Source organism: Carassius carassius, chromosome 2 (assembly GCF_963082965.1).
Source record: "Carassius carassius chromosome 2, fCarCar2.1, whole genome shotgun sequence".
In the NCBI taxonomy this organism is placed as follows: Eukaryota; Metazoa; Chordata; class Actinopteri; order Cypriniformes; family Cyprinidae; genus Carassius; species Carassius carassius.
The window spans coordinates 7,412,330-7,547,985 of NC_081756.1; the positions used below are offsets into that span (position 1 = coordinate 7,412,330).

General features: G+C 36.5%; 3 protein-coding genes across 6 annotated transcripts in view; all 3 read left to right on the forward strand.

Moving 5' to 3' along the window:
• Positions 1-3,832: 3,832 nt before the first annotated feature.
• On the forward strand, positions 3,833-77,581 carry LOC132101351 (aryl hydrocarbon receptor nuclear translocator 2). Of its 4 annotated transcripts, none has more exons than XM_059506247.1 (20): positions 3,833-4,181; positions 13,267-13,381; positions 15,302-15,349; positions 16,917-16,961; positions 17,765-17,978; positions 18,834-19,047; positions 29,507-29,609; positions 33,652-33,717; positions 36,257-36,342; positions 39,436-39,512; positions 43,598-43,732; positions 44,486-44,560; positions 48,462-48,613; positions 58,469-58,544; positions 62,196-62,319; positions 62,763-62,862; positions 64,035-64,176; positions 65,462-65,630; positions 74,877-75,028; positions 76,106-77,581. In XM_059506247.1, exons 1-20 carry the CDS (start codon positions 4,151-4,153, stop codon positions 76,202-76,204), a joined length of 2,223 nt encoding a protein of 740 aa, XP_059362230.1. In that variant the 5' UTR covers positions 3,833-4,150; the 3' UTR covers positions 76,205-77,581. The 4 variants fall into 4 exon arrangements, with proteins under 4 accessions (XP_059362230.1, XP_059362239.1, XP_059362245.1 ...); XM_059506256.1 differs by having other exon boundaries at positions 3,838-4,181; positions 65,465-65,630; XM_059506262.1 differs by lacking the exon at positions 16,917-16,961 and having other exon boundaries at positions 3,839-4,181.
• Positions 77,582-88,291: 10,710 nt separating this feature from the next.
• Positions 88,292-128,652, forward strand: LOC132101372 (alpha/beta hydrolase domain-containing protein 17C-like). Its single transcript, XM_059506285.1, has 2 exons — positions 88,292-89,139; positions 128,450-128,652. Exons 1-2 carry the CDS (start codon positions 88,655-88,657, stop codon positions 128,631-128,633), a joined length of 669 nt encoding a protein of 222 aa, XP_059362268.1. The 5' UTR covers positions 88,292-88,654; the 3' UTR covers positions 128,634-128,652.
• A 1,463-nt stretch (positions 128,653-130,115) lies between these two features.
• The window catches only part of LOC132101375 (alpha/beta hydrolase domain-containing protein 17C-like), a 21,862-nt gene continuing 16,321 nt past the window's right edge, over positions 130,116-135,656 (forward strand). Inside the window, exon 1 of the mRNA XM_059506300.1 lies at positions 130,116-130,223. Within this exon, the coding sequence (XP_059362283.1) occupies positions 130,159-130,223 (65 nt within the window). The 5' untranslated portion in view covers positions 130,116-130,158. The remainder of the gene's footprint in view (positions 130,224-135,656) is intronic.

The window sequence follows — 135,656 nt, forward strand, 5'->3', positions numbered from 1 at the left end:
TATTAGCCATTTTTTAGTACTAATCAAGCACATTTTAATGCCTTATTCTACATGACCTTATCCTACATCTCTACCCAATACTTAAACTCAACTCTACCTTACTAACTATAAATAAGCAGCAAATTATTAATTTTTTGAGCGAAAAGTTGCGATAAGTGTTGCCTATTTTAAAGTGTTACCAAAAACGTAAGTCATTTAAGCATTACAGTGTAGTTCTTCACTAAGAATTCAGCTATAAATAAGATGTTTACATGGTCTTGAAACGTTTACACATTATCGCTGAAAATCAATTTGTCTGTGGGGAAGGTGGCTGGGATTTGGACTGTTACAGTGTATTAAGCCACTGAACGTGAGGTTATAAGCGGTCACACAGATCAGTAAGAGACCGCTGATGCTAATAAAAGCAGACAGGCAGCAGAGGTGCTCTCACCTTCCTCCTACATTCTGGAGGTTTCTGTCAGCAGTTAGTGCTGTTGGTACAGGTGTGCCGCTGTCTTCTGACTGTCAAAGTGTCTGACTGCCCCATAAACACACTGCCTAACAAGGACAAACAAGAGAGCTGTGAGCAGGTGAAGCTGCAGAGTAGAAAGATGCTTTAAATGCACTTTTGTCATTTGTTGGTATCTCATTTTCATGGTGTAAAGTGTAAACAGAAAACTCACACTAAGTCAGTATCTTTATGGAAACTATTTCGAACTGATGCACAATGAAATGCATCTGCTCAACCATGTTAGCATTCTGAGCTCATTTCGCTACCTGAAATCAATCCAAACTAATGGCGACTTCAGTGAAAGTATTTTGACTTTAATATTTATTCATAGGGCATACTGATGCATAAAGGTACAGATTTTTTTTCTTCTATTGAGAAAAAAAGCTAATCCCACACTTAAAATCGTTTAATGTATATGTTGGCCAATATGTTTGACGTTCAATTTATATCAGATCAATGTCATGCCAACCTTTTGAAATCACTTTGATTTGTATATTTGATCTTTTATATATTTATTTTTTTGTATATCAAAGTCTTTTCAACATCAATTTGCCACTGGAATGGATCCTCTGCAGTGAATGGGTGCCGTCAGAAAGAGAGTCCAAACAGCTGATAAAAACTTCACAATAATCCACAAATAATCCACACCCCTCAGTCCATCAGTTAACATCTTGTGAAGCAAAAAGCTGTGTATTTTAACTTCAGATGAGTCCTCTATCCATAATATCGCTTTTTCCAGTGAAAAGTCATTTTATCTGAATCAGGAGAGAAATCTGCAGAGAACAAGCATGTTTACAAAGCCAAAACAGTTGTAAACAATTACGGACTCCTATTTTGGTCGGAAGTGACAGTTTAACATGAAACCGCCTTAAATGTGGATTTGTTTCATACAAAAACACAGCTTTTCACTTCGAAAAGGATTAGAGACTTGAAGGATTGGAGTTGTGACTTGAGGGTGTCAGCAAATTTTCATATAAAAAATCAGTGAGAATGTTTCACAATATTTATGTTTTGACTACATTTTTGATCAAATAAATGCATCCTGGGTGAGTATTAGATTTCTTTCAAAAGATCTTACTGGTTACAAACTTTTGTACAGTAGCGAATGCATAACGAAGAATGAAACTCTTATACTTAAGAATAATAAGTAAGAAAATAATGTTGGAGTTTTATAGTGAACTATTCCTTTAAGATTTTCAGCAGGTGAGTTACTGAAGGAACTGCTTTGAAATCCTTTTGAAGTGCTCGGAAATGCCAGCTCTAAAAGACTCCGAATTAAATGAAAAAAGGAAAATGGAATTCCTCTTTCAAAGCTGTTACTTGGACATTAATTTATAATCTCAAGATTAAAAATTAGTTTAAAAATATGGCAGTTTTTTTTCTTCTTTTTTTTATTTTACAGAGGGGCTGGTTAGATAAAGACATTGATGGGTGCCATGTAATGATTACTTTTGAAGTTTACAGGGCTCAGTTTTTTACTGACTGCTGAATATTCAAATTCAATGAACGCACCACGTTTAGTTTTGCTTTTCAGTTTGATCTGTCAACCCTGCCTTATCTGTCTGTTGTTAAAGCACAGGCCAGTTTTTCTTTGCCCTGAAGGCTTGTTTAATAAAGAAGAGGTCAGCAGAACTTCTTATGCAGGTATCTGCAGTGCAAGAGCTTATTAAACTAGGGCAGAGCAGCACTGCAGAGAAAGCAGAGGAAGGGAAAACTGGCACAAATCTAAACACTGTTGCAGAACACACTATGCTCATGAATATTATTTCTTGTAGTTGCACTTTACTGAGTTAATTTCTATCTATCTATCTATCTATCTATCTATCTATCTATCTATCTATCTATCTATGAAATTTGCCCATAAGGACCCCCTCGACCTTCTCCTGTGAACATCACTCATTGCTTGACCCTCACTTCATCTGTAGAGAGAAAATGGTTTTTTACTCCATCATAAATCATCAAAGCATGTTACTGTACTGGAACACTGGAGAATTAATGTTTTTTACCGTGTTTGTGTTTCATCATCTTTATATAAGAAGGGAACCATTACGATAGTGAATTTGTCGTTGTTAAAAATGCATATAACCAGGTGGAGTCAACCAAGAGCTGTTTGTGTCCAAAACCATGAGCATTAATGTATCTCACCACTGGTCTGATAAAGGAACATGTGCATAAAGCTTAAAACATTAACTTTGGGATTTGGGATCCAATTCAGACTAACTTTCATGGAACAGTGTGTGATGATAAATGATTTTGGAGCACTGTGATAGGACGGGTCACTGTAGGACAATGGCATTCTTTGGGACCTTGACCTCAATAGAAATCTATTCATGGGATTCCTCTTTAGATTGTTCTCCAGGCACAAATTAATCAGGAAAAGCCCTATGGAAATAACACTAAAATTATATTACACCCTTGATGTTCTATAGAATCCGGTCATGATTTAGTTCACTTATCCACTTTATTTTTGACATTAGATTGCGCGAGGCCATTTGTAACTTGAATTTGCAAGGCTTCCGGTGTCATGTGTAGGCCTATTTTACATATAAAAACTGTCCGTTATTCTGCTAGAGACTGCAAACTGATCTTTGTTACCATATTATTTTAACTCGTGCATTAATTAATTAGCTGGTTCAGGTGAGATTAATTAGGGTTGGAGTTAAATTCTGCAGGATGCTGGCCCTCCAGGAATGAGTTTGGAGACCCCTGATATAGGCTATTAAAATAATGACAAACATTTTAGCATATAAACAAACATTTAACACATGCTTGACTATACCATACAGCCAAATATATATTTTTATGGCCAAAATACATTTTAAATATAGAACGTATGATGTAAACAGTGCAGCTCAATTAAATACGTTTTTGAAAGTGAAACTATATTTAGTTTATTTCAAAATTTATTTCAAGAATAGGCAAGAATAATTTTCAAATTTTACTGTACATTCATCAAATGTGACATGTGAATGTATTTTCTTGGATGTAAATATATGGAGGCCAAATATGCTTTTAAATATATATATTTTAACATTTTTTTAAACATACCAAAATGGGCAAAAATCTATTAATAGAAAATATATTTACATTTGACTTGTAATTGAAACAAATATATGAAAAACATTAAAAAAATGGACTTATAGTTTAGAAGAATTTACAAATATCTCTGAGACAGTTTTGAATTATGAGTTTGAAACTAAATCATGAAAACAAATGTGACTTTTGACTCGAACCCTCGCATTGTGCAGGCTAGTGCGTGCATTCTACACTGTATTCTCGTCCAGATCTCAGGACACACAGTGATGTCTGTGCTCATGACCATAACAAAGCAACAATGCCAGACTGGATTCCAGACCGGGGTTGAAGTTCTCTGAGGGCAGAAACGGGCCGAAGCTGTTGCGTGGATCCTGCATTCATTAATTCAGTGTAGTCTCGCGGTGTCCACGCAACCTCCCAGACATCTTGCGTTTGTCAGACCGCTACGAATCTGCTACACGCACGAGCAGAAACGCAGCAGAGTCCCATCCGGCAGTGCCATCACATCTTCACATGCAGGGCTGAACTGAGTTTGCGCGCTTGAGACACCCGGAGAGCATCGCGTGCGGCGTTATTTTCGAATTGTGCGTCATTTCTGCATTTCTTCGTTTCCACCCAGGCAATATGGCAACCCCCGTCGCTGTAAACCCATCGGGTGAGTAGCGATTTTATCCTTTCGCTTTTAAATACAATGGATATGGCGTTTAAACGGAAACCGAGCGTCGGCTTTTGACGCAATATTGTGTTTTGGCGATAACAAAAGAAACAGCGACGCTTTAAACGCACGCACCCCCTCCCCCCTACGCAAGGAACAACAGCGACATTTCGAATTTAAAACGCTACATTATATCATCGCTAACATAAAATGTTATGTTTCGTGACAATAGAACGTTGACGTCAGAACGAAATGTATCACATTTGGCTTTAATCTTCCGCGGCTGTTTGTTTGCTCATGCAAATTAGACGCTGAATACATTTGCTACAAGCCAGTACGTGCTTTGGTTTCCTTTATAAGCGACTGTTGGATCTGATACGTCCTTTATGGGACTGTAATAGTGATGTGGGGATATTTTGTTATGAGCTTGAGTATATAGCACACATAACCGCTTCACTTCCTCTGCCTGTTGATTCCAATGCGAAAATGGATGTGTTTTGGTCAAGTTTATTATCAAATGTTCAATTCGAATTTCGATGCTTCTGTGACACACAATTATTATTATATACAAATAGCAGCATAATAAGTAGCGGGCATGAGACAAGACGGTAAACTGACAGTGCGAGATGTAAACAAAAGCACGAGATGGCTGGTGGAAGACTGTCATGAGCTCGTGCAGAGAACTTTTCAATGTAAGTTTACAGGAACGTGTGAAGGCTTTAGTAACTGATTAGAGAAAGACAGTGGAATTGGTGCTGTTTTAGGTTTTAATGCTGTTCTGCCTCCAGAGTCACGATTGTGTGGGCTCCTGTGGTCTATTTTAGTCGTCACAGAATGTTCTAGTGTTAAGATATTTTATAAACTCTGAAGAACAACCGAAAAGGATGTGGAAGATCAAACGTGTGAAAATGGAATTTAAATAATACTTAAATTAGCAGAGATGCACAGATACAGAAAAGCTGTGAAGTCAAAGTCATGCTCGCATCAGGCGTATGAAATAAATTAGTTTTTTTTTTTATGGAACCATTTATTTAATGCAGTTAATATTTTCAATGCATCCGTTTTATTCAGATACCCAAACCAAGCAAAATATGCAATCTGGTGCAGTTGTTGTCATTTTTATGATTAAAAAGCAAGATTAAGATTCTGATAGCTTGTAATGTAAACCAATGAGGTATTTATAGAAAACAGACTATGTGCATTACTCTATATCTCCCAGTAAGATGATATTTAAATGCTTCTGTTTAATGATCAAAGCTCTGTAGTTTCAGAACATATAATGCAATGCAATTCAATGGTGACTGAGAGACAAACATATAAACCTTCCTCAAAAGCCTGATGGATCATATTTCCTTCTCTCATTTTCGAAAAAAGAAATGTTTTGGTAAAGCAACGTATGTTGCTTGAGTCCAGTAAGTGTTTATGTCGAAACTTTCTAAAAATATAAAAGTTAATGTTTATTTTATAAAGATCAGAAACATTTCACACTTATAATAAAAGGCATTTTACTTGCTGAAAAAGTATTAACCATCAATCAGACGACAGAAGGCATGTAGTAGATGGTGTGCAACAGGTGTTTGGCAAAGTTTTAATCATGGCCTTAGAAATTCATGCATCGGCTATTTTTACATACAGTGAAGCACAATACTATCTGCTTTAATTGGCCTGATAAAACTGATACTATGTTTAAAAAAAACATACATCTGATAAATTGTATTCTACAGACTTAACTCAAACTTGGTTAGTGACTGTTCAGAGGAAACGTGTCACAGAAACCTACTGCTGCTCAGTTTATTCATTCACTTGCTAAAGTAATTTATGCTCCGTGACTTCATTGCTTCCATGAACACTCTTTTTCCCCCAGCGGGCAATTCCTTCCCCAGCACCTCATTGTAAATGCAAATGAGTCGAAATGAATAAAGAATGTGAGCGTTATTAGCACCTGGTTGACACACTGGGCTGCCAAGCACGCTTTAAAATGCACAAGAGCATTCTGGGGTGGAGTCACATGACTGTAGTTGAACTGAAGGGTACCTTGTTTTAAAATCGGCTAGCTTTTATTTCACTTGCTTAACAAATCTATAGGCCATCTGTATTTTTCCCATTGTGCTTAACAAAGGGCCTTGGTTGCAGTGCAGCTGCAATAAGAACATGTTTCGTACAAATAGCAGTTGGCGTTTATGAATGGGGATTACAGGCACAGTTGATTAGCAACAGTTCGGACTGTTTGCCGACCTCTTGTGTTTGTGAAGGAAGCCTTTCTGTTGAAAAGAGTGATGGATAACAGCCAGGACTGACCAGAAGTGAAGCATTGCTAAAAAGGAATTGTGTGAATATGGCATATGGTGTCTGCTGCATGAGCTAGCAAACGGTGTAGGATTGACTTTATTTACGCATTTTTATTTTGAGTAAGGTTGAGGTTGATGTATGATGAAATATACTGTGTGACAATATAAGTGTGTGAAATTTGCTTTACTGTTTATACCATATTCAACTGATATGATTCACAACGGTGTGTTTATTGACTGTATGACATTTTAAAGTCAGAACTATCTGTTTTATAACATAATTTAACTTTTTTAAAGTTAACTTTAAATTTTTTGAGTCTTATGTTATGTTTTTTTTTTACCCATGTGTCTGCCTCTCAATGTGAAGCTATATAATCTGGACTTCTGGTTAAATGCACAGGATTTGTAAACTAAAACTATTCAAATTTTTGGTCATTTGAAAAAAAGCTTAAATAAAATATAAATATTAGATGAAAAAAATTAATATACAAGAAATTTTGCATTGGCAAGTTGAAGTACTAAATTGAAAAAAAAATTCAACTTGTAAAAATGATGACTAAAGCACATATCAAAATAACTTAAAGGGGTCATATGATGCTTTTTTTAAAGATCATTATTTTGTGTATTTAGTATAATAGAATATGCTGACATGATTTAATGTTCAAAAAACACATTATTTTTCAAATACTGTATATTATGTAGGTCCTCTATCATTTGATGTCACTCTCAAATGTGTTGTTTTCTACAAAGTCCCTCCTTCTGCCAAGCACAGTCTGCTCTGATTGGCCAACTGACCCAGTCAGAAATGCACTCGTCAGAAATGTAATGCCCCTTTCCATAATCACGAGCTTCATCTTTCAAAATAAATGCAAAGACAGTTAATAATGTCCTTAGTTTTACCATCAGTTCAAGTCTGAAAGAGGAACAGAGTTGTGTGACAGACACGGTGATGATGCTCATAAGTGTTTGCTGTACACAAGCCATGGACGTTTAAGACAGCTGACTACACTGTATGACTCTCTCTCTCTCTCTCTCTCTCTCTCTCTCTCTCTCTCACACACACACAACGTGCAAAACTCCACATATGAACAGTCAATAGCAAATACTAAAACTAAAAACAAAGCACACTTACAGTAGCTGATTCAGAAGCGCCAGATTGTCATAGCAAAGTCATGACCTCCTCTCCAGGTTCACGAAACGGTCGTCCATAAAATGGTTGCTGTTCTGTTGTAAGTAATCTAAAAGATTCCTAAATGCATCTACTTTCGGAAGGCCCAATAAAGTGCTTTTGCTTTCGCCTCAATACACACAGCATCTCCCTGACATCAACACTATTTGTGTTACTGAAACCACACTTTCTTTGTGTGAACATTTGGCAAATATTTCCACATAGTGACGTAGACATGTGGGGCGTGTTTGAATGAGCCGTTTTAGGGGGGTGTGGCAGAGTCTTAACTTTGATAAAGAATATCTCTTTGGATTTAAGACTTTAGTCTTTGCAACTTTACAGATCTGCTTTATGCACCAAGAGCTTGTAACACTCCAAAGAGAAAGGAAAAATTGAATTCGCATCATATGACCACTTTAAACTAAAATTAAAATCGAAGGTGAAAATAATCAAAAATAAAAGGTAAATCAGAATATTAATAAGTAGTGTATAAACAATAATAGTAAAATAAAACTGATACACATGCATATGGACATGGTCAATAACCGTTTGTCTCAGCAAATCCATAAGTTTCTAATAAAAAAGGGATTTTTGATCACATAGTACAAACTAAGAGCTTTGATGGAGATTTCTGTTAAATAATTGGACACACATTTATATCAGTATAATTTAGTGGGTTGTTTTATGTAAATGACCCTCTGCTTTTCCCTGCGCTTTTACTTGCATTTTTATGTGCTTCAGCTGTCAGTATAGTTTTTAACCGCTCTATCCTTCAAAAACAGACTCTTTATTAAGCTTTCATATTGTGATAAATACGTAAAACAATCTGTGCTGAAATGTATATTGCTCTCTATTATGTATGTGAATTAAGGCTCTAATCACTCAGTAGATATTGCTGATATAAGTTGTTGGTTAACCTGAAATCAGAAAGATGCATTCAGAACGAGTCATTGGTAGGTTTCAGTAACTACTCTTTTTGGTCTGCAAATGAAAGTTTTGAGTTCTGAAAGTTACAATATGTTTTCATAGTTTGTTGAACTTTTACAATTATCATTGTGTGGCCCATTTAATTCTGTTGTGCATACTGAGTCCATCCTTGCATGAAATGTTTGCATTTACATTACTAAAGCATGCTTTCGATTTTTCTGTTGACTCTCATGTCTGAAATATCTAGAACATTTGGCAGCTTGAACTTTTATTTGGCTGTGTAACAATAGAGGAGAACAGAAGAGTCATTGTTCACATGTGCGTGCTATCAGAAAAAGGATGTTAATTCAATAGTTTGTAGTTTCTTCCTTTAAACTTGTACGTTTCTGAACCGTTCCTGCTCTGATGCACTCAGTTGAGAAACTCTTTTCTGCATGGAAATGTGCCATGTGTCACTGGGATTATACTGCTTCAGTCACACTGAATTGCTCCTTTCACTCTCTTTAAGGGCTGCGGGAGAGAATATAGGAACTAAATGCGTCAGTGCAAAATGGGTTATTTTCCATTCTTTGTTTTTGGTCATCCTTATGTTTGGAATGGCCCGATTCCATCTTACTCTGTTGCAGCTTCTGTTTTTATAGGGTTTTAGCAATTATATAAAAAGGTTTGGTAGTCCATTCAAGGAGCTAGTTAGTTTCTCAAATGCATTTCTATGGATCACTCATGTTAAAATAATATACAGGGTTACAAAACCCCTTTTTGTATACAAAAATATGCCTTTTATGTGATTTGCAATGAATCGCTATGTGTTTTTGTGGAATGGTTGGAGAGAGCAAGGCTCCAGAGTGTTACACAAATTTACATCCAAAATCCAAAATTTTTCCAGTAGTCTGTATACATTATTTCAGTAACCCTGCATTCTATTATCAGCCTCTGAAACACCAAAATCGACTGAGCCTCTGCCGCATACCCACAATCCTTTGCTGTATCTCAAGTCCTGATAATCCAGATCTAAATCATTCCTCCAAAGAGTCAATTTATCTAAGTTTATCCGCCAGGGGTCCAATACAAAGCTGTGTTCTGGGAAGGTTTTCTTTACTTTTTTACTTTGCTCATTTAGTCTGTTTCTGTCTTGATGGAATTCATTTCTCAAACAAAATGAGATGTGCTGTCCACATTTATAAAGCGCTTGGACATTACATGGGACCCTGTGGGACAGTACCAAGTGCTGTGCAGATGTTTTGTTCTGTGGTGGATCTGAAAGGGAAACGGGCCTCTGGTCATTAAAATGATCCGGAGGAGAGAAAAGAGAGGAGCATGTGAGCTGTTGAGTCGTGATTTAAAATGAGAGACAGCAGCGTCCTATCTGTCTGCCAGCCATCACTCCATCCCACGAGACAGATTAATGAGTTTGACCTAAAGGGCTTTCTGACAGAGAATGGGAGCTTTAGAGCGTTCTGCAGAGCAGTGAGGCGTCTGAAGTGGAGATATTTTGAAGAATGTTCACTCACCAGCTTTAAAAAACATTGCAGCTCTGTACAGCCTGATATGTGAATGAATAGTTCAAAGTAGAGCATTTTGCTGAATCTTTAGACAACAAAACAATACTTAAAGTGTTTAGTCGAGTATCATATTTAATGGCTCAAATAGTATGATATAGCAACAATTTGGAGCTCATATTTAAAACCTCAGTTTTATTCAGAGGCACAAACTAAAATATTTTTTTCAGTTGGGGAAAGTTGCTGATGTTATTGTCAAAAAGATGAAATTCTGATAGCTTGTATATCAGTGAGATCTTCATAACAGTATAACATATTAGTTATGTAAAATGCTATAAATATATCACCTAATAATATGTCTTAGTAAGATGGTATTTAAATGCTTAGATTTATGATCAAAGCGATGTAATTTCAAAATATATAATGCAATGCAAAACAGTAGTGATTGAGAGATGAACAAATAAACCTACCTTAAGCCTCATGATCATATTTGATACTTGCATTTTAACATTATTTTTCAAACAAATTAAAATAATAACGTTTAAGATAAAGAGAAAGATTTCACAGTAAAAAACATTTTTACAATTATACTTAAAGGCCTTTTACTTGCTGAAAAAAGTAAAAGTCAGATGACAGAAGGCACAGAGTAGATTGTGAAAAACAAAATCATTTCTCTTTTTGTGTAGTTTAACTTGGAATAATAATATAACTAGAACTAATAAATGGCAATTAATCATATACAGTGTGTATATATATATATATATATATATATATATATATATATATATATATATATATATATATGCAAGCAGAATTATTTTACCTTAAAGTGAAACAGAAAATATAAAAATAAAGTAAAATGTAAAATATTAATCAAAACTGTAATTGTATGTCAGTTATACTAAAATAACACTGTTTTGCGTAATCACAAAAGTTCACTTTTTGCAGTCTTAAGTTGCACCTATCATGCCATTTTTAAGGTTACTATTATTGTTTTGAGGGTCTCCTACAACAGGATGACATGCATGCAAGGTCAAATTTTTTTTCGTTTTCTTAATATGTTTAATATAACCAAATTTTCCATCGATTCTCAAACTATTTTGAACAAAGCTGTTCTAAGATTCAGTCTCTCTAAACCCCTCCTTTCTGTGAGCCTGCTCTGCTCTGATTGGTCAGATGGCCCAGTCTGTTGTGATTGTTCTACCGCATCAAAGCCACTAGAAGGCAAGCCTGCAACCTTTAGCCAAAAATGAGTAACGGCTAATGCTAACACTTCTGGTTTGCCAGTAAGTGGAAAAGGAGACCAGAGATTGTTTTTTTTTAATGGATGTTAATGGAGGAGATGCTTCATTCACTAGGCTGAATAAACAGCTTTTTAGAAGAAAAAGCTTATCATTTAATGAATCAACAGCCTATTGGTTAATTTTCAACATGTTTTACACTAAGCAATACTTTTGGATTGAACTATTTTTAAAGTGCCATTTTATAAGATGAGTCACTGACTGGTTTAGGCAGTACAGAGTCAAATGTTTCTTTTGGGAGACAATAACTTTATTTTTGTGCATTTTCAGCTTTGCAGATCGTTAACATTCACATACAGCTACATTACACACTGCATAAAAGGCAATATTGTAAATGGCATAATAGGGGCACTTTATTTTGCAATTTCCTTTCATGTATTCAAGTTTCTCTTGTACCTTCAAATGAACTGAGGTTTGAAATATAAGGTGTAAGATTGTAAACCTCATAAATGAATAATGAAAACTCAGCGAAAGGGTCTGCTGTGCTCCGGAGTATGGGAGAAGTGGAAGGCAGACTTTATCAATTATTAATATGATTCTGCGATCATCAGGCTGAACATGTCAGAGTGTGTTCATTTTCTCAGCCAGCTGCTGTTGGCGATTTTAGTCTGAGCTGGTGTGTGTGTGTGTATTACATATACTGATGCTGTTTAATTAGTGAAGTGTTTTTATGGTGTATTTGTGTCTTGCTTTTGTGCACAAATACATTTTTCTTGACCTCAGAAAAGAAACACCATTGATATTTATGAAACAACACTGATAATAATAAGAAATCAGCATTTCAGAATGATTTCTGAAGGTTCATGTGACACTGAAGACTGGAGTAATGATGCTGAAAATTCAGCTTTGCATCACAGGAATAAATGACATATTAAAATGTAGGGGATATATTGGGATATTTCTTATTTTTATAAATAGGATATATTTTTAAGGAAAGCTGTCATTAAGAACACACCACCATATGCAAATCTTAGCAATAAATACTTTTTTTTTTTTCCAAAACACACTGGGATGTGCATTTGCAATAATCAGTCCCTGTAACATTCAACCTTATTGAACCACTTTTTGTGCAGTATGAGTAAAGAAGGTAAATATAAAGCAGAATCCTTTAGTTAAATGTATACATATAAACATATAAAATGTATTTTATAAAAAAAGACCATATATATATATATTTTAGACCCTGTTTTAAAGGTTCACAGTTTAAGTTTACAAGTACAATATACAATGTCATAACATTTTGATCTGAATAAAATAATTAAATCTGCTTAATATCAATGAAAAATAAAGTGCTTACAGGATTCCTAAAGAAAAAAAACTATTGTAAAATAATAAAATAAGTACAGATACAGATATTCTTTCATCCGCGATTACTAGCAGCGAACTATATCAATGCTAACATTAGTTGCATGCCCTAATGCTATTATCTGCTGTCACTCATGACTTGTGTATGTGTGTATGTGTGTATATATATATATATATATATATATATATATATATATATATATATATATATATATATGTGTGTTTATATATAAATTATTTTTTTTTTTTAAATATCGATATTCAGTTTTTTTTTAAATCGATACAGTATCGTCAAACAAAATATCGCGATACTCGCATGTATCCATATTTTCTTACACCCTTACTGCGATGTGCATGTCTGTGCTTTGATTATACTACAGCCCCACTTTGTCATCAAAGTTTTGTCAACTCTGTGGTGAATTCATAAAGTGAATCCATGTTTGACATGATTGTATATACACTATTTATTTGAAATTAATTCATGTTTATGATTTTATAAGTGGGATAAAAGTCATCTGGCATTGATACACCAGCTGTATGAACATGAAGTCAGTGTTTCTGTGGTTGATGGTGAAGCAAGATGTTTGGCTCTTTCAGAAATGGGCACGGATCTGCCGGGACCAGTAGCCATGCCAGGCGCTGTGGTGGGAGCGGGTCAGGTCAGGATGGCGGGCGCCATGCCAGGGAGAGGAGGCAAGCGGAGATCAACGGGGTGAGTTATTGTGCTAAACAGCATGTTATTTTCATAATAAGTGGTCGACCGATATATTATCCATATTTAAGAAATTTTAAATCATTTGACAATGGATTAAAAAATAAATGTGTAAAATAAACACACTTTAGATGCATTTTTCACAAATAAATAAATATTTAATAAAAATATAATTAAAAAGGAAGTAAACACTGTAACCAACACGGGACTCAGTATTCTAGGAAGTTTATGTGCATTTGGAATCATATTTTTCAAATAAAGCCAGGGTAACCCTCATTTTACATACAGTACACAGTGAAAATGACATGAATATGACTGTGTGCAAATAGATAAAGTGTAGCATAATTTGAAATCACAAGTTTAAAGTGTAAAGCATTCAATTCACACAGACCGACTGTCACACAGAGAACACGCGATCATGCTGGATAAAAATGCACGCTTTACAAGATGTCACAGCTGGATTCGACTAAATTTGCAATGCTTGTGAAATTAAATATTCATTAGTCAAACGAAAAAGTATTCTAATGTTTGCTTTTCTATTACTAATAATATAAAAGCAATCATTATAATACTTTTAGTTTAACCGTTCTATCTGATTATTAGACAGACTTTTATCCATATTAGAAAGAACTGTTAACAACGACAGTGAACAAGAGGGACTGTGTGCCTTCAGGCGCTGCTTTTCCTAGCGCTGTCAAAATAAAAGTACCACCTCGAACACATCGGGCAAGCAGAAAAACTTATCGGCCGATACGAATCGGGGCCCATGGCGATGTATCGGTCAACCACTAATTATAGATGCTCTTTTCAATATTACACGGCAAAGTTCAAAATTGTGTCTTGCAGATGGAGAAAATAAGTCAAAATTACCCATTTTTAACAGTTTTTTAGCTGCTTAGGTGGAATTGGGTACAACAGCACAGGTTTTGGCCCTTTTTGTTCTTTCTTTAATAAGGGTGGCCATATGAGCCATTCTCACTGCTGTGTGTGTGTGTATGCACTTGGATGGGTTAAATGCAGAGCCCCAATTCTAAGTATGGGTTACCATACTTAGCAAATGTCACGACTTTCACTTTACCTTTTTCACTTTCATACGTCACACATCACTGGAAGGATTTTAATATTGCCTAAAACACCTAAAGCAGTTTGGACAATAACATGCAGGTATTGTATATAATTGAGCAATCGTGGGTCTGTGCGTGAGAAGGTGAGATCTACAAGGAACGATCAAAGCGGTGCAAATATGCACACGTCTTTGTTCGTTCATTTGACTTGAAGCATTGCTGCGCACCGATCAAAAAAAGACACGAGATGTGCAACTCATGTCAAACGAACGAACAAACACACTAGAACGATTCGAAAGTATAAAGAGCTGTCTGCTCTGCTTTCTATAGCTCTCATGAATGTCACACAATGATCGATCCGCACAGTGCAACCAGCCAAAACCTGGATATTTAAGGAAATATTAAAATCGTGGCCAGGACGTGTCCCGTGTGAACGGTGCATAGGGCCACCCTACCATTCATCAAAAAAATCCAGAAATTGCCTTTAAAGAATGAAACTACTTTATATACATGCATATTTTCTTTTCTATGTTTATAATATCTTTCTATAATAGAATATTTTTCTATTGAAGGTTATAAGATGCATAAAGCAGGAAACATCCTGAATCAGGAGTGTTTGTAGAGGATCCTGCAAGCACTTTATATTTACCTCCTTTACTCATACTGCAACTTAAAAATTCTTCTTATTAATAAATAAATATATATATATATATATATATATATATATATATATACACTATAATGGATATCTAACAAAAAACTTTTTTTATATATACAAATTTGTGAGATTTATACACAAACCATTTGTTATATACAAAATCATTTGTGAGCAAGCCTGTTTGTTTTCTTGTTTCAGGATGGACTTTGATGACGAGGATGGAGAGGGACCCAGCAAATTTTCAAGGCAAATTTTTTCCATTGTTTGCAAGCTTTCAAAACAGTCAAATCAGACCACGCACCATGTCCTTTCTTTTATATTTTCTATTGTTTGACCGTGTCTTTTAGCTGTGCCACAGCATTTGTGCCATTTCAAGACATCACTCACGTTTTGTTGCTCTCAATTTATGGTTTCCTTTCAGTTCATATCCTTTTAAAGGAGCTGTATCCATAATTATGCTGCTGTAGCGTTGGAATGGAGACACTGACCCCTGCAGGACAGACAGGACACACTCCAGCTCCTCTCCATTTGGAGCAATTGCTCACAAAAAAAGCAAGGAATTGCTGTCGTTAATTAAACATCATCATGTTGTTCAAAACCGATATACCGCTTCTTTCAGTGCAGCACAGAATGATGCACTGAAAATGTGTCGGATTTACTTTTGAGACAATTTTAACCCAGAAATTGCTAGTAGACTTTATAAATAGCTACAAAGAAATGGCAAGTAATACATTTAATTGATCATGAAATTGAAAATCTCGTCAAATGTACTTCAATAATATTTGTTTTATTTCCGACTTCAAAACAATAGTTTTTACAGTGTACACAATGATAGTTTATGCCCCAAAGATAAAAACATTGCTTTCTTCTAAACAGTCCAGAAAAGTGCACTATATTTGTATGACTGAAATGTATGATGTCAGTGACCAAAAGCTTTAAAATATCATCAAATCTCATCAGAAATGGACAACAGCATATGGGCTTGGAACAACATGAGGGTGATTAAACAATGACATCATTTTCATTTGTTAATGGACTTACCTGCTAATTATTATACCATAGCCATATATATTGATGTACAGGCTTTTTATGTCTGTTGTTTATAATGTACAAGACAAGCAGGCAACTGTGGAATAATTACATAGATTTCTTTTTAAATCTTTTTTTTTAATGCAATGCAAATGTTTGTATATAATGAGGTATTAAAGTAATCTAAACCTATAAGAAATAAGTTGTGCCAATTTGCAAAGGCAACATCTCATTTTCACGTTTAATTTTTTGTACCATAAGATTGACTTCATAAATTGAACAGAAAAACTTATAGACATATAACAAATAATAATAATAATAATAATAAAGGTGACAAAAAACATAGCTAAATTAACTTACTTAATTAACTAACTGAATTTAATGAAAATTTTAACATTTTTAATACATAAATGATATCAATAGATTGATTATAAAGCATGATAACAATAACAATAATAATATCTCAGTGATGCTACAATAAAACCTGAACTGAAATGTCCAAATATTTCTTGGAGAAACTTTCTTGAAGCAGTTTTGCCCAAAATGAGTTTACATCCTGGGATACAGACTCCTCTGATTGTTTAGTTTGTCGTTTTTCATTATCCAGTGCTCTGTCCATTATTATATTACCATATTCACACACTGTCTGTAATCCTAACCATGCAGCATAATAAACACGGCCCATGATCACTTCAATTGAGCTGCAATCATAAGACCTAAAAGTGATGTAACTGTCATTCTCAGGCTCATTTTTCTTATTTTGGCCTCTTCTCTCTCCCGTCAGGTATGACGATGATCAGATTCCTGGTGATAAGGAGCGTTATGCCAGGTAGGGATGTCTTGGGGAGGTTCTCTCAGGATAGCTAGAAATCAGGCCCCGTCGCCGTCAGGACCGACCTCATTCTCTCACCCTGGCCTCACACGAGCGTCTCTGTCTAGATCTAATCTTAAATGAGTATTTAATTATCCTCCGCTGACGCTCTCATCTGAAATTGTTGAGTTGCTTTGATCCATTGCGCTTCGTGGACTTATCCTTTTGAATTTTCCTCTTAAAAGATTGGTACTCCTCAGTTTACCACCGAAGACTCGGCTAAATCACAGAAATGAAGTAATGAAGTCTTAAATTATCCTCCTCTCTGAAGAAGACGTGTTGCAGCTTATTAGTCAAAGGATGAACTTTTGAAGAAAAAAAAAAGCCTGAGCCAAGTAACGTTATTTCTGTATAATGAAAGTCTTGAATGCCTCCTTTACATTAATTCATAATTATGAATGCATCAATCAAGGTCAACATTGAACACATATATGTATGTGAGGGCAGACATAGGTAGGTGTCAGTTATTGAAATTTCACAATTGCAATTATACAAGTGTGGAAGAAGGATCCCAAAAATATGCACACACACAAAAATGTTTTTATTTTCACATGGTATAAACTATAAACTAGAGTTGTTCAAGGACCTGTGTGTGTGTATGTGTATATATATGTGTCTGTGTGCATATATATATAAATATAAATAGTTTTACTATCTTTAATGGTAATTATGCTCTACCTGTGGTCCTGTAGTTGTAAAAGGGCTGTATGACTCTCATTACATGCTAATGATACTGTAATGGTGCTCCTCTCTCCATCCAGAGAGAACCACAGTGAGATTGAGCGCCGCCGGCGTAATAAGATGACCCAGTACATCACAGAGCTGTCGGACATGGTGCCCACCTGCAGCGCGCTAGCCAGGAAACCAGACAAACTCACCATCCTGCGCATGGCCGTCTCACACATGAAGTCCATGAGAGGAACGGGGAACACGTCCACTGACGGCGCTTACAAACCCTCCTTCCTGACCGAACAGGTGAGAAAACACTCGCCTGAAACATCCGACAAAACAACAGAGGACAATAATGGCCTTAAATTATACATTGGCATTTATTCACCATATAAAGTCTACTGTATCATACTTGAAACACACCTTTCAGAGGCCTCTAAATGTTCAAAAACCCGTTGTTCACAATCTATTACATCCCTTCTGTTTTCCGATTGATAGTAAAAGTTGCAAGTGAAAGGTCACATGGTATACATGTTCTCTTCCTTGCTGTGAAATCTTTACTGGTTTTTATTAAGTAAAAGTAAACATAAGAATAGCTTTAATGATGTTAGTAATATTTCAGGATGAAAACTCACTAGACATAGGTTGTTATTATCATCATTTTGTTTTAGAAAAAACCATGGTGAAATTTAAGTATCAAATATTATCATCAAGCTTTTGAAGAAGATTTATTTGTTCGTCTCTCAATCATCACCGTATTGCATTGCATTATGTGATTTGAAGCTACAGGGCTTTGATTATCAAATTAAGCATTTAAATATTACCTTGCTAAGGCAAATTATATTTATATGCATTTTATTTAAGATGTCTGTTATACTTGTTCTAAATATCTCATTGATTTACATTACAAGCTATCAGATCTTTTCTTTCCGGCCATATAAAAATCAACAGCTGCACCAAATTGCATATTTTTGCTCATTTATGAATAAAATGTAGATGTTTTTTTCCTCCTTAAATATGAGCTCCATATTCTCTCTGTCATACTATATGAGCCATAAAGTCCTGATGCATCAAATATGATACTCAACAAAAACTCATGCAAACTTTTTATATATATAAAACTTCTAAAAGTCTTTTAAACCTCATTTGAAACTGTCACAGGAACTGAAACACTTGATTCTGGAGGCGGCTGACGGTTTCCTGTTTGTGGTGGCGGCCGAGACGGGTCGCGTCATCTATGTGTCAGATTCTGTCACTCCGGTTCTGAACCATCCGCAGTCCGAGTGGTTTGGCAGCACGCTCTATGAGCAGGTCCATCCGGACGACGTGGACAAACTGAGGGAACAGCTGAGCACATCTGAGAACTCAATGACAGGTGAGAGACAGACTCACTGGGGAACAGCCAGTGTTTGGGCTTCTCTCGCTTCACAATCACAAGTCTGCGGCACGAGTTCTTACTGCTGGCCGACGGATGTGATAAATGTCAGGCTTCGCTTTAGTCATGGAGTCAGACTCAGAAGTTTGGAAGAGCTGATCCAACACATTCCCATCTCAGTCTGGGTGACTTCCTGGCAATTCATATTTTTCTGGTGCTTACAGTTACAACATGTGTTTTGTCATTTTGGGACTTGAAAAGGACAATATATAATGAAAAATATGTTATATGATGATATATTGAATTTAAAGAGGAATAACAATACAATTTTTATATACTATACTACTTTATAATAATATACTGTAGATTGTTTATAATACAAAAAAAATCATGTTTTCACCATGCTCTCCAATACAGTAAAAATGGGGATATTAGCTGTTTTCTGTTTGAATATATTGTAAAATGTAATTTATTCCTGCGATCAAAGCTGTATTTTCAGCATCATTACTCCAGTCTTCAGAGTCACATGATCCTTCAGAAATCATTCTGATCTGCTGATCAAGAATTATTATTATTATTATTTTTTTTTTTTATCAATGTTCAAATTAGTTGTGCTGCTTCGTATTTTATTCAGGATTCTTTGATGTAAAAAAAGTTCAAAATTATTTATTTTAAATGTAAATCTGTTGTAACATAAGAGACTTCACTGGCACTTTTGATCAATTTAATGCATTTTTGCTGAATAATCGTAATAATTTCTTAAAATGTCAAGAATTCACAGTGATGCCCATGAGACAAGGTAGAAAAAACACACAAGGGTAAATTATGACTATGAATTATTTCTAGTGCAAGAAGCATTTTAAATGCACTTGAAGGAACATCATAGAGTGCTACATAACAATATTTCTCTGCAGGGAACATGCATTCGGTGCAGATGCCTCGTTAGTATTTAATCAGCTGGGAGGTTTTCAAACAGACTGCTGCTTATGACAATTTGCATTCAAAGTTTGAACAAAGTAGAAAATCAAGCTAATGTACTTTCTATGAGAACTGCTTTTTATTTTTTTTTTTTGAAAATTGTACAAAAACGAGTGCTTGCATGATCAGAATGTCAAAGGATTCCATGAACGTTAATATGTGATAGACATTCAAGTCTTTTTTGAAGGAGAATGATATAGAGATGTTGCACTGTAGTGGTCAAGTAAAGATGATTTCTTTAAATCAAATAGTTTATGTAGATTTTGATTTGCTTGAATGGTTTGTTTCAGTGTCATCACAGAAGTCAGACTTTGACTTGGCCCTCTCAGACATGGAAACTCACTCTGGTAATGTTAAATATCATAGTCATGTTGCATCACCCTTGTCTTTTTTGGGAATTTGATCACAGACAGATGTTTTGACATTCTGCTGCCAAATTTACTGGCAGAATTCAGTGATTGTGTGGAAATGGTTGCTATGTGAGGCACATATTCCCTCTCTGTTTAACCCACGTTCCAGTGAGGTTTTGGTGTTGGCATGCACTTATTTGTTGACATAATGCTTTGTTTGTCCTCCAGAAACTTTAATTTTATTTGTACATTGTTCATGCAAGATTCCGATGATGATTAACAAAATTTGACAGAGGGCAGCTTTTTGGAGAACAGTTATAGCACCAATAATAAGAGTAAAAATGAAAAATAGTTGACTGTTATTAAAATGGACTGATTTTATTAGAGTGACCAGTTTATTTTCAGTATAGCACTGTGGATGATTGCTGCGTTTAGATTTTTGGGGCTGATGCATAAGTTTTAGATTTGTTTTTCTACTCCCTCTTTAGTCACTTGGATCCTCTGCAGTGAATGGGTGCCGTCAGATTGAGAGTCCACAGATTAACCTCTTGAAGTGAAAAGCTACATGTTTGCAAAAAAAAAAAAAAATTCCACAAATAATCCACACCACTCCAGTCCAGCAATTAATGTCTTGTGAAGCGAAAAGCTGTATGTTTTTAAGAAACAAAACTGTCATTAAGGCATTTTAACTTAATACCGTCACTTCTGGACAAAATATGAGTCCATAATCCATGTAACCATTTCCTCCGGTGAAAAAAAATCCATCTCCTGACGGCACCCATTCACTCTAGAGGATCCATTTCTGAGCAAGTGATGCAATGACACATTTCTTCAAATCTGTTCTGATAAAGAAACAAACTCCTTTACATCTGGGATGGCCTGAGAATGGATGCATTTTCAGCAAATATTCCTTTTTAGGCGAACTATTCTTTTAATTGCAATTGAAGACTGCTAAGTCAATCAGACACAAAAAGTATTTCTGATTTGGCGGACCACTCATGTGACTCTTTTTGCTGTTTAATGATTCTAGTGCTGTCAAAGATACTGGTTTGATTTCTCCAGACACCTGTTTCAATGATATCTGTCAGATCAGCATTTTATGCAGGGTATTATCCCGTAATTGCTTGCAGCACCTTTAATGCAAGTTATTTTTTAATTGTCTTTGCATATTATAGGGAGTTCAACTGCTTCACCACTGTGCAATATAAATGCATGCTTACTGAATCATGCATGTGTCCTCAAATGCTCTAAATAACTTAAACTTGCTCACAGTAAGTGTTTCACTTTGTGTGGTTCTCCACTAGAAGGCGCTAGACACATACACCAAGCACAACTTCTTTTCATCCTTTGTGCATCCTTTGAGTAAACCACAAGATGAATTACTCTCCTCAGATAAAGACAAAACAATACTGTGGGCAGTCTTTCCATCTCATCGTCAATGAAATGCAACTGAATATTATTTAAGGAGTTATGTAATTTTGAATGCATTCCTTCATATATGCATGCAAGGTTATTGTAGTTTTGCCTTTTTCAGTTTTTATTTTAATACTATTTTCAAGTTCGTTCAATGGCTTTAATTTCAATTCAGTTTTTATATCAAGGAAAAAAAATTTTTTTTTATTCGATCAATTCAAATCAAACCAAACTAAAGTGACCTCTCTCTCTTTTTTTATTTTTTTTGTAACTGACTTGCATTGCATTCAAGTTGTGAATAATAAGTTCACACATTCCCTGATTGAATATTGAATGCTAAATTTATTTATATTATTATTTTAGTTTTAGTTTTAGTCTTGTAGTTTGGAGATATACAATGTAGATACTGGATTGCTGCATTTAATGCACTGGTAGCCGTGCGTTATCACTTACATATAATTTATATATTAAAGTTTAAAAATGTTTCTGGATTTTAAAAATACTTTTGAAAAGCATGATAAATGTGTTGAATATTTGTAGAGATCAAATAATGAGTCAAAATAATTGTTCATTTTTAAATTGTGTGTTGGACATGAAGTCAAGTTAATTAAATTATTGAATTGAATTATGGGACACAGTTTTCTCCTAGAGTGTGTTTTGTTGTGTAGTCCATGCATGCAGACATTTGCAAACTGCAGAAACTGTTTGTTTCAAACCTAGTTTTACATTAAAATAGTTTTTGTTTTTATTATATGATAATTTCCCTGAAACACTGACCCTGAAGCATGCAATGACTGGATAATTGAATTATAGCGATAGCAGGAACGATCCAGTGTGGTCTCTCTCAGCCCTTTTGTCATTCTTGTCTGATCTCCTTTTATTAAAAAGATTCAGTGAGCCATATGAGAATACCTACCCACATAATAAAACATCTTTACAGTCTGACAAGGCGCGAGCAGGGCATTGTCACAGTTCATTATGTCAACCGCTCATGATATGATGATTATTTTGAGAGGACCAGTCCTTGATGTGGCTCCGACCACATTTAAATGAGACGTGGGGTCAAAGTGCCTGCTGTTTTCTGCCACAGTAATATGAGCACTGTCAGGACTCATGGAGTTCGCTTTATATGCAAAGAGGCAGATGTATTCATCTTGGTATGATTCATTTGTGTAATTGTATTCAGTGCATCTAGCTTCCAGTGGTTTGGCTGTGACATGAAACACACCAATCTGTCTGACTGTAATATGAAAAGGATCATGGTCCTGGTGCATATTTAGTGAGGTCCAGAAATGGAAGACCAAATCTGGGGTTTCATTGATTTTCTTTCATTTAAACTTGTTTCAATGTTAATGTTTATGAAAGAAGTCTATAATGCTCACAAAGACTGAATATTTGGTTTCAGTTTAAAGTAATTGTTCATTCATTGTATGAAGAAAAAAAAAATCTAATAAATAAATTCTGATGAAATATATTAAGAAAGGCAAAATATTAAATGCCTTGGATGTGCATATACTTACCAATCCACTATTTTGTAGAGCAAGATTTATTACTATTAATTACAGGAAGGAAATTGACTTTAGAAAGATGGCAGTCTCATTATTTTATTTTTACACAGAGATTAGTGGGTCTATAAGTAAAATCTTTTCACTTAAAATGACTTTAGCAATGTTTGTTTAGCAAAGTTTGCATTACTGTAATAAATATTAAAAATATCTTAATATGCTGTTTTTTTGTTAACAAACTTTTAATTTAGCATCTTAATTTTTAAGGCTCTGTATGGTTCATTTGTAATAGTCGAAAACCAGATGTGGGTCACTTTGCATACAGCTAATACTTTTTTTTTTTTCAGAATGCTTCGATTAATAGAGAGTTCAAAATAACATTTATTTGAAATGGAAAACTTTATTAACATTACAAATGTCTTGACTGTCACTCTTAATCAATTTAATGGGTCCTTGCTGAATAAAAGTATCATTGCAAAAAAAAAAAAAAAAAAGTATCCAACATTACATCATATTAAAAAATCTCCAGAAAAGGGCTGTAATGAATTTTCTTTTTAATCAAAAAAAAAAAAAAACTCACAAGTTTAGAAAGAATTCTGTCCTTGCAGAAGGTCCAGATAAAATATTGCGGTTAAAATATGCCGCTCATGATGAGGTTTTGATAACCTCATATGTTTTAGTGATAAAGTGATCAAATTAAGCGGCCAGGGGAGATATTTTCAATGTCTCCTCAAACTGTCCTCCGCTAATGTGCTCTCTGTGCTGGAATGTTAAGGGTTGGCTCTGCATACATAATTGATTAAGAGTGATTTGGGCTGCTTGTGTGTTTCTCTCGAGCGGGAAATGATGGCTGGAGACATCAGTGAGATCTTTCACACCATCCATCAGACCACACAACATCACACACCTGTGTATAACTACATGATCCGTTCATATACATAATCTCATACATGGAAACACTTTTCTTGAAGCCTGCATTTGTAATGCATCATAATAGTATTCTTTATGCACTGTGATTTTTATATACAACACATTGTATTGCATTACATTCTTTTGGAATCGCATAAAACCCCATTAATGGTTATGCTTTTAAAGAGTGGTATGAATTATTTAAATGTGTAATATAATATAAATAGTATGAGACATCAGAAAATGTGTTGATCTTAATGCATTATACTCTTTAAAGCTGTAACTATGAATAGGAAAGTATTCTTATGCATCATAGCTCTGGTTACCATGTTTCACTGGCGCATAAAACTAATCTCAATGTGTGTTATAAAGTATAATGAATGGCACACAGAGGGCATTTCTGCCATTTAGAGCCATTTTTACATAACATTAGTTATGCACATAATGCCACGAGTCACAAATTCTGTTGAACTATCAGAATTTTTGCAATGCAGTTCATCTTTATGGTGACAAAATGAAATATTTTCTCATCACTTATTAAAGCATGCATTGTGACATGCAAAGAATGCACAAATTAGGTTTAGTTGCCGTAGCTCACAACTTGTTTACAAGTTTTGTGAGCTACGAGCTGTAGCATGAAATGCAAATGAATGAATGATCTTAGGACAATGAGCTTAGATATATGAGAATGCTGGTGATTTGAATAATATATGTCTTATTATGTTTTGCCTTAAGGTTAAAGATTCAAGTGACGTCCCAACCTGAAATTCTCTGTAGAGATTAAACATGAGGTGCCTTAATGGGACTTAAACTCTGTAGTTGATATCTAAACTGGTCCATTTTTTCCAGAGTTTAATTTTATAAGCATACTTCATTGATAAAGATAACATTCTCATTACAAGCTTTATTTATTTTTTTTCATATTCATTATATTCTGTGATTTCTCTGGCAACACTGTCTGTTTGTCCTTCCATCTGACGGTCTTGTCGACGGCGACTGCCGCCTAAATATTGAACTTGGCTGGGGTTGGTGGCCTGGGATGTTTGCCATTTTTGTTGCTCGGTTCATTTTTAGAATAATAATGATTCATTTGCCCACAACAGATATGAAACAATGGAGTCTGTGTGGCAGAACGTGGCATATATGTGTGGCGCAGCAGCTTCTCTGATGCTAATGAAATGGGCCTTTGTCCAGATTCCACACTGTGCCTTTTTCTTCTCAGAGGATTTGGGGATTTTGCTTGGATGTCACTGTGGTTCTGGGACCGATCTTGGAGTTCTGGCTAACATTTCCTCATTCCTCCAAGAGTTGTCCTTAGATCCTCTTCAGGTGGTCACGGAGTTGAATTCGGAGGAGCCGTGCTTGACAGGAGGTGAAGTTCCCATGTATTGGGCTTCTTGCAAGATCAACCAAAGTTCCCTGTTGCGGAAGCATCCAGGGAAAGTGGTCCAAAGCAAACCCCACCTGCTGAGCTCTGCTTTGGGAAACAGGAGGCTGACAAACGGTCATCCAAACCCATGCAGGTCTTCAAAACAGCAAACCATCATGTGTACATGACTAGCACTTACTCGTACCAGTGCATAGAAGAATACTGACTGAGGTTTGATTTAAAGAGAGTTCCTGTTAAACTGCACAATTACTTTTATTGTGTCTTTCTCCAACTTCAAACAATGAGGTCAATCGAATTCGAAGATGAATTCTGTTGCCCATTGCAAGTGGATGTTTGTTTTGGTTTATTGTGGTCCTTGTCTTAAGTGTTTGGTTACACTTATCCATCTGTTGACATCCCACCTCTAAAAATCTATGATGTTGTCTTATGTGGCACAAACTGTTTCTTTAAATACCTTAATAATCTTGAAGTATGCAGTGCCAAATCTCAAACCATCATGAATATATGAATAGCACATGAAAATTGGTTGAGGCACAATTAAAGAGCGGTATAAAACTGGACAATGGCTTTTATTGTGTCCTACTCCAAGTTCAAACCATGAGGTCAATTGGATTCAAAAGTTGAATTCTGTTTCCAATTGCAAATGGTTGTTTGTTTTGGTTTATTGTTGTCTTCGTCTTGGAAGTGTCTGGTTCCACTTAGTCTCAGACTTAGACATCATGCCCACAGAGTGCTGTCTGAATGTTTAATGCATAAGGCACAAAAATAAAAAACACTTTGGGAGCTTAGAAGCGGACATCTGATTGGTTGAATTCTACAGGATTTCTTGTAGACTTGTGTGTTGCCATCTTTAACTGTCCACCAGGAAACAAAGCCATTGTGATGCCAAAACCCTTGTGAAAAAAGAAAGGCAGTTTATTGGGATCAACTAAATACTGGATTTTCGAAAGTATGTAAAGTTCACGACTTAAACTCTGCACTGTTGCAGGAAACGGTATGATTTTCTTGAATTAATGATTATTGGTTGCATGCCGGTCTGTTATTGAAGGGAAATTGACTTTGTTTTCACGCCCCAACAAAACAATCTGCGATTGGTTGGTTGTCTGTCAGACGGCCACTTGGGCTGTCCTTGGCCAGTGAAAGCTGTGATAGAGTTCAGGACTTCTGCTGTCATTCCGAAGGTTTGGCTACACAAAACTAGGTTTCATGTATCTCTCAATATGTCCCACCTCTCTTGTCTTTTTATATATATATATATATGGTGTAAAATAAAGCAATAAGCCCCAAGAAACTGTGGTTTACAAGGAATTTAAGATAGCTAAGGGGCGTTGTTAGGCATTAACTTAGCTGTTATAAATTCACTGTAAACCACGGCTTCACGGGGCTTATTGCTTTTATAGAATGGTTATTCCATCTATGTAGTAAGGTTTCACAGAATAACACAGATGAAATAAAGGGTAATGATATAAATAAAAAGTGTCGGTTATCTTCCAACAAACAATGTAGTTCCTCAGAAACAGTTATGGTTCCAATAAAGTGGTTGCCGAGCAACACACAGAAGCAAACAAAGGTGTATGTTTGTAGTGTAGTTTAATTGTAATGGCTTCGAACGCAGCTCAACCAATCAGAATCAAGGACCGGAACTATCTGTTTTATGAGGTTTCTTTACATTCCACTGTTATCTTGAAGTATTCAGCGGCAAAACTCAAACCATCATGCATATATGACAAGCACTACTAGAAGATTAATCGATGTGTGATTATAGAGAGTTACCATACAATTGGTCAGTGGTTTTTTTTTTTGTGTCCTCCCCCAAACCACAAGGTCAATCGGATTTGAAAGATTAAATATGTTGCCTGTTGCAAATGGTTGTTTGTTTTTGGTTTATTGTTGCCTTCGTTTTGGTAGCATCTTTTTCCACCTACCTATCTGAAGACGTCCCACCTCTAGATCGCTATATCTTATATACATGGCTCAAGATGTTTTTGTTTTTTTATATCCCTCCGTTATCTAAACGTATTCAGTGCCAGAGCTCAGTGTTGGCACTTTATCACAAAAGTCATGTCATCCTACATCACCTCACAGACCTCTGCCATTTTGACTGCTGGAAGATATCAAAGTCCAAAAAAAGTTCGTTTTCGTTTTGAAGGGGATTGCAGTTGACGTCTGGAAAAATTCCTGTCTAATTTGACATCACTAAACTGTTATTATATTGGCCTCGAAAAACCTTTTGCGGCTGAAATCATTTTCCATTTCCAGCGAGGTTTTGCCTTGTTGAAAGGCCGATATTACAGCACGACAGATTCGTTTTGGTAGGGCAGTGGGTCACAGTCTGGATGATTCACGATTATAATTCGGCTTCGTTTATCATCTCCATATAGTTTTTCACCCATTTGTTTGTTGAACAACAACTACCAAGGGCCTCTTTCTTGATGTACTTGAGTGCGCATGCTGTTATCCGTCTTCGAGAAGGAGTATTAATAGCTTTTAAATGCTTCCAACGTTCTTGGCGTCTGTCCTTCAGAGTGGAAAGATTTCTCAACAATTAGATCTGCTCCTGGGGGCTTTAGCAGCTGTCACCGGATCAGTTCAGAGACCGCTGCTTCTCCGCTGAAAGGCATGTCAGCTAATTTGTTTATGGAAATAACTTCAGGCTTCAATAATCCTGAGCTTTTGGATCATTTTTTAGGTATCAGCCTTCCAAGCAGTATAACTCACTCTTTGACTATTGTTGTGGGTGTTTTAAGTCAGTAACATTTTTTTGGCTGCTTCTGATCGTGTTCCTCCCTTATTCTAGCTGAGACAGATGGGAAAAAACTATGTTAAAATGGTTGATTTGGTTATTTTAGCCAGTTGTCTGTGCTTTGTAATCAAGCAGATGCTGTAGCTGTGATCGAGATGGTTATAATATTTACTATGCATCTGAAGGTGTTTGTGGGCACGTTGGTGCTTGTTATGGGATTTATTAGGATTGAACGGCACTTCTACTGGTACTGCGGCATCTCAGAATTGTATTTTGTAACTTAAGGCCATCATGGTCATGATTCAAATTAGGGATGTGTACGAGTATAATCAACTAAACCAGTAAAAACACAATTCGGATAACACACATTTGTTCCATGTGTCTGGCAAAGAAAAAAATAAATTAGCCATGCTTAATCACTCCCATAAATCTAGTAATTTCAAATGAAGTTGTGATGTTAAAGTGATATGAAGTAATAGCAGGTGCACCCAATGGTTGTGGCATTATTTTGATTCTTATTGGTATAGTCGATACTTGCATCCCAGCAGATGATGATTCACCTTACTGGTTGAAAGTAAATGCGTGTGAAACAAAAAATGTTTTTATCATCACCCTGGTGTCCTCAATTAATATCAGTACACCGGAAGTGTATTTCTTATTATCAGGAATTGTAGTGTTTTTTTTTTTTTCATTACAAATATTTTACACATTTATGTTTTCATTTATATAAAAATGTGTATTTTTTATCTTTTTTTTCTTTTTTTTTTAGATAGATAATTTATATATATATTATTTTATTTTTTATAATAATTATCATTTATTGATTAAATATAATGATTGCTAAAAACTCAGGAATAAATTACATTTTAAAACATTAAAATAGAAAACAATTATTTTAAATATAAAATAAATATTATACAGTATTATACTCGCTGGAAATGTATTTTGATCAAATAAATGCAGCCTTGGAGAGCAGAAGAGACTTCTTTCAAAACATAAAAAAAATCTTACTTATTACAAACATTTGTGTTATCTCTATCATTTGCAATTAAAACATTTTAAATATCATAGAAGGAGTTTTGTTATAGGTACTCTACCACAAATTAATTTAAAATTCCAATTCCTAATTTAACCTCTTTCCTCTTTCTTGTCTGTGTGTGTTTATGTCCAGGACGTATTCTGGACCTGAAGACGGGGACGGTGAAGAAGGAAGGACAGCAGTCCTCTATGAGAATGTGTATGGGCTCCAGACGTTCCTTCATCTGCAGAATGAGGTACAGTTTATGCTCTCCATGAGCTCACAGATCTCATGATCCTAATCATGATGGTGGTTCAAGTGACCCTTTTTATGCCATTTTAAGGTTCCTGATATTATTTTGGTGTCTCCTACAGTAGGTTTACATGTATGCAAGGTCAAAAAAGCTTTAGTTTTCTCAAAATATGCATTTAATATCATCTAATTTTTCAGTGATTCTCAAACAAAGCAGTTCAAAGTTTCAGTTTCTCAAAATCACTTCTTTCCATGAGCCTACTCTGCTCTAAATGGTCGTATGGCCCAGTCTGTTGTGATTGGTCTACCGCGTACAGCGTGTGTCAGAAATGATACGCCCATTGAACGCTCAATAGAAAATATAAACATCTATTATTTATCATACACACAGGCTGTGATTCAGTGGAGGAGCTGGTTAAAGTAAACTCTGCACTGAGCTCATCTTTCAAGAGCAAGCGTTTTGTAAACCTTGTGTTCAATTCCCCGAGATTAGAGAAGCTCTTCAGTAAAATAACAAGAAGACAAATAAGTTTGGGGTTGTACAATAAAAGAAATGAACCATGAACCGTCATCATGTCCATTTTATAGATATTAGGATGCCATTCTCAACAAATTGATTTTACTGTTTGTTTGAAAAGGTTATTATTGTGGAAAATGTATGTCACTGCTTCTAAATAAATTCACATTTATATATCACACCTCTTTCCCTGCCAGCATTTTTTTTAAAGTTGCCATCCACCACCAGCGATTTTGACGATTTTCACTCAAATTTGAATATGCAATACACCAAAATAAAGATCAAAGATAAGTGTATAATTTTGAGAAAAAGGTGAGAAATATTACATTTTTGTCAAAAACTAAATTCAGTATTTGCAGATGGTCACATTATTTATCACATGCATCTGTTTACATAAGAGATCGCTAGTTTTTCCGTCCTGTTTACGTATGTTTTTGTTCGGGAGGTTTTGTACTCGTTCGGAAGATATGTGTAATAGCGCCCCCGAGTGTATAACAGTGAAATACACGAAAAGCTGTAAAAACTCATCAATTTTGTCTTCTAAATAGGGCTGCAACAAACGATTATTTTGATAATCAATGAATCTAACGATTTTTAGAACGATTAATCAACTAATCGATTATTTTGCTGATTAATCAGTAGACATTTGTTGATTTATTCAGCTTTTGCAATTAAATACAATATTGAGTTATACGAATTCTAACAAATAAAGGTAATACATTTTTTTGAAAGTCATATTATGTAATTACAGTTATACAATTAATTTATACAAATAAATATATTTGGCACACAAAATTAGATGGCAGATAAACTCTCGTATTCACCATTTAATTATTTAATTACCTAAAATATATTTTTGTAAGTCATCTGAATAAGAAACAAAATAAAGGTTAAGTGAAAAGACGTTTTATTTTTTGGATAGACTAATATTCACAACATAATCTCTCTTAAAATACCTTATAGGCTTATGATAATCAAAACATTCCTGAGCTAGATACTAATACTAATAAAAGGATTTTATAATTTGCTAGCTCTACACTGGAGAGTTGCTTTATAACAGAAAATCAAGTCGTAGTTCTAACTGAAAGCGACACTAACTCTAGTTTTTCATGTTTAATAATACTGTACAGATACTTGATTCAAGGCTGTCTATTGCATAAAGTACTAAATAAATAAACGTGACGTGACTGGACTTTACTGGAGTACTGAATTACAGAGCTCGTGCAAACATCCACATCTCTGTAATCAGATGCGTTTTAAACTGTTGCCTTCTCACCGCTGTCAGTTTTTGATGTGTTTATTTTGTTATTGAGAGGAAAGCGCACAGTATATATTTACATAATCATCCAAACGCCGCTCAGAAGCCTCAGGTTTGGCTGCCTTTGCTCTGAAGCGCTGCGACGTCTTTTCTTGATTTGCATCTGGAGAGCTGAATTACAATCTTGCTCTACCAGCAAACTGGTCAAAACACGTTATTGCAGATTCTTACATTAGGTCATATGACATAAAAAGACTACCGTATTTTTCTGACTATAAGTCGCACCTAAGTATAAGTCGCATCAGTCAAAAAATACGTCATGACGAGGAAAAAGACATATATAAGTCGCACTGGACTATAAGTGACATTTATTTAGAACCAAGAACCAAGTAAAAACATTACCGTCTACAGCTGTGAGAGGGCGCTCAATGTTTTCAGTGTAGACTACAGGAGCAGCATAGAGCGCCCTCTCGCGGCTGTAGACGGTAATGTTTTCTCTTGGTTCATGTAAAATTAATTTTGATAAATAAGTCGCACCTGACTATATGTCGCAGGACCAGCCAAACTATGAAAAAAAGTGTGACTTATAGTCCGGAAAATCGGTACTCGCCAGGAAAATATTTGTCGACAATTTAGTTTTTTTTCCATCTTTTATTTTGAGCATAACAATATAATTTTACTGTTTCATAAACTTTGAAGACGAAATGCATTAATAATTGGATATGTTCAGCAATGAGGCAAACAGTAACTTGATTGCTGTTGTTGCTGAACATTCCTGTCCTTCCTGCGGTATGTTTAGAAGGTGTTTTCATTGTTGTTTTGAAACAGTCTCTTTTTAGGCTAGCAACAGATGCAAACATGCATTTCCCGAATTTGTTTCAAATGTCCGTACTAGTTTAAGTCACAAACCATGACGAGCAAATTCCAACATAATGTTTGATTAAGCCACATGTGTTTTAGTGCTTCCTTCAGCACATAAATATGAGAGTTAGGGACATCAAGAATGTGCTCATGTTTAACGTTTTCTATTTGTGGCTCTTTGACAGATTGAAACCGCATGCCAGCAAATGAGCGCATCTGTTGAGTGTGTGTAAAAATGCTTGAGATAAACAGAACTCTTTGAAAACATGATCATTGTTCTTACACAATGCTTTAATGCTATTAGATATCTTGACTCAACTCTGAGGGATGCTTGTCATCCAAAAATGTACGTGCTGTTTATTTGCGTAACTTGCGTTCACGAACACTGGACAACCTATTTGACAAAGACCCGAGGGATGATAGACTGTGTTGCCAGGTTGAATGGAATTGTTTTTGAGAGATAAACAGCTCAAGTTGGAACCGATGTGAACTTTTTTTTACTCCTCAACATGGTTTAGAGATTTCAGGTCACTCATGTTGTCTTGAAATGATAATGGCTATGTATAGTCATGATATGGTAACTAGAATACATCAGTGCTCGTGCTATAAATAATTATTAGTTATCACTTTGAACTGACTTGTAAAAATCACCTTTTTTTTTAGCTTTGAGTTTTTTTTTTATATTATTCTTGTTTTTATCTGTCAAAATGACTGAAGTATCCATCTTTTATTAATTGATTAATTCATTAACACAAACTCTGAGTACATAATATTTAATCTGAATTTTCTTTGCTGATTATGCTACACTTAAGGAATTATTATTTGAGTTTTTTATCATCAACAGAAAAATAAATATCATTTTTATTAAAATATGTGATCATTTGTGCCACAAGTGCCAATAATTAATCTGAGGTTCCCAAAGTTTAAAGTTTAACAAAAAATGTGAATTGTCATTCTTTTCTTTAAAAGATTTACACAACCTCTGAGTACATATTATTTAATCTGAATCTTTGCTCTTTTAAAATTTTTATTATTGTTATAAAAATAATGCAGTTTTTTTTATTTTATATAGTGATCATCAATGCCATAACTAGGTATAAATATAATTAGGTAGAGGTTTCCAAAGTTTAACGTTTAACAAAAAAAAAAAATCATTATTTCCTCTTTTTTTGTAATTTTTTTTTAATTTGTTTGTTTGTTTGTTACATAATTATCTGGTTAATACAGCCCTTGAATACATTTAGTTTAATACGAATATTCTTTTCTTTTTTAATATTTTTTCATCATTTTACTATCATAACCTATTTAATTTAAGGTTTCCAAACCTTAATGTTTAACAAAAATGTACAGTGTATTTGTATTCTTATCCATTTATGATGAGGCTTTATCTGTTTTTATATGTTTCTGTAGGTGTGGCAGTGCTCCCCTGGATCATATCTCACTGAATCGGTTGTCCAGCATGAGAAAGAGATACAGGTATGATTTTTTTTTTTTTCTAAGCAGTTTTTTAATTTCACATTTTCAACCAATTCTGCAGTTATTCAACCCCAAACTATTGACCAAACATCCTCTAAATCAAAGCACAGCTTATGCATTAGTACATAACATTGCTAATTCGTCATTTTTTGGCTTACATATGCAATCTAACCATTTAAAACCTAAACTAAGAAAAAAGTACCATGGTACTAGAAAATAACCTAAAAATCTAGCTCCACATCTAGTTTGATGTGTTAACATACAAAATAACTAGTTTGATTTAAGTCAAAAAATATAATTTTACCTGACTGAATGAACCTGAATACATCAGTTACACCAGCAACTTTTTAAATAATGACTGCATGTTTCACTTTTCTTTCTTTTTTTTATATGGAATAATGGTTAGTCTTGAAACAATGAAAGTAGCAGCACACAGTTTATTAAATAAACTCTTATCTTATCTGAACCACAATTTGTCTTGCGGCACTTTTCGGTGTCAGTTAGAACATTTGGCATTACATGAACTCTTCAAGGAATTTAGTTTCCTTAAAGTAAATTCTTAGAATTTGCTCCTAAGAATGTAACGCCAATGTTCCTGTTAATTTCTCCTGTAATTTGCCCTTTGACCCTGATGTTTAACCCACTGGGCTCCTCTCCGCAGCAGGTGTTGTTCGTCTGCATCAGTCTTGCAGAGCTGTGTGTTTTGCGGGTTTTGACAGCTCTGGAATGCAGGAATCACCTCTTCCAGGAATATCTGTGTACAAAGAACATGTCTAGTTGATAAATGGTGTACGTGTGTCACGCATTTATACAACAGTTCATAAAGTTCACAAAATAAGGTCAGAGGGGCCAGTGTGGATGAGGGATATTGTTGGATAATAAATCTCAAATAATAAATATAGATTTTCATTGCTATTTAAAGGAAAACGTCCAAGTTTTTCCTATGTTCCTCCCTCAACTTAGACTATGTTTTTCCCCGTCTCAGAGCGTGCACGCAATTGTAATTGCTGTAGCGCGCGTTATTTTTATCATTACGTGTTTTGCCTGGGAATCAAACCAATGACCTGGTGTTTCTTGCACGAGAATGAAATAATGAATGCAAATGGCATAGCTAGAAGTTGGACCCGAAAACTGAAATAAACAAAAAAGATAAAATAAATGAATGCAAAGTAAATGGAAAATGTTCAATCTAATCTTGACTGATTTGACAGGGGGATTGGATTGTGCATGAAGAATATTATGAGAAAGACACACAACGTTCTTCGTATTAATAGATGGAACTGATTCAGAGTCAATAATGTGCAAATTTAGTTTCCCTTCTCTTTTCTAATATCACCTAAGCAATTATTTTTAGTGAATATTTTTGTATGTTAGTGTTATTATCATAGAAATTGCATTACTTGCATGAAATATCTAGAAATTAAATTAATAATAAAACTAAACTGACACTAAAATTTTGTTCACACTTTATTTTATGAGCCAACTATCACTATTAGCTAACTGTTAACTACGTCTTTTAAACTCTTAATTCTAATTACTGCTTATTAATAGTTAGTAAGGTAGTTGTTAAGTTTAGGTATGGGGAAGGATTAAGGGATCTGAAATATTGTTATGCAGACTAAGGCATTAATATGTGGTTTATAAGAACTAATAAACAGCCAATATGCTAGTAAATGCATGCTAACAAACAACTAGTATATAAGTGAGAATTGGTCCCTATACTAAAGTGTTAACAAAATTTACTAAAACTAAACTTAAGTTTAATTAAAAGTTTTAAAATTAATTAAAACTTTTTCAAATGTTTGGGGTCAGTAAAAATTAACTTTTATACAAAATGATGCATTGAAACGATCAAAAAATATATAGTAAAGCCATTTATGATGTAACAAATGATTTGTATTTCAAATAAAAGTTCTTCCTTTGAACTTTATCAAAGAATCCTGAAAAAAATACACACAAACATATTAAATGGCAAATGGTTTTCAGTATTTGATCATAGTTAGAAATGTTTCTTGAGCAGCAAATCAGCATATCAGAATGATTTCTGAAGGATCATGTGACACTGAAGACTGGAGTAATGATGCTGAAAATACAGCTTTGATCACAGGAATAAATTACATATTAAAATAAATTACAATACAAAACTGATATTTTAAATAATAATATTATTTCATAATTTAATGTATTTTTGATCAAATAAATGCAGCCTTGGCGAGCACAAGAACATAAAAACATAAACTCTTACCAACCCCAATTTTTTAAACAGCAGTGAATTAAAAATAGTATTGAAATACAAGCTTTAGGAAAGCAGAACTGCAATCATCTTGATGTGTGCAGATGGAGTCGTGTTGTTGTTGTGCTTCTGTGTTTTGTTTTGATGTGAAATGCTGAAGGGAACATTTTTGCTGAGGTGCGAGTCGGCTTTCCAAATCAGATCCAAATCCTCATATGTCCCAAATGCCAACTTTAAAGTAGCATACACTAGTACCAGACATGTTTTGTTTGTTTCATTCTCTTTCTGTGTCTCTTTTGTTCACAGGAATGGTCTTGGCCCATCTAAGGAGGGGGAGGCGCAGTACTCTGTTGTGCACTGTACCGGTTACATCAAGGCCTGGCCGCCAGCGGGTACTTACACAAACACACTCAAAGCCACTGAATCAGAGAGAAGCATTCGAATATACAAACAATTCTGAGAGACGCAAACACATACTCAGAAGAGTACCAGGTTTGTGGAGTGAGTAACTAAAAGATGATTTGAGGCTAATATTATATTTCATGTTTATGGAAATATTATTCATATTTATAAATACACATACACTACCTAGCGGAGAGATAATGGTAAACAATGAAGCACACCCATCATCGCTGATTCAATGTGCTCGTTGATTCAATACCTCAGGATTCATTAAAACTTAATTAAAAAAAATCGTAGTTTGTGTTTTTAAGACTAACCAAAGTCTTATGGGTTTGGAGCATCCTGAAGATAATTAAAAGGTTGAGAGTTTTCATTTTGGGGTGAGTTATTCCTTTAAGTTTGCATTTAATATCAGTGATGCAAATGATTCAGTGAATCTTTTTTTGGAACCAGTACATTTATGTGTCGGTAATTGTTACAACAAAGTTCCAGTTGTTAAAATTATTATCATTAATATCTTTTGCTCCATATCTGAGTACAAATGAAGAGTAGCAATGTTATGAATGTGTTTTGCTTACCGTAAATCCTGAACTCGCAATCCGAAGCCTAATTGAACACATTGTTTGGAACATGTGTTTGAACTTCTTGAACTATCAGAACTCTGGAATTCTGTGTTAAATTCCATTAGAATCCTTCAGTCGGCAGAACTGTCTGGAGTTTTGGATGACTCCCATATGACACCGGCATGCAAGATCCCCCCCAGCCTGCGATTCCCATTAGCACAACAGCATGTGTGCAGTGATAAAAAGAAGAAGAAATGGATAGAGAATTGAGCAACCCTGAACTCAAAAATATGAACTTTTAGCCTCGTATCTTTGCTGGAGGTTTTCCAGGTATCCCCCAAGCGCATCTCCCAACAAATGTGTGTGTCGTAAAAATTAATTACACATGCTGGACATCCTGATTGTTGCATAGTGGCACAAATTAAGGATAAAAATAACCTGCAAAACTTGACTGTCAGCCATTATGGTGTCATATTGGAATGTAGTGATCTAAACAAAGACATCTCATATCGTTTTCATCACACTGATCCCTGCATTAATGGTTAGGAAGCGCTCTGGCCTCACCAGATGGCCATGATATGCATTGTTGATCAGTTTTCTAGCGTTTGCAAAACAAACACAAGACTTTATGTGCTCTTTATTACTTTGGTATGCGACCAAATGAATTCTGTCTGCTTTTATAATGTCAGTTTGTGCAAATTAAAAGCAGTAAATTAATTCAAACCATCGGTGCATCTGTCCATGGTATGCAGGCTGGTTTGTAGAGAAGTTTTTTTTTTTCTTGAATGTGTCATTTATGCAGTGATATATATACCGTTCCTGTTTATTTGTAGCAGAGAGTCATTCGTTTTGCGAACTAGTGTTCCCTGCACTGCCATGCACTGCTGATGAATTGAGTTGTATTTAATCAAGGTGACAGTTTGCAGTGGGAATGTGGGAACAGACCATGAACTAATGACAATGCATTGTCCATATATCTCTCTGCATTTATATTTTTCTGTATATATTTGCTGCATGCATACAAAGCAAACACACAGTGTGACAAGTGTAGAGTCTTATGAAGTAATCTTTAAATGAACTGGTCTCAAAGACTCAAAAGGTACTGGTTTGAATTAGTTTAACCTTGAGAAGACTGTCTGCAATAGAATGCAGTTTTTCAGTGGCCTTGGTTCTAGTTTTTCCAGTATTTTCCTCATTCATTTATAGAAAATCTTTAAATTGTTCTGAATCAAGGTTAATCACATTATAAACTTTGAATCTAAGCAAAAACGTATTTGAAAACCAGACAAAAAGGTATAAGACTTTGTACAGGCTTTAATGAGGGAAGGGAAAGAACTACAATCCAGTGAAGCATTGTGAATGGCATTGATAGAAACGATGGAAAAATATAAATCTATTAAGTTAAAGATGTAGATTATATATAGGGAATCAATATGTTTTATGTAAATGCAAAATAAGTAAATTGAAAGAATGGGAAATGTGTTCTTTTCACCCGTTTTGCTTGTCACAGTTCTTTGATCAGTGAAGATATCACTGGAGAATCATGGGTAATGTAGTGACTCACAATGAATTCTGCTGCTGAACACGAATATTTAAAAAATAAGCTGAAATGATTTGGGTCGATGGCTTCAATAAAAGCATAAACCACCAGTTAACAACTTCTGTTTACAAGTTATCATTCAAAATTAAATCTATGGAGAAAATGTATGGGAATTTTTTTTTTTTTTTTTTTTTACTTCTGAAGTCTGTCTGACGCACTCTATGGACATGACAATAGCCCCACCTCTCACTTACACAAGTGGTTAAGCCAATTTTTTTTATTATAAAACATATTTTAACGATAAAATAAGTTGAAAATAGCATCAATTAGTAGAAAAAAAGTGTAATAACAATTCTGTTGGAAAAAAAGATACTTGTAACTTTTTTTTTTTATTAAGTGTGAAAGTATAAAGTATTTTTTCCCTTATGTTCTCTCTATCGTTTGTTTTTTCTTTTCTTTGAGTCATTCACAAAGATCGTTTTATCCTGCAAATCTTTTTAGCCATCAACCGTAATGAGGTTAAGGCAAAGTAGGAAGTGTGTCAACGAGAAATCATTAAAGTAATTAAAGAGATTCATGTTCCTGGTTAAGCAAACTCCAGGACATGAATCGCCGCCTTGATTCCCATCTGCCATGACTTCATGTCCCATTTACTCCACATAAACATGGCACAACAGCGTCCAGGAACAATAACCATTTTGCTACTGGTTTTGGAGAACTAAAATAAGACATTATGCATAAAAAAACTCCTGATGAGTCAGGGAGACGTGGACAAAAATATCAAACAGATGCTAATTAGTGCGATCGAAGACAGGTTCTTGCATAAAGATTTCCAAACATGTCCTTGTGTGCTGTTGCAATAGAGCATTTCATTAGAAAATTATGTAGAAATAAACATGTTAGTCATCAGGATCTTTACATGTTTTCAGTCGGCTGTTAGTGTTTGTTTGGACAAATGGCTGTTCTTGTGACATTTCCAGGCATGACCATTCCGGATGAAGACACGGAAGCAGGTCAAACCAGCAAATACTGCTTGGTTGCGATTGGAAGACTGCAGGTATGTCTGGATCTCTGACATATATGGCAAAAAAAAAAAGCTATTAGCTACTGCATGACAACATGTTTGCAACTCCCTGGGACACAATAGGAACCATATAGTAACAATCAAGCAGCCAAGCTGAACACTATTTCAACTGTCAAGAACACCCTACCTACCAAATATTAACATTCTAATGTCTAGAACACCCTAGTAACCACATGACAACATTGTAAAAACTAGAACACCCTAGTAACTTTATGGCAATATTCTAACAACCAGAACACCCTAGCAACATTCTAACAACAAGCACATCCTAGTAACCTCATGGCAGAATTCTAAAAACTTGAACACCCTTGCAACTGCATGGCAACATTCTAACAACTGGAAAATCCTATTGTAACTTCATGGCAACATTCTAAAAACTACAAATACCCTAACAACTGCATGGCAACATTGTAACAGCTAGAACATCCTAGTAACTGCATGGCAACATTATAACAAGTAGAACACACCAGCAGGGGCGGACTGGGACCAAAAAGTGGCCCTGGACTTTCTGGCCCACAGCAGCCCACGACATCATAATGCATCCGCCTCTGTTTTGCTGTCATTTATTAATTTAATATTTAAGTAAACAGTTTTTTTTAACCAATAGGGGAACTGATCCTCCTTTGAAACAAACAAAAAAAAAACCTGCGTGCAGCAGCTGTACATGCTCATCATCACGACACAAACATTCTCTTAGCACTCACACTTTGCATTCAGTTAACAGATCCATACGCATCATGCATGGAATAAAAGATTATAAACTCAAACGATAGCTTTATGTGCTTTACAGATGAACTTGACGTCTTTATTCATTTGAGATGTTCAATAATCTTTGGCTCGGTAATGCAAGTTCATGATCCGATTTGTGAACAGATGATTCTTTTGAGTCAATCTTTTAAAATAATCATTCATAAAATCGCTAGGCTGATGTCCCGGGGCTATTGTGTTTTCCAGTCAGGCTCCAAAATACATCACCCCCTGCCCGATGGGCTATCGTGAATAGTGATGTAAAATTCCTAACTTGATTCGCGGTGTTCACTCGCTTGTACGGGTGAAACGGATCATAGTTGATCATTTCCACTTGTTTCTAAATCTTGACGATTCAAGCATTTTAAACCATTCTTACGCATTCGGAGCTTGCGCACACTCGTTCAAAGGACGATTTACACACAAAATTATCTCAAAATAATTGTCTCTGCAAGTATTCTCGTAAACACAGTCGGTTATGTTTTAAGTGAACGTATACAGTGGCCTGTTGCTCAGAGAAATTCACTGTACCAGATGAATCTGTCTCTCTCTCTGTAAATTAGACGGCGTGAAAGAGGGCATGTTTCAAGATACGCTATGGAGTAGACTAAACTAAACGGGGAGGAAGGGCAAAACACTTACATGCAAACAAAACACACTACTTGTTGCGCAATCCAACTCACTCATCCATTTACGTAGAAAAGGATGTAATATTATGATTTCCGTCATTTAAAAAAAAAAATACATATTATATATTTGTGTACCGGGTGGGCCAGCCACATTGACCAGCGGCCCACTGGGAAAAGTCCCGGTGCTCCACAACAGCATGGCTACATTGTAACAACAAGAACATCCTTGTAACTGCATGGCATCATTATAACAAGTAAAACACCTTAGCAACCGCATGGCAACATTCTAACAACTAGAACATCATAGTAACCTCATGGCAACATTCTAACAAGAGCACCCTAGCAAGCAACCACAGAGCACCATTCTAACAACTAGAACAATCTAGTAAGCTCGTTACAACATTCTAAAAACTAGAACATCCTAGTAATCCCATAACTACACTCTAACAACTAGAACTCCCTAGTAACTGCATGGCAATGTTCTAGCAACTAGAACATCCTAGTAACCTCATGGCAACATTCTAATAACTAGAACATTCTAGCAACTGCATGGCAATGTTCTAACAACTAGATCATCCTAACAAATGCATGGCAATGTTCTAACAACTAGACCATCCTAGTAACCTCATGGTAGCATTCTAAAAGCTAGAAAACCCTAGAAACTGCATGACAACATTCTAACAACTAGAAAGTCCTAGTGACTTCATGGCAGCATTCCAAAAACTAGAATACCCTAGCAACCGCAAGGCAATATTGTAACAACTGGAGCATCCTAATAACTGCATGGCAACATTCTAACAAGTGGAACATCCTAGCAACCACATGACAGCATTCTAACAACTAGAACACCCTAGTAACCACATGGCAACTCTCTAACATGTTCTAACAAGATGTATTACGATGTGTTGAATCTGTCGTTTACCTTAACTTATTTATATTTTTTGTTGCATGATATTTCTGGGAACTTAATATTACAGCACCATGTCAGCTCTCAAATAACAAAGTCACTTGTTATACTCATGGTCACAGCAGAAAACTATTTATGTTTTCATTAAGCATTTATGTTCACTTAATGTTTCAAAATATGTCTAAATTCATGTATTTTTGATATGTCTAGCACTTAAATGTGATTTTTATTCAATAAATACCCTCCCACATCTTAATGTGCATAGACAACTATACCGTATTTTTTGGACTATAAGTCGCAGCTAAGTATAAGTCGCATCAGTACAAAAATATGTGATGACGAGGGAAAAAAACAAATATAAGTTGCACTGGACTATAAGGGTGCTTTCACACCTGCCTCATTTAGTTCGGTTGAATCGTACCAGAGTTCGTTTCCCCATTTGGTGCGGTTCGTTTGGGCAGGTGTGAAAGCAGCAATCGCACTCGGGTGCGCACCAAATGCGGACCAAACAAGCGTACCGAGACCTGCTTGAAGAGGTGGTCTCGGTACGCTTTCAAACGAACTCTGGAGCAGTTCGTTTGTGGTGAGAACGTGATCTGACCTCGAACAGACCCAATTGCAAAAAGTACTGATAATTTTTGGACTAAACCAGCTGCCATAGTCAGCTGCACTGTGCATTATAGGATGAGGAAGTGTTTGTTGACTGTTTGCACTTTAGCATGGCAGCTCGTGGACAAACTTGGAATAGTGAGGCGGTGCGGAGCCTCATAGAAATTTGGTCTGATGGCCGTGAGCATGTCAGAATTAAGAAGAATTAATGCACGCCTCCGCTAGAAGTTACGAGCGATTCCCGCTCGCCGTTTGCAGTGCATCAGAACGTTGTTTTCAAGCCGCATCCGCGCTTCATTATAGAAATGTATTGTTTGCATATTGTGGTGTATACAAACAATAGATTATGGCCAGGGACAAAACCAGCACGCACAGTCGTCTCTCCATAGTTGTGTTGTCTCTGTGTTGTTTGCTGGCTTTTCCTCCTATGCTGGAATTTTCCCCAGCACGTAAATTCTGACCAATCAAAAAGCAGTTTAGGAAATACGTCATGGCCAATGAGTGATGTGGATGTTGTCATCCCTTACGAAAATTAACCATGGTTTTACTACAAATAAAACCAAAAAACCATGGTTACTATAGTTAAACCATGGTAACCACAAATTAACCATGGTTTTTCTAAATTAACCATAGTTTAACCATGGTATTTGTAGTAAATCTGTGGTTATACAAATGGTAGTCAACACGCCAAAAAACCATGGGTTACTACAGTTTTACTATAATAAAACCATGGTTATTTTTCGTAAGGGATGTGACTGCATTTTGGTTCGTTTCAACTGATTCGGACCAAAGCAATCAGTGTGGTGTGAAAAGGAACCAAAAAAGTTGAAAAATGCTACAATGTATAATTGTTTGCCCTTGGTTCGGACCAAATGAACCGAACTAGAGCGCTCTATGCTGCTCAGTGTAGGCTACAGGAGCACTGAGCAGCATAGAGTGCCCTCTGGCGGCTGTAGACAGTAATGTTTTCTCTTGGTTCATTTCTCTTGGTTCATGTTTAATTAATTTTGATAAATGAGTCGCACCTGACTATAATTCGCATGACCAGCCAAACTATGAAAAAAAAGTGCGACTTATAGTCTGGAAAATATGTTAACTGATTCTTTCATAGTCCTAGGAATCCTATCATACAAAACAAGTAAAAATCTCTTTATCTTGTCTCTCAGGTGACCAGTTCTCCAGTTTCCATGGATATGAACGGACTCTCTGTGCCGACAGAATTCCTTTCCCGCCACAACTCGGATGGCATTATCACTTTCGTGGACCCTCGCTGCATCAACGTGATTGGCTACCAGCCTCAGGTCAGTTTCACTCAACATGCAACTGTATATTAAAGGAGCTGTATTTAACTTTTTTGACTGCACTGAAGCATAAAAATGCCGTTATATGTTTGCAGATATTTAGGAAACTTATTTGTTTTTACAAATAAACGTGCAACAGCCAGTTATTTTACTTTGAAATGTGCATTACATGTTGGAATGTCTGTTTGTTTTGGTCTGTGTGATTCCGCCCACTGCCAATTTACCCAAAAGTATTTTGACACCCCGGGTTACCAGTTGGCAGAAAATAATATTGCAGCCATGGAAACCAGCAAACAAACTGGATCAGAGATCACAGATTCTACCCAACCTAAAAAGCCTCAGCACCCATCTAAAAAGCAGTGTAACCAGAGGCAGCTCATCTACGTACAATTTAGGTCTCATCACTTCCATTTGACAACTGCGCTTGTTACTCTTGTGTGTCCTCAATCTGGCAACCTGCATAAGCATCATGTCTGAGGAGGAGGGGGGAGAGCAACAAATCTGTCCAATATTTAGAATTTGGAATGCAATACATATTTCAACGTCAATCACAGATTCATGACAAGTCAGACTGTTCTCTAAATAATAGAGAATATTGAGGCTTATTCTGGAAATAGTCAACATTTTCCAGTGATTATTCATTATGACCCTGATGCTGTCTGTGCTCTGTGTTTAAAAAATACAAAGAGTTTGTTCCAATCAAGTTCATATCAAATTTACATGACTCTTGTTCTTTTAATTGGGTTTGCACAGGATCTTCTTGGCAAAGATATTCTGGAGTTCTGTCACCCAGAGGACCAGAGCCACCTGCGAGAGAGCTTCCAGCAGGTACACCAACAAAAACACACCCAACGACCAGCGGTGATCCAGTCCCACTCACAGTCATCAGCTCCTTGATCCTGTAGGAAAGAAATCATAAATGAGATCTCTCGATGTTCTCTTCAAGATAAAATGAGAGCTAATGGAGTCTCCTAGGACTGGATTCACGTAATATTCTTAAGAATAATATTCTTCTTCTATAGAATTTGTATTATTTAAGAATCACCATATAATCAGAAAACACCAAAGCCATAATTTTCTTCTTGATAAAAAATAAGAAGCTTTTAAGGAAATATTTGAGAACTTGCCCTTAGAAACATTTTTATGAACTTCCTACAATTTATCTTAAGACATATCTTAACTTCTTTAAGATTTTCATAAAACTTTCGAAAAAACGTTCATTTGATGTTTCTCATTGAGATTTAACTTCTTTCTGATGAAGACATGAATCAAAGCCATGTTTCTCTAATATCCTGAGAAAAACACATGCAAACGCGATCTCGCATGCATCTGCTAAAGTTTCAAGAGATCTCAAACGATGCTCAGATTTGTCAGTTCTACATCATGAACCAGACATCTCAAAATGAACTCTAGCATTTCTCATGATATTTTCCCATGAGCAAGTTGATCTGAGCTGCTGACTACATTAATTTTATAGCTCAAGGCTAACTGAATGTCAACTATATTTGTTTCTTCTCAGGAATTTTAGGAGAAACATCTAAGACAAGGTGAGAACTCGATAGATTCCAGAGCTGTGAAAGAGCAAACTCTGAGCTCTGGGGTGACATTATGTGAAACATTGCTTGCCAGTAAAAACACATTCTTCTTGACAATCCTTTGCTTCCCCGCTCTAGTCAGCACTAGGAAGTGAACTTGTGCTGTTTGGTTAGTCATTCAGTACTAGGAGCTGAAAGTCTCCATCAGTTAATACATGTTGATTGGCCATGGCTGAGAGTTTCTCTGAGTCCATCGAGTACCTGCTGAGAACATTGGAGAGTGGTCGCTTCCACAGTCTTCTGTTTGGATGCCATTTGAAGAGGTTTTCTCCATTCTGTTGTTGTTTGTCTTTCTGTTTTTGTATCCCGTTGCCAATTAAACCACAAGCTGGTGCTCTTCACAAGGTCTTTTTGATTTCCTCTTCTCGCTCTTCCTGTTGCAACAGCTCTGTTCCTGTTTTTTTTTTACCTCATCTCTTTATCTTTGGTCTTTTACAAAACCTGCCTTTTTCTATCCTTAACTTACTATCTGGCAATTTGTTATTAGTGTATGTATATAGCTTAAATTGATTTCTTATTATTCTATAATTTAGTTATTTTAATACAAATTCTAATGTTAAAACTGAGTTTTTGTAAAGACCAAAGTTAAGGAGAAAGGATGGAGGTAAAGAGCACCTCATCCCGTCTCCTTATCTTTAGACTTTTACCAAAACTCAGTTTTTCTTTTATCCTGCTCTTTATTTCCCCAGCTTTTGGTCATTTTTTGTTCCCTTTTTCTTTCTCTTCAAGTTCCCGTCTGGGAGTTTACAGCTATCATTATAGTATTTTCTTCACATCCTGATGTCCACATACATTTATGCCAACTGTATTTGTGTGTGTGTGTGTGTTGGTATTGCACCTCAGGGATGATATTGTGGGCACTTGAATGGTGGGTGCAGTGTTTTTACTCCATAGATGATCATGCCCTCTATATTACGTGCTTTGCTTTTTAAAAGACCCTCAATCCTCCACCTCACTCCTCCCAGAAGGCCAAGGTTGAGTGGTCAAGTACACCACAAAGAGATTTGTCAAAGTACTTTCGCCTGTTTCTCTGCATATGTCTGTTGATGGCTGATAAGGACCCCTCTGGCTGACATCCAGAAAAGCCTTCAGATAACTGGACATCTTCAAAACTCGAGGCCACACACAGGCCACACACACCTGTTTCTGAGTCTTATCTGTATCTTATCTTGTACTTTTAAAGTCAAGTTGGACAAAAGCCGACGATTTATGCATAGCGAGACTGTGAAAGCGTGTTATTCTTGGCCTGTAGTTTCGATTTTGAGTCTCGGCAGATGTCAGAGGCTAGAAAAATATACATTCACGGGGTTGCACAAAATCAGTTGATGTTGCGAACTACTGGATTCTTACTTGACAGAATGCGTGAAGATGAAGAAACCATTTGTCATAAAAGAATGGAAAAGGATAACCGTAGAGAGATCCATAATCCATAATGGCTTCCTTTTAAAATCAACTTAAATTATTTAAATATTAGATAAATAAAATATAAAAATTTGAAAAAACTTTAAAAAGCCTAAACAGAAATTGGAGATGTTGCTTTGGCACATAACTGAAATAAAATAACTTGAGGTACTAGAATTACTAAAACTGAAGCTTAAATAAAGTTTAAAGTTTCAATATAAATATTTAAGAATCCAAAGCTAATAAAAATGACAAAAGCACATAAAAAAGCTGAAATAAAAATGGAAAATCAAATAAAAATAAGAGCTAATTCTATATATGATTAAATACTATAATATTATAGAAATATAGAAATATCGGTCTCACAGTGTAGATTGATATCTGTCAATATAACAGTTATTGGATTTATAATCTAATATAATCATCAGTATTGGCTATCTGCTATATGGCCTAACGGAAGTCGTTGAAAATTGTTTCTCAGAATTATATCAGATTATATGATTTGCATTTATGTTTCCCAATTATATTAAACTCTGTACTGCTTAACTATGTACACTTCAATTCAACCACATAAAAAAATAGATATCCCATATCCTCTTTCCTCTCTCAAAGCAGAATATACAGGTATGCCCGAAAAAGTCAAGTTTTCCTTTTCCTTCTTTTAACTCGCTGTATTTTTTCTCACTTGAAGTTTGGCCTTCTGTGCTGTTTAAGAGAGCCGTTTTCATCAGAACTCTGAAGATCTTTCTCATGGGCTTTCGTGCTCTTTTGAGTGGAGGGTTGTTTTCTCTGAACACCGCTTTTGTATCTAAAGCAATTTCTGTATTTGGATGGGCAAACATTACTTTAAGTGACGATAGAGGTGACTGCGGATGAAGTTCAGAGTCTGAATGGGAAAGGGAAAAACCCTTGTGCATCCTAGAAAAACCAGTGATGGTAGATTTTCCACTGAGGTAAACGTTGTTAGTCATAGATGTTGTCTGTAATGCAGTGGGTTTGATTGCTTTCTGAATTGAATCACTCATGTCACCAGCATCAATGAGGGACAGATTATCATTCTTGCATAAAGCATGTAATATTCATCATGTTCCTAATTTCTAAAGCTAATTTGTGTTCACATTTGGCTCTTGACAAGCGTTAATTTTAGATCCTGGTGGGGGACTTTTATAATAGGTTTGGTATTTCCTGTAGAAACTGATTGGTCATATTTTGCTCATTCTTTTGCTGATTACAGTCATTGTTCATTCATGTCAAGCATTAAAATAAAGACCCCAGTCGGGTTGCACCAGCCGTTTGTATGTTCTTACTTAAATAATAAAGTCCATGTTAGAGGCTCAGTGATGTTTGTCAAGTTAAGTCAGGTCACGATGGTCACTTTACGATGTCAAACAGGAAAATAGTTTGTGAATAAAATAAAGGACAATTAACAAACAGTCAATTTTTCAGTTAAAGTCAGTTCATTGATGATTCAGTGATGTCATCATCCAGTTCAGCTCTCTTCCAATAATGTCTGTGCAATCAAGCCAACAGTATTGCCAGAAATTAAGAGTCCCCAAACTAAGCAAGCCAAAAGCGACAGTGGCAAGGTTTGCACCATTCGTTATCTAAAAGGTCTTAAGTTCTTCGCAAAGTAACATGCAGTTGCATAATGTGATGTTTGAATTTCTAAGATGTAAATGCATGTGATGTGAACTGATGTTCACCGTCCTCCTGTGTTCTTCTGTGGTGTTTAGGTGGTCAAGCTGAAAGGACAGGTTCTCTCGGTCATGTATCGGTTCCGGATGAAGAACAGAGAGTGGATGCTCATCAGAACCAGCAGCTTCACCTTCCAGAACCCTTATTCAGACGAGATTGAGTACATCATCTGCACCAACACCAATGTCAAGTATGTCCAAATTTTTTGAAGGCTGTTGGAATCGACTTGTTATACTACATATCCTGACTGCTAATATAATGAACAAATGGTGTTGCACCAATATTAATTTTCGGTTTCGGCCAAAACTGTTTTGGAGGGCCGAATTCACTGTCTGTAGCAGAAGCGTAAAATTTGCATTTCTCTGGTGGCACATATAGTGCACACAACATGGATAAACACCAACAGTGCTAGATTAACAATATTGATTTCTTGTTTTTAAAAAGACGTCAATAAAACAGCTTGGAAACAACATGTTACATAATGTTGCATTTACCTCAGCAAAATCACATAGACATACATTAACTCATTATTCAGCTAGAAGAAAACAACTCTGGGGAAGAGCATTTTGTTAAACACATACATTTTTACTTCACATTAGTCATCTTTATTTAATCTAAGTTTGAAAACTAGTTTTCATTGCAGCCATCTTTTCAACAAATTGGAGTTGAAACATAATCGTGTCATTATATAATTTTTATGTTTATATAAAACTCAACTTTTATTTGAGTGTTTATTATTAAATACATTTAATTACTTAATTGATTATTGCATTAACTGTTGGTTTAACTTTTGGTTTTTATGTTAAATGAAAACTTTTTAACTAAACTTTTTCAGGTAAAACAAAAAAAAAAAGTTTACTTTCATAGTAGTGTGCAAACAAGTGCTTCTCTTCTGATGACTGACTGATAGTTTTGGCTAGTTTGTGTAATTGTAGCACCAGTCTGCCACAACCATGTGACCAGCCTCGAGATGTTTGGGCCTCTGTGGCCTCAAGCCTGAAATCAATAGCATTCATTATCCTTCTGTTTAACACTTCTGAAATATTTGCCCATTCAGCTGGTGCTGGCAGAATGGGCTTGATTTATGCCTGCACAGGCGCTGGGAACTGGTAGATGTGCATTTAAAGCAGGTTGTGTTTACTTTGCCCTCAGGTGTAACTTTGGGTGTATTTCTTTTGTCTTTTAGTGTGGGCTTGTCTAAAGACATGGTCAAGGGAGGTGAAAATAGTCAGTAAATGAGACTGTTTTCACAGTACATATTACCCTAATCTGTCAGTGCACGGTTACAAAACCTATTGAGCTGATTTATGCTCTGTTGTTTGTCTGAAAAGGCAGCTTAAGAGAGCATCCTTACTAAAATTAAACACACAGGACTGATTTGGATACATAATTTGATTTTAATCATATGAGAGATTTTTTTAGCCTTAAGTTAACTAAGTGTTGCTAAGCTAACAATGCATTACTCTGATAGCTGTAAACATTGACTACAGTAGTTATTTTCTTAATTACATTGAACTCGTCTTTTACACTATTCAGTACTGAATGAATGATAATTCACCATCAGCATTTCTGTCATGACAACTCTCATGGGATTGGCAATGGTAATGTACATGACAATGAAAGTATTTGGTTTTGGCGGAATAGATCTGCTGCATATCTACAACATGCTGCTGTGAGCATGTAAGAAATATTGCTGCTGAAAATATAACATACATGAAATAACCCCATAGCATAAATGAATCGCCTCTTAGCAGATCTATACAGGTGGAGCTGGGGAAGGTGGAGGGTTTCTGAAGCAAGCTGCAACTGCTATATCAAGCACTAGTCATATATCTGAATGCTGAGCAGCAAGCTCATTGGCTACCGATGCAAGAGAGAACCAATCAGCTGAGCCATGAAACAATTATTAGATTGAGTTAGACCTATCAGACTGTGCCATCTGGAGTTTCATGCCCAAACTCCGTATTTCTCTGCTTCATAAGGAAGGCAATGTTGTTTTGTTACCTGCTGTTTGACGCATCTGCAAAGGTAGCATTTAAATGACAGCTTGCTAGGCTTTGAAAAAAAATTTGTGTCCCTTTCTGATCCAGAATCGGTTTGAGGAAAAATGATATAGAATTTTATGTAATTTATCCGAACAGTGACAGTAGCTGTGTAGCATATAACATAGCACCCCAGTAATTAGCCAAGTCATGATTTAGCATGACAAACTTCTAAATTTCATATTATGGAGAGAAAAAAACATACCATGCAACTGAAGGTGAACTGTCAGTTTTGTAATCTTACATAAATAAAACGTTAGCTTAAGTGTAACATTAGTGTTAGTGACTTTTTGAAAAAAGCTAGTTTGTTATTATTATTAAAGCTGCTATTTTTAAGCACGTGTATAACTAAAATGGGGTTTGTCTTCTTTGAATTCTGGGACGTTTATAGCTTGGTTTCGAACAATGGTTTCGAAGTAGCTTCTGCAACACTGCTAATGATGCTAATGAAATCGGCTACAACGGACATTCCCCTCTTCCACGGTCAATAAACTTTCTCATCAATCCATAATTTCCTCACCAGTAATTCTCTTCACACAATGAAAAACAAGGGAGTCTTTGCACGTTGTAATGTTTGAGCTCTCATTACATGTTTGTTATGTGTGTGGAATAAGTGTTCATATACTGCTCTTTATTGCCAGGCTACTGAACTCAGCGAAAACTAAATTATGTCGACCACAACAGAACCTGCTTTTGCAACAATTATAGGCTATGTGTGTTTATTATAAAAAGTTATGTTTGTGAGATCATGGTGCTGAAATTAACTCTGGGGATAGAGCGGCTACAGTATTTGGATATGTCTTTTTTATTTATGAGGATTTATCTCTGTGTTTCCTGCGATTTACAGTAACATAAATAAAAATAAAGTCAGCGAGGATGCAATAAATGGTAAAAAGTAACAGTTAAGACATTTCAAATGTTACAAAATATTTAAACTTCAAACTAATCCTGAAAAAAATTAATTAGCACAGTTTCCACAAAAATATGAAGCAGCACTGTTTTTAACATTGAAAATAATCAGAAATTTTTCTTGAGCAGCAAATCAGCATATTATAATGATTTCAGAAGGATCATGAGACACTAAGGATTGTAGTAATGTTCTTAAAAAAATTTTATTGTATTTTTTGGTCAAATAAGTCCTGCCTTGGCGAAATTATCTGATTTATTAGCTATGCTAAATTGCTTGATTGATTTAAATTATTTTAATGAATTGGGAAAAAATCCAATTAAGTGTTGGTTATAATAGTATGTAAAAAAAATGTAAAGCAATTTTTAAGCCACACACCATACCTGTTTTCATACAAGGCATTTTTATGGCCTGTCTGAGTCTAACAGTATTTGACTTTGGTGGAACAAGGGGTGTGTGTGTGCCTGTAAACACCTGAGTGATTGTGCTTTGTGTGTGTTGTACTTTTGGGAGAGTGTGAATATATGGGAGACATTTATCACACTTGGCATCTTCTATCCCAGACTCCCCAGCGCATGACACGTGGAAGAAAGCTGGAATGAGTTACTCTAGGGGCATTTTCTCAGAGGAAGCTAGAAAGGCAGAGCTTCCATAAAAATAAAATTGGACATGAAAATTACTAGTTTCCCAAAAAATAAAACAAAAAAGCCCCGAAATTGTGAAATGTGAGATTAAATGGTATGTAAATCATCTTTAAAAAGCGATATGAAAGTGAGATGAAGGTTCAAAGGGAGACAGAGTCTAATTGTGATTTTATAGCATGACGTGAACGTGAAACCCAAGTAAATGCAAAAATTTTATTTTAGTGTCACTGATATACTTAAATAGTTTTTATATTGATATTTTCTGGTTTTATTTTAATTATAGTTTCAGTAATTTTGTTTTGTGTGTTGTAATTTTTAGTAGTTTTTGTTTGTATTTCTATGTGTGTGTGGATAAAATGTCTATAAAAGTTTGGGGTCAGTCAGATTTTTTTGTTGTTGCTTAAAGTAATGTATTCTTTTATTCCGCAAGGATGCATTAAATTGATCAAAATTTAATGTAAAGAGGCTTATAATGTTGCAAAAGCTGTCTATTTGAAATAAACATGGTTCTTTTGTACTTTATATTCATCAAAGAATCCTGGAAAGTCATGATTTCCAGTTTTTGTAATATTTAGTAGGTTTTGATTTTAATTCATCAAAAATAATAGACATTTATAAATATTATAATATATTTATAAATAGTTTTTATGAATTTTTATTTCAGTTTTAGTTATTTTATTACAACAAGGTAAACTGAAATTAGACATTTTGCCTGGCAACTAGCTGAAATAAAGTTTTTGTATACGTTTTATTTTAATGTTTATTTTATTTTAGGTAACAATCTTTTTTTTTTTTTTTAGTTAGTTAGTTAGTTAAATTAATAACACTATGAGCCCTATCATAAACCCAGTAGAAAGCATTTTTGCTCAGTTGTGCGCCCATTGGGGTGCTGGTCTAAAAAAAGAGTTGTGTTCAGGCGCATTGCTATTTTGAGGAACTTTCAAACCTTGTCTAAAGTCTGGTGCAGAATGTTTTCTTTGTTATTTAAAGAGCGTGTTAGTAATATGTGCCTATAGACAGATGAACAACATGCATACACTTTGCTTATTACACACACAGGGACGTGCAGCACACAAACATTTTTGAAAATGAAAAATTACATTCTGCCATGTAAATAGCGAACCCACCACGGTGCGAGCACAACTGTGTTAAAGGGGATGGGAGATGAGACTCTGATAGGTTTATGGTACGTTACACCCAAAAAACACCCGTTTTCCCGTCATTAAACTAGCAAAAGTGAATTCGGACGTGCTCTGAGTGCACCTGGGTCGTGCGCTTTAGACCATGCACTTAGATCATTCATACAGGACTCTAATACTGTGAATGGCTAATGGCAGACTGACTGATTTTTATCTAATTATTTTTTGTATATTGTATTCTTTCATAAACATTCAGAGGGAGAAACAAGAAAATCTAATAGGATAGGATAGTAGCCAATAGGGTAAGAAAAACAAGCTTAATTCTAGATAAATTATTCTTAATATCTGTTGAATGAAAAATCATCTTGTTAGAGGGGCGTTTAGATATTTTTACTGGAGAACAAGACAGAAATACCGATTAAGGGAATGAGTTCTGGCAGTGTGCAAGCCAAGAAATCCCAGGGTGAAAGATATCCAGAAAATGGGCAGAAATAAACAAAGCTTTCTCACACTGTGTGTCATTCTCTCCGTATTGACTTTGAGATTATGGGTAAATAATAACAGCAGCAGACAGCGGTGAGATGAATATTCATGCACAGCAGAGCCAAGGTGAGACTGGCAAACTGCCTGCAAAATAGACAGCGATGCTGCGGGTAAAAAGAGGGCATGGAGAGAGCGATAAACAATCACCCCTCAGACAGACCGTGTGGTAGGTAACCAGATAAGCTCAAATAGAGCCAAATACACCGTGTTACAGACTGACATGCTGTGTTTAAAGGAATTGATTAAGACAATGACAATTCAGGCATTATTTACTTTCCCTTATGTTGTCCTTCTGTGTTTATCTTCATGCAGCTCTTCTTGCACGATGGCCATTTATAATAGACATCTGTCAAGCTCCATAAACACCATAAAAGCAGTTCATGTGCTCTGTATTCAAGTTCTGACATCTCTTTTAGTTTATTTATAGAAAATCACTTGTGCGGCAGCTCTCAAATCTTTCTCCATTCTATATATTTGAACAGAAGTGATGTTTGGCATATTAATGTCAGTCTCATTGCAATTGCACATGAGATGTCAGAGTTTCTGTGAAAGGGAAAACTATCACTGAATAAAATCAGCAGCAAAAATGCAGATGCAGTTCAGTTCATTCCTGTAAATTCCCAGTGTTTCAGTGAATTTCACTGATTTATGCATTAATTATTTATTAATTTATTAATTATTTATTAATTATTCAATTATTCAAAATTATTCAATTCATTGCATGCCTTGAAAAGTTTTAGTAAAAAAACATTTGTTCAACAGTAAATATTTTATAAAGAAGTGTCTTCTGCTCACCAAGGCTGCGTGTATTTGAGCTAAAATACAGTAAAAACGAAAATTAAATGTTATTACTGTTATATATTTGTTTTCTATTTGAATATATTTTAAAATGTAATTTATTCCTGTGATCAAAGCTGTATTTTCAGCATCATTCCTCCAGTCTTCAGTGTCCCATGATCCTTCAGAAACATTTCTGTTGAAAAATGTTACATTTCACTGTTATTTGATGAATAGAAAGTTCAAAATAACATTTATCTGAAAAATCTTTCGTGGCATTCTAAATCTGTTTAATGTTAGTTTTGATCACTTGAATGTGTCTGTGATGGATAAAACTACTAATTTCTTTAAAGTTTTTACTGGTTAAGTTAGTATTGCATGTAGTAAATATTACTACAGAGTTTGATTGTTGAAATTATGGATCCATCACAACAACAGGCTAAAAATATTTAGATATTATTTTAGTTCTATTTTTTGGCCTTAAGATGCCCAGTGATGTTTGTCTTGCAAGCCGTGTTGCTGAAGGGGACAGTGATGAATCACTGGGGTTCATCTGGGGTTTGTCTTTGTGTTTCCAGCATTAACCGTAATGCTATACCACCACAAAACCTAGATATCCATCTACAGACATCTCTATATAAAGGACGTGCAGCTTTTAGATCCTCACGACAAACAGACAGATCATTAGCAATTCTGAAACAAAGGTTTTGATATTTTCTTACAGGCGCCAGGCAGACACACAAATCCCAGTGTCATCAAAGCTTCTGGACGAGCGCTGCATGAGTGCATGGCATTCAGAGGTGCTGCACTTCAATTTCTTTTGTTTGAGAGAACAATTGATACTGTAACATGAGTGATATTTTATTGCAGAATGATGTACTTTTGCTGAGTAAAGGAGTGTACAGCCTAAGAAAGATGAATGCACTTGAAATGGATTTGGCTGACATGAAATCATAAATACAGTTTTGTGTGGAAGACCAGCTTTACAACTCAAATGCTGTTTGCCAAAGTTACTTCTTCTTTCTACGTCCAGGCAGAAACCGATCCAGATGCAGTTTTCAGCAGAGATGGAGTTCAATTTGGCCCTGTTTTGAAAGTTTGTTCTGTTGAAACGCAAATAAAGGGAAGGTGATGTTGTGTCTCAATGTGTGGCCCATTTATAGCATAAAACACTCCTGACTAGACCAATGTAACATCTGTGGATACGAGTGTGCTGGTGTTAACACTAAGCTGTTTAACTTGCTTAACCATTGAGACCTAAACTACCCAGAAAGCACAACGGTAGGTCATCTTCACCGCTCACGTTAATGGGTGAAAAACAGAGCTGTTCGCAATGGCTCAGAATGATTAGTCAACCAGGAGTTTAGAGTTCTGTTCTGTTCTGTTTTATTTTTTATGTCAAGCTATTTTAGCCTATTTAGCGACACAATTTAGAGGTGCAGCTTTATAAGAAAAATACATTTCAGTGGGGAAAAATACAATACTATAAAAATGTGTTGAATCTTTTTTTTTTTTATTCATTCTAAAAAAAAAGAATAAAAATAATTTTGCCTGTTTATAGAAATTGTTAACAATAATTTTTTGTAATTATAATACATCTGTTCTCCAAACCTCTTGTCCTATGCAGGGTTATGGTGATGCTGGAGCCTTTATATATATATATATATATAATTTTCACTATTTAAAGTGAATAGTTTTGACTCTTTAAAGTATGTGTTCCGCATATATTATCTAAACACTTCTCAGTGTTTGGTGTCCATGACCCTAAATCAGCTAAATTAGCAGCTAGTCAGCTTGTCAACCCAGACAACCCACTGACGAGCTGAAAACAGGTCTCTGTGTGTTTCAGCAAAGATGTGGAGTTTCTGGAAATAATCAGTCAGTGAATGTTGTTCTCTTGTCTCTCTTATTTTCTGTCTCTTGCTCTCTGCTTGTCTCCATTTCTATCCGTCTCTCTCAGCATGCACGGTCTAGTTCTGTGCGGTTCACTCCTCCCTTGTTACCATGACAAACACCAATCATCCTGTAGCTGCTCCGGGGATTTGGCCTCGCTTCCTCCGAGACCCTTCCCGTTCAGAAACATCACCGGCGACACGTTACCGCCACATGATTTCCCATGCCGAGATGAAAGTGCTGTGGCGTTCCTGTAATGTTTTTCATGGTTATAGACATAGAGAGTTAATTGCGGAGGGAGGCAGGGGAGAGTTTGGTTCCTGTGGAAACTTGGATGCTTGAATGTTTTTGCACTTTTTGCAGTTTTGTTTCAGTTTTTCCTCTCTGTTCTTTCTGTTCTCGAGAAGTTCAAGTGCAGTTCAGTGTTTCGGGTTTGATCTCGTTCCTCGGTTGCTCCAGGTGGCCTAGTGTGATTCCAGGATGTGTTAATGTCTGCATACATGTGTGTTTTCATGGGAAGTTTCCTACCACCTCTTGATTTAATAGTTTTTTTTTTTAGATCAAAGGCTTTCCTTTAGATAAGGAAAGCAGCCCTTATTTCATTTGCAGGTATATTTGAAGCTCAATGGCACATCATATTGATAGTGAAACTGAACAAAGGCATCATTTGCTTCTCAAAAGGGAATTTCCATTCAGTTCAAAAGTGGTAAGAGAATCATTTTTTCCTTAGAAAAACAGAAAAGCTTGGTTCCAAAACCTAGTGAGTTGTCCACGTAGGCAGGATTTGAAGTCATTGAAATTGCATTTTTGACTCAAAAGGTAGACTGTATGATTGTGGCTAGTTCAGCCCTATAATGTATTGACATGCTCACTTTCAGTCTTTCAGTCCAAAGAATACTGATTGTAAATATATTATTTTCAATCCTGTAACGTCAATAATAACAATAATCATTTATTAATAATATATTAATATAATATTAATATTTTAGGAATAGGTTGTTATTGATTTTATGCTTATTGATCTCATCAGTAGCATAGGTACTTAATAGGTTATAGGTTAAAACAACTTTCTTAGTATTTATATACATTATTATTTTTTTTATTATTAATTTTAACAATTGCATTATTTTTTAATTATTGTTGCTATAATAAAAAAAATATTATTATTATAAATGTTTAATAATAAATGTATATATTAATATTACTGGAATATTATTGTTTTTAAAATTGTTGTTATTATTATTATTATTATTATTATTATTATTATTATTATTATAAAAGTAGTAAATGTTTTATAAAATATTATTACATATGTGATTATTATTATTATTGATTGATTGATTTTGATGATATTAGTTTAACATTAAAACTCTTTTATCCAGTATTTGTGTGTATTGTTATCATTATTTTCATTATTAATAGTAGTAGTAATGACAATAATAATTATAAAAATAAATATTATAAATGGTAATAAATAAATAAATATTATTTGTATTTTATTTATCTATTTTGTGCTTTTCAGTTATATCTACATACTAAAAGCAAAAAAAGTGTGTCACAGTAAATAAGGAGTTGCTGCCTATGTACAGTAGTGCACTTGAAGTTGTTTACTTATGAGGGTCCATTTCAGTTAGGATACTGCCAGTGTAGGTAGTAGATTATGTATATGTAATACTCTAGTATGGACTATTTTATTGTAAATAGAATATTATTTAGGATATAATATAGATTGTGTGGCTTAGTGATTACATTTCCTCGCTGCCAACACAAAGGTTTAAGGTTCAAACTACAGTAGTGTTCTGTTGTAGTAAAAATGTGTGTGCTAAAGAAAAGCATGTGCTAAGTTTATCATAATGTCATGCAATTTAGCACACTACTGATTTTTGTCTTTGATGAACTTAGGCAATGTATAAAGAATATGGATTGGAGTGTTACATATACGATTGATCTGGTTATACTGAAACCGAATATTCATTTGGGGACGTTTATCTGACTGGTATATGTCTAGATGAGCAGCTAATGATGCTTTTACTCATTGGGAAGCGTGATAAACAGCAGGTGTGGATGTTAAAGTTATGTGTTGTGTGTGTTTTAATGCAGGCAGCTTCAGCAGCAACAGCAGGCCGAACTGGAGGTTCACCAGAGAGATGGACTTACTGCTTATGACCTGTCACAGGTGCAATCTCTTTCCTTTTAGTCTGTCATTTAGTCTCCTAGCACTTACAGGTGCGTTACTCTTTTAGCTTGTGTAGTGCATATAATTTATCCACCTTTGTTTTATATGCAAGTCCCTCTTAAATCAGAGTCACAGCTAAAGCTGATTTATACTTCAAATTGAAAATCAGCCAATGAAGCTCCCAGAGGAACATTTTATTCTAATATTGTTATTAAGTGCTGTTTAATAGCTCAGGAGACTTAGTAAAGTTTGTTTCATCAGCTTTGTCTTAAATTCATCTTCATTTGATAAAGTGTTTGATTTCATATTGAGATCTGTGATGTTTCTCTAAATCTACAAAAACTTAAGACTAGTTTTTGTTTTGTTTTTCAATACATAACAATAATAAAGTAAATAAGCAAAAGAGTGTGTGCTAAAAAGATAAAAGATAAAATATTTGATTTGTTTTACTGTATCCAATTTATTCTCCTTTTTAATCCATTCAATTTTAATAACCCAAGTATGTTTTTTTTAATCATGAAAATAGACCAAGAAGCTACATATAAGACAACTAGTAAAATACAACATTATTTCTATACTAAGTGAAAAGGTAAATAGCTGTATTACAAAATTGTATATTGTACACAGTTGTTTCTCATTTAATTATGAAATTTGCAATGCTTCATGGCATGTGTAACTGTCTCATAAAAGAATCTAAAATCAGCATGCAATCAAAATTAAACATTTCTTTTTTTAATGGATCTTTTATGCATGCAACAATTCTTCCATGCAGTTATTTATTATTTATTTTTATTTATTTTTTACAAAGAAATGTCATCTTTATCCAAATAGTCATTACTTGCTTGATGACGTTTTCAAGCCAGTTGCATTTCAGTTCATGTAATTCTGCCTCAATTCCAGTATGCAGTGCTCAGTTTTTACAATACAATCAACAAACAACAGATTCAATGAAGTTATCTGTTTTTCATGCCAACTTTACGTCTTTGTAATGTTTTAATTTCTCTCAAAACCGCTGATTTAATTCATGGCTCAAAACTCTTCATTTTTTAAATTCCTTATGGATGAAACAAATGGAAGTTCTTCCAGAGTTGATTCCAGTGCAAAATGTGAGGTCACTTTTGTGCACTTAATGCTTTTTGACATTTGTTAGGATGTGATGCATGCTGGAACTGCATTGTCTGTTACTGTGGATAATGACTGATTATGCGAATCTCAATCTGCATAATTGTACTAATTTTAGCCATGGACCGTTAACTCCCTCTCTGTGGATCTGTGCAATAAATATAGGACATAGTTATGAGGTGAAGTCACATATGTAACATCCCCTTCGTCTTTTTTAAAAACTTACACAACTTGATACACATTTGCTTTTAGTCATAAGTTTTAAAGGGTTACTCCACCCCAACATGAAAATTGTGTCATTAATCAATCACCCCCATGTCGTTCCAAACCCATGAAAGCTCTGTTCGTCTTCCGAACACAATTTAAAATATTTTGGATGAAAACCAGGAGGCTTGGGACCGTCCCATAGACTGCCAAGTAAATAACAGTGTCAAGGTCCAGAAAAGGTATGAAAAGTTGTCGTCAGAATAGTCCACCTGCCATCAGACGTGCAATCTGGTTTATATGAGGTGACAGGAACACTTTTTGTAAGTGAAGAAAACAAAAATAATGACTTTATTCTGTGTCACATCATATCACCGTGCTGCGTATGCTCGTCTGTGTCCTCCGTGCCACAAGAATGCGCTGTTTTATTTCAAATCATACCTAAATTCATGTAGAAACAGCGCATCCTTGTGGCATAGAGGATATATGTGCAATATATATACACAATTATGAGTAAAATTGTATATTTTATATATTATATTTTTATATAATTTTATTATATATACAGTACAGACCAAAAAACAGTAATATTGTGTAATATTATTACAATTTAAAATAATAGTTTTCTATTTGAATATACTTTAAAAAAATAATCTATTCCTGTGATGCAAAGCTGAATTTTCAGCTTCATTCCTCCAGCCTTCAGTGTCACATGTAACATCCAGTCGATCACATGATCATTTAGAAATCATTCTAATATTCTGATTTATTATGAGTGTTGGAAACAGTTCTGCTGTCTAATATATTTGATCAATAAAAGGTTAAAAAGAACTGCATTTATTCAAAATAAAATAAAAATTCTAATAATATATTTTCTTTACTATCACTTTTTATCAATTTAACACATCCTTGCTGAATAAAAGTATTGATTTTATTTAAAAAAAGAAAGAAAAAAAAATTACTGACCCCAAATTACTGACCAGTAGTGTATGTTGTTATTACAAAATATTTATATTTTAAAAACATAGCTTTTTTTTTTTTTTACTTTTTATTCATCAAAGTATCCTAAAAAAGTATCACATGTTCTGAAAAAAATATTAAGCAGCAGAACTGTTTCCAGCTTTGATAATGAATCATCATATTAGAATGATTTCTAAAGGATCATGTGATAATGATCTTAAAATTCAGCTTTGCATCACAGAAATAAATGATAATTGAAAGTATAATAAATTTAAAAACAATTATTTTAAATTGTAATAATATATCACAATATTACTGTTTTTTCTGTATTTTTGATCAAATAAATGCAGGCTTGATGAGCAGAAGAAACTTATTTCAAAAACATTAAAAATAGTAATGTTTCCAAACTTTTGGTCTGTACTAATATATATATATATATATATATATATATATATATATATATATATATATATATATAAATGACTTGTGCTGTCAAACTGTTGCAGAATAACAATATAACACTCGTAGCAGTGTCATATTATATGGTCATATTGCATGGTTACTCGTGTTATAATGCATTTATTATTATTAGTTTTGACAGCACAAGTTTGTAAATATATAAGAAACATCACAGAGTGTCTTTAAAAGCCCTCTTTTGTGTGGAACTACTACCGCATATTTGAAGTCTAAACACACAGTCTCGCCTAGAAAACTCTCAAAACTACATTCCCTGACACAATAACAGTATTATTTATAAAATTATAGTGGATTTGGGCATCTACCATGACACTCGCTGTACGAAATACAGCAAGAATTTGAAACGGTCAGAGTTATGTTATCACTATAATATTGCACTCCTCTCAGCCAATCAGATTTGAGGAACAGAAAGAACTGTTGAATACTATGTACGTGTTCAAATATATTTATACTCACAGTACCATATTTTATTAAATTTAACTCTATTTATTATTAAGTGCATTATTGAATTGTAAATTACATGCATTACAGTAAGTAAATATATAGTCACACATTTTCAATATGAGAAAAACTAATTGTGTTATTCAGCATAGTCAGTATATCGATATATTGTAATATATAAACACTAAATATTACTGTGTTTTCAGTAAACGATAAATATGATGTACTGATTGTCAATATGTAAGGATATATATATATATATATATATATATATATATATATATATATATATATATATATATATATACATTCTTTGTGAAAAGGTGCTGTTTTATACTTTCAGGAAAGTTAGGTTTGTGTTCATTTCATTTCTCATTTTGCATTTATTAGCATTCAGCTTCCCTTAGTTAAATTGTCAAGAAGACCCTCTCATATCGATGTCCGCAGGTGCCGGTTGCCAGCGTCCCAGCTGGGGTTCACGAGGCAGGCAAAACCATCGACAAAACTGATTCACTGTTCTCGCAGGAGAGAGACCCGCGCTTCAGCGACATGTACTCAGGGATCCCTGGATGTATGTTATTACACGTATCTAACCAGCACATGCTGATTTCAATCTAAACATCCAATTAACTTTAATTTCACTTAATGTATTACAAAGCCTGCTCATGTCTGCCAGATCAAGTTTGTACGCTATTTTAATGCTTGATACTAGGTGTATACAGTCTATAAATGGTACTTTCTAAAGATCTTGAGTTGGAAATTCCAGTTTAAACATGTAAAATCCTGTTTCTAGCTGGTCAGAGCTAGTTGTTTATAGTCATTAGCTGGTCAAAGCTGGTTAATTCTAATAAGTTTACATTTCTTTCCTTGAGGTTTGACTCTGTTCCTCTTTTCTTTTTGCTGCGGCTGATACAGATGTTGCAGTAATGTGATGTGTGGCTGTGTGTCCTCTCTTAAATGTAGTCATTGAGTGTGAGCTCGATAAGGATCTGTGTTTGTTCTGTTTGCGTTCAGCTGATAAGAAGATGATGGTGCCGTCCTCCACTGCTGGCGGCCAGCAGTTATACTCTCAAGGGAGCCCGTTTCAACCCGGACACTCTGGCAAGAGCTTCAGGTGTGACTCAACACACTTCACATGAAAGTAGAAACACCATCTGATCACTTGATTAATGCTTTAATGCAGAATACAACTCCTATTGCACCAACAGCAGTTTTCACATGCAAAATCACACAAAAAAGTAACTGATACAATATCGTACAAAAGTTCGGGTTCATTGGTTTTAATACTTTTTTTCAGCAAGGATTCATTAAATTGTTCAAAAGTGACAGTAAAGATTTTTAGAATGTTACAGAAGATTCTATTTCAAATAAATGGCGTTCTTTTGAACCTTCCATTCTTCAAAGCATCTTAAACTTAATAAACATGTAAACTTTTGAGATGAATGTGGTGGTGGTTGTTATTTTTATGAAAGGAAAAATGTATGATTTTGTAAAATATCACAGAACAATGCTAATTATGGCTGTCTACAAAATACGTCTTTGGAGAAATGGTGGGCGAATTGAGAACATTTATTAGTCACAAATATTTCTTGCTGGCCATTAAACTATTTAAGCTATGTGCTTTTGGAAAAGAAATTTGACTGAGAAAATATTGTTTATTTTTCCCGTCAATCACATCATACTTTAGACTTCATACTTAGTCTTCAAAACACCACCTGTCACCAAAATGTCGAGACCTGTCATGATTTTGTGCCTAAAATGTTTGGTTAGGATGCAAGGACTGTCACTTTTAGGATCATTAAAAAATCGTTTTCTTACGAGGTATCAAAATCTTCATACTTTGTGATTTCAACTTTTTTGTTGAAATAAAATAAGCCTAAACTGAAATAAAATATAAAAAATGACTTTGTAGCTGAAATAAAATGTTTATATATATTTTTTTCTCTCGCTGTTTGCAGTGCTAAAGTATAGAAAACTAACAGATTTAGAAATAAATAAGAACTGTATCGAAAAAAGTAAAAAAAAAAAAAACTATAAAAATGACATAAAACAACTTTACCTAACATTGAAATGAAAACATATAATAAAAGAAAATGTATAAATATAATCTAATTCAATATATTAACAAAATATAATAGTAGATCAATGATAATAAAATACCACTGGTGTCTGTATCAAGCAATATACTTGGTGTGAAAGGCCTTCAGACGTTTAACAGAGAATCAAGAGGATGGGAAGGTTTAATTTAGTCACATAATGTGGTGTGTGTGTGTGTGTGTGTTTCAGCTCATCTGTGATCCACGTCCCAGGAGTCAATGACATCCAGTCCACAGCCGGTTCAGCTGGACAGAACCTGACCCAGATCTCCCGGCAGATCAACGCCGGCCAGGTGTCCTGGACAGGAAGCCGACCTCCCTTCTCCAGCCAGGTGAGAACCATCCTGGCATTGAGTGTGTGTGACTGCGCTGGCTGCTGGCGCGCTCGTCTTCATTAACATTATTAAAGAAATGGAACATTCCTCTTTAGCAGCCTGATGAGAAAACTGGATCCTGTTCCAGGTTTGAATGTGGAGCAATGGCTAAAAAATATACATATATTTCAAGACTCCGTAATTAATTCATACTTCATACATACTAGTTCATAGTTCATACAGCCTAAATTTTCTTTGGTTGAGGTGTAAATTATGTATAATAACCTAAATATTTTCCTGCTTTTATATATATATATAAGTATGTAAGTATGTATGTATGTATGTATATATAAGACCTCTAACACTAGCTTGCTCTATTCTTTTTCTATTCTATCTGTTTTCTTTTTATTTATTATATTATTTAAAAGCCCATGCTACGTGTACTGTGTTAAGCTAACTGAGGCTTGTTATAGCACTTATATTTCATTGCTCTTTTTGTTGTTTTTGATTGCTTCCACTGTCCTCATTTGTAAGTCGCTTTGGATAAAAGATGGATAAAAAATGTAAATGTAAAATATCAATATTAATATATTCTGCAACATATTTTTCTTGCTTTTATGTGCGTATATATATATATATACACACACATATACATATGTATGTATGTAGGTATGTGTGTGTGTGTGTGTGTGTGTATATATATATATATATATATATATATATATTTATATATAGTGTGTGTATATATATATACACAAAAATAAAAATCAAGGATAATGTCTTAAAAAAATAATTGTAAAGTAATCATTACATTTATTCGTATATACAACATTGATTTAAAAATATAAATATTAATATATTCTGCAACATGTTTTTGTTTGTGTCAGGAAAATATATATATTTAATAATAAATAATTAATAATTTTCTGATAAAATGATGGACAATTATGAGTTTTATAAATAATAATAATAAGAAAAACTAAAATCACTAATAAATAATGTATTATTTTGTTTTACATAAATTTAAGTTTTTTTGAAAACTGGATAGCTGTATAGATGAAATGCATTGCATTCATTGTGAGTTCAACATGTCCAACTAAAGTGATATGAACTAATATAAGAGAGGGAATGAACTGGGACACTCTTATACTTTCTTTTTTGGGTATCAGGCCGTGCTTAATGTCCTGCCATTTGAAAGCACTAGCAGGATCCCGTGTGGCGTCCTTGATATGCATGTATGTGTTTGTGTGTGTTTAATCAGCTGCATATTAATATCATCATGACTCCTGTCGTTCCACCCCAGCAGCAGATTCCTGCTCAGTCTAATAAGGCCCAGTCTTCACCGTTCGGCATCGGCTCCAGCCACAGCTACCAGGCCGACCCGTCCTCTTACAGCCCTCTGTCCAGCCCCGCCACCTCCTCGCCCTCTGGAAACGCCTACTCTAACCTAGCCAATCGCACCAATGCTTTCGGTAAGATCTGCTTATTTATGGCAATAAAGGCCCATTCACACCAAGGGCTATAACTATAATGATAAAAATAAGGCTATAGTTAAAAAAAAAACTTTCTAAATGTGAAAGAACAGCACAACACAACTGCACCAATAACGGCACAGAAGAATGTTGAAATGGCTTTCAGAACTATTTTTTCCAGCTGATAAACATTGATAGCCAATCAGAATCCTTCCCTGCTTTAGAGAGCTAGAGCATTTAAATCTGCAAACGACAAAACTGTAGCCTGTGCTCATAATAAACAGAACCTTATTCTTCGTCGGATGGATACTGATTTAGTAATACTTATTGTTCTTGGTGTAAACATGCTTTGAACTGCATCATTTTTGTGCATATTTGTTTAACGTTGCCTCATATATTCAATCATTTACTATCCATATTGTGATCAGGTAGATATCGAAATAACTTCCAAAGATAGGGATGTCAACAGTTTTTGTACTACTTAAAATAAAATCATTTACTTAAAATCATTTTTGTAAATTTAATTTCATGCAGACACCAAAATGCATGATGGGTGTCACTGCTGCGCATCTTCACAAAAGCTTATCTTTTTCACGTGTTTTTAAGCATTACCGCTTATCGATTTAAACATTAAAGCATCCAAACACAAGACGCGGAAAAGCTGAACAGAGCTGGTTACTCGCGCGCTGTGTTCGGTGCGGAGAGAGAGAGAGAGTCGTATATCACGGACAGCGACACTGAACCGAGCTCTCTTCTGCGAAGTTCTCCTCGAAGTCCCTCCTGCACCTGAACGAACAAATACAAATCGCAGTTTGAACAAACAAAAAGGTGTGAAAGAGCCCAATTCAGCACCACGGTGTTCTGTTGTTCAGGGCTCACGCAGAGAAAGGCGTCTCAAAACACTTGAACATCGAATTCGCTTCTTTTTGCTCTTGTGCCGACAAATACATACAAAATATGTCAAAATATCCACCTTGGAAATTATGCTCGAAAAAACTGTCAGTTATTTCTTAAGTGAAAGTAAACAGTTGAGGAAAAAAATAGTGTATATAATATTGGATGCGTTCATCGTCTCTTAAAGTGACCGCGCCTAATTTAGCTACTGGCTGCTGTAATGTTAATCCAAGAAAATGAAAGAAAAATCCTGCTCTTGACTGAATTACTTTGTAGTTTTAACAGTCAAACCAAAAATTATTCAGACACCAGATATAATTTTTGATATATATAGCAAAACTGTAATAATGTGAGAAATGTTGAAGGTTTCTGAATAAATGAAGGTTTGATTGTATATTTCATTTTTACATTGAAGACTATCCAGTGCTATTTTACAATTAATTATTTGGTTTCTGTACCTTGACACCTACAAACTTGAAAAAAACTTAAACATTGTGTAAAAAGCACAAATAAATAAAAATAAACGAACATACAAATTAAACAATTTCAAACAGCGCCCACTGGTACAACCTTCACCACGTCCCGCTGACCCCAGCTACGGATCTGCTCACGCCTGTTTCACACATACTCCTTCTGCAGTGTGTATGCAGTCCGTGTGTGTTATGTATGTGGTGCAGCAGGGACTCGATGTGCTTTCACACAGGACACGTTTGCAGTCCGCTACTCGGTACGTAAACGATCGCTGCACTGCTGCAGACGCCACGCTCCTGGAACGCACTGACGGACCGCAAGCACTTTGTGATGCATTTTGGAAACAGATGAGCCCCTTTTCTAATGCACCACCTAGCTTGATAAACCCCTTCTCAAAGACTTACTGTTTGTCAATTTTATTTGGGTAACACACATATTCTGAATGCCTTCGGCAGAATTCGAATGAGCCATTTTAATCTAGATTAATCTAGATTAATTTCAAGATCACAGTGAGATTAATCTAGATTAAAAAAATTAATCTATGCCCACCACTAATATATATATATATATATATATATGTATATATATATGTATATATATGTGTGTGTGAAGGATTTACTTTGAAACAATTTTCAATTGGTAGTAAATGTAAAAAAAAAAAGAAATACAGCAAGTAACACTGAATTAAACTGAGAAATTCTGAAGTAGAAAAACTGACAATTTTTGAAGTATTCCAGTAATCTTTGTATTTTTTTTTTTAGTGTTTGTTATCTTGGTAAACATTGTTTTTGCTGGTTTCAATTGGATCTTGTTAATTTTTCTTGTGTTATTTTAGTGAAATTGAACTGTCGTGACAGCTTTAGACTCCTGCAGCTCTGTTTGTACCTGAAACGGTTGAATGATCTCAGCACATGATTGACAGGTCAGTCTGAGATGAACAGACCTTCATATGGAGGCCACATTACAGCACCTCTGGAAAACCAGTCCTCTCTTTTACATGTACAGTGGTTTATAGATTTCCATATAAAACACAGTCAGTAACGGACAATGACTGAAACCACATTAACAGCAGACGGTGTGAGGACTGTATTGCGTCCATAGTGAGACAAATGGCTTTGTTGTTCTGTTTCTTTGGTTTGGCCACTTCATCTCTATTATAGACCGAATGAAAAGCTGATTTCTGTGGTTTGAATGATCACAACTGCACAACAGGCAATTAGATGTTTGTGTTCGTAGTTTTGCAAACTCTTCCAAATTATGTCTCAACACAACAATGACTAATAATCATGAAAGTGTTAAACAATCGGCATAACTTATTCAATGATTTTAGAAAATTACTTTTTAATGAAGTTATTATCTAAATGTAACCATGAAAGATGGTGTCACTCGAAATAATACAAAGCAAATATGACAATAGGCTGTGTTAAGCCTGGTTCACATGGGACGATTTTAAAATTGTCGGCCGATTTTCCAAACCTGAGAGACCCCACACACGGCGATAAAAAATCACGGGTCTAACAGTTTTGGTCGTACAGTGTGTGGTGTGCAGCCACGCGGCAAAATCAACACATCACACACGAACCGATTTGACTCCCGAGCATAGAGCATCACAGTCCCGCCCACAGCCCGAGAGAGCTTTGGTGCCGTAAGTAAATTTCCCATTCATTTCTCCCATTGACTTTTGGAAAAACCCGTATCTAAAGAGTTTTAGAGCATGTGTGAGGATAACCAGCTACGGCTGAACTCATAAGCATATAACATATCATTTTGAGTAAAAACATTAAGAGAAAATCCAAAAAAAGTCAAAGGTACAAGACTGTGTACATATTTTCATTTCGAGCGCAGAAACTACTCATCCCATAAACCACCGCGCCTCATTGAATTCGACTGCAGCCACAACCGCGAACGAGCCTTTTCTTGAGCGACTTCCAAATCTGATGATGGCCGCTCGCGCAAACTTTTTCCTCCAGGGAATTTTATTTTATATAGTGAATGTGCAGTAATAGCAATTCTTTCAGTATTAATCGTGTAAATAAATAGTGTTTTATATAGGTATTGTGTATTGATTTTTATATTTATCATTGTGTAATTTATATTATGTGCGTGTGTGAAAGTGGTTAACATGGTGCAGTGCTTTGTACCTGACTGCAATCACCGCTCAGTCGTCAACAACACATGTCGTTGCCATTACACAAATGTTCAGTAAATGCACAAAAAGGTATGCCTAGGCTAAATATTGTTTTGACAGTGGCATTATAAAATGCTTGATATGACTCGTACCATATGAAGGCTACATTAGCCTTGCTAAAGTGGACGATAATGCTAACTAACGTTACCAACCTCCCTGCAAAACTCTCATGGCAGCCAAGGAGATCATGATTGCACTGATAAGTCTACCGTGCAAAAACGCAACACAGGATTTATTTTATTTTATTTTTTTATTAATGATCTTCGGTCTTCACGGACCTTCGCGGGGTTTAACCAGACAGTTACATGAGCTCCACCAATCAGATGCATCACTGTAGGATTGTGGGATTGTTCAGGATTGTGGGTAATGAAGTACTTAGCCAAGACATCGCGAATAAAAGGCATTTATATCAAAACAAGGTTAGTGCCCCATGATCCTTTTGTGTTTATATGAGCATATTCTATCGCTTAGTACAGCCGTAGCTGGTTTTAAGTCTACCATGTATGGTTACGTTTTTATGGCTTATACCCCAAATGTCAATGCAGGAATTGCATAGAATTTTTACTTCCGGCACCAGCTGTGGGCGGGACTGTGATGCTCTATTCCCAGGACGGGAAATCTTGCAAAATCCCTCGAGATCAAACGTGACTTCAGAGTAAACAATCATGGTGGACGAAGAGGATGCAGTGGCCATAGTTTGTGCTTTGTTTTTAACCGAAAAAAACATAAGAAAAACAAGAAAAGGCGATGGTCAAAGAAGTGGAGACAAACATTCACGGTGTTGCCACAGGTCGACGAGTTGGTCCTCCATCTCCGACGTCCACCGGACTTTCTGGTGCGCCATGCCGCCGGCTGTTTTGATTTTGTTTCCCGGTACTTCCTCGCCGCCTCGTCACCTCGCTTTCTGATTGGCTACACGCCACAGTCCAAAGGCTGCGTGATCGTTTGTCCTCGGGGGACACCACACACGAGAAAAAATAAATAAATCCAACATGTTGGATATCCCCGATTTGAGATCGGAGCGGTCCCGACGTCCTTCCGAGCAGAGGAGCGCAGTCTTAACACACCACACACGGCAGGAATATCTGATCAGATTATTTTACGATAATCGGAGCATCCTTAAGATTGTCGGAAGGGGTGAATCGGGGCTAAAATCGGCCCAATTATCCTGCCGTGTGAACCAGGCTTTAGGCCTTACATTACAGTGTTTTACCACGGTATTCTTAGACATGAAGTAAAATATATTTTATAGCATTATAAATGTTTTTTTTGATAATTGCATAGTAAAATATTTATAAAAAATAATATTAGATAATATATTTAATAGAATGTGTGTGTATGCATATGTGTGTATATTATATAGAATTATAAATATATTTTTATAATAATCAGTTCTGAGAAATTAAATATTGCATGTTTATTTATTAAATATTATTTTTTAAATATAAAATATACTTGTATAATTAAAAAAATATGAAATTTTTTATATATTAATATTAGATAATTAGTTATTTATATTATAGAATATATATATATATATATATATATATATATATATATATATATATATATATATATATAATATTTCATGTTTAAATATTATTATTATTATTGTTATGCATTCACTTTAATCATAATATAAAATTCCTCATACCATGATATAAGTCATCATCCACTCCTGTCCCATCCTAGGGAAGAAGATCACGTTGATGTTACATACTCTTTCTCTTGACGTGCTTTTCTTTTGCCAGGACTTTAAACAGCCTGCAGTGGGTTGAATTAATCTGTCATGCATTGCACCATTTAAACTCATGCTAGAGAGATCAGGTTTCTTTATCCTGACACTTTAAAGTGAGGAATTTGACCAGCGTGACACCAAGAGCGCAGATCCACAAACACAGTTGTGCAACTTTTCACTTTCCTCGACCGAAGGCAGAATATGCTGAAACTGTAGAATCGTTGTTTTCCCGTTACATCCGTTCAAAGCAGCCTCAGATTTCTTCATCACATTCAGTTCTATGCACTGACTTCAGTTTAAAGCAGGGCGTGCGTACAGAGACACTTTCAGGATGACATTTTTTCCCATTGTTGTGTCCCTGGAGGGAAACTCTCTACTTTGAACCTGTGATAAGTGTGTCCATTTAATAAGTCATTTATGTTAAACAGGTGACATTAAAAACCCACTTCCATTTCAAGTGTAGAATGGCTTTCCGAGCCCTGAAGGCTTCTGCCAGCCGCTTGAAAATGAAGCCATGTCCAGATAATTCTTTTTTAATATGCTGCCATTAAAGAAAATGGAGCATTTATCTTCGCTTCCTCACGTGGACTCTGAGACTGCTGGAAGACACGATGTCTTTTTCTATATTTGGAATGAATCCATTTAATCCCAGTTTTCAGCAAACTGAGCACGTGTTAATTTTTAGTTTGTGGAACATATGTGCTTTATTCTTAAATTACAATTGTAACTAATGAGAAACAAAAGTTACTTAACTGTTTACAAAAAGACTTAGTTTAAAGTTGCAAATAAAAGTACTTCATCTCTTTTGCTCACTAAGGCTTCATTTATTTGATTAAAGAAAAAAACAATAATATTGTGAACTATTATTACACTTTATTATAGCTGGTTTCTAATTGTATATATTTTAAGATGCAGTTTCTTCTCGTTATTTTAAAGCTGAATTTTCAGCATCATTACTCCAGTCTTCAGTGTCACAGAAATCATTATAATATGCTCATTTTATGCTCCAGAAGCATTTCTGTTTATTACCAAAGTTGACATTTTTTTTGCTGCCCTCATATGTTTGTGGAAAGCGTGATACATACTATTTTTGCATAAGTGTTAAATGTCAAATATGCCAGAATATATAAGTGGGCTTGTTTCCTATCCATACTTAATAACTTTCTCTCTATGATAATTTCATAGTGTTAAAATGAGGAAAGTTGTACTCTGCCCTTTTCCGAAGAACTTTATAAAGCATATTTTCATATTTCATATTCCGTTCTGATGGAAATGAGAAGTGACAGGGGAACACATCTCCACCAGAGCAGCGGTTTGAAGATCAGAAATCTCATTAATTTAAACAATTTTATATCAAGATCTGCGTGCAGATTTATTAGGTGTAATTACCAAACCGGTGCCAATTTCTTTTTATTTGTATATGTTCGACGTTAATTGACTGCTAGTTATTGGCTGTGATCTTTATTTCAAGACATGATCAGTGTTCTTACATTGACAGACTAAGAATAAGAGAATCGCCTTGTGACTTTATTTACTGATAAACCAGCTCCTGTTAGACTCTTTGGATTTCTGCTTCATAGTTTGTACAATGTAGTCTTTTCACAGCTAATGCAATGCATAAACAATAATCGCACTGCCTTTATTCATGTGTTTCATTCTCAGTTTATGTTACATTGTGCCTTAATTGCAGTCTTTATATGTGACCCTGGACTACAAAACCAGTCTTAAGTCATTTTTCAAAATCTGAATAAATAAGCTTTCTTTTGATGTATGGTTTGTTAGGATCGGACAATATTTGACCGAGACACAACTATTTGAATATCTGGAATCTGGGGATGCAAAAAAATCAAAATATTAAAAAAAATCACTTTTAAATTTGTTCAAATTAAAGCAATGCATATTACTAATCAAAAATTTGGTTTTGATATATTTATGGAAGCAAATTTACTAAATATCTTCATGGAACATGATCTTAATATCCTCATGATTTTTGGCATAAAACAAAAAATCGATAATTTTGACCCATACAAAGGTTTTTTTTTTTTGGCTATTGCTACAAATACACCCCAGCGATGGTTTTGTGCTCCAGGGTCACATATGCATACGTGAAATACAGCACACATTCAACAGCTGCATTTATCGTTGTGAAAGCAAGAGAATGTGCATTCAGTCTTTAAAATGATTGAAGAGCGTTGGGAATAACGGCTCGCTCTTTGAACGCCGTTTGCTTTTCTCACGCCGGCTTTTTGACCGCCGACCGGAGAATAAGCGCTACGTAAGCTCAACAGATACCGGGGGAGAACATGAAGCACGCTGATTTCAGATTGATGGGGATGGAGAAAGATGGCTTGGGGAGAGAAACGCAACCAAAGACGAACAGAAAAATTGATAGAGAGATTTACGAGGCGTGTCAAACGGCTGAACCTTGAGGGAAAGACAGACAGAAAGCGAGCTTGAGAAGGGCTGCTCTCGGCGTCTGCTCGACAAACACTAACACAGTAGGGAAATGAGAAGTTTGACCTTACATCACTGCCTCATCAGCATGGAGAATAAGAGAAACAGCCCGAGGGCACCGCTGTGCCATCCTGCAAAAAACAGCCACCCACGCCGCGCATTAGTCTGCTTCACTCACTCGTTTCCTAAGCAAAGACTCGGGCCCCGCGGGTGAAGAGACACTAGATGCATGCCTTTAAATGATTCTGTCAGCCTCTAGTAAATGTCTCTCCCCCTGTTCGGCAAATTGAGCGAAATGGAGGTCGTACGTGTGTTTCAAGTGTTTTACAAGCACGCTCGATTGAGATGCTGCAAAAGTAGACGTGTTGGAGTTAATGTGGAAGTTGATACTGTAAAGTCTAAACATGTTTGTTGAGAAGCGCTGAGGGATCCATATCACAATACTTTGCCATCATTTATTCACCTCCATTACTTTGTTTTTCTGTAGAACACACAAGGATTTTTTGCCGTTATATTATTATTATTATTTCTATTACTATTATACTAGTAGTAGTAGTATTTCTATTAGTAGTGTATTATTTTGTATATATTTTGAATTAGCTTTGATTTTTATATTTTTTATTTTACTTTTAGTTTTAGTAATTTTATGTACATTTGTATTAGTTAGCTTTTTTTACACTTCTATTTAGCTTTTTTTTTTACTTATTTTAAAGGGGTCATATGATCCTTTTTTAAAGATCATTATTTTGTTCATTTGGTATTACAGAATATGTTGACATGCTTTAATGTTCAAAAAACACATTATTTTTCAAATACTGTAAATTATTGTGGTTTTTATTCTGATATTTAGATTTTGTATATTTTTAGTTAGCGGTATTGTTTTTTTTCTGTTTTTCTTTTTTTTTTTCAGTTCTTAATTATTTTTTTTAAGTTCATCTTTCATACGTTTTCAATGTTTTCATCTAATATTGATATTTTCTTTCAACTTTATTTTAATTAACATGTTCCTAATAGTTCTAGTTAACAGTAATAGCACTTATTTTTATTTCAGTTATTTTCCTTTAATTTAATTCCATTTATATTTTGTTTTATTCCATGATATAATTATTTTTCATCTAATATTTGTTTTATAGCTTATTTTATTTCTGCTTTATTTCAATGAAAAAAATGTTTTTTAATAGTCAATAATAAAAATTAAGCACTTTTTTAATATTTAATGACATTTTAATTTTATTCCGTTTCTATTTTTCATTTTAAGTTTTCACGTAATATTTAGAATTTATTTTATTTCAGGTTTCAATCAACAAATGACTTAGAATTGAATAGTTTTAGTTACCAATAATGATGCTTCTCAGCTCTTTTCCATACAGCAGCAGTTCGCTGGGGTTGCAGAAAGAACCAAAACACAATACAGAGTCTCGGGCGTAATGTCTGTTCATCTTTAAGCTGAAGATGTGACTCTTGGGAGCCGTTGTGAATGTGTCTGTGTTGGTTTCTCCAGATGTGTCTGGTGAAGGCGGTCAGAGCGGAGGGCAGTTCCAGGGCCGGCCGTCTGAGGTCTGGTCTCAGTGGCAGAGTCAACACCACAGCCAGCAGGGAGGAGACCAGCATCCTCATCCTCATCCTCAGTCCAGCCAGACCGAGGTCTTCCAGGTGAACTCACTGTCAGACACATCAATATCCACCTGTGTGCAGTACACTGGAGACGTCTGTTGATGGGAAATTGAACATTTGAAGGTCTAACAAACCAGACTGTCCTGGCCCAATGGTTAGAGATCCGGACTCGTAATCTAAAGGTTGTGAGTTCGAGTCTCAGGTCGGCAGGAATTGAAGGTGGGGGGAGTGAATGTACAGTGCTCTCTCCACCCTCAATACCATGGCCCTTGACCCCCGTATGTCACGTCATTTTCACTTTTGTCACTTTAAATAATTTATTGATGTATTTAATCATTCTCTGGTTTATATGTTATAATATTATTTTTATAAAAAAAGTAGTTATTATTAAAGTTACAACTCTTCACAATACACAGATTTATACCATAATAGAATTGATTCATATTATGATTTGGCTATTATTTTTATATTTGCAGTTATAACTTTAGTCTTAGTATTTTGAAGATTTTAGTCATTTTGCTATGTGTTTTTCTTATATATATATATATATATATATATATATATATTTCTACTTAGAATTTTCCGTTTTAATCATTTTAATACTTCAACTTAAACATACATTTTATTTCAGTTAGTTGCCAATGCAATATTTCAAATTTTCATTCGTTTTCTAATATTTCATAATTTTTATTCATTTAAAATTTTAATAGATTCTAATATTTATACTCTGTTTATATACATTTTCTGTTTATGTTCTCACTAGATTTGATCAAATGTAAATGTGTACCTTAAATGCAAGTCACTTTGGATAAATGTGTGCATAAATGTGTTAAATGTAATTTACAGTCTCTTCAGTTATAGCTCCTAAATCTCAAAATACAGCGCAGCATTGATGAGCTGTGAGGAAAACCAAGGACAAGTCACCACTGATGTCAAACCTTGTGTGACGCGTCCCATTTGAGAAATAAATATTGTTTGAATTGTTTTATTGATTCTATTCTTAGTCATGCAGATTCACTTCTGTAGCATCTCTTGATATGAATCGGCCTTTATAGTGACATTCACTTACACTACTGGACGTCTGATCTCACGCCGCGCTCTGTTTCTGTCCCACAGGATATGCTACCGATGCCAGGGGATCCAACCCAAGGAACAACCAATTACAACATCGAAGACTTTGCCGACCTTGGCATGTTCCCGCCGTTTTCTGAGTAATCACAGACTCTTTTGTTTGTTTGTTTGTTTGTTTCAGTTCGGACTGCAGTAACTTCATCTCACATGTGACACACATCACGCTGCTGAAACACATTTCTGCCTACACACACGCACACACACACACGCACACACACACGCACACACACACACACACACACACACACGCACACACACACACACACACACACAAACACACTCTTGACTTGATCACTTGTACACAAACAGTTAGAAACACACAGCGCTAAGAGCAAAATAAATATATTCCCAGTTTTGATGCTTTTCTTTCATTTAATCATCATGTGATGATTAACTGCTGCCATTAGCACAAAAAATGTTACAGACAATTTTGTGAGCAGTAAAAGTGCAAGATTATTTATGCAAAGGCATCATTTACTTATAATAAAGCAGCATCAATAAAAAGCCTAATTTACATAGAAAGCAGGCACATGAATGCCTAGATTGGGCAAAATGTGAATATGATGCAGGATGCAAGTTAAAGTTTCGAGGATTCACCCAGCAACTTCAAGTCAATACTGTTCTCACATACACACATAAATATAACGGTTTTCTTTTTTTTTTTTACGCTTTTACCGTACAGAAGTATTTTCAAAATCTTTTGAGAAGCGAAGGATCGTTTTCTTCACTTGTCGCACCTCATTTTTCGTTGCCAAACAGCATTTCGCTGACAAAAAAAGTGAAGATCTTTTTACGCTTACCTTGTAAAATGTAGTCTATGTAGTGATGTCTATTACCTAGCTTAACTAATAATAAATGTAGATGGATGTAAAGACATAAACAGTATTTGATTTGAATTTAAAATTTGCATTTGCAATTGTTTTGTTTTTTTTACTTGTTTTTTTTTTCTTATAAAAAAAAACACTAGCAACAGTGTCACTTTGTGAAGTAATCAACACCAGCCTCGTATGAGCAGATGCAGCATAAATATCAAGCATTCTGCGGTGTTCATTGTTATCTTTGAGGCAGCTGCGATTCGTACTATTAACTTTTGGACGAATAATGTGGGACTTCTTGTTTTCTCGATCATGCCACAACTCTGGACTGATGGAAAGACCTTGACATGAAATCTAAACCTTTTTGGAAATCAAATGGATGTTTAATGTAAATAATGCGATTTGTTTTTATGTCAGACCATGTTTTATTTCGCATACAGCTATATATACTTGTGTAGGTTTAATATCATTGTGTGCAATGTGAGTACATATTTAACTCTCGGTACTTAGTTAGCCTGTCCATTGTACAATGAGTCTAGGATTGTATACATTGTGTAAATGTGTTCTGTTATTTTTGTGTGACTTTATGACGAAAAATTGTGCTTGTGACAATAAATTCTCATGGAATATGTGGATTTCAGTCAAACTGAGTGAGCTGTATTCATTGGGAACCACTTCCACTTCAGACAATTTCCTCTTTGGAAGTCACCCACTTCCAAAACACAGAAGTTAATTTGTATTTTACCTATAAATTATAGGTAAATTATGGTGATGTTTTTATCAGCTGTTTGGAGTGGACTCTCATTCTGACGGCACCCATTCACTGCAGAGGATCCACTGGTGAGCAAGTGATGTAATGCTATATTTCTACAGTAACAAACACATCTAAAATGGTCTGAGAGCGAGTACATTTTCAGCAAATTGTCATTCTTGGGTGTATTCCTTTAAAGTAAATTGCAAGTTCCAGTTATGTAATGTGGTATGTTGTAGCCCATGTGGTAATGTTCAAGCACGCTCATCGTATATGACCGTTCTGACATGACTTGAAGATAGCAAGTCATTGTTTTGGGAGAGGGATTTCTTCTAAATGCATGTGAGCGTCCTGAGACGCCATATCAGCCTGTCATATAATTGCATTTCTGTACACTGTCAAAAATGTTCACGTTAAATTCCTCCTGGGTGAAGCATGACATGACTTGACTGGCTAGAAGCGTAAACATCAGATCTCTTAAATCACGTTCATTGCGTGCATCTCAGTTTAATGCAGAAGTACTTTGCAGATGTCTTCAACATTCCAGAGGATCTTGATGCTCTTTGATTAGACTCTTGTTTAGAAGAGAAACTTGAGATGTTTTGCATGGGTCAAATGCATCGAGTGATTCGAATCTGGCTGCAATCACTGTCATTCCTGTTTTCATTGACGTTGTGTAACAGTGTACACTTTTTTTTAACTAATGCGATTCATTGTTAAAAAAAAGTCAAGGTATTTTAAATAATGATCAAGATAACTTAATAAGATTTACTGGAATATTAAAACTTTATTGTAGTTTACTGAATACTTTGAAGTTCTAACAACTGTTCTGAAAGCCAAGTGATATCTCAATAGCTTTCCATATGATTTCTTTATTTTTTTAAGTTGAACCAAAAAATATTACATTTGCTTTCTTGGCAGTATGCACCCTCATGAATCAATAGCATAACAATGCATTGTTTAACCATTTGTAAGTTTAATTTATACTGCTGTTGTTGATTTTATGATTACATTTAGTAACATTTAGGATGAGTTTGTTCCTCTAATTAAAATACTTTTTATTTATTTCTAATCATCTCATGATTCATGAGAGGTTGTGGAAAGTTTAAAGAAATATTTCCACCCAAAATGAACATTTGCTGAACATATACCAACCCTCACACCATCCAAGATGTAGATGAGTTTGTTTCTACATCAGATTTGGAGAAATTTAGCATCATATCAATTGCTCACCAGTGGATCCTCTGCAGTGAATGGGTGCCGTCAGAATGCGAGTCCATTTTCAGCAAATTTAATTTTTTTGACTGAGCTATTCCTTGAACTCTATTAATTTGACAGATGAAGTAAACAAAAAAAATGCCTTTTTATAGTTCTAAATAATTGTAAACACTTTTAGCATAGTTGTAAAAGTTTCATTACCCATCTCACAGGCCTGCAGCTATGCAATCAAGACCTGTTTTTGTTTTGGAATGCTACCAGTGCGTTTATTTTCTGTTGCGTGCACTATACACTGTCATATCTGACAGGATCAGGTCAGGACCTGTTGGGTTTTGCAATAAAACCATTAACAGGTTTTGAGTGACAAATAACAACATAACTTTCTGCCCTGCTGTTTTCAGGTGTGTTTTCAGTTGAACTGTTTCATATGATGTGGAACAGAGGATGGTATTCTATTGCTCTGTCAGATTAACAGCTAAGCATCATTCTACTGACTTTAGATGGCTAACTTTGAGTGTCTGGCCATTAGATTTCCCATTCACCTCAGTAGGAGTTTCCCTGTTGGCGCTGCTGGATGCAGGATGCTCATGTTGTCCGAACATACTGGAAAACTGATGTCATGAGTGACTAATGGCACCACAAGAACGCACACATTCCCAAAGCCTTCACTAGTGACTGTCCTGAGCCGTGACGTCAAAGACGGCAGACACAGAGAAAGTTCAGTCCATTTCAAACTATTAATTTTTTTATCAGCCCTTTGTGTTTTTGTTTAATTAATATTCTGGCTAATTCGGTTATTTCAGTTATTATGAGCATTGGACTAATACATTTTGGCATAGTTTATTATTAACTATTTGAATCTATTTAAATAATATTTTGTTTCTGAATGCATATATTCATATTGCTTAGAAGCAGCATAACTCTGTTCATTGTGAGAACAGTTACATGTATTTGTTAGGTACTGTAAATATGGCTAGCTATGGAACAAGCAATAATTAGTTAAAATATGTAAGACTGAAACAAATAGGATTGATTGACAATAAATATATAAACCTGGTTATTGTATACAACACATTCAGTTTGTTACTATTACAGAAATCTTACCTATTTAATTTGACTACAATACATGCATCAAATTAAGTTTATCAGTTTCAGTTTGTTTATGTTATAACTGTAATCCAAATGGACGAAAATCTTATATATGCATTTCAAATACACACGTTTTAAAGGGATACTCGACCCCAAAATGAAAATTTTGCCATTAATCATTTACCCCCATGTCATTCCAAACCAGTAAAAGCTTTATCGTCTTTGGAACACAATGTAAGAGATTTTGGATGAAAACCGGGAGGCTTGTGACTGTCCCATAGACTGCAAAGTAAAATACACTGTCAAGGTCCAGACAAGTATGAAAAGCATCAGAATAGTCCATCAGCCATCAGTGGTTCAACCATAACATTATGAAGAACGAAGCGAAGAAAACAAAAATAATGACTTTATTCAACAATTTGTCTCCTCTGAGAGAGCGTACACAGTTTGCGTTCAGTGGATATTTTCCAAAATGGTGCTACAGTAATTCAGACAAAAAGTATTCTCGTCGCTTCATAACATGATGATTGAACTACTGATGGCAGATCTGTAAAAATCTGGACCACAGATTACTCCAGATTTTCCTACCCAAACAGCATAAAAATGGGGGAAAGTTTTATCGGTGTGTTATTTTGTGATTCATTCTTTCTCATCTGCAAAACATGCTGCACACGTCTCTTTAAACATTTTCATTTGTGTCGAAAACGGATTGGCCTTAAAACAGCTGTGCCTGTCTTGATGCATGACATATGTTCAGAGATGTTTCTTTTCTTTCTGATTTCTCAGAAATTTCCAAGGCCTCTAAAACAACAACCCATCCCGCTGTGCAATACTTTCCTTCGGTTTGAGTATGTACAGAAACATTCCACTTGTTTAGTGCCTCTATTCAAAAACATATTTAGCTTCATTGGAAGTTTTTAACTATGTGTTCAGTATTCAATTATGCTGCCTTCCTCTTTTGGGCGAACTCAAAGCAAAAAAGAGATGGATATGTTTGTTTTTTTTCATCTTGGGAAGTCAGAAACTCCCAACTTCGTTAGAGGGGAACAGGCTCAATCTTGGTTGTGATAAGATTCCCAGAATCTCCCCAGGACCTCAATTAAGTTATGTGTAAGCTCCACGAGTGTAATGTGAGATGGTTTCTTGTTCCTCATGAATGTAGGTTGACATTCCTTAAGTGAAACTGTGGCATTGGTGATCATTAGTTATGAGAAGCTCCCTTGGGTGAAACTTCCTTGAGGTTCCTCCACAATGTTTACAGCTAAAACTCTTAAGAAGACATCAATTACTCTGAGGACCTGAGGCGAAGCTGTGATGGACACGTCAGTGGAGATATTTTGACAACCTCCTCCGCCTTCAAACCATTGAAAGAGAGGGCAGCTGCCCCCTGAAAATGTTTCTTTACTTTAAATGCAGTGTGATGGTGTAGCAAACAATAAATCCATTCCCTTTTTTTCTGAACGTGAGACAAGAAAATTGAAGTTTTGACACATTTGTAATTTGTCTTCTTTTCTATGATTTTAGTGCTTTCTTTTTCTGCCCACGTTCGTTGGTTTATGTGATTGTAAAAGAAACTTTAAAAGAGCTCAAGGTATTATTATGTAAATACTGTCTTTTCTCTCCATCACTTACGCTGTTTGAATCTGTAAATAAGCTCAAAAATAGATTGACAGGTTGTTATGTGGTACTTTATCTGAATCCATTTAAAAACAATACAAAATGTCTAGATAATAGCAGGTGAGATTTCAATGACATTTTGACCACAGAACATTTCCCTGGTTTTAGAAATCTGGTCACCATAATCTAACATAGGCTAACTATTGAAAACGTTTACATGCACTAATTTTCGTGATGCAAGTACAATGTTTTATTGTACAAGTCAGAATCGAGAGCTACATGTATGTGTAAAATGGGATCTAATGCTGAGTGATGGAAAAACCTTTCGAATCTTGGTCTAAGGAGTTGCTGAAATCTACAAATACTGTTACTTTTCCCACCATCCCAGAGACTGCAACTGTTTGCAAACCCTAAACATTATCACACCAAATCACAGTTTGCAAACATTTCTGCTTTCAATTCCCCCAAAACGCGGCCCACGTTGCATTCAAAGCTAACAACCCAATCCTGGGTGAGGGATTGCTCACTTTTTATATAAATATTTTATTGTGTTCAGACGGTATTCCAAAGTCATCTAATGGTTCTTCCATGACCATATCAGATGCTAGAAGTCATGTTTCCAGACCCGTCGTATCAATGTGGGGCATGACGTGATTGGCCAGCTCTCTAGCCAAGCTAGCCTGGTAAAAACCAGCCGTAACAGATACAGATAATAAAACCCAGAGCATTCCAGAAGTTGCTGACATAAGCTTCCAGTCAGTTGCTGTCCATTTGAGTAAAGCTTTTTATAGCACCATCTGGAGAATTACACCACTGTCTCGTTCTATTAGTGTAAGAGGGAGATCGTATAGTGAGCATAGAAAACATTTCCCAATGTACTGCGATGAGTGATCCGGATATTGTTGTAGAGTTTGGAGCCAAAACTTCAGATCGTGCTGGGATACTGTGGGAATGCCCAGGCAGGAGCAATGAGGCAAGGGGGTGATGCATGGTGGGAAAGTAACAGGAAAAACAGTCCTGTGACATCACTGTGTTTATTTCCCCTAAATATTATTCTTCTCCTGCGCATTGGTGTGTCATTAGCTCCTGATTAAAACACCATTGTCTGCATTATCCCATGTATGCTGATGTTATGACTTGGGCAAACATTGACAGTTTACCGGAATAGTTCTATCATTATCTACTCATGTCTAGTAAAGCTCACAAATCGAAGTTGAATTTGGACATATTGCACAAGGTTTGACGTCACCAATACCAAACACCATCAGTGTTTCGCAAACGTCATTTGAGAGCTGCAGCAGCGGGGAAGATTTTCATCCTGAATTGTTTTAATTTTCATTGTGTGACATTTATTTAAAAGTTTCTCGCCCGTTCCAGATATTAAACAAGTTACTTTATTTATCTCAAACCCACAGCCGTAACATCTCACGATGATTTATATGCATAAATCCAGCTGCAGACAATGCATCATAGAAAAACAACATTCATTTGTGTGAATCTCGCAAACATTGTCTTTTGCGTAAAGAAAATTATGCCGACTGTTTTTATCGTAAGAATATGATTATCGATCAGTTTTTTTTGTTTACTTGTTACCCATCATATACTCACGTATTTACTTAATTTGTATAATATGTTTTAATGTGAATATTTAATTGCAGCTGCATGATATATAATTTATTAATTATTTTTGTTCCCTATTTTCCGACATTATGGACCCAATTTTCATACAATGAGATACTTGAGTGTGGCAGTGAATGACATTACCGGTACCTTAAGTGATCGTTGCAGGAAAATGCAAGTTATGACTGTTGTGTAATATAGTTTTGCCTGTTTTTGGTCTGCAAGCTTCCAGCTCTCACAACGCTGCTGTCTGATGCATTAAAACCCAATCCTGTAAGGTTCACGTGATCCTGAGTTTGATGTGCTCTGGTCTCCTGAGATCAGAAGAGTCAATGCCCAGAATCATCTGCACTGCTCTTTCTTTTAGACACATGTAAAACTCCATTTCACAACCAGCAGCTGAAAAGTGAGCAGACTTTGGTGTTTTATCAACTATGTGTTTTGAAGGACTAACAGAAAAGGTCTGGTATCACAGCGAGAGAATTGCTTTGCATGCTTTTTAAATATATATCAAAGTTCAGAGAGTACAGCTGCTTAATGCACATTGTGTATTTTGTGATGGCATGCCAAATATCAGAACAATTTTTTCAATATACCGTGAGAAAAGAGATAATGCATTTCAAATAGGATTTCAAACCATTCTGATTCTACTGAAGAAAAAAAAGTTAATTTTCTGAAAAAAAAAACTCACCCTCAGGCCATCCCAGATGTACAGGAGTTTGTTTCTTCATCTGAACCGATTTGGAAAAATTTAGCATTACATCACTTTTTCACCAGTGGATGCTCTGCAGTGAATGGGTGCCGTCAGAATGAGAGTCTGATAAAAACATCACAATAATCCACAAGTAATCCACACCACGAGCTGTTTGGACTCTCATTTTGACGGCACCCATTCACTGCAGAGGACCCACTGGTAAGCAAGTGATGCAATGCTACATTTCTCCAAATCTGTTCTGATGAAGAAACAAACTAATCTGCATCTTGGATGATCTGATGTTGTGTATACTTTCAGCTAACTTTTATTTTTGAGTGAACTTTTCCTTTAATTAAATACTTCGAACTAATCCACGGACAGGTTTTAAGCAGTTAAATTGCTGTGCTTAAAGGATCTAGAATACAGTCATGCTGAAGAAGACATTAATATGTTCTTTATAAGTACTATAAAGCACAGCCAATATGCTAGTAATATGCATGCTCATAAGCAACTAGTTAATAGTGAATAGCGTTAGCATTCACTCTTGCCTGCTATTGTGGTTACTGAAATGAAGTCAAATATTTGTAACATATATTTTGCTGATTTGACATAACAATGAAGGAAATACGCCACCAAACCCAGAGGTTTCAGCATATAACTTTGTTTCACGTTTCCAGTGATATATGTAAACTTGCAGTTTTTCATTAATAAGATTTCAGTGGGAAAATCTGTCATAATGTGACAGGAATTTATAACTACGACACTTTGAAGACATTTTAGGCTCATAAACATCAGAATATTACTCTTGGGAACGTCCTGAATGGAATGGGGTAAAGAGAGAACGAGGCTGGCTTAACATTCCTCATATTCTCACCTAATCAGCAAAAAGCATATGGATTCCAGGTTGGAATGGATTTATCATACCCTAGAGCAGGGGTTTTCAAACTGTGGGTCGCGACCCACTCGTGGGTCACGGAATGGAACAAGGTGGGTCGCACAAAGTCACTTGGCTGCAGCTAATTTTGCGTTTCAATGACACACAGACACTAACACAGTTCAGTCTAGGGCTGCACGAATGTGACGAGTGGGGCGGGGCCTAGTGCCATGGGAACAGAGCTAGGCCGGTGGAGTGATTGGGAAATGAGCAACACTCACCGGTCTCAAGAACCACGGAGGAGATCGGAAAGATACAAAAGAGGAGCGATGACAGTGAAGGACGAGAGAGGACCAGGCCTGGGTTTTATTTTGTGTTTGTTTTTTATTTGTGCACGGCAGTCATCCGAGAGGGGCTGTCGCGCTGTTTTGTGTTTATTTGGTTATTAAAACTTTGTTTGATTGTCCGCCGGTTCCCACCTCTTTCCACGAAGGAGTCATCGAGGCGGTGGGCTGGAGTGAGTTCGCCCCCCCCCCCCCCCCCCCCCCCCCGGCAACTCACTCCAGCCCACCACATCGAGCACCCTCGGCGGCAGACTCCTTCGCCCTGCTCGATGGCACTGCGGATTCACCCCAGCGGCGAAGGATCTTCGGCAGCGCGCCCCTCCTTCCTCCCTGGCTTCGGCACCAGTGTAAAACATTAAAATCTTAACAATCACAGGAAGAAGGAGGCGGGAACTGGGAACCCACTCATCACAACGATATAGCCCACCAACATTAATAATGAACTGCAATATCCTTAGTGTGATTTTCAAATTGCAATTAAGTCCGTGTGCGTTGCGTGTTTTGAAGGTCTCAGAGCAATGTCATTAAAAGGTTCAATCGGTCTTTTTTTACCTATTTCACAATTATTTTAATCTCCAAACTGTTTTAGATAGTTCTGCTTTGCTTCTTATGCTTTTCTAAAAAAGTGTTGGATTGTGCTCCGTTCTCGCCGACACACACGGAAGGATCATGAATGCAACAAAACACAGCAGCGCAGATCACACTTCACTGGAGTGAGCCTGCTTCACGTTTTTATGGACACTACATATTTTAACGCCAGTAAACAAAAATTAAAACTTGTAAATTTGTAGTGAAATTTTCAGTTGTACTCTAAAATAAAATGGTTATTTTTCTTAAATACTTAATTTCTGTCATAAAAATTTTAAGTAAGATTAGGTTTAAAGTAATTTCACTCGTTGTTTTTTTTTTTTTTTTAATATTTTGGTGGGTCGTGAAATATATTACACTTGTCTAGGTGGGTCGTGGAATGGAAAAGTTTGGGAACCACTGCCCTAGAGGATGAAGCACATTTCCTAGATAGTAATAATGTGCTCGCTGGATGTAGAAATGCACTGTGGGACCTGCTCAGAAGAAGTTTTGTTGCAAGGGAAATGCACTGGGTGCTGATTGCTCTGGCTCCATCTGCATTTTATATTTTTTAAGGAAATAAAGTGCATTTTTTCTGTGCATGACTTTCATTATTTATGGAAATCAACAGACATGTGGTCAAAAGAGCAGGTCTCACAGTGTGATTCGTTCAGCATGACTTCACCCGCATGCTGTATCTCATGCTGTTGTGTTATCAAGGCAATGAATATGATGATTTCTAGAATTTAGGAGTTTTAAATAAGTGGTTTAACCCTGTCCAATAAGGTTATACTATAAAATACTATAGTTATTTCCTGGACTCATGATTAATATAGTGGTTAGGCAAAATAATGTGACCACCCATGGTTATTAACCTATAAGGGGCAATATCATTTGTGTAGGCTACAGTGAAAAAAACAAATGTGGCTATTATCTTTTTCATTGTATATATTCTCTAGGTTGAATATCAGTGTGATATAATTTATGTTCAGCAGTGTTTAGTACAAGCACTAACATCCATGAAAGAGCCGTAACTGCGAAAACTTAAATCACAGACACCAGTGCTAAAAAGCAAAAAAAGATCATAAAACTTGGACATTTGGAGCACCAAGATGAACTGCCATGTCCAGATAAATCACCTGAGAATCACCCTTGTGACTTCATGATTGTTAAACCATTGCTGGCTGTTTCGGGGAGAAGACTGAGAAGCATGATTTCCTCCTCACCTTCTCTAAATCAAAATTCAGCTGAAGACTATTCAAATGTTGTAATGAATGAATCTAAGAAGCTGGAAGCTAAAGGTTGGTAATAAATAAATGCTGCCTGCCAGGTGTCCATATTCAGAGCTGGGTAGATTACTTGAAAATTATGACTTACTGATTCCAAATGACAAAAAATTGTAGTCAGTAACGCAATCGATTACATTACACTACACATTTTTGGGGAATATAATCAGACTGCTCGTTTATCACATTGATTTAAATGGGATAATCTTGTACCATAGGGATATAAAAATGTAAAAAAAGAAAATATATTCCATTCATTGTTTTCAACAACATAAAGTGCATTAAACATTACATCGAGTTTGTGAAGGAACTGCAGGGGGTTTGTGGGTTAAATGAAAAGCGAATAATTAATTAAATCATAAAAATGTATAATTTAAATAAATGTAATAAAATGATTTTATTAAAATAATTGTAAAATATCATGAATCAAAATAAAACGCTTACTAAAAAATGCAATATTTGTTTACCTGCATGTCATGTTTAGACTTAATCAACGTCAGAGAACTGTGTTAACTGTGAACTTGTTACCTTAAAATTTCAGGGGTAGCTCAAAGTAAATATATTGGGTGAAAGAAGTTTTGAATCCCTGCATTAAATGTTAATAACCAATAACATGAATTTGTGCATTTGAATGTGTTTGAAAGACAAAGTCTTCCCAAGACAGTAATACTTATCAAATAACCCACTGAGTGATAATTCAAATAAACATAAATGTTTTTCATCAGTAGTTGATGCGATGTCGAAATGTTGAGAAAACACTTCTTAATATTGAAATGATTAAGTTCCTTTGTAATTATAGCCACCTGAATGTCTCCAATACAAAACTGGAAGACTTTCTGAGTGTATAAACAGTAGGCTATTTTAGAAAGAAACATTTAAAAGATGAAAAAGAGGATTTAGGAAGAATCAATACATTATGAATAATTAATTGCTATTGTGTGAATAACATGCATTCATTTTATCAATAACAAGTATTCCGAGTAGGCCTATATTAAAATGTAGCTGTAATTTAATCTAGTTATTTTGTTCAACCCCTGTTTCTTATTATTTTAAAAACCTTATGAACTCCTTGAATACCGCAAAAAAAGCATTAAGCGTGCACATAATAAAGTTGATTTAGAGAATATCCAGAGTGTGCAGTGCTGGAATACACAAACAAGAAACTGAAATATTTTAACGGTTTTATTCGTTTAATATCGTGAACAGACATATTTCCCATTTTGAGTTTATCTGCTTCACAGTTTAGATGACTTTGAAAAACGCACCATTCATCCTGCAGCTCATCCAAGGAAAAAGGCTCTTGACGTCGCCGTCACCAGCAGGAGCCGGATATCCGCCACGAACGGAAAAATCCCATATTTGGGCATTCCTAGCGGGAGCAATGGCAGCTTACATTGAAAGTGAACGGCTAGCTTGGTGTTGATTGTGTAGCGTAAATGATCGATTTTTAGACATTTTCAACCTATGATCGAAACGGAAGAGCGCTGGATTGGAACGTATATATTTTTGAAAATGCCAAGAACCAAGTTCTAGTCACCGAACCGTTAAACCGCTAACTTACCAAACCGAAACCAATTAGCACGGCTTTAGCATCCTCGACACCGTTCGTGAATTCTCTCGCTAACATCCCCGACTCTCACCCGGTATCCACCGCTCTCTATGCCCGAGCAAGGCCCGAGGATGAACAGCTTCTCCCTCGGCGAGTTGTGCTGGCTCTTCTGCTGCCCGCCGTGTCCGAGTCGCATCGCGGCCAAACTGGCGTTTCTTCCGCCCGAGCCAACGTACTCCATCCACACGGACGCGAGCGGCGCGACCAGCCTGCACCTCACCGAGCGGGCCGACTGGCAGTACTCACAGCGCGAGCTCGACGCCGTGGAGGTGCTGGTGACCCGAACCAGCCGCGGGAACCGGCTCGGCTGCATGTTCGTCCGCTGCGCGCCTGCTAGCCGCTACACGCTGCTGTTCTCCCACGGGAACGCCGTGGATCTGGGCCAGATGTGTAGCTTCTACATCGGCCTCGGCTCCAGGATCAACTGTAACGTGTTCTCCTATGATTACTCGGGTTACGGGGTCAGTACCGGGAAACCGTCCGAGAAGAACCTGTACGCTGATATCGAAGCGGCCTGGCAGGTGCTGAGGAACAAGTGAGTGCTTCTGTGTTTGAGCGCATATCACAATTGTTCTGTGATGGTGTGATGTTCCCCTTTACACTGTAGAATACTACTGTTTTTCTTATAAAATGCACGGATGGAATGCATGGAATGCATGAAATTTTAACACCAGAGATAAACTGGTAATCAGTTGATGCTATTACTAATAACATTTATAGCCCATTTGTATATACGCACACACTGTTGTCGTGCAAAAGTTTGTGATCAGTACACTGTAAAAAAAAAAAAAAATCTGTTACATTTACGGTAAAATACCAGCAGCTGAGGATGCCAGAGCTTCACCGTTAAAAATATGGTTGCAACATTTTGTTTTTCAGTCTTAAATTCACAATAAATAACCTTATTTCATTAACTATCTAATGTTCTAATGTTAATAAACTGACACACTGAAGTACTAATATCTGTTATGAACCATTTAATGCAGTTTTTCACTGTAAATTTTCACTGATATGGATTTTTGGGGGCCGATGCCGATATTAACTCGAAAAGAGCCGATTTATAAGCCGATATTTTGATTTTAAAAATAATCTGGATATTAGACCCATTTCCTATAAACTGCACTTACACAACATTCAATAGCAAAATATCTGCCTGTTCTATGTATGTGGGCTGTATAAACCATTTTCCAGAATGGACTATGTTAAAAAAAAAAGCCTTAGATTACAGTCTCAATGACTAAACAATTGCACATCAAAAGTATATATATTTTTAATGATCAAAAAACAGTCTGGTTTTAAACATTTAACACTTTTACTTTCTTCCAGTTGAAGCTGGTTTTAACAGTCTGTGTGTGTACTGTAAATAAATTATAATACTAAAGTTAAAGTATTTGCAGAAGTAGTCCCACACTTTGCTGCTACAGCATTCACCTTTTTCAGCCATCTGTAGGCAGAAAGAGAGACGGAAAAAGAATAAGCATGTGTATTAATAATATCACCATGTATCATTACTCATGTCATCATTAGAATTATAATAATAATAAACTGGGATCTTCTGCATAGGCAAAAATGAGAAATATATACATTTTTTTTATTTGTCAAGTAATAGGTATTACCTACTTATATTTAACAATATTATTTCAACATTTTCCTGTTATGTCTGTAAAGCTGCTTTGAAACAATATGTAAAAAAAAAAGCGCTTTTTCAGCTCACATTTATTTACATGTCCCCTCTGGTTTAATCATTTCTGACGCACCTACTGTAGTTACTGTAACTACACTATATTTGCTCTCACAGAACATCGTCTTGCCTACTATTACCGGAAGATTACTGAATCAATTCGAAGTTGAATGGTTAACGTTAGTGTCATGAACACACCGCTGTCAATTTTGAGAAGAACCACCTTCAAACAAGTTAATAGCAAGCATTTAAGGGGTCTGCTAAAAAGGAAGCTATTAGCGTTAGAGTAACGTAACCAGCCTGAATTCACCAAATTGTTCTCTGGACCTGAGGGTAGCCTCTTCTTCCTTGCTTCTCTCTTAATTCTCATCAGCAGGACTAGCGCTATCGCTCGCTTCTTACAACGAGACAGATACATGTTTGCTGCTGACCGAAAGGAGGAGGAACAGACTATGAAAGAGCTCCCGCTAAACGTTTTTAAAACTCCGCCTAAGCCATAGCGCAGCGCAAATCGCGTTGTATCTGAAGGGCAACGCTGAACCCAGCGGCAAGCGCCGTGCATACCGCGTCCTGTGTGAAAGGCCCAATTACGTGGTCATTATGTGGGAAACACACCGCAATAGAATAAGAATAAGTTAAACGCTAACGTTATAGTTTGACCTCCTATTAACGTTCGCGCTCTTCCACTGATAAACATGGTATTAGCTGTGTGGCTAATCTAATATAGCAATGCATTAGCGGCTGTAAGTGATGTTACAGAATATTTAGAAGTGATAATGATAGGACCGTTAGCTAGAACTACCACACAGTTTTTATATACAGGGTATGAACTAAATCTACAATCATTTCACATGACGAACGACAGACTCACCGTCAAAACAGTAAGTTACATCTCCGTGGCTTGGCTAATCGCTTTCTTCTGTAGTGGACTTCTGGCGCTGTTGTTAACTCTGGAGCTGCAGAGCTCCCTCTGGTGGGCACACTATGCAACACTCATAACATGAGTGAAGCATGAGACTCTGTTTCTCATGTTTCATCGGCCGTTATAAATGCTGATGCCGATTTAAATGCAATTAGCTTATATCGGCCGATAATATCGGCCGGCCGATATATCGGTCGGGCTCTACTGATAACCAATTAACAGGTTTTTACTGTAGCATTTTTACAGTCTTTTACTGTTAAGATCACAATAATTTTAGTGTAAGTTTTATTTTAGAGGTCTCTTCTGTTCATCAAGGCTGCATTTATTTGACCAAAAATACTGAATTAATTTTTTGTTGTTGTTGTTGTCGTGAAATTAAAAACATTTAATCCAGTTTTTTTATTTCTTTGATGCAAAGCTGATTTTTCTGCATCATTGCTCCAGCATATCAGCTATCGGACACTAACATTACGGCATCTGTAAAACGACTAGTATTGGTTGATTTGTTATTGTCTCTTTATTATTTAGCATCCTGCTGATTTTAATACTTAAATCATCTTTGAACCCGTCCACTTTTTTGGCTAACTTAATCTGAGTGATGACATAACTGAAGTTGTTGCATAATCACTTATGAACATCTCACATCACCGAATGGCAGTTTTAATATCCTGTTTTTCGTCTGGCTCGTGCTGATATCTAAAGCAGGGTGGGCTGATAAAATGCCAGTGTGAATCAATTTAACATCAAATTTTTTTTTAAAGAATCTTGTTGAAGTGAACGCCCATTTTACAAGACATTTACTCAAAATTCATGTACAAATAACTGACGATAAATACAAATCATTCATCGACTTGTTGAAGCTAGAATTTGGGCAAAGTAGGAAGATAAGTGATTTGGTTAATCAATTTGGTCGATCAGCCTCTCTGTAACCTGACGTTATAATGATTATAATTTTAATGAGATATTTGTTGGTTGGATGAAGATGACAGTCTGGCACCATATTGGTGGAAAATGGTCCATAGGCTCCTTTGACTATAGGTTAAACATTTTCTGTATTGGTTTTGGGAAATCTGAGGAATTCTGTGACAAGAATTTTAAATATAAAAGGTTTCAGATGGACCTTGTTGGTAATGTGAAGCAATCAGTTTAGTATTTAGTAAGCATGGGGTGTGTAGAACTTCTCAGAACTTCTTTCTGCTGAAAAATCCGGAGCAGAGTTTCTGCTGAATTTTCCACAGAATTCCATGGCCGTAGATTCCGTGTGGGCTTGGGTGTGATCACAGCCTCTATACTGAATGGTCATTCTGGTATCTGCTGATCTTTCAGCATAACTATTATCTCACTTCATTGAACCAAGAAAACCTTTTGATTGTTCCATTGGCTAAACCGATCAGCTAATCAGTTTGAACAACAACTGACCTCATGTTTTGATCCATGGATGGTATCTTAACCATTTGAATCTCTCCTGACCAAACAGAATAGCTTATTTTGTCATCCAGACACAATCCAAGACAAAATGCCTTTAGAGACTAATGATTTATAACCAGTTAAGATCCTTTAACAATCTAATTAGAAAGATGTGTTTCTGGCAGATTGAAGACAATCGTTCAAAGTAGGGGTGTGCACGGATAGTTGAACATTCGAATATTCATTCTGCTCTAATTATTCGATAAATAAAAGTGATATTCGAATTTCGCAAAAAAAAAAAAAAGAGTTCACAATAAAACCTAGTTTGGTCACTTTCTGTGATTCTCCATGGCATATTTGAAGATGTATGCAAGCAAAAAAATAATTAATTAATTAGGGGCCGTTCACATATCGCGCCTAAAAACGTGTGGAAAACGCTAGGCGTGCCGCTTTCTCCTTCTTTCCAAAGCACTCGGGCAGAAGCGCTCTTGAGGCGTCTGCCGTTGCTAAACAACAATGACGCGCTCTCTCCATGAAGACGTGGAAATTTCAGCAAAGGATAAATGGATTTGCAGCACAAAAAATCGCTTTCAGTAGCTCTGCTACTAAATTTATTTCAAAATGGCAATCCATATACAGCTATGATCAGCTGTTCCTTCATCTTGGCTGAGCTTTCAAAGTTGTTACGGGAAAGGATGAAGCTGAATGTTTAGTTCTTGTCACATGACCTGCGGTGTGCTTGCGGCATTCTGAAAAGTTGAGATGTTTTTAACTCGATACGGTGCGGACTCACCTGGAAAAAAAACGAGCGCGTCACACCGCGTGCCCATCGTGACCAGAGGTGGGTAGAGTACCCAAAAACTGTACTCAAGTAAAAATAAAAGTACTTCTAGAAATATTTACTCAAGTAAAAGTACTAGTCTTGAATAGTTACTTGAGTAAGAGTAAAAGATTATCGGATAAAAAATCTACTCAAGTAGTTAGTTACTAGTTACTTTGGGTCATACTGAGCCTATTTTTATTTAGATATATAGATAAAATGTATGTAATGTATGTGTGCGTGTATAAATGTATATATTTCATCAGCTTTTACTCCAATTTATGTAATTTATTATAAAACCTTGTCTGTTTACTTAAGTAACAGATATAGGTGTCATGCCATAACATATTTTTAATACAACTGACTATATATTAAATGTGAATTTAACATTGAAAGTTAATGTGATATAAATATTGCTACTAATCTTTCATTGTTCAGAAAGAGAGCAAATAACATTTACATTATTAAAGATCATTTTCACTGACAGTCTAGATTTCAATCACTCTCAGAAACTCCCATTAAAATCACTGAAACTGTTAACACTGTGAAATCAATATCTTAATTAAAGATTCGTACACACATCTGCACTTTGTTGTTTCTGAAGAGAGAATTCGCCAGAAAGAGGTATTCAGTCAGTGAGCGAGTGAAGGAAGCACCGGCATTTTAGCGATGACTCATTTGAATGCCTCTGATTGGCCAATGCTTTAATAAGCTCAAAAGAATCATGTGTGATTATAATGCGCAGTGCTGTAAAAACGCGTCTATCTCTGGCTCAGCGCCAGCAAGCGATCACAGATCTGAATTTAGCGGCTGATGAAATGACTTGCTGAACGTAGGCTACTCGCACCGGTGTAATTGTATTAAAATTAATGAAATCTTAATCGGCTATTTTTTGTCTTTTGGAAGCTGCATTCAACTTGACTCCCCTCTGTTATAAGCCACACACGTACAACAAACTAATATTTTATTGATTTTTTTAAAACTTTTTTTTTTGAATTGCCCAACATTTTATAACAGTAGCCAGGTGGCGAAGACAAGAAAAAATAAACTAAATTACAATGTCACTTGCAATCGCTACTTGCACTCTCTGCTACCTGCGACACTTGCAATCGACACAAATCGTGCGTGTTGCCAATGGAGACAAGAAGCTGTGGTGGTGATTAAATGCAACGCGCAAAGTTTCGCGTTAAGCATTTTTCCATATAGAATAAACTGTCTACAACTCGTTTATATCACTGTCTTTGTCCATTAAGCTACATCATGTTTTTTATTTATAATGATTTTCTATAGGAGGAAAACGTTTAATGTACAATTTAACGCACTGCGTTCTGTACTCGTCTGCTTGCCTGTACGGATCTGATCCTTTTAAAATCACTTAATGCATTTCATAATGCACGTTCATATTTGCTGGTCTGTATATACGTTGAGTCAACAACAAGACATATAGGCTAGGCCTACTGAATTGTCTTTATCATCTTAGTCTGTTATTAGGCCACATTAAGCGTTCGCATTGTGTTCATAGCCATCTGCTTGCCCTGTAGTGCATTAAATAATAACTTAACGTATCCTAATACATTATGCCATATTAAGTGTTTGTTTTTTCTACAGGAGGAAAACGCTTAACGAAAGACTTTGTGCATTGCGTTCATGTTTTGCTGTTCTGTGGCCACGGATTTGCCGGTCTTGTCTTTTTCTTGCAGGACCCTGTACATTATACTAGTAGGCCTGCTAATTTAGTTTTAATAATTTAATCACCACCACAGCTTCTTGTCTCCATTGGCAACACGCACGATTTGTGTTGATTGCAAGTGATGTCACAGGTAGCGGAGAGTGCAAGTAGCGATTGCAAGTGACATTGTAATTTATTTTCTTTTTTCTTGTCTTCACCACCTGGCTACTGTTGTAAAATGTTGAGAGATTCAAACAAAAAGTTATCAATAAATAAAACAAAATAAATAAATAAAGACTGCAAGTGACGTCGCTAGCGGAAGCACAAGTGTCAGAGTGCAAGTCTGAGAATGCAAGTCTAAGAGTGCAAGTGCAAGTCTGCAGCCAGACCCTTCTCGAAAAGGCTGAGCCAGTTCTTCAGCGATGATTACAGAGAGTCCAGCCGAGACGAGTGGGAAAAGTTCTTGCTGGAGCTATGTATTCCACCAGATGAGGATCCCATTCAGTGGTGAAACGAAAACACGAAGCGCTCCACAAAACGTATTCGCTTAGCACACCGTTATTTGTGAGTCCCGACAACGTCTGTGCCGTCAGAGCGCGTTTTCTCTGCGGCCGGCCTTATTGTTAACAGACTAAGGAGCCGACTTTCCCCCGATCATGTTTACATGCCCGTATTTCATGCCCAGAACATGTAAAACAATAGAAAAAAAGTAAAAAAAGATTTGCTGACAGTTTAAAAGTTTCAAAGTTAAGTGTAGGCTGCGTTCTACAATAGCCTAATTGCTGCAGGCTGCTTTACGTTTTTTTTGTTCACTTTTTTTTTTTTTTGCTTTTAATCTATACTTTTGTTTGTTTGCAGTTTGCACGCATTGTTAAAGGTTTTCAGCTACAAAACACGATGTGTAATGTTCAAGCTTATTGTGTGTAAGCTTGATCAAAATGACAGAAACAATAAATGTTGCTGAAAAATAACGTCTGTCTCATTAAACTTAATTTAAATAAACAAATATTTGTTTTTTGTGAGCTCAAATATTCGAATGTGATATTTGCGGAAAACGCCCATCCCTAATACAAAGTGCCTTTTCTTTAGTAATATATAACGAGAGATGTTTACACTGGCGAGTACAAATGTCTATAATTATTTTTGAAGTAGGGACAGGATAAGGGTGTACTCACACTAGGCACGGTTGCCATGAACCGGGCCCGAGTACGATTGTCCCCACTCCCCCTCTGGCCTGCACTCACATAGGGTTTCAGCATTCATGCTGGAGCACGCTTACGTCATTATGGTGCGACGGTTTCGGGATATTGTGTCGATTGTGTCGCCTTAGTGGCGCGAAAATTTTCACGTAATCGTGCTGCTCGTATGAGGAGGTTTGCAAGGTACCAGCTGAGGTGCAGCAATGACTTTGCAGCTGCACTTTTGGAGCGTCGCAAAACCGTGACGCCACGCGTCCTGTTCCGTGCTCCAGCATGGTTAGCGCTCACACTGCATGCGAACCGCGCCCGAGTCCAACTGAACCGTGCTCTGGCCCACCTCTTCCAAGCGGGCCGGGGCCGGCTAATCGAGCCGCGCCCGGGCACGGTTCGGAGCACTCACACTAGTAAAACGAACCGCGCTTTGGTGGTCAAACGCACTCGGGCACGGTTCAAACTGGCTAGTGTGAGTACACCCTAATTTGTTGGCACATCTGGCAGTGGTTATTAGGGCTGTGACGGTGGCTGATTTTTACCACCGGGTTAGTCATGGACCAACAACCACCGGTGGCGCGGTGTTTGGAGAAAAAAAAAAAAAAAATATATATGTATATAGCTGATATATATATATATATATATATAAATGTATAAATATATTGGTGTCAAAATTTGCTCGTTAACGAAGGCGATAATTTTTTTCCAGTTTAACGTATTCAAATCATTTTACGTAGTGGCGGGGATGGCCACCCACTCACAACTGCTGCTTCTGTCACTTTTTCTCAAGACAAGAAGTACATTTATTCAGTCACAGAATCACAAAACAGGAGAAGTTTCAGACACGCGCTCCACTTCACTTTATTATCAGGTGCAAGTTAAGCGAGCGTAGACGGTCCTGTGCTCAAAGGCGGCGCATAAACTATGTGCAAGCAGTGTCGTGGTCAGTTAATAAAACACTGGATGCGTGGCGCAAGCGTCTCAGCCGCGTGGCGTGTCCGTTTTTAATTCGGCTCCCATGTTAACAGGTTAGAGCTTGCAGACTGCCTGCGTGAGACGCGCGCGGAAAACGTGTGCATGCTAGAAATAGAACCGACGCCTATCTTTCACGGGACACGCGCGCGTGTTGGAAGCGTTTCCAGGCAAAATATAATAGGAAAATGTTTATATGTCATTTTGTACACAAATACATATTAATTCATGACATTTTGATGTTTGAAAGTCTATAGGTTGACATAAATTCAGATATAAATGTAATTAAAAAAATAAAGATTTTCAAATATTGCACCTGTCAAACATAGTATATTTTGCCGTCAAAACTGTTGACGGTGTCCTTTATCAGTAGGCGTAGTTGTAGGTGTGTAAAAAAAAAGTTGATATTGTTGTCATGAAGACAAGATCCTGGTCTGTCGGCGGCCTCCCTCTATGTCACCTACAGCAGCAGCAGCGCGCCGCGTCAGGCACGCTTCTGGTGTGTAAAGACACAGAAAACGCCACGCTCCTGGGACGCAGCGGACATGCCACGCTCACGCCACGCAGCCAGTGTGTCACCGGCCTAACTCTTCATCTGAACGCGCTCTCTTTGAAATAGGAATCGTTGCCACATTTCTTGTTACCATCGTTTATTCATCGCTGTCTCGTTTGTATTTGGCCAGTTTGGAGAAAGCCTCACCAAATCTGACCAGCCAGCGTTTGCGATCACGAGAACTTGTGCAAACGCCGATGGGTGACATGAATGCAGATGACTCCAGATCGGTGATGCGGTATTTGCTTTCCCAACAAGATCCATCGCCCAACACTAAATTAATTTGCTGAATGCATAAACTGTATTTTCCTGTGCTCAAATCTGCATATCTAAAGGAATGTTTGAGGTAATTTGTTAATTACCATAGACATAGAATTTGCAGCTATTACAGTTATTACACGTATATACAAAACTTTGTATTATGCTTGCTATAGAGTTTGTGACGTCGCGTGCACTACCGCCGGTGGCAGTAGACAACCGCGGTAGCAACCGACCACCGCGGTGACGCGGTTGTTACGGCAACCGTCACAGCCCTAGTGGTTATGTTGTCTAATGAACAATGGAGGCTGGTTGAATGCAAAATATACATGGTTGGTTTGGTTCCTCTGAAAGCAGCATTTTAAGGCATTATATGCATGCTTATTTAAGTTCAGTTTTTACCAAAGAATTGCATTTATTGAATGGCGTGTTTTGCTTGATTGTTTTTGTGTGCTATGTATTTGTATGTTTTAATTGTTGCATTGTTAGCAACATCCTGACCTAACTCCAATATCTATTGAAATCAATTGTGAGTCCAGTTTCTTCTGCACTTTTTGTGTGAGAATTGCTGTTTGTGTGACGTGCAGAGCTGCTTTCTATTAAGACATTATGGAAGTTCCCTAGTATTTGCTGCTAAACAGCTTTTCAGAAATGGATTAACACCATGGCTACTTCTGGTGAATTGTAGGTGGTAACTAATTGTTTTTACTTCAGTTTTTAATGGCTATTCTAGGGTTTTTCATACAAACTTCCCAGGAAACTATTATGGCCACAAGGAAGCTCAAATACTGCTTCATGGCAATAATCAATTATTTATAGAGTTTGATTCTTAGTTAGTTAGGTCCCTGTTTCTACTGTAAATGATCATGTTGAAACCATGGAACAGCAGTATAGTGTTTATTTTAGGATGCACACTTTGCAGTTTGTTGTCCTTCAAAGGGCCACTTGAAATAAACTAAAGAAATTAAAAGGGGAAAAAAGCCCACAACTTCTTTTATTTTAGCTAGCTGTCAAGGTATCATTTCTCCTTTTCACCAAGTTTAACTGGATGTACTAAAATAACTAAAACTGAAATAAAAACTATTTGTGACCCTGGAGCACAAAACCAGTTTATATTTTTGGCAATAGCCAAAAAAACATTGTATGGGTCAAAATTATCGATTTTTGTTTTATGCCAAAACTCATTAGGATATTAAGTAAATCATGTTCCATGAAGATATTTTGTAAATTTCCTACCATTTAATATATCAAAACTAAATTTTTGATTCGTAATATGCATTAAGAATTCATTTGGACAACTTAAATTGCAAATTTTTCTTTTTCTTTCCAGTATTTAGATTTTTTGCACCCTCAGATTCCAGATTTTCAAATAGTTGTATCTCAGCCAAATATTGTCAGATCCTAATAAACAATACCGTATTTTCTGGCCTATGAGTCACACTTTTTTTCATAGTTTGGCTGGTCCTGCGACTTATAGTCAGGTGCGACTTATTTATCAAAATTAATTTGACATGAACCGAGAGAAATGAACCAAGAGAAAACATTACCGTCTATATGTTTTTTTCCTCGTCATGACGTATTTTTGGACTGATGCGACTTATACTCAGGTGCGACTTATAGTCCGAAAAATACGGTACATCAATCGAAAGCTTATTTATTCATGATGTATAAATCTAAATTTCGAAAGATTTACACTTGGTTTAAGACTGGTTTTGTGCTCCAGGGTCACATATAGACATTTAACAAATATATATAAACCTATAAAAGATGACAAACAAACAAAATAATTAATAACTTAAGAAACGGCCAGAATAAAAAAAACAAAAAAAAAAAACTATTAAATACAAATAAAAACTGAAAATAAAAACTAATTGAAAATATTAATTATTCATATAAATGGTACTAATTAAAGTTATACAGGTCCTTCAGGGGTGATGAGTCCCGCTCCTGTAGAGTTTACATCAAAACCCTATAAAAGCCTGTATATGAGTCCCAAGTATTATATTGGCAATATTGGAATTTAACTGTAATTGAGTTTTTTTTTACTTTTTATCCAGGAATGCGCAAATGCTAAATTTAGTCTTATGAATTTGCGGGCTGAAGTGCTTGCATATCTTGAAATGTTTGCATGTGTATATATGTGCTTGTATTATATTTTTATGCTTAACTGCCATTTCCTCCTGTGTTTACTCTAATTAATGGCAGCACTTGCAGAAGTTCCTGTGTAATTACTATACTGGGTGCAGTAGCCCTTCAGTTTGACTCGCTTTAACCTTCCACTACACTGACAGCTCTATCCTGAAATTGATCTGACCGTGACGTACAGTGTTGAAAATACTTATATGGCAGGGTAAATGAACTCTGAGCCTCTAGTTCGTATGCTAGCACAACAGTAGTAAGTGAGGACATTCTCTGTAGGTTTTCAAAGGGCGTGCAAACCTTTGCTGAACATTAATGTTGTGTTTATTTGGTAATGCAAAGATCATAATCATACTGAACTTTATTTCAGAGTTGACACAGTAATCAAAAATTCATTGGATTGTGGAATTAGTTTTAATATTAGATGAATGCCCGAAACAACAGTCTGAGGACCCTACGTGCTGCTGCATTATGAAGCCTGTGAAATATAAATCTATAAACGTGGCCTTTTTGAAAATTGTTTTAAGTTCTCTAGTGCAATTGAATGGAACGTCAAACACCTTGTTTTAGAAAAATGCAATTGGAAATGTCATTATTCCAATCTCTTGGAGTAATAGCATGCCAACAACAAGTCGCATGATTTGCCAATAATGTCTATCGCAAAAACGCCGGTAAAGAGCGAGTTTCATTACGGAGTTTAAGATTTCATGTTTGGCATCTTTAAAAAAAAAAAAAAAAAATCTGAAGCTTAGGCAGTAGTTATAGTCATGCTTACCATGGCAATTATCTACTAACAACTGATACTTTACAGATATGAGTTTAAAGTTTAATAATCTGAAGTTGAACTGTTCTATTTGTATTCAATGCAAAGACAGAATCCTTCAAACTCATTTGAATAAATTAAAGCTCATTAAATTGAGAACATAGCTCACAGTACATTTTAATGCTAATCTGTTTTAAGTATTACCATATCAGCACCTGACACCTTTTTGAGGCCATTCGCTCCATCCAAACATTTGACGGTTTTATCCGAAGTGTTTGCTCAAGTAAGATAAAGCACAAAGGATTTGACTTTTTAATGCGTTATTTACCACTTTCTCTGCTCCTCGGGTTTCTGGCCCATATTCGATCCATTGTGCAGTAAGTCTTTTTCTGTTTATGGAGCGTAATGTATTTCATTAGGCAATAGGCAGAATTGCTCGTACAGTCCGCAGGAAAATCTCTTTTCAGTCCTTTTCAACAAAAGATTTGAAGCCTAGGGTCTTTTGGGAGCATTTTCTCCAGCTTTAGCAGAGTAAGGTGATTCTGTAACTGTTTGCTTCTTACCATTAATCTCGCAGCTTTTTTATGGTCTATAAATGATAGAAGTCCCACGTGTCGCCGTAGCTTGTGAATTGTCCTATATTCATTCAGGTTTAGTCTTAGGATTCTCTTCAGGCATTAATATTGTCTCTGTGCTGTGCACCTGCTTGCGGCAGTCCAGGTGTGTGCATGGTCTTGGGGGTTTATGCAAGTAATAAATTAACTTCAGAGTTTTTTTGAGGGAAAAAGTCAGTCAATTAAACTTTCCTAAAGTCATCGAAAAAGGAAAAAATGTTCCCCATTACAATTTCAAAACGAAGTGTTCATTAAGTTCAGCCTGACAGTGCAGGTTTTACCGTAGCGCTCCTAGTGTCTCTCTCCTTCTCAGTGTGAATTATTTACACTGCTCCTAATGAACCAGACAGAGCTGTCTTGGACTGCTGGATGGCAAATTCAGATGCTCGGCCTGTTACCTGCAGTTCCGGGGCTATGGTTGGCTCTTTGTCAGTAGTTTACTTTATACTGTTTTACTTCATTGTTGTATGTCTGTATTTACGTAGCACTGTGGTCCTGTGAGGCACGACATTTCTTTCCACTCTATGTCCACACATGTAGTGAAATGACAAAGCGCAACTTCAACTTGAACTTTTGCTAAAATTGAGAATAAAAGGGAAGAAAATAGGTTAAAGTTGCCCCATTTTTAAAACTTTTGTAGCATTTTCTTAAATATAGGTTACGGTTTATTGTGGTTAAATTTAGCTTTACCTGATTATTTTCAACCCTTCTGCTTATCATTAGAATTAAACAGGCTTTTTTTGTTCTATAACACAGGTGGCAAAGTGGGTCATAGAGAGCCACAGTCTTGCAGAGTTTTTCTCCAACCCTGATAAATTAAAAAAAAAAAAAAACTCACCTGCGTGTTGCTTTCTAGTATCTTATGCGTTTAAAGCTAGCTTGCTATTGCTAGTCTTTAAGATTTTTATAAATTGTTTATTTTGATATGTTTGACCTATATGCACTTAAAAATAATGCTGGAGTATGTATGTAATGTGATATTCTGAAGTAAAAAAAAAAAAAAAAAACGTAATGGTAATTACGCCAATAATCTTCCACATTGTTTTATTGCCAACTACGACACTGTTTTTACAGTGTACCTTTTTCAGCAGTGTTCAGAAGTGTTGTTGGTGCATCAAACTATATATATATATATATAAATTAGGGCTGCAACTAACGATTATTTTGATAATCGATTAATCTGTCGATTATTTTTACGCTTAATCGATTAATCGGTTTATGTACTTTATATTTTAGTTTTTTCCATTTTTTCCCCAAGTAAATTATTAATAAATGGTCTTTATCCTTTAGCATAGATTTTAACCATTTTGCACTGTCATATCCTCATCAAAAATATACCTGGAGTTGTTTTATTGTGTTAGTAATCCTTTGTCGAACTCGGGAGAAGGAGGGACGCGCTGCTGAAGATCCCTCGCCGCTGTGGTGAATCCGCGGTGCCAACGAGATGGCGAGGAGTGTGCCGCCATGGACGCTCGAGGCGGTGGACTGGAGCGAGTTGCCGGGGACGGGCGAGCTCGCTGCCGACCGCCCGCTATCTGGAGGGGCGGCTGCCGTCCGTGAGGGAGCGGAGGAGTCGGCGCCGTTCGCCAGGTGGCCAGAGCCTGCTGCCATCCGCCGGAACGGGGAGGAGCAGGGAACGGGGGACTCCTGCCGGCTGCCCAAAACCGGAGGAGCCGTCGCCGTCCACCGGGCGGCGGAGGAGTGTTGTGCCGTCCGCCGAGGGCCGTCCAGTGCCACCGCCAGGCACCGCAGAGGAGATCACCCAGCTGGTGGAGGGCCGAGCAGCGGTGCGTCTGGGAACCGGATTTTTTTTTTTTTTCTCCCCTCTCTTGTCCATGTCGCTCCTCCTTCCATCTCCTTTTCTCTCACCTCGCCTGTCCTACCCCCAGGTTCCCGCAGGTCCCCGTGAGCGGTCCCCCCCGGAGGGAATAGAGCGCAGTCTCGGGAGTACCCCCCGGCCTGCGAGGGGCGATGGGGGTATGTGACGAGTGGGGCGGGGCCGAGGGACATGGGAGCGAGGCCGGTGGAGTGATTGGAGATGAGCTACACCTGTTCGACCCGCCGGTCTCGAGGCCCACGGAGGAGATGGAAGGATATAAAACTGGAGCGACGACAGTGAAGGACGAGAGAGGACCAGGCCAGGGCTTTTAGTTGTGTTTTGGTTTTTATTTGCGCGCACCAGTCGTCCGTGAGGGGCTGGTGCGCTGTTTTGTGTTTATTTTGCTTTATTAAAATGTTGTTTGATTGTCCGCCGGTTCCCGCCTCCTCCTTCCCGATGATTAGCAAGGTTTAATTCATTACAATATACAACTATGATCAGCTGTTCCTTTCATCTTGACTGAGCTTTTAACGTTGTTACGGGAAAGGATGAAGCTGATTGGTTAGTTCTTGTCACATGACCCGCGGTGCGCTTGCGGCATTCTGAAAAGTTGAAATGTTTTAACTCGATGCGGTGCGGTGTTGGAAATAACGAACTTGATCGCGCAAAAGACGCTATATGTGAACGTCCCCTTAAACAGTTCAGTAGTGCAGAGTTTACAGGTTACTCTTCTTTTTTAAAGGCTCAATGTAAAGTACTCCCACATGGCTGCAGAGACGCTGTTCGGGAAGCACGTGACATAAAACAAGGCCAGCCATTGGCTATTCGCTACTTCTCCTGCTGTACTGGCTGAGTAAAACCTCCGGTGGCTCATTACTGCCACACTTTGGTCACCGCAGATTTGAAATATGCACGAAATGAGCCGCTTACGGCAAATAAGTTATTTAGCAACGAATCGATGACTAAATTAGTTGACAACTATTTTAATCGATTAAATCGATTCGTTGTTTCAGCTCTAATATAAATAAATAAAAAGTGGGGACAAATTGCTGCAACTTGGGAGGCTTTCAGTGGAAATGCAACAAGTTCCTTTGAGTTTTGGCAATTCCACACGTGCACATTTTATTCAGCTTTGCTGCTGTTGTAGCCTCAGAGCTTGGGAGGATGAGACCAGTCAAAAAAGGTTTTAGAGAAAAATGCAGCTGCACTAATCTGTCATGATTCTAGCAAGTAAATTGTAGTCTGAACACAATTGTATTCTTATTAGAAAAGAACATGGAGACACAATGAAAAGATTAGCTAGATGAGTTTGGCAATATTGTTTTTAATGTTGTTAAGGGCACCAAGTTGTCGATCAAGCTTTTCCTGAAGCCATATACATATAAAACAATTTTTCCTCTTAATGATTTTATGACGCTCGCATTGAACCATTTGATCCATTCGGAATGCATAACACTGAAAAAACACTTTCAACAAAAGCTTTCATATATATGATCTATTTACCTTCAAGGTTCCAGCTTCTGCTGCTCATATTGAAACTGCATTAATTTTTAAACCACACTGTTTCCCTGTCTTAGAGTCCTTAGGCAGTTTCTGTTAATTTAAATATTTCTTACTAAATTTCCCTTTTAAATTGGAAGAAGTTTGTGAAAAGTAATGGAAAATGTATTCTTTCGCTCACTCTTGCTTCTCGCTTCTTTTAAACGTTATTTTACTAGCCTGAGTTTGTCCTGCTTTTAAAGGCAGATCTTCCTCTGTAATTACTGTACTGTGTGCACAGGTCCCTCAGTTTGACTCTCTTTAACCTTCCTCTTTGCTGACAGATCTGACCTGAAAATGATCTGCATGGCTGATCAGTGGTGCGCTCTTGGACTGATAGATTTTTACACACTTCCTGAATGCTGGGGATATCTTGGATGCATTTAATAGTACAGAATTCTCCCCATCCTCCATCTGCAAAACCCTATCATTTATTGGGGGTAGCAGTAATTCAAGTTTACTTTGAAATTCAGATAATTTTAGGGGTCATTGCGTAACATTTTTAGCATACAAAGTTCTCTTTTAACAGTCTTAAACATTGAAGTAAACTACAATATGTATGCTAGGGATTTTGAGTAGGATGTTAATAGTGGTAGATAAGTTATTCTGGGTGGTTGCTTACTTTCAGATGACTGGTCTGAGTTTTTAAGTAGAAAAATCATAAGTCTGATCACTTGCAACCAAAGGTGGAAAGAGAATTAAAATATTTTACTCAAGTAGTACATTAATGAAATTTTTCTTAAGTACAAGTAAATGTAACATTCTAAAAATCGATTTAATAGTAAAAAGTAGCTAATGTAAAATTTACTCAGAGTAAAAGTTTAGTTACATTTTAATAGCGGGAGGGGGGCAAAAATGGGATAGGCCTATAAAATTAGCGCTAACAATTATTCAAATTTATAATCGCGATTTACAATTATGGATGCCAGAATTAAGTAATCGTTCAAAGTGCCAATTGTGTTATTCTGTGCACTTAATATGCATTTTTTTTTCTTTCTACATGTTATCTTAAGAGTTTTTCCACTTTTTTTTATAATTTAAAGAAAAAACATATCCGATGTATAGTTGACATTTGAGGCTTAATATTATAGAAAAGCACAACGTTTTTCAGTTAGTGTTTTCAACTTGTTTATTATCATATAAAAAAATAAGGCATGCAGTTGGATCAAACAATGGTATGAATATCATTCAATGTAAATTGTGTTAATCGTAATTAACAATCGCAAATTACAATTTCAAGAGAATAATCGACAATTATGATTTTTTTTCATAATCGTGCAGTCCTATTTTTTTTTAACCTGCTGTTACAAATTTATGTTTTGATATATGACATAAAATATTAATACTCATATTTGAAGTTGTATATCAAAAACCAACAACAAAAAACTAATAAAAAACAAATATTTTAAACATTTATTTTTTTGGCTAATTGGTGCAAAACCACTTGCTAAACTGTCAAAGCTTAATTTTAACCATCAATGCAACGATGCAAGTATTTAGATTATCTACATGCTTGAGAAGGGTTGATGTTTAGATTTTATAAGCTGCTAAATTTGGTCTCCCTAGGCAAAAACAGCTAACACTGCATAGAGCTTAAATATGGCCAGGGATTAGGGATGATTATTGTTCAAAGTCTTTCGATCCGGTGCCAATTTCGATACCTCAGTTTCGATACCGGTTCCTAACGATACTTTTTTCGATATCATATGTTTTAAAATCCATTTCAACATCAACACAAATACATTAAACAAAAAACTTTTATTTTTCACCTTAATTAAAACTAATTCTGGGAACACTTCACACTCAGGATTACATTATTAATACAACTGGTTTTGCTTTTTGGGGTGTGCCAGCAGACACTCAGGATTGGTATCAATCTTAACTTGGCCAAAATTAACAAAAAAATAAAAATCTTTTTGCCACAACATGAACATTATAAATAAATAAACAAATTATATTTTGTACAGGCTAATATTGAACCAACTAAAATGCAAAGGAATGTAAAAAAACTTTTTAGTGCAAAATCAAACTGCATTTGTAGGTTAAAGAACATTTCATGACTTCTCAGACAACTGTACATTTGTGGCTACTGTGGGTTAATTATAAACTAAAGAAAATGTACCATGTTTTTACTATGGTAAATATGAGTTAACGATAGCGTTTATAATTAACCCACAGTAGCCAGACATGTACAGTTGTCTGAGAAGTCATGAAATATTCTTTAACATCATGAACCATAAAATGTAGTCATCGTTCTGCTATGGTTTATTTTCATAATAAGTAAACACAGGTCACAAGTTAACACGGTCACATTTCCTTGATTCAGCAGCTGCACGATGTGACGCCGAGAGTCTTGTCTTGAATCCAGAGACCTGGAGCTGATTCGGTGTAGATCAGTAGCTCGGTGGTTCGTAACTGTTGTATCGTGGCGCGCCGTCTTTTAGCGCTTGTTCGAAACCTGCGCGAACACAGACGTACTTTATTTTTATTTTTTTGTTTATCCTACTTCAGCCGCGAAACGGGTAATCATACTAATAACTTGTAATCTTTACAAGAATATCAAGAGTCATGCAGTGAGCATGTCTGCGTTTATTAGATACTTAACATCACGTCAGTTTGTGCTTTCAGAATCGCCGAATCTGCTACCGTCGTTTCAGCACATCTGCAGCGGAGACCTAAACCAGGAAGTTGGTCACCAGATAACACGGTAACCAGTTAAACCGTAACACCGGCTTTGGTTGCAATACTCTTTAGACCTCTTTGGCATTGTAAAACGGAAACGTTTTGAGAAGAAACAACTACACTTGTGTTGTGTGACTGCGAGTATCTTCAGAAATCCTCCCTGTCACATGGTGGAGGACAGCCAATCACGGCAAATTTAGGTCATGCATGTATGCTACAAGCTCACACGGACACAGCCAAAAAAAAAAAAAAAAAACGCCGCTTGGCTTTTGGTACCGAAATTTGTATCTCATAGTATTGAAGTTTTTCGTTCGATACCATAAAGGCATCGAAGTTCGGTACCCAGCCCTACCAGGGATTCACTTAATTTCCTTAGAGTTCAACTTATGATTATGACAGAGTTTCATTTTCAGCTGGGTCTGCACCATAACAACACCTGTCTTGTCCGTCTGTCTATTTCTTGTGCTTTTAGTGCCAGTTTGTTCTCCTTCCCATTATTTATGCAGTAGTTTTTTGCTAAAATATAGCTGTGACGAGTGGGGCGGGTTATTAATTGTTTTAATTGGTTATTAAAGTTTGTTTTAAGTGTTCGCCGGTTCCCGCCGCCTCCTTCCCGTGATTATGAAGTTTTTTCTGTATTACAATAGCGAAGTACATTACTTTAAACAAAATGTACTTAAGTAAAATTACAGATTTTAAAAATGACTTTAAAAAGCTACCCAATTACAGTAACGCGAGTAAATGTAGTTAGTTTCCTTTCACTTCTACTTACAACTCATTTAACGACATGATTTGTGGTATAATTTATGTCTGAAGTTTAATATTTGCAGTTTGAGGTTTCGGACCTCTAAGTATGCACAACAATTATTGTGATTCTTGTTTTAATACTTGCAAATCCAGGAGTGAACATTTAAAATTGGTTGGCACTTCACAGTGTTTAATCCATCCCGTCCGCCGTTTGCTTGGAGAGCCTGCATCTGTATCACAACAGTCACTAGATCAGCTTTTTTCCAGTATTTGCGACAGACAGCTGCTCCCCTAATGTCACAGTAAAGAGCTAGGGAGGTGTGTTCCCATTTATCGCATGCCATTTTTCCACCCCTGCCAGTTAATCTAATTTCAGAGCAACATCCGTTCATGATCCCCATGAGGACTGCAGGAGGATAGAGGATAGCTGTTTTTAATCAGGGAGTGTTCACAGGTACGATTCCCCATATGACCTTGACCCCGAGAATTATGTGGTCTACGGCTCCACAGCACTTTACCATTTAAGCTTAAGGTTTTTCTCTCTTTGTACTCAAGACATGGGTTTCTTACAGGTAAACGGTGTACAGCAAAGCAGTAAATCCTAAATTATGAGAGGAGCAGACAGTCACTAGAACCCCCGATTAAAAACAGCAGTAAACTGACAAAAGTAGTTTCGTGTGATGGACTGATTGTTTTGCACCAACCAAATAGAAAAGAGGGAGAATGTACTTCTATTAAATTACTTAGAGCTTCAAGGCAGCATACCGCTTACTGAATCAAAACAACTCAATTTTAGTAGGGGATGTCCTGCTGGCTTCTTTCTGACATCTTGCTCACATCTGTTAGAGGTCTGTCATGCCCTACAGATTTAAAATGAAATTGAGGCGATGGACTAAACGTTTGTTTCAGACGTTTCTCTCTGGTTCCTGATGAAATAAAAAAAGGATTACCATACAAACAAACATGTTGAAGTGGACTGAATAAGGAATGAGATCTGAAATCTTGAAAAAAGTTCACATTTGTAATTTTTATTTTTTTTACTTTCTGTAACATGCTAAAATCAATGTTTTTTTGGTTTAATGCCTGATAACGACTGTGGTGAACACAAAACCAATGGAACAATCCTATAGGATTTTTATGGTGGGAACCAGGTTGATGTGAACTTCCAGTAGGGATGTTGCGGTGACGGATTTTTTCCACCGGTTAATCGACGTGTAAAAAAACCTGTAATCCCGGTGTCACCGGGGTTGCGTGTCAGGGATTTCAGGTGGCCGAAAATGCGGTCGTGCAGACGTGCACACGTCTCAATTTACTTTCACTTTAATTAGCGGCAATTCAGTAGCATTTGTTTGAATTAATCATGGGTTAATTAATTTTATTCTTAATAAAAATACACAAAACAATAAGACACTCGCTTGTATTACACACATCTTTATTGCAAAATGAATAATAACTTAACACACTATGCAAAAACTAAACAAAAGCACTTATGAAACACCTTTAAAGTGCATTTATTAACAAAACGAACCACTGCACACATCGTGCAAGTATCAAACAAGACTCGGTAAATAATTATAAATATTCATTAAATAAAGTGCCTGCCTTTTTCAGCAAAAAAAAAATAAAAAATCACCGCACAACCATCGAATATGAAACGAACGAACATCAAAAACTTCATTAAATAAGGTAGCCTACCCGAATAATCACTGGACACTTAAGTGCAAAAAAAAACTAATATAAAAATTAAACTCACGTTAAGCTGTTAAAAAAAGAGGTAGGCATATTAACTGCATACACCGTACAAAAAAATTATTAATAGGCTAATGAGAAACAATAAACGAAAAACCTTCGTTTTAAATTGCAACAGTTCGCTTTGAAACCAGATCTTCCGCCATCCTTTGCCAGTTAGCTCGCCTCACTCTCCTCAAATGATAAATGAAATCGGACACCTGCTGCTTTACTGCGGCGCTCGTTCCGCTTACGCTATATTACGAAGGCACGTAGTCACTAACTGAATTAAGTGCTTTATTGCTATAGGCTAAAACTTCAACACGATGGGGACGGTGCCGGTGGTCAAGTGCTGTGACCGGTAGGTGGGTTAAACACCGTGTATCACCGGTAACACCGACTATCGCAACAAGCCTAACTTCCAGGATGGCCCACAAAAATCATCCCTGCAGCTCTCTATGGGGTTTAGAAAGCATATATTTAAAAGTAAGTCTTTTAAGTCTAGGCGAACCCCAGAAAACCCCTCTTTATAACAACCAGCATTTTTATTGGGAAAATGTAATACCAGATCCAAGCAGGACAGTAGATTATCAGTTCGTCAGCGTGATAAACAATTAATGGGTGTCTTTCAAGACCTCGAGAGCCCAACCAGACTACTTTCAAGCTAGTCTGGAGCTGTGTTGAGAGTCAGCAGGGCTATTAACTAATGCAGGAGGGAGTTGAGCCGCTGGAACTTTTAACGCTCACCCGTTGAGACGAGCAGCTGCGTCTTCATCTGATTTTTCTACTAGTCTGTCACTGAGGTTTATTACTGAGAAACCGCTAGTAAGGCAAAAACATCAGAGTCATACAGAAACGTGGTTTGAGAGCAGGAAAGGCAGCAAGTGTGTTCTGCAGTGAAGCATGGACTAATTTTTAACTGCCCTGAGATTGTGACATAGCAATCATAAAATTTGGCTCATTGTCCTCTTTACACCTGCACAGGGTTTGATTCAGGTCAGATCATTGTGTCAGCTGCAGGTTTTCAAATGTGATTCATTGTTCCCAACAGAACTTGTCCAACACAATATTCAAAGCCTTCCCCTGTAGGAAAATATCTATTTTGGTATTTCTTCTGTATTTCTTCTGTATGGGTGACAAACTGGAAGTATTGGTATATTTAATTGGCCAAGATAAATTTATTCCAGAAGTTTCAAGAACTGTATGTTCTTCAGTAAAGCAATGGTTACATAAATTTTGATGGTCCCCTTAGGACATTGTTGACTGTAACCAGCTTTGCAAATACACCAAGTAACTCTTACTAGAGTATTAGTAGCAGTATGTGAGCAGAGTGGAGTGGAAAAAAAATTACCCTCTGCACTCCAAGCATTCAATAATCAGTCCGCTCCGGGTTTACCATTTCCCGCTCCTTGCTCCACTGATCATCTTTGCTGTGCGGCAAGATTATTTCACTATGCTTGAAAAATCAAGGTTCTGTTCAGAAATTATATTAAATTAAAAATAAATGCAAAATACTATAAGAATAGTTACGATGCAAGAAGAAACTTGGTTTATTGGAACTCTTCAATTAGCCCATATAAGTCCATATTAAATGACTGCTTAACTCGCTTAGCTTACTTGTCTGTGCAACATCTCTCTCTACTATGGCGAAGCTGAGGGTAGTTACTTCAGAAACAGAAATAATATGCTGTAACTTTCCCATTTTTCTTCATTCCTGAATGTATGCGCCCGATCTGTACGTTATGTGCGAGTTGTGTTCTCTGTCCATGTGCAGCCATGTAGCAGGAATGATAAAAAATGCTTTAACCTCCCGCACTCGGCCATCAACAAGCGCAATGTTTTTGCATGGATTTGACCGTTTAGTTCCACACCTTGAGTTAAAAGATGACTTAACATGTCCATGTTCTGTTCCTCTCTGAGCGCATATTTCTTCCTGAGGAGCAGTGCAATTTCTCTTTCATGCTTTTAAAAACATAAATAAATAACATTGATAAATCAAGCACATCCCATTTTGCAAATGTCACGTTACATGATTTTACTGATTTGCACATGAAATTGGGCTTTTATGGAGTAACGAAAGCACAGCGCTGCAAAAGTGGGCAGAATGGGCTGCAATAATCGTTTAATCATTTATTGTATTTTCAAAATTGAATGTGGGTAGTTAATGCTGCTCCATGTGAAATCACGCATGTGAAAAATTTACCGCTGATTATAGAACCGCCTTTACTTACAAAATGCACATTAAATATTGCATGCGATTTATCATGCGACCTCACTGTCCACATGAAAAGCATGCTATGAAGCACTGTCAAGAGCATGCCAACCCAACAGGTGGCAATATTATCTCATTCGTAAAGCCATGTTGGCCAAACAGAAAAGTTTCCATTAGGCGGAGATAACAGAGCAAGTTCTGATGTCACAAGCCAAACACTCCGGTTTCGCTGTCTACACAATAATGGTGCAAACTGATTTTGATAATCATCACCCTGGAAGGAGTTTTAAAATGTTTGATTTCAATGACTTGGTGCTGTGTTTGCATGTGGACGAATGGCCAAACCGCATAGAAAATGCTGTGGATTCGAAATACCCATGTTTGTGTGGACGGGGCACAAACTATGGTTATTAAGAGGGTTAATTATTTAAATACTTTGAAGTCATTCAGTGTCTCCCTTTGGAACTTGTTGAAGACACTATAGCAGGCTAATGAAAATGATTCTATATTCACTTAATTGGTTTCTACCCTAATTGTGCACCATTCAATTTATTTTTAATCAAAATGTAATGCGTTTCTCCTCTATTTATTTCCTTCTTTGTCTTACCTGATCACCAAGCACTTTTTTTTCAAATCCTCAGTTTCAACCACCTGTCTCCATTCTAGTTAACTTCTCAATCCATTCAGTTCCAAATTAAATAATATCAAGCCCCAAATCAGCCATTGTATCTATCTGATATAATCATTCAGTGATAGGGCTGTCAAAATTGACGTTCGAATATTCCCTCTAAAAAATACACGAATATTCGAACTATTCGAACATCTGGTTGCGCATGTTGTCAATGACGCGCATTACGTCAATAACAAGCAAAAATAATACAAAGAGACATAACTACTTGTATAGATAGTCTAGTTAAGTTTAAACATATATGACAACGTATTACCTACACAAAAACAAGGAAATCAACTAATGGACAAGACTGCAGACCTCACGCTCTCTCACCCTCACGTTCTCTGCACATAATGGTTTTAATGAACAAACACATTTTTGTGCAAGCAATTTAAGGTCGCAACTGTTGTCCCAAATATAGCATGCTTCATTCAGTGATTGAAACAAATATTATTAATATTAATTGAAGTTTTACAGCATATAGAACTGACATTGAATGCTCCGAGCAAGCTGTGCTGTGGTAAACATGGAACTTTTCCTTGACATGAAACGATAAATAATCAAACCTCGGATGCATTGCTTGACAGAACTCCCCGAAGCGTGCCCCATCCGCGATACTGATCGGTCTCATGTCCTTACAAATTAACGAAATTATTTTATCCGTTATGGCCTCTTGTCGTGTTGCAGACAAAGTGCTTGCGGCGAGCGATGCAAAGTAACGTTAAGTGTCAAGACGTGACCGTTTAACTGGAGTTCCACAAATTATGCCATGCTCATTTGGGTGCACATTTTTGAGATGTGACCTCATGTTGCTAGTGGTCGAATGGTATGCTAACTGCTAACTGTATCTTAACTAGCTTGCATACAACTTTATCTCGCGGGTCAACAATTTTACCTCATTTTCTCTGCTGCGGTTGAGTTGGGCTCTGCACTTGCTGGCATCTTCCATGAAGACGTGTCAACTTTCAGCAGTGATGCTGTGCCAGACAGTGCGACTCCTGTGACCTGTCCCTGAACCCTCAGGCGCGCTATCGCGCCCACTCGCAAAACAGACAACCACGCCTGTACTACCGCGGGCCTTTTTTTCCACATTTTTTTTTTATTTGAATATTAATTTTCACCTTCGAAATTCGTTTTTTAAAACTATTCGAATACATATTCGAATTTAGAATATTCGTTGACAGCCCTATTCAGTGATGGGCCATAATGGTGAAATCTTTCTTTAGGCTTTTCATATGGGTTTGTGTTTTAAAGCTTAAAAAGATTGTCATTAACTTTCATTGTCATTCTGTGGAGCACAAAATAAGATATTTTGAAGAATTTTGGGTCCAAACAATGTTGGACACCATTGACTTTTATTGCCCAAGATTCCTCAAAATATCATCTTCTGCATTCCATAGATAAAACAAAGTCATCCAGGTTTGGAACAACATGAGGGATGGCAAATGACAATTTTCATGTTTGGGTGAACCATCTCATTTTTTAAAAGTAGACGTTTTAACCAGGAAGGCAAATTCAGATTTGCTAGAATGCATTTGATTATATCCATGTGGTGTTTGACTCTTGCTTTGAAAGAAGTAATCTTATGAACCAGGGGTAATCTGGTGTTGGCAGGTCACTCCTGACTGCACAGAAAAGCAGTAAAAGGATTTTAAAGTGCTTTAGGAGCTCTTCTCCATGCGGTAAATGAAACCTTGCCGTAACATTTACATGTGTAGTCTCTCTTTAAAGAGAAACATTAGGTCAGAGGACATCCTCTTAAAACAGCCGTTTCTTACTCCCAGCACACAGATGAGTGAAAGCATGCAAGTTGCTTACCAGACATATTCACTGGACGTTTTACATGGATGCATTTGCTTTCTTGAGAATGCAGAATTACTTTGGTGTCAGTTGTCGGAGGATTATTTGTAATTGCAAGTAGGATTGGCGTGTTGGATAGAATGGAACTCATGTCAGGTTTTGTGACTTGCTACTTAGTATTCAGTGGTTCTGCTATAAAACCAAATGAGCCACTTTGCTGTCTGCTGCATACATAGGCAGCATCCTAACTGCTATTGATTTGGAATGCTCTACTAGGCGACAACTGTCTATCATACAAATAGTGCTTCTCAAATGCATTGCATTTGTAGACTTGACTTCTTCAATTGATTTGAGTAGTGTTTGGGATTACCAATGAGTTGCTTTCAGTATTTGATCAATAATATCAGTATTTCATTACTGAATGATAATCTCTCACTTTTTCCTTGTTGCATTGTAGGTGGCTTGCAATGCATCATTGGTTTCCACCTTTGCACACCTATGATGTTTTTAAATTCTGTGTAGGTCACTTGTATTTGGAGCTTATCCTATGTCGTGCATGATGTGAATAAAGTCTTAAAATTGTGTCTGCTCTGTTCGGTAGGGGCTAAACAAATGCCCCTGAATTTTAACCTTGCAAGTGTTTAACTACTTTGGATTCTTCACGCAGTGCACCGGACTTAAAAAGTGTTTGTCTGTGTGAAGACGGTTAATGAACTGCCTGAAAATTAATAATGCATAAAACTCAAGGTATCATCAGTAATGCTGGCTAATTATAATGCCCTTTTCACCCACAGCCAGGAACACTGAACCACATCCATGTGACATTCAGTTATTGCAGAGAAAAAAATGGCATATGGATGATGCATGAAGTTTTCTAATCCTGTACAGCTGGGAAGCCATGTTAAGGAGGATTTCAGCAGCAAATTAACACCAACTTGTTCACTTTTTTTTGTTGTTTGCAATGCACATTCTGAAACTTTCACATAATGACTCGCATCTATTTGGCTGTTTTCAAGATGGAGGAAGAATGTGACAAAGGTCACGAGGTCAAGGTTTACTATATTGGTCAAGTGCAGGGAAGTTCATAAAGTTGGAACTTCAGCTGACTCTGATCACCTCATGTCTCAAGTCCTTGTTTGGATGCTTAAGCTGATTCTTGCAAACAAAACAAAATTAAAAAATATTTATATTTTACTTGTTTTCTGAGGTTCACTTATTAAATCACGTGTGATTTAACATTAAATAACATCATAATTTAGAAGTAATAGGCCATTTTCTATCCTGTTTTTGAGCCTCTCTGCAAAACGGTCGGTTTTTATAGACGGGGCGCATTCAAGACTCATAAGTAAACATCCACTGCTAGGGATGGGACGGTATGAAAATTTAATATCACGATTATAGTGACTAAAATTACCACAATTATCAATATTATCACGGTTTTGTTGAAACGAGATGAAAGTGTTCAAAAATAGTTGATGCTCACACTGAAAACATTTCAGCAAGTTTTATATTTAATAATCAACAAACAACTAATAAAACAAGCAACTCTATGCACTTAATTTAAAGAAAGATTAAATTCTGTGGCATTTCCTTCCTTACAATGAAAAGTGTAGAAGCATAGAAAAGTCACTGACTTTCGCCATTCCTTCTCGAAAAAAAACAAAAAAAACATTGTGCGCTGCGCTTGCGTCAGACTGTTGCTGGCTGGACATGCCGCGGTTATTAAAACCGCGATAATCAAACACGGTTTTAATGATAATTCATTTTTAAACAATATTACTAACCTTCAGCACATTTTATCACGGTTATCAATAAAACCGGTTATCGTCCCATCCCTATCCACTGCTATGATTGGCTGACAGTTTCACTTATTAAAATAAATGGATTCTGCTGTGGTGTACTCTGATAACAACATGGGTCAATTGGATTAAAAAGGTGTAAATACTCAATATAAATTGAAGTATATAATAGTGCAACAGTGCCCACCTAGCCTACATTTTAAATGACCTGTTTCCAGAAGTATTTTTCTCATTCATTTTTCCTGTAAGGATTTAAAAAAAGACTTGAAGGTGTTTGAAGCAATGAAGCAAACCAACCAGTTGTAGAACCTTAGTAAACAAAGCACACAAATGAACTGCGCAATCTGAACACCATTAATGATTAGCTGAAGGGGAATAATGCTCAGATTGTCTGGACCTGTTTCCTGTCAATAAGTGAAAGTGAAGTTACATTCAGACCCATACTCAGAATTCGTGCTCTGCATTTAACCCATCCAAAGTGCACACACACAGCAGTGAACACACACCTGGAGCAGTGGGCAGTCATTTTTATGCTGCGGCGCCCGGGGATCAGTTGGGGGTTCGGTGCCTTGCTCAAGGGCACCTAAGTCGTGGTATTGCCGGTCTGAGATTTGAACCCACAACCCTAGGGTTAGGAGTAGGGCTGTAGCTATCGAATATTTTAGTAATCGAGTATTCTACCAAAAATTTCATCGATTAATCAAGTAATCAGATTAAAATGTGTTTTTGCTTAATTAAAGTGCAATATTAATTATGCAAGAGAAAATAAGACTCCCGGGTCACTTAAAATGAACAACTAAGTTTCCTTTTTTAGAAAAACAAATATATTTATTTTTTAAATGCATAGAATGCAATGCATACATCAAAAATAAACATTTAATTATTACCCATTGTTTCTCTGTCTGTAATTAAGTGCATTTAAGTGCCATTCAGTTGGGGTTTTAAATAAAGCATTTTCTGAGATGCACATTAAACATTAAACACACAAAACATTAATTTAATTTATCTTTTAATTACTGAAAATTAAGCCAACGTTACTTTTTGGTAAACAAAGGGGATTTACTATTAAAAATAAAACATGGAAGAAATGTTGTGTGATTAAACCTTAAAAAAAAGTTTTTTTTTAATTTTTATTTTTTTAGTAGTAGGCTATGTACATTCTGCTGAACAATCGTGATACATATCTGGCAAATAGTTGTTTTAAAAAAAAAGTTTTTTCCTTGTGTTAATAAAGGAAGACGCGCTTCTGCACCATTCATTAACAGAGACACGCAGAACATGCAGGATTCATATTTAAATAGACTGTTCCGGCTTAATATTTAAAGATATTAGTCCATATCGTGATTTGATGTAAGTGCAATGACCTATTTTTGATTAATTCATTAAAAATTTGGCAAATTCCATGCCATTCTGCGTTAAACTGTAAATTCCGTTTTTATGACTGGATTCCGTGATTCCCTCCGCGTTTTCTGCATCGCGGAAATCATAGGGCCCTAGTTGTGGTATGCCAGCTCTATCTCTAGCTCTACCGTGCCCTCGAACTCCTTGCAGTATGTGATTTCGGACGCAGCACTTGTGTCTCCTTCCGCGTTGTGGGTGACGTAAACGCGTTGTCACATTGAAAAATTAATTGCGAAAGAACCTGACGTGAGATTTTAAAATATTAACTAACTAACTTTTATCCTAAGTTAGTAGGATAAAAAAAAAAATAAAGAACGACTGTGTCGGCCGGGTTTCGAACACGCGCTAAAAGACGGTATGCCATTAGAGATGACAGTCACTAACCACTGAGCTACCAATCTACACTGGATCAGCACCAGATCTGTGACCATCTTAACGTGTGGCCTGTGTTTACCTATTATGAAAATAAACAATAGCAGAACACTGACTACATTTTATGGTTCATGATATTAAAGAACATTTCATAACGTCTCAGACAACTGTACATTTGTGGCTACTGTGGCTTAATTATAAACACTATCGTTAACTTATATTTACCCTAGTAAAAACATGGTACATTTTAGTACGATCTTCACTTCCTAATGCAAACACGCCCAATGTGGCAAAATGGCCCCACCCCTGTCACTTGATTGACAGGTTTCCGTGTAGACGTTGGAAATTCAAATGCAAAAGGTATTGCGATTCCATTTGAGTTTTGACAGTTTATATGCACAGTGCAGAGAGAGTGAAAAGGCAAATGTGGTAATTAATATTGCTATTTAAATATGACAGGCTCATAGCTCGTAAGATATGGAAAACACAATTGCAAACGGACTTTGCATTTCCATTTTAAATTTGGCAGACACTGTGCGTTCACTTAATCGAAAATGAAAACGGTAATGCGCGATTTGCATTTGCGTTTGGATTATGTCACATTTTATGCGTCCACAAATTGAAAACGCAATTGCAAATACAATTTGCAATGCCTTTTGAATAATGTCCGCAATATTATTCCATAGTAAAAACATTTGACTCTAATATGTAAAAAAAAATGTAACAAAAAATTTGAAACTGACTTCATCTAGTGTTCAGATTTTTGTACTAGACATTTATGCAAATTAGCACATATTTCATTAAATAATGCCTCATTTGCATATTTAAACATAACATTTTTGAAAACTTGTAATACAAAAAATGTTTGCAATAATCAATGTAATCAATCAACTGGGTAAGTAATAGGGGTGCACCGATCCGACTTTTTCAGTCCCGATACCGATGCCTGGGCTTTGTGTATCTGTCGATACCCGATACCGATCCGATACTATTGTTGAATTAATAATAAACTATATACCTTCCACCTTATACCTTCCTTGAAGAGACTAAAGGCACCAGATTTTACTAACTAAACATAACTAAGACAAAATAACAGTTGTATGTAAAGTGTTGAATTCTTATTTATTTAAAAAACAATTGTGCATTCAAATCTAAAATAGAATGCAATCAAACTTCTTTTTTCGTGTATTGGTCAAGCATACAATAGTAATCTGACAGTCACCAAACATTGTTAACATGTCAAAAAATATTTGAATTCTTATAAATTTATATAACAATTGTGCATTCAAATCTAAAATATAATGTAATCAAACTCTTAAATTAAATAAAATGTAGCCACAAGAAAAAAAAGTGCATTGGTTGAACATAGAATAGTAATCAAACAGTAACCAAACATTGTAAACAAAAATATAAAGTGCAAAGTCTTGCAAACAGGAATTTAAAATGCAACATAGCAACTGAACCTGAGTAATAAACAAATGCTGAATAAACAAAAAGTTGGTCAAACAACTTGATCACACATACAAATAATAATAACCAAACATTGTAAACGTAGTGCAGTGTCACACCACCATCACAAACATGACCTCTGAATGCTCACTTAATCAGCAATGGCAAATTCTTTCTCACGAAGACAAGCATTTCTGCTCTCTCTGCTGTAAGCCTACTTCTCTTTTCATCCACAATGTTGGAAACTGTGCTGAACACTCTCTCACTTTCTACACTAGTGCAGGGGGCACAGAGGTATTTTGTGACAGTAGCAGCAAGACAAGGTAATCTGTATTTGTTGACTACCCAGTACTGGTATGGGTTGTCTGAGGCAGCGATGGTTTTCTCTGCAAGATATCCATGCAGTTGGACTGTAGGGCTAGAGCTGCTTGCTGCACCGGGATCTTCACACTCCTCCACAATTTGGTCAAACTCTTGCATAAAGCTGCTCGGTGCTGCTGCTTCCACCCGAGGGAACTTTTCCTGTGGTTCTGCGGCCTGTGATGCTCCAGCTGTGCTCCTCTTCAGGTCTTCCTCTAGTTCCCCTGTCAGTGCATCTTTTGCACGCTTTGCAGATTGTGCACTTGTAAAGTATCTGAAACAGAAATAAAACATAGGTTAGGCTAAATGAAACACTTTTTGACACTTAACCTGAGGCTGATTAAAGTTATATATATAAATTTGTATAAATTATATAATGTAAGCCTACATACTTTATATTCTAAATGTTTAAATTTACAGCATACCATCTCATCAAATATTGTGGAATAAAAAGTGAGTAAAAAAAAATCTATAATATAGACCTAATGTAATTAGTTAAGTTACACGATTTTACCTGTCTTTATATCTCGGGTCCAGCAGGGTGGCAAGTGCATATAGGGGTTCATCTTCCACAGTGTCGAAGCGTTTGTTGACAGCTTGAAGCAGGGTTTTTTTCATTTTTTTTGATGCCAGTATCTGCATCGCCTTCTTTAGCAAGGATGCGTTTGAGGACGGTGACAGCTGGAATGACGTCAGCGGCAGAGGCAGTCGATGAGCTTACTTTCCTTGTTAGCTCTTCAAATGGTGCTAGAACAATGCTCGTTTTTTCTAGCAAAGCCCACTGGTTAGCGGTCAGTGTACTGGGCAGGTCATGGTCAGCAATGTAAGCACAGAGGACTCGCTTCTGTTCCAGAAGACTCTGTATCATCAAGTACGTAGAATTCCACCTTGTTCTGACGTCTTGTTGCAGGCGTTTAGGTTGCATTTGCATCTGGAGCTGTATATCTTGCAGCCTTGAATACGCAAGTGGAGAATGTTTAAAATGCCCCACAATTTGTCTACCGATTGTAATGGCATCGCTCACACTCCGTTGTGACAGTAGTCCCTCATTGACTACAAGCTGCAAGCTGTGAGCAAAGCAGCCTAAGCTCCGCACCCCCATGTTGTCCATGGCCTTTTTCATGTTGCTTGCATTGTCCCGGAGTATGACATGCACTTTATTCAAAGGAATGTGCCACTGGTCAAGTATATCCTTAATTGCAGCCGAAATGGTATCGCTAGTGTGTGAACCATGAAAGTTCTTAGCTTGAAGCATTGCACTGTGTGGTGTACAGCTCGTGTCCATCCAGTGGACTGTTAAACTTAAAAGCGACATCGGACTCACAGCAGAGCTCCATATATCTGTAGTAAAGCTCATAGCTTTTATATCTTTAATCTCTTTCGAGACGTGTTCGCAAACTTTTTTTGTACAGTTCTGGCAGTGCGGTCTCGGAAAAATACTTGCGTGATGGAAGAGAGTACCTCGGCTCTAAGTGTTCCAGTAGGCGACGGAAGCCCTCGTCTTCAACAACTGACATTGGTTGAGCATCCAAAGCAATGAATTCTACAACTTTCTGTGTAATTGCCGATGCTTTCATGCTTTCCATCGGAAACCTTTCACGTTGTTTAAATGCATCCTGCAAAGTTAGTTGCTGGGCTGTATTGTCCACTCCTTTTGTTTTGCTGAGCTGCAGGAATTCAGCGTGCTCCTTAGCATGGTGTTTCTGGATGTGCTTGATTTAAATTGGTAGTATTGTACTTTGCAGTAATACCACCTCCCCTCGAAACATTTACTTTGCAGACATTGCAAACAGCCGACGAACTAGTTGGCGTGGCAAGCGTGAAATATCTCCACACAGCCGACTCTCTGGAACGCTCCATATTGCTTCTAGCATGCGACACACGTGAAGCTGACGAATGACGTAGGTCCTGCAGCGACGAAAAAAAAAAAAAAACCTGGATCGGCCCGTGGATCTGTTAATTTTTCCGATCCCCGATCCAGCTATTTTGTCAGTATCGCGGACGATATCCGATCCTAATATCGGATCGGTGCACCCCTAGTAAGTAAGGTGATAACTATTAGTTATTTTTTTGCCCTATTCACCTGCAGTGTCTCGCCTTAAACTCTAACCACTAGGCCACGACTTCCGGAGAAATTGCTAAGCCTATGTCAGCAATAAAGAGAAGAGATAACGTGATTCCACAACGGAAGACGTCTGTCCCTCTCGTTAGAAAACTAATCATGAGCTAATCGCGTGACCTCAATATCCTGAGTTTGTTTCCTGTCAGCCGTGTTGTTTTCCGATTAAAAGAGTTGACGAAATTAACTCTTTTCACAAAGCCCCTTTCACACTGCGATTCCGGAAAATACACCGGTAATGCGTCCCAGCAATTGTACCGGGTCACTAGATTTTGCACTTTCACACTGCCAGTGTTTACCTGGAATATGTGCGTGTGTTCACACACAACCCGTAAAGGTCCCGTAAAGACACGTGACATCAGGGTGTGACGTGTAATGTATGAGTCGAAAACGCTAGACACATTAACTTTCACTTAAACTGGTGAATGATCTCAGCTTCAGCGCGGAAAGTGAGGGACTACCTGATCTCTGCTTTGTTACAGTTTGCACATTTTTTTCGTCGGGAACGTTGATCTGCCTTCAAAACTCTCGCTAAAATAGTTGCGTGATAACGTGCATCATCACTACGACAAACCCTTTACGGCATTAGTTTTGGCTTTTGTTCACTCAGCGCTCGTTCCAGGACTGAACCCTACAAATTATACTAGGTCCCCGACCCAGGATCAATCTCGGGACGTGTTTGCGTTCACACAGAAGGCGACCCGGCAATGTTCCGGCAATTTTTCGGGTCCAACGTGCAGTGTGAAAGTGGCTCAGGAAACAAGGACCTTGTGTATTAAGAAGGATCTCATGATTAAAATGTATGGAATCCCCTGCAACCCCACAAGAATCATTAATGATTAATAGACCTCAACACAAAGGATCCATACAGTGTGTCCGATGACTCTGCTTCCTGCTTGCTTGTGACTCTTTCTACGAACTGAACTTTTCGATAAACAATCTTAAAAGACCAGGCCTGGGCTTTAGTTTGTGTTTGTGCGCGGCAGTTGTCCGCGAGGGGCTGTCACGCTGTTTTGTTTATTTTATCATTAAAGTTTTGTTTTGAATATACGCTGGGTCCCGCCGCCTCCTTCCCGTGATTATGAAGTTTTTGTACATTGTTACAACTATATTCACAAATAATTTATGTCTAAAATATGTTTGATGTGTTCAAGGTAATCGGTTCAACTTTAACTAATGTTTTAGCATTTATTGCTATTAAATGGGTGTAAGATATGGAAAGTTTAGTATTGAACGAATGGCCACGATCTTTGCAAGACTGAATGAAAAGATGGTATTTTGTATGGTGTGTGTTGTACAACACGTTATAGAAGTTATTAAACAAAATCCTGCAAAGATATTACCCCATGTGATAAGTTGAAGCATCATGTTAAGGAATGCATGCTCCGCCTTGCAACAAGTCGATTAAAGATTGCGTCTTTGGATGGAACAAATCTGCTTAGATAAAACGCCAATGCCTGTACTAATTCAGTGCGTTGCGATTCCTCCTTCGCCATAGCTTGAACTACCTATTTCAACATGCTTCTAGCATTCTTGTCATCCAAAACTCAAAACACTCCGTTGAAACCTCATGACTGCCGAGAATCTTCAAAGTCTTGCAAACAACAAAAACTTCCAAAGGTCCTTCGTAACCAAGCAACCAACCAATCTCCGGAAGGGTTTTCCCAAAAGACTTTATCCAAACGTCAGATCTGCAACCAATCCGAGGTGCGGATATTCCCTTAGACCAGGCCACAAGCAAATCTCCAACTCTTCTTTCCAGCGCAAATGCAAGTAAAACAAACTTAATTTCTTGCTGAAATAAGTGCAAATTGATCTTAAGCAGTAACGACAAGACGCATCTCTGCTTTTGTGATTTTCTTGGTGTGATCTAATGACTTACTAATAACTTACTCCTGGGACATTCAAATTCCATATCATCCTCTTCAGTGTGTGTGTGTGTGTGTGTCCATTAGGTTTTATATCCATGTAATAGAGTAGCTCAATAAATTCTTGTTTCATTTATAAAGAAGTATTGTCTTGTGTGGTGTATTTTAAACTTTGTCCAGATCCTATGCTACTTAGCTCGTAGCTTATAAATTATCATTCTGTTTGTATTCTCATTGTCCATGAAGTAATATAAACAGAATTGTATGAACCGTTGATGAAGTATAAACGAATTAAATTTGGAATCAGTTCAATTAAAGCAATTTGAATCTTTAGATTTGATTTTTCTTTAAAGAAAAGAGCTAAAATTTTCCTTACACAGTTATGAGGTGAATCCCAACATTACAGACCTTGATTTGAATTTTGTAAATTGGACTAAAAGACAAAGGTACGAGACTGTAGTTAACATCTATAATGGGGGAAAGAACTACAGTGAATCTTTGCAAATGACTGAAAAACTTTTGATTTAAAGAATTTGATTGCATGTATAGAAATCACATTTTACATTTAATGTAAGATATGCATATATATGGCATAATTTGCTTGTCTCATTTCAGCTGAATGGTAGCGATTTCTTTGCAGAATAATTGTTAATGTAGTTGTTCTACTAGGAATTATGCTGTTATTTTAAAAAATAAGAGGAAAAAATGATGCAGATGACTTTTAACAAAAGCATTTTCCACCGATTAACAACCTCAAAGCTCACATCAGGTCTGTCTTTAATGGGTTACAAGTTACCGTTAAAAATCTATTCCCCAATAGAGAAAATAAATGGGATTTTTATTTTTGGAACCGACTGTTGCACTCTATTCTATCTGGTGCAAGATATCGAACGGCTGACACTCCTTACATTTATCTTTAATGTTGCAGGTTTGCATGTGACAATGAGTTTCTAGCATTAAGTACTTTGTTTGTTCAAACTGAAAGTGGAAACACGTTTCACCTAAACCATTTTTGACAGTTCGTTCTTGTCAAGAGTCCATCTAAAAAGTTTCTTGCAAACGATTTTCACGAGTACTTTTGAATTTGTGCATTCTATAGGATGACATTAAATGACTCCTGCAAGTAAACAGAGCTGCTACTCTATTGCACACATCAGTGCTTGCTTGAAGTATCATTTGCATATCCATAATTCATATGCATATGGATTACTTAAGAATTTGTAAGACATAGAAATGCATCTGTTTCCATTGAGAAGCCAGCAGGGCATTCACAGTGAGCCTTATTTTTGGGGTAAACTTTTCAGGTTGGCAACAGCATGTGAATTTCAGCCCAAAATCCATCTGTAAATGTTTGCTTTGGCGGTAAGGCTGTTTCACAAAACAGACTACTGTGTGTGTGCGTGCCGTTTTTCCTGTGCATGATCACAGAGTTCCTCTTATTTTTCCCCAGATTAGCATACACAAAAACGCACATCTTTCCCAGTCTCTCTCAGGTTCTCATATTGTTTCAGTTCAGGAAAACATGGTGAATGGCTTGTGAGTGTAACTGTTTGTGCCGCTTTGGCTTTAAACAGAAATTTGCTTTTGTTCCAGCTGTTCCATGGAATCAGACCCCGGTGCTTGTTTGGACAAGCCATTTCTCATTGCCTTAATCCAGGCTAAGGAAACACCGCATTTGCATAGACTTGTGTGTTTTCGACATGCTTGTGTTTTCAGTAGTTTTCCACATAGGAAAAAAGGGATGCTTGTGCTAGACGCAGCGAGTATGTCCTGGCTCGGAGAGTTTTCCCTCTTTTCGAGCTTGATTCCGGACCAGTCTCTGATGTTTTCTCAGTATGTGGAAATGGATTTGTTTTGGCAGATCCTTGAGGTATCATCCCACCCTTGTTCTTGCTATCTCACCATCAACATTAGGATCTCTCTGAAATTATATTTGATATCAGATGAGAATAATTAATTTCCCAGGACATTGAATCAAAGGGGTTTTCTCCTTCCAGAAAATTTACTTGCAGTGTTTGAGTGACAAGGAAACATATTGAGGCTTGAAACGACTCTGATTGGTTTATTTTGGCCTGGTTCCCTATCCAAACCAATTTTCCAATCCATACTTGCTGTGGTAGTCCATGTTGGTGTTACCTGTGTTAAGCCGCAACACCAGTTATATCACTGCACACCTTTACATCAAGGTGTATGCCGTGCATCCAAGCTTTCATATTCATTTTGCTAGTAAACTTTCTTTGTTTCTTATTTATATTATATATATATATATATATATATATATATATATATATATATATATATATATAGCATATAGCATGGTGTATTATTATTCGGTTTGTAAACAAATGTTCTACGTTTAATATGAGGGAGTCATCCATCTTGTTGTTGTCAATTTAAGCAATTGATGCCAAACTGATGCCAATTCGAAACAGACTAGATTTGCACATGCATTTAAAAGCAAAGGAAAATATGGAAAACCCCACCGCCCAGTGATACCGGTGTTTTCACACATTGATTAACCTGTGGGAAAATTTCTTCGCCGACACAATCCTAATCCATACTAATTTTTGACTCATCCAGGTATCCTGATATCCATCTAACCTCCAAGTGTTTCTATTTTCATCTGAGCTTTCAGAAAAATGGAATTTCCTGTTGCTGTGATGTAGTTGTTGTATAACCTTGTGTTTTGGGTCATTATGTTGAATTACCAATGATTGTTTGAGTTTTTCCAGTTTGACATTCTGCTGTGGAGTTTTGTGGTATGTGGTGTTTTTCTCTAAACATAACAGCATGTACTTTTCACCAGTAAGTTCAACTTTTGTCCTCTCCTTTCAAACAGTATCACTATGGTGGTGTTTCTGAATATCTTGGTGGTCTTCTGCCAGTTGTAAAATGGACAGCAGTATGTTGTTCTTGTCTTCTGTAACCTTCTGTGAGCAACTCTGAAACTCCAACTTCTCTGAAAACTCCATGACATGCCCTTGCATTGATCTTTGTAGGTCACTTATTCCTAGGGAGTAGTAGTGTGTTGACATTTTGAAACTTTTCTTCTGCACTCATAGAGTTCAGTTCTGAGTCCTTATAGTTCCATTAGGAAAGTTTTCCTATCCATTTTTTTATTTATTTTTTAAATGTCTTTTGGTCAGGAATCATTTATTGCTTATCTATTACTTAAATTGTAATCAATTGATTATTCAGTAAGTGTTTGACGATGCTGTGGGACCATTGCTTAAAGAGGACTGTCTTTTTTACTAGGTACACTTGATAAAAAAAAAAAGCCCCCTGTTTGTTTAATTATATACCACCCTCATTTATATTTTATAGTTAAATTGTTCCTTAACTATTGTTAATAACGATACAATACAAATCGAAACTTGTATCTGTTAATATTTAATGAACCTGAGCTAACATGAATTAACATTAAACAACTGTTATAAATACTGTAGCAAATGTATTGCTAGTTGGTTAATGCATTAACTAAGGTTAAGGAAGGTTATTTAATAAAGTGTTATCATATATATATATATATTGGGTAAATTCTTCCCCTTTTGACTGAACAATAAATATAATTATAATATCTGTCTGTGTGGAAAACGGAGGAGGAGTCTTCATGTTCCATTACCTGATAAAATCTCGCCAAAGCTAGTCGAGTTCAGAAGCTTGTGTAGCCAGCGCTCTTCACGGGACACTTTGAACCACTGTGTGTGCATTTGAGACCCTTCACTCAGCTCTGGGCAAGCCTCTGGTAAAAACCTGAAATAGTCTGATCTGAGGTCAGACTTCAAACATGTTTGCTCTCAGTCGTAGACCCTGGCGCACTCCTTAGAGCCGCCGCTTCTGATCAGGTGTCAGCCCCGACAGCAAAGCTACCCAGGAAAGTTGGAGAACAAAAACCTGAAGAGCATATCGGTGCCTTTTTTCCTTCCTTTCGCCGTCTATGTCTGGACTTCTCACTCGCCCCATTTAGTATTTCCTTTGAGCGCATTTTCGCATTTAGCTCAGCTTTTTTTGGAGCCTGCATTTCATGTCTCATTGTTTTTCTTCTGTTCTTGGTCTAACATGCCATTTTGCACAGTTGTATTATCTAATGTCTTGATGAAAATATTGCCACGAATTGTAATGTTATAGACACAAATGCAATTCAAAGTAAACAGTATGAGCTGTTTGCATTGATGTAATTTTACTCCAACAGATGAGAGGATGCCAGATTTATACCATGGTTGAAGAGCTAAAATGATATTTAATGATTTACAGCTGTTATTAATTTCTTATCTTGCTTTGTCAATCTGAAGGTATGGAGTGACTCCGGAAAACATCATACTGTACGGGCAGAGCATAGGGACGGTGCCGACGGTGGACCTGGCATCCCGATACGAATGCGCAGCAGTGATCCTCCACTCTCCCCTCATGTCCGGCTTGCGTGTGGCCTTTCCCGACACCCGCAAAACCTACTGTTTTGATGCCTTCCCGAGGTAAGATCCAGACATCTGTGGACCAGAATGCAATGCATGTGAATGCAGACTCTTCTAGATGCACTGGTGTTATTTTAGTATCATTGAGATGCTATTTTAGTCTCCAAATGTAAGTATTAGTAATTTTGTTTTTTTTTATTTGCTTGTTTTCATTGTTTGTTTTATTTATTTTACTAGATGTTTAAAAAAAAAGGTAAAAAACAATTAAGATTTAATTTTGGATAATGCTTTGCAATTAGTGGACATATCGGCCGATATTTGGCTTTTTTTTAAATATCGCATTAGCCGATAAGTTTTTCTGTTTGGTCGATTTGTTTGTGGTGGGACATTTATTTTGAGAGCTCTGAGAACAGCAGCACCCGAGCACACAGCGCTTCCATTCTCCCTCTTTTTCGCAGTTGTCGTTAACCGTTCTGTCTAATACAGATAGAAGTAATAAACAAATTAAAATACAAAAAGTATTATAGCGATTGCTTTTATATTATTAGTAATAGAAAGGCAAACATTAATTCTTTCTCGTTTGTCGTCAGCATTCAGCAAATACGCATTTCTATAATTTAAACAGATCTTTAAATGACTAATGAACATCTAATTTCAAAAACCTTGGGAACTTAGTTGAATCTAGTTGAGATCTTGTGAAGTGTGTATTTGTATCCTGCATGATCGCGTATGATCTTCGTGATGATCGTTCTGTGTGAATTGAAGGCTGACAGGAGGAGAGTTCAGCTTCACTGGAGATTCGTGATCGACAAACTTTAAACTTGTGATTTCAAATTATGCTGTGCTTCATTCTTTGCCCAATTTATTGTTCATTTATTAGTAATGTAATTAACAACAACTAACATTAACTACCATACTATCATTACTGCATAAATTAATTTCAGAATGTACTAATACATGATTAAAAACATAAGTTGCATCTATTTATATTACGTAATTGACTTGAGCTAACATGAATTAACAATGAACAGTTTTATTTTATTAAAGTAAACAAATTTTATAAATACTGTAGCAAATGTATTTCTCGTTATTAATGTTAGTTGATGCATTAACTAAAATTACCTAATGGGACTGAATTACGTTTTAGTGCTACCAACTTTTAATGTTGTAAAAGATTCAGGGTTTCCCATACATTCATTAAACGTACAGTATGGGATTTTTGGCCACCAGGGGTCACTCAATCAAAATAATAACATTAGACGTACATTGATGGCGTCGGGAAAGAGCGTAGGCTCATGGGAGTTGTTGTTCATTGGAACACGCGCTCTGTCGCTCCCCACATTCCTCACTCATTTTAACCGAGGCCGGCGACACACTGGATGCGTGGCGCAAGCGTCACAGTTTTTAATTCGGCTCCCATGTTAATAGGTTGGAGCTTGCAGACTGCCTGCGTGAGACGCGCGTCTCAGGCGCGGCTCGAGGCGCGTGGAAAGCGCGTGCATGCTAGAAATAGAACCGACGCCTATTTTTCACATGACACGCGCGCATCCCGATACGAATGCGCAGCAGTGATCCTCCACTCTCCCCTCATGTCCGGCTTGCGTGTGGCCTTTCCCGACACCCGCAAAACCTACTGTTTTGATGCCTTCCCGAGGTAAGATCCAGACATCTGTGGACCAGAATGCAATGCATGTGAATGCAGACTCTTCTAGATGCACTGGTGTTATTTTAGTATCATTGAGATGCTATTTTAGTCTCCAAATGTAAGTATTAGTAATTTTGTTTTTTTTTATTTGCTTGTTTTCATTGTTTGTTTTATTTATTTTACTAGATGTTTAAAAAAAAAGGTAAAAAACAATTAAGATTTAATTTTGGATAATGCTTTGCAATTAGTGGACATATCGGCCGATATTTGGCTTTTTTTTAAATATCGCATTAGCCGATAAGTTTTTCTGTTTGGTCGATTTGTTTGTGGTGGGACATTTATTTTGAGAGCTCTGAGAACAGCAGCACCCGAGCACACAGCGCTTCCATTCTCCCTCTTTTTCGCAGTTGTCGTTAACCGTTCTGTCTAATACAGATAGAAGTAATAAACAAATTAAAATACAAAAAGTATTATAGCGATTGCTTTTATATTATTAGTAATAGAAAGGCAAACATTAATTCTTTCTCGTTTGTCGTCAGCATTCAGCAAATACGCATTTCTATAATTTAAACAGATCTTTAAATGACTAATGAACATCTAATTTCAAAAACCTTGGGAACTTAGTTGAATCTAGTTGAGATCTTGTGAAGTGTGTATTTGTATCCTGCATGATCGCGTATGATCTTCGTGATGATCGTTCTGTGTGAATTGAAGGCTGACAGGAGGAGAGTTCAGCTTCACTGGAGATTCGTGATCGACAAACTTTAAACTTGTGATTTCAAATTATGCTGTGCTTCATTCTTTGCCCAATTTATTGTTCATTTATTAGTAATGTAATTAACAACAACTAACATTAACTACCATACTATCATTACTGCATAAATTAATTTCAGAATGTACTAATACATGATTAAAAACATAAGTTGCATCTATTTATATTACGTAATTGACTTGAGCTAACATGAATTAACAATGAACAGTTTTATTTTATTAAAGTAAACAAATTTTATAAATACTGTAGCAAATGTATTTCTCGTTATTAATGTTAGTTGATGCATTAACTAAAATTACCTAATGGGACTGAATTACGTTTTAGTGCTACCAACTTTTAATGTTGTAAAAGATTCAGGGTTTCCCATACATTCATTAAACGTACAGTATGGGATTTTTGGCCACCAGGGGTCACTCAATCAAAATAATAACATTAGACGTACATTGATGGCGTCGGGAAAGAGCGTAGGCTCATGGGAGTTGTTGTTCATTGGAACACGCGCTCTGTCGCTCCCCACATTCCTCACTCATTTTAACCGAGGCCGGCGACACACTGGATGCGTGGCGCAAGCGTCACAGTTTTTAATTCGGCTCCCATGTTAATAGGTTGGAGCTTGCAGACTGCCTGCGTGAGACGCGCGTCTCAGGCGCGGCTCGAGGCGCGTGGAAAGCGCGTGCATGCTAGAAATAGAACCGACGCCTATTTTTCACATGACACGCGCGCGTGTTGGAAGCGTTTCCAGGCAAAATATAATAGGAAAATATGTTTATATGTAATTTTGTACACAAATACATATTAATGCATGACATTTTGATGTTTGAAAGTCTATAGGTTGACATAAATTCAGATATAAATGTAATTTAAAAAATAAATAAAAAATTAACGATTTTCAAATATTGCACCTGTCAAACATAGTCTATTTTGCCGTCAATACTGTTGACGGTGTCCTTTATCAGTAGGCTTTATATTTATGTTCAACATGAAGTATAGATATTGTTGTCATGAAGACAAGAGCCTGGTCTGTCAGCGGTCTCCCTCTATGTCACCTACAGCAGCAGCAGCGCGCCACGCTTCTGGCAAGCAGCAGAGACGCCACGCAGCCAGTGCGTCACCGGCCTTAGTATTTTGACAATCAAGTATTTTCGAACGGAGAGATATATGAATTATCGGACCCCTATCAAATCAATATTCAATCTAGCTAGTAGTAATATATGTTAAAAAACACGGTTGCCTTTCGTTAATTATAATTACGTTTATACTATGATATCGAACAAGATAGTGAACTGCATTTGAAGCTACTTTATCCAGCTAGATATAGAACACATGTAGATTTACATTATACTCTACATGAGAGCTAGTCCGTCTGCGTTTTACACAAGACATCATCGTTTCACAAAATATACGGATAGATATAGTTAGCTGAATGGATGCATACCTGTTTATTAGAATGCAAGCATCTCTCTGTAGTTTCAGCTTGTCACGAAGCTCTCTCTATCTTGGAAATGCAACTCCAATATTTACCTGTGTCTTGTTGCTTCCCTTGTCCCAAAACCTTCTCGGGTCATTTATTTCACCCGTACGTTTGCGCTTCACAGAACGTGCAGGCAAAGCATTATCATGATCCATAACTAAGTTATTGATTGAGGTATAAATACTAATATAAACAATATAAATATAAAATATAATAGTCTCGATCAAGGCTAGCTACTACTTTTTCTTCTTCGTCTCGTCTTTGCTTCTGTTCACCTTTGTATTTGGCAGTTCCGCAGGAAGTTAGATAAACTAGAGGGGTCAAAGTTTATATGACGCCATAGACGGGCGACAAAACGGAAATAAAGAAACGTGCCGTGTCTTCTAATTAAACTATAATTTTCTCCGGATTTGAAAGTTCGTGGAAACTGTCGGGATAATGTAAGTACACAACTAAAAAATATATATAACATAGATATAGTGATATCTGCTATTTTTAAAGCAGGAAAATTACATATTGCGCCTTTAATTTGTGGCGGCCCGCCACAATATCAACGCTGACCGCCAAGAATTGATTCAGATTTTAAAACTATTTAATATGGGTACAATTGTATTTTATTTTAGAGCTTAGAGCTTAGATTCTCTGCCCGAGCCCGAGCTCGGGCTCGACCTGACCCGACCCACGGGCCGGGCCGGGCCGATATTTCCTGCCACCGTCCTCGGGCCGGGTCGGTCCCATGATAAAGCACGTCACGTGTCATGCGCCGCGTCTCGTCCACTCGCAGTCTCGCATGCGTGACGCATCACACCTGCTGTGCGTGCTGTACTATTCAGTAGAATAAGTGCAACATGGAGCTTGAAGAATCAAAGAAAAAAATTAAAACAGGAGAATTAACTTTGAGCAAGTTTGGAGGAAAATCGGAGGTATGGAAACATTTTAAACTAGTCGTGGGGAGTGCTTATAATTACAGTGAACGTGTCGGGCCGGGCTCGGACACAACGTGCTCGGGTAGGGTCGGGCTTGATTTGTTGGGCCCGATCTAAGCTCTAGTAGAGCTGCGCGCTGCTTGCTCCCTCCCTCTCACAAACTGACAACGGAGGCACGCACGGCTAGCCCCTCCTCTTCGAACACGATCTGAATCAAAACATGAGCATGCGTTAGTTAGAGCAGGGGTTTTCAAACTGTGGGTCGCGACCCACTTGTGGGTCACAGAATGGAACAAGGTGGGTCACACAAAGTCACTTGGCTGCAGCTAAATTTGCGTTTCAATAAAAACACACACACACACTCACACAGTTCAGTCTAGGGCTGCACGAATGTGACGAGTGGGGCGGGGCCGAGAGCCGTGGAGTGATTGGGAAATGAGCGACACCTGCAACACTCACCGGTCTCGAGAACCCCGGAGGAGATAGGAAGTATACAAAAGAGGAGCGACGACAGTGAAGGACGAGAGAGGCCACTGGGTGGCGTCTGTACTTCCCGGTCAGAGAGCACCTGTCCATCAAAAGCTCACTATCCAATCAGAGTAGATCACTGTTAACACCACCCCCATGAGATGTTTGTGTCAAAACACCAAACGAAAAACTGCGAAACGTAAGCGAAATCTGTAGCAATGAATTCAGAATCCACGATTAGCGAAAACGAATCTTTGAAAAACATTAACAAAGAATGAAGCATATTTGAAGAGCCTGTTAAATTTGTGCGACTGAGTTAATTTTTTTTCATTTTCATAGTGTTTTTCTTCTTTTGTAATGGCATATTTTTGATAGTTTCTGAAAAAGTTACGTTCAGTTTTATAAAGTTTCGTTCATTATTATTGAAACAAATGTAATTCCATAAGCAGGGCACAAATGCAGGATTAATTGTAACACTACAAGATTTAAACATTTCCACGTAACAAAATGTACAAAAGTTTGCAATATTTCCTTGATGTATCATCTCTGTTTAGAGAAAAATTTGCCAAAGTTCAGAAGTCTTTTGAAGATATTGCTGAACATTTATTTAACCATCACAAAAATAAATATATTTTTTTTATTATTATTTAAAATGAGACACATCTGTTTATTATAATTTTTTACCAATTTCACAATTATTTTAATCTCAAAACTGTGTTAGATAGCTCTGCTTTGCTTCTCATGCTTTTCTAAATAAGTGTTGGATTGTGCTCCGTTCTCGCCGACACAAACGGAAGATCATGAATGTATTTTCTGCAACAAAACACAGCAGCGCAGATTACAGTTCACTAGAGTGAGCCTGCTTCACGTTTTTATGGACACTACATATTTTAACGTCTGTAAACAAAAATTAAAACTGAAATATTAGTAGTGAAAATTTTTTATTTTTATTAAATACTTAATTTCTGTCATCAAACTTTTAAGATTAGGCTTAAAGTAATGTCAATCGTTTTCTTATTTTTTTTTATATATATATATTTTGGTGGGTCGTGAAATAGATTACACTTGTCTAGGTGGGTCGTAGAATGGAAAAGTTTGGGAACCACTGAGTTAGAGGACGGATCACCGGTGCTTAATGCTTAATCCCCCAGCGAAGATTCCAGAATCTATCCGGAGTTGAATGGTTAGTAATGAACACTGTTGCTCAACATAACTCTGAGAAGTTAGTCTATGTTAAGCGCTGTCGCGTTTCCATTACAGATTCGCGCACAACTTTTGTGTTTTTTTTCTCTAAATATCGATAAACAACTATTGCGAAATGACTGTGTTTCCATTAACCGATGTTATGCGACTAAAACGTCATTCTTTTCCTCTCGCGATCAGTTATTCCAAAAATCATGGCAACGGACGTTGGTAGGTTTATATATATCACAGCCACCAGACTAGACATTATATTATTATTATCTCCAGGTTCAGGTTGGTGTGTGTTGGTTTTTGTCCACCTCAATCTCCAGGTTTGTGTGTGTGTGTGTGTGTCAGAGTCTGTGTGTGTCCACCTCCAGGTCCAGTTTGGTGTGTGTGTGAGCCTGTGTTTGAGTGTGTCAGTAAGTTTGTGAGTTTGTGTGTGTGTGTGTCCATCTCCAGGTCCAGGTTTGTGTGTGTGTCCCTTTAAGGTATCTGACACTAAGTGTTGCCAATGGAAATTTATACTTGTCACTAAAAATATATGATATATTTATGATATATACATATTTATGATATATACATATATATGATATATTTAACTTAACCCCCCCCCCTCCTCC

Coding starts and splice junctions, on each gene's coding strand:
- LOC132101351 (XM_059506247.1), top strand. CDS start 4,151: ATGGCAACCCCCGTCGCTGTAAACCCATCGG. Junction 29,610..33,651: donor TCCTTCATCTGCAGAATGAG/GTACAGTTTATG, acceptor ATGTTTCTGTAG/GTGTGGCAGTGCTCCCCTGG. Junction 62,320..62,762: donor GTACTCAGGGATCCCTGGAT/GTATGTTATTAC, acceptor GTTTGCGTTCAG/CTGATAAGAAGATGATGGTG.
- LOC132101372 (XM_059506285.1), top strand. CDS start 88,655: ATGCCCGAGCAAGGCCCGAGGATGAACAGCTTCTCCCTCGGCGAGTTG. Junction 89,140..128,449: donor TGGCAGGTGCTGAGGAACAA/GTGAGTGCTTCT, acceptor GTCAATCTGAAG/GTATGGAGTGACTCCGGAAA.